This window comes from Puma concolor, chromosome A2 (assembly GCF_028749965.1).
Source record: "Puma concolor isolate L17-30 chromosome A2, mPumCon1.1.hap2, whole genome shotgun sequence".
Classification (NCBI taxonomy): Eukaryota; Metazoa; Chordata; class Mammalia; order Carnivora; family Felidae; genus Puma; species Puma concolor.
In genome coordinates, this window is record NC_141668.1 from 36,453,555 (window position 1) to 36,597,733 (window position 144,179).

The window sequence follows — 144,179 nt, forward strand, 5'->3', positions numbered from 1 at the left end:
GTCTGTGAAACTAGATCTGACAAACAACTTACGTCCTCACCCAGACTTATCAGTGAACATAAAGGCCTTCCTAGTGTTACACACCTGGCTCCTCAGCCATATAAGTGATTATACATTACATATTATATATCCAATATATGTATTATACATCCAAGAGGGCAGGTTAAGTTTTTAACTGCCCATTTCTTTAAAGTGACAAAAAAAATGGAAGGATCCCCTCAAATCAAATATTCAGACATGCATGAGAGAGAAAATGTATATTATGAAAAGATAAAAAGCTTTTCTGGAAGTGTACCCACATGTGATGGGTGGTATGAAAGATACAAAGACTTTCGTGATGTTTTGATAAGCAATTTGATTTACCAAAGAGTCATTCTAAGTAGTCTTCCAGACAAAACCATATCCACAAAGTAATTTGGATCTACTTTGAATTATTCGTAAGAAATAAGTAAGCAAAGACCATCTATTTTTAGTAAATATTGATAGAGCAAAACAATCCAAAGTATATATAACAATCACATTTCTAGTGAAAATGTGTGTAAGTAGGCTTATTTTGAAAGGAAGTGTCCTACTCCCAGTGTCATAACCAATTAAATTCTCCAGGTAATGACCCCATTTGCATAGCGAGCGGAACCCACAAGTGGGAATTTTAATGGGCACACCACCTGAGTACAGTAATTGAGAGTGACACAACTTGAACTAGTTTTGTGCTTACCCCACTGAAAATTCTACTCAGATTATTTTTAATGTCAAGCTACAAGTCAAATTTCAAGATGATGGATTTGTTCTTTTTTAAGCACTGAGTTTGAGTAAAAGAAATGCTTTAATTCTGTTATGCGTTGCATATCTTTGCTTTAACTAATCTGTAGTTCTGATTCTTACCATTGCTTCATTTTCTTCAGTGATTGGAATTTAATTTTATTCATTAATTTGTGAATAATTAGATAAAAAAAAATAATGTCCTCAGCAGCAAATTGCCTTTGGATTGCAATTTAATGTATTTTTACCAGAATATGTATTCTCGTTAAGTTGGCATAATAGTTTACTAAAATGTAATTGTGTAAATATGCCCAATTATTCTTTCTGATGATCTAAGAAAATCTAATAGAATATGTATTCGTGAGTATTTCCCTCCTCCTCCGCCTCAACACCAATAAAACGCCCTTCCTGCAGAGCTGATCACAGATGCCTTGTCATCTGAAGGTGTTACTTTTAAAAGATACTCTCCTTATCTCTCAGGCACTATTCATGTCCTTGAAAGAACTGTGCATTCTGATTGAGGGATCATATGACGTCCACATTAAATTATATAATAAAGGTGATCTCAAGACTCTAAGAGTCAGACACACATGATGAACTGTGCTTTCTAGGTTTTGAGATGACATTTTAACACTTCTTTTGTTTCACTCGAAGATTGCTCGAGATCCTAACTATTTGTAGGTGTTTGACACCGCTCCGCCACATCTGTAATTGGCAGAGCATCCAGCAGACAGGCTCTGTACATCTTTACACTGCAACCTACCAAGTTAAGAAATGTATTGGTTCAATATAAAACAGCAGGCTGTTTTTAGACATAGTTACTAGTGCACAAGCTTTAATATGGCTTGGCTTCATCCTATAATGAGATCTTTTGGTTCCCTGCTCAACAGGCTTTTATTCCTTTGCAAAAGGCTATGAACTATGTCAAGTGGATCAGCTGCTTTTGTACACCCTCTTTCTTGGCTTTGGAACGTAATTCTTTTGCTTCTACCCCTTTATGCATCAGACAGAACTTAAGAACCTTTTCAATTTTTCAAGCTAAACTTAGAATTGGTTTGAATTTGCTTTTTACTATTTTCCTAATAATTACATTCTCAACCCAACCTCGCACAAAGACCTGCCTGGAAGTGAGCACTTAATTGCAAAGCTCTACTTTGTCTTTAACATGTGTTATCTATACCCCATGTTGGTAATGTGTCAAAGGATGGTTATCTAACGTGATTTCTTCACGGTCACCTCACAAGTAAATGCAGGGCTCTGTTTTAGCAAGCACTGAGGCAACAGATGGAGGGCATAAATAACAGACAAACGGTGGAACTGGAACTAGTAGCCACAGTTCAGTGGGAAGGCAGGAAACTACTCATGAGGACATTTGGCAGCTTGGGAGCTATGGGTGTAGTCCCCGTGGAAACCGTCACGCTATTGTCCCAGTTTGATGAAGCACGGGGTGGTGCAGGCTTCTGCTTGCCTAGAGATCCTGTGTTCTACAGGGTGGGGCTCGGCTGTGGCTGTGCTCAGACTCCTTTGCGATCCAGACTGCCTATTGATTTCATTAAAATTTGATCATTTTTTTTTTTAAATTTTTTTTTTCAACGTTTATTTATTTTTGGGACAGAGAGAGACAGAGCATGAACGGGGGAGGGGCAGAGAGAGAGGGAGACACAGAATCGGAAACAGGCTCCAGGCTCTGAGCCATCAGCCCAGAGCCCGACGCGGGGCTCGAACTCACGGACCGCGAGATCTTGACCTGGCTGAAGTCGGACGCTCAACCGACTGCGCCACCCAGGCGCCCCTAAAATTTGATCATTTATATGGTGTTTTCATTCACAGTCCTTTAAGGTCAAGGGAGCAGGCATCGTTGGAAATTTTGAGATGTGAAAAAACATGGTGGATTTAGTCACCACTGACGGTTTTTGTAAAAACACCCTCTACTTTAGGGCTGCATCATAATGCTATCACCTTTCTATAAGCTCTTCTACAGAATCTCTAAATGAGCAAGGAAATACAGTTTTCTCCTGGGAGGTGCCAAACTTCTTACCTAGGTTGAAACTACGTGAGGGTTCTGACCCCATTGGGTATCTAGAGAAAGTAGGGGCGCCCGGTGGCTCAGTCAGTTAAGCGTCCGACTTTGGCTCAGATCATGATCTCACGGTTCATGAGTTCGAGTCCTGAATCGGGCTTTGTGCTGACAGCCCCGAGCCTGGAGCCTGCTTCGGATTCTGTGTCTCCCTCTTCCTCGGCCCCACACTTGCTCACACCCTGTCTCTGTCTCTCAAAAATCATCAACCATTGAAAAAATTAAAAATAGGCACTTGTAAATGTATTGGTTATAGTGGGAAATGGAGATGAAGGGTTAAAGGGACACCCTTGTAAAAATTCTTGATTAAAAGATATAAATTGTAAGTGTGGAATAAACTCTATTAATATATTAACTACTGTTTAAAATAAAAATGGTGTGCTTCACTACATTAGTGTAAAGGGAAAATAAAAATGGATATTATAGTATTTGATAAAATTTCATCCTGCCTGTCAGATTAGATGTAATAAACCTACAGGCCAACAAATCACAAGTAATTGGAAAGGGCATAAAGGTCTTGAATAATTTGAAAAATAATCTCATTAATAAATAAACTTATTCTTTAGGTGGTTGGGTAAATCTAAGCATTTAAACTGAAAGGCAAGAAGGCAAGCCACAGACTCAGGACTCCAGTCTTATTTATGTTAGGCAGTGACTTTGACATTTATAACATTAGAATCTAGGGCACTGATAGAGTTTGTATGGATAAAGAATGGAAAGTTATTACATAAGGTTGCCTTGGTTACTCCTTGAACTGTTCAGAAAAATACTGACTACTTTAGGTGAGAAAAACGGATGTAGTTAATAGAGGAAGAATATAAAAATTAAATATTCCTAAATAGCCTTCTGCTAAATAAATGATTGGGGGGGGGTTAAATACTATAAAGCCTTTCCTACTACTTAAAAATTATACCACTAAAAACCCTAGATGAAAATACTTCTGCTGATTTAACTTTTGGGTAAAATTCATTAAATCTAATATCCAATTTCATAGATTTTGTGTGTGTGTGTAATATCAGTATATACATTAAAAATAAAATGACCTTTTTTCCACTTACTTACTTCGGAATTATTTCCCAACTTATAAAAACCATTTACCTAAGACTATGTTTTAAAATACCGTATTAACTATGATTTGTGGTATAAACTGATCTCAATCTTTCATAGTTCATTTATGAGCGTGAGTCATGTGATTTACATAAGGAAATATGAAAGCTTCAGAAAGGGAAGTAACAAAGAAAAGTCTCAAGTTTTAAACTATAGTTGAATTAATTCAAATATCAGTATAACAATTAGATAGGAAATATGCTAAAGCCCAATAGAGAATTTTTTTTTTATTTCAAAATAATGTATTCAGGATAATACAGGTCCAGTTTAAAAATATTTCAGGTTAAGTTTCCACATTTGAAAAGAGACCAAATCTATAACTGTACACTGTAGCACTTAGTCATGATGGCCATGTAATTCAACAAAACATTTTACATACAGAAATTCTAACATATATTGAAAACTATTTTCACATTTTCCTACTTTTGTTTTTTTTCATTTTTAAAAATCATACAAGACACTTTATGGCATGACTGGAGTAGACAATAGAGGAAAAGTCCTGTGAACATAAATAGGAAAATAAAATTCTGCTATCAATTAATGTTCTCTGTTAAGGAAAAATATTACTTTAAAAGTGCTAATATTTTCATTGCAAATGGGGCAGAATATTCTTAAATATTAGATAAACCACTTGGTTGAAAAATTTTGCATGATAAAAAGTGACATTTTAACAATTCTAGGTCATTAGAAGGCTTTACATATCAATACACAGATGATATTCTTATATCCTAATATATATGCATAAGTTAACATTGGGTATATGTAAATATTCAGATTCTGGTTACTATGAAATAGTACAAAGATGTTCTTATATTTAATGTAACAAATGAAAGACACTCTTGAGACAAGAGAAAGACAGCTGTTTCCTAGAATTCTATTTAAACCCGACAATTTAAAGGTTGTGTGTGTGTGTATACACGCACATAGCACTGAAAAGGGGATTCAGGAGTTTGCCGACTTTTTAAGTCCTTTCAGTAATGATAGAAGTAGAACTAGGTTTTATCTCAAAGGAAAAACTGTAGGTGACATTCCTATGCTTGAGGTTTAAAACCTTTCTGAAAAGGGTAGGTTTGTTAAAGGCTTCCTAAAAAAATGCATTTGTTTTTATCATGAGTTTGAATTTCAACTAGAAGAACTGAAAATAACTATTAATCCAAAAGTGCGCTTTCAGAATTTCTATGAGGAATTACATTAACTCAAACCAAACTACAATTTTGGGGAGATCAGATTTAGTAGGAAAGCACATAGTATGGAAATGTACTCCCCCTTTCATCTGGGCTACATGAAATTTCTATGTCTTACTATGTACTTAGTCTCATAATTGACTTATTTCTTTACTCTTGCAGCATCTTCATAACCTGTCCTGTTGGTTTAACTTAACACAAAATTGCAATAGTGAAATTTGGTCATAGTAGTGGACGTCAAGTTTCCCACTGCTTTGGAAGGAATGGTTTACATTTAAGATGAGCTGTGTTTATAAAATATAACATTGGTTATGAAGCAAAACAAACAACCTTCCTTCCCTATAAAGAGACTTAAAGCTCTTAAAAAATTAAAAAAAGAAAACAAACATTTTGAATAAATCAAAATCAGAATACTGGGATTTTAGTATTAAAAAAATCACCTAATTTAAATGCAATTTGTCAAAAGCATTCCATGTTCTTCATAAAATAGAGCTATTTTAATAAATCATTATGTTCTTACCAAAAACTTTATCACACTTAAATTATGTGTAAAAAGTTATTGTGTAATTTTAGTTAAATTTGATAGTCTTAAAAAAAAAAGCTGTATTCCTGCAACTAAAGAAAATACATACTTAAGGCATTTTTCTTTCAACTGCTTCAGGACAGACACAGTTCAGGCTCCCCACCTAAAACTTGGTCCTAAATCTAATTCATTCAAGCCATAGATGGATCACTCATCCTAAAAGGCCTCTTCAAATACCATCTTTTCCTTGAGGCCTTGTGCATATTCCAGTAGACAAGAGCTGTTCTCTGTGTATTCCTAGGGCCTTTTCAGTCTTTCTCTTGCATAATCCTCACTTCAGCATGCCTTGAGGAATGGTTCATACTGTACAGGTCTCTTTGCTCTGTTAAACTGTACACTCCTCTAGATGAGAGTTGAATGGCATCCGTCTCTGCATCTGAGCAGGCGATTATACACAGGAGGAGCTCAATGTCTGTTGAACAAGTGGAGAAAGTGAGAACAGAGCACAGAGATTAGCACGGGGCGCCCAACTACGGTGTGGGTTTGTTTCCCAAAGTTCACTTGAAAGGAAAGAAACGCTTACTTTGAACCATGGAGAGATAAACATCAAAAATAAACTGTCTGGTTTAAATGCCCACAGAGAAATAATACATTTGGAGCAAGAGGCTCCTAGGAATTGTTAAAAGAAATAGAAATGTGTATAAAAGGAGGAGACGTTTAGCTTTTTTTTTTTTTTTTTTTTTTTTTTTTTTTTTTGGTCAAAATGTCCCTCAGTCATTGTAACCTATGAAGTTTACAAGTAGTTAAAATTTCACATATTAAACCACGTAGATTTGGTTAGAGAAGGCTTTCAGAGATTACTTAATGAGTTAACAGTGCAAATACTGGCTTGCTTCATGAGAATCTTACCATGGGCTTTTCTGCCCCCTTAAAAGAAAAATCTTAAAACTCTCCAGTTTTAACACAACAGAAGATAAATATCTATGAAGGAAAACAAATTCCACAGCATTCCATACAGATTTCCAAACAGTCTGATGATTCACAACAGGCATCCATGATGCCACAATCCATGTCACAAGGGCAGTTACAGTCATCTCCCATTTCATCTCCACAGCAACAGCAGCAGGCTTCTGAGGTGCAGATGCCACACGAAGCTTGGCCCAGGACAATATTGCAGAGGGTCAGGAATTCACAGAACAAGCAGGCCAGGATACAGTGGACACAGCAATCTTCATTTTCAGTTGGGAAGGGACCACATATGAAAGAGAGAATGAACACAATTACATAAGTCAGCAATGGACGAAATTAATAAGAATTGATCAAAATAAGGAATCCGGAACGCAGTGACAGGCACTCCTAGAAGTCTTTCCGGGGGCTGGAAGCTCACAAAGAAACTTAAGTTAAATTTTCGAGGAGGAATCTTGAGACGTAGGTATTGCATTCAGGGAAAAAAAAAAAAAACAACCCAGATCATTGTTGTGTATACTGCTGCGTGCTCATAGGTTAGGTTTCATGTCACTTTCATACATTGTGCCGTGGTTCTGGTCCTAGGTTCCGCTTCTCTGTGTCTCTTACCCATCGTCCCTATATGCTACTGCTCTCTATAACAGAGGCTCAAACAATTCTGTGACAGTAAAGTCCTTTAGAAATAGAAATTTGACTGCTCCACCCACCTGCTCCAAAATTGGAAGGAAAAAATTCAATAGGATACATTCAGTATATTATTGAGTACATCATGATGTATAAGGTACTTGAAATGTTCTAAAGAGCTAATGAGCTAGATTATCGTGATATTAAGAAACCAGTGTTTAACTGGCACTAAGCCAGTTCTATTCAGTATGCCTTCAAACAAATACTCCTATTTAACCACTCGTAACATTTCTGCCCTTATCTTTCTATTCTGCTGGGGAAAGCTTGTATTTCAAAGCTGAAAGAGGAACCTACAAAACTCGACATTGAAGAACCTTTAACTGAGTATTATGAAAACCCTAAGAATATTACTGATCATTAGATTACTTATGTATTAATCATAAACTACACCATACATCAAACTATCTGTAATGGATCTATCGATTTTAAAGGGGGGAAAGAATGGTCATCCCACCTAGACTCAGAAGTAGAGGGTTATATCTTTGAAGCCTCCTTTAGTCTCTTTCTAATAACTGTATTTTCCTCTCCTGAGATATGATCAATGTCTTGAGTTTTGACTCAATCTTTCCTTTACTTACCATTGTACTTTTTGCAACAGTGAATGTGTAAACATCCCTACATAGCCGATCAGAAGGGAAATGATACCTTATGAATTCCTGGGAGTAGCATTTTTTTGCTCAACACTTTGTTTCAGATTTCCCCTCACTGATTCATGTCACTATAGTTCACTTATTTTCCAGGTGTTGAGTATCCCAATCGATTTAATATGCCATAATTTATTTATCTGTACTATTTATGAATATCTTTGTCATTTCCAGTGTTTCTGCTACTCCAAATATCACTGTTGGGAATGGTTTTGTGCAAGTGTCTGAGAACATACATGATATATAACTAGCAGAACTGCTGGCTCAAGGGATATGCAAACGGGTTGTCCAAAGCGATTGCTCCAGAGTTTACTCGCACAAACCAAGTTTGAGAATGCTCACTGTCTGCATCCTCACCAATCTTGGGAACTGTCATACTTTCATATATGCCCATTAGGTGAGTGCGAAACGGCATCTCATGGTGGTTTTACTTTGTATTTACTTACTTACTAGTAAGTTGGGACATCTTTTCGTGTTTGGCCATTCATGCGGTCTCTTCTTTGAAACACGTGTTCAGGATGTTCATGTTTTCCCCTCATTTTTCTATTAAGTTGTGCTTTTACTGATTTGTAGAAGTTCTCCATAGGTTCAAGATACCAATCCTTTCTCAAAAATGACTGTGGCTTTTCTTAGGTGGCTTTTCTTATGGCTTTTCTTAGGTTATGTGGTTTTTCTTAGGTTAAAGTAAAATAAGAGACAGATGAGTGAATTTTCAGACCTTGAGAGTTAAATAAAGAGAAATCCAAATCAAATCTTGTTGTTAGCTAGAGATATGGGATTGATTATATGGCTAAGGAGGCATTAACAAGATCTGGTAACAGAATGAAATAAAAAGTTTTAATGGGTGATTCAAAAGAAGGGGAGGCCAGCCCTGCCGATAGGGAGGGAGAAAAAGAGAGGGAGAGGGAGAAGAAGCCAACAATCAGGAGGGAGAGACTGAATGTAATGAGTAAGAAATCAACAGCCTTCAGAATAATTCCAGACTAAACAGCTCATTGCTACTCACAGGATGTCTCTATTCGTTGGCGAATGAAAATCCCTTCCTGATTTTAGATGATGACAGTTGTCATACAGAAATAAGCCCTAAGCCCAGAATAGGATCTGTCCAATTCCTATTTTAGCCAACAAGATTCACAGATCAATTTAAGTCTGTTAAACCCCCTTTGTATTTTTAGTAAACAAAATGAAAAAAACGAAAGTTCTTAGCTGTAAATAGATCAAATACTCCTTTCTAGCCTATCTTCTACAACAAAATGTGATTTCTGTAACTAATAGGTATGAGTGGTTGTCTTTCATAGAATGGGAAGCCTAGCATAAATAAAGGAAAATTATTTATTTTCATATTAAGAAATATGGTATCTTAGAGAAAATGTTTTGATTATTTTGTAAAAAACTATTTTAGATACTTTGTACTGATCTCTATTTAAGGCTTTTTCCAAATATTACTTCACTTAATTTTAATAATACTCTCAAGAGGCAGCCCTGGTATTATCCATGTTTTACCAATATAGACGTAGAGAAAAGTGAGAACATTTGCCCAGAGTCATACAGGCTGTAAGGAACAGAGTCGGGGTGAGAACCACAGGGTTCGCAGGGAAAGGCCCTGCTCTAATCCAGCATGCTGTGTTGACCGCAGGGGTGGACCGCTTGGTTCATCTTCCTTGGGGGAAGATCAGTTATAAACCCCCACCTTCCTGATTTGTCTTGATCTGTTTTTAGCCTTGATTCATGTCCCTTTCCTTTCTAAAGATGATTCTGAATTTCACCTTGAATGAAGAGTTGATAGTAGAGGTTAACCTTCAACAACTAAGAGCAAAGTTTATGAGCTGGAGAACTGATACACTGCCAGTAATACTGTGGAGACAGACATCAGAAGGTGGGCAGCCAAGAGAGCAGGTCTCAAAAGACACAAATCTGTACATGTAAAACGTAAACATTAAAGTCCACAATTACAGGAACAAAAGCAGTGAACAGATTATGTAGGGATTCTGGTACAACATGGTAATGACACAGGTTTTAAAAGAATCAATTCTTTAGGTAAATACTAAAACTAAAAAAATAAAAATAAAAATAAAAAAAGACATCCTCTTAGAACATAGGTCCTACATAATTCACTAGAAAACCATTTTGAGCTACTCTGAAAAACCAATCTATTAAAGGGCACCTTGAAAAAAGCCACAAACCAAACTGCACCTTAGAGATTAAAGTGATGTTAAATATGGTGCATTTACAGGGGCGTGTACCACAAACACAGTCCTTACCTGTACTTGACAAGAACTTCTGAGGTATGAAAACAACAAAAGAAACAAAAGGATCCCTAGATCCGATCAAATCAATTTCATAATCTGATTTTTATTCCTTGCCCAAAACATTTCTTTTCGTTGGGTTCTAGAAAGAGCAGTTTGTGACTGGGGCAATGAAAAGGTTAAACTGAGACAAAATAGCTGATAGAGTTTCTTCCCTTGTCACCCCCACCACCCCCAGGGGAATCAAGAATCATAAGAGGCATTACAATGTTGGTTTTATCTGAAGCAAAGAGAAGATTCTAAGAATTAGCAAACTAAGAAGACTTCAATAGAGACACTTTGAAAAAGAAGAGTTGTCTGCATCGATGATAGTTCACAGTCAGAAATAATTTCTCCCCCCTGTTCTTGAGGCTTTTCATTTTTATGGTTTTATTCAGTCATACTTGCAGTTTTTGCCAAAAGCATTTAACCTCTGAGAAGCCAACTAGGTTCTGGGAAGGATGCCTGTCCCAAACTGGGCCAAGCGAGAATTGCACAATTCAATGTGCTAGTGAGAGAGGAACTCAGCACAAGACTGACAGCTACTGTAAATTGAGGAACACAAAGGCACATACCAGCAGCCAAGTATCTTGCAAGAAAGCATAAAAGGAAAAGTTTAGTGCAACATTTGATTTAAGAAAACCAAAACTGTTATGAATGACTGCAGACACAAACCCAAACAAAATATCTGAATCCTATAAAAGGTCATCAGTGTTAAACCCCTGCAGCTGGTCTAGCTGGAAAACATCTGGCTGCCCCAGGCCTTGAAGGCAACAACAGAAACCTACTTCAACAGCATCCTAGGTGACTATGGAAATGGCCGTGACTGGCCCAAGGGGCTTTGGTCTGTTTAAAACGACACCGAAGACTCATTTTGCTAAGAACATGTTAATTTAATAATGAAATGATCCCAGATTGATTTCCCTAATCATAGGTGGCCCCAAATGCTCAGAAAATAGGGGGGAGAGCCATCAGAAAACTCTCTGCACAGTACATTCAGCTCTGTTATAAATGAGTCTATTACATTTCTTGAGTTTTCTTTTTTTAAGATGTGGTATGACAGATGCTCTGAATTTCTTGGAACAAAGACCCCAAACAGCAGAGTACTGGGAAGCGCAGAGCAGTGAATTCTGAGAACAACCCACAAACCAGATTTGTATGTGGTTTATCTCGACTAATCTCGAATAACGTTTCCTATGTCTTCAATGCTTGAAACGACTTTCTTACTTAACCAAGTCCCCAACAAGTAAACTATATACTGAGAAACAGAAGTTTGTTAACATTGTTAACAGGCTAACAGTATGCCAAAAAGCAACTGCAGATTAGAACATGAACAGTCAATTATGCATAATTAGTCATTTGATAACTGCACGGAGACCAAACCTGACTTCACACCCAAAGCTACAGAGAACCCTCAGGTGTTCCCATGTCTTGACCTGCTAAGGCTCACAACTAAGGGGGCATCCAAAGGGGCTCCCCGTACAGAGGATGCCTGATTGGTTGGTGGCATTCTTCTTCCCAGACACTGCTTGACTGCAACTGTTGTTTCTCAAGGCAAAACCAGAAACCAGGCTAGAAGTGGGGGTTAGTAATCCTGAATTGCAGCCAGGATGGCTAAGTTAGTATCTGGCCTATGTGAAAAGCTAGCTGTGAGGGAGGAGACACAGACATCTCCAGGGAGTTGTGCTCCTCAAGTGTTCATAGGGGCAGGAGATATTTACTAATACAGCACGGTAGCTCAGCTCCAAGTAGCTCTGAGTCTCCCAGCCAGAGGACGCACAGCGTTCTGGCCTACAGCCCTAGAATGACCCGCTGCCTGCATAAATTGGCCTGAAGCATACCTCCTACACAGAACTCTCTGGCGCACTGCTGTCCCCGTGAGGCCATGCATCTTAGCCAGAACACAGTCAACATTTTCCTAGTGGGGAAGAAAGGGAGTTAGGTCAGGAGGTAAAGGAAAGAGAAGAGCGATATTTTCCACTGCAGTACAAAGAAGACCACACTTAGGAAAACCGAACAATTCTCTTTACTATTATCTTTCCTTTCGGCAAACTCAAAAGAACTTTGGAAAAAAAAAAAAAAGAGAGCACCGTTCTCCCACACCCCAGAAAGGGACTCCTTGATAATTTTCCTAGCACATGTCCAAATTCTGGATTCCATCCTGTACCTATGAGAGGTGCATTTGCATTTTATATTACAGTAGGTGGAAGGTACAGATTTTTTTGCTTCTCTTATCCGTTTATTCTGCTGCATGCTCCATGGTTGATTCATTGAACATTCCAAACTCTCTAAGAGATTTGATCCAGTAATCGTCAGTCATTACTTAACTGTCGGACTGAGTCAAGTAGTCCCTTCTAAAGAGTCGCATCTTACAAAGTCTAGGAACATAACATATACACCTGAACACCTTCCCCTCCACCTCAGGAGCTGTACACAGAAATCTGAAGAGGACTAAAAGCTCAGTTAGTAGACATGTTTATGTAAAGCATTTTACATGTTTAAAACATTTTCTGTTGTTGTCTACATGCCATTACATGCAGTTAAAATATGGGAAGAGAAGAGGGTAAAGAAAAGCTAAAAAATATAGGTGGTGCACATAACATGTACATTAACTTACCGAATCCCTACAACACTAAGATCACAAATTTGATAGCTGGTAATAACAATACTGTCCTCAGAGGGTTACAGTGAAGATTATTGATTAAGCATCTGAATCTTGGTTACCACTCAGGTCATGATCTCACAGTTTGTGAGGTTGAGCCCCACATCAGGCTCAGCCCTAGCAGTGCAAAGCCTGCTTGGGATTTTCTTTCTCCCCTTTGCTGCTCCTCGCTTCCTTCCTCCCTTCCTCCCTCCCCCCCCCCCTCAAAATAAACTTAAAAAGTACTCAATAAGGGATTTATCATGTAATTCTTATTAAATGTTGTTACTGTGATAGCTATGAAGATAATAGAAAAATACTTATTTTAGGGAGGCCACACCTCTCTACCTACCAATAGACTTCATTCACTCTGATTACTACACCAAAATTGGGCCATTCCATTTTAAACTAAGGAGGTTGTATAAAAGGCTCAGTTCATAGTTGAAACACTTGAAAACAGAGACCCAAAATGGCAACTTTAAGAGACAGAATCTGCAGGAGTGAAGCAGAAATCTGCCCAGAAAAAAATTAGTAAATCTTGTGTTTGACTACAGCAGAAGACTTAAAATAATCATCTTTTTCCATATTTAAATGATCCATTTATTTTCTCAGGAAGTTAGAAGGCATAAACACAGTAAGACTACACTTTATCTGAACCTATTCAATGCTGACTTTATTCAGCCAGCCAGTTGGAGTATCTCTAATCCAAAAAGTTCGATAGAGAAGTTGAATATAACTCTTAGAGAACCAAATCCACTTTAGACCTTAAAAGCATTTTCCTAGAAAGAATATGTCTGACAGTGTCTCCTAAAATTGGTCACAATGGCATCTATGCCTAGGAAAAAAATACACTTTTTCATTAAAACTAGAGGATTTATGTTCTTATGACTGTGTAAAAATGATCTAAGGAATGTCTCCACAAACCTTAATGTTTTTCCCATTTTTCACAACTGTGACTATTTCACAATTACCATTTCAGTTTCCCCTCTGATCTGTGCATGCCTAAATACTGCACAAGGTACTGTTATGAAAAGAAATCTGTTTAAGTCAAATAGTACCTAATAGGGTGATCCTGCAAAAGGTGCTGGTGGTGATGATAAGAACAGTAAAATAACACCTTACTGTATCACATGCTTTTTATGTATTTATATTTATTGAGGTATAATTGACAGACTAAATTCTCCTGAAACCAATATTGCACTGTATGTTAACTAGAATTTAAATAAACATTTGAAATGAAAAAAAAAAACATATAACCTATTAGTTTCAGGTGTACAACATAATGACTCAATGTATCTGCACTGTGAAATGATCACCACGATGTCTAGTTAATATCTGCCACTCATTTTTTTTCCTTAGGAGAGCTTTTTCATATCTACTCTCTAAGCAACTGTTAGATATGCAATATATTAACTATAGTCAGCATGGTGTACATTACATCCCCATGGCTGATTTATTTTATAAGTGAAGTTTGTGACTTTTGGACTCCTTCATTCATTTTACCATGTCCACCCCCTGCCTCAGGCCACCACCAATCTGTTCTTTACAAACTCATGGTTTTGGTTTTAGATGCCACATATGACTGAGATCATATGGTATTTGTCTTTTTCTGACTTACACACTTAGCCTAATGCCCTCAAGGTCCATCCATATTGTTGGAAAGGTAAGATTTCTTTCCTTCTTTTATGGCCGAATAACGTTCAGTTGTGTGTGTGTGTGTGTGTGTGTGTGTGTGCGCGCGCGCACACACACACACAAATATATCCTATATATATCCATCACATCTTCTTTACCCACTCATCCATTGAGAAACATTGTTTCTATATCTTGACTATCATAAATAATGCTGCAGTGAACATGGGGGTGGATATATCTTTCTGAATTAGTCTTTTCATTTCTTTTGGATAAATACCCAGAACTAGAATTAGTAGCTCATATGGTGGTTCTGTTTCTAATTGCTGAGCAACCTCCATACTCTTTTCAATTGTGGCTAAACAAATTTACATTCCCACCAATAGTGCACTTTTTCCCATAACCTCAACAATACTTGGTATTTCTTGTTGCTGATAGCCAATCTGACAAGGTCGAGGTGGTATTTCATTATGGTTTTAATTTATATTTCCCTGACGATGAGTGATGTTGAGCACCTTTTCATGTACCTGTTGGCCACTTGTATATCATCTTTGGAAAAATATCTATTGAGATCTTCTGCCCATTGTTAATCAGATTGTTGGGGTTTTTTTGCTTTTGTATTGTAAGAATTCTGTCTGTATTTTGGATGTTAACTCCTCATTATATAGGCTTTGGAAATATTTTCTCCCATTCGATAGGTTATGATTTTGTTTTGTTGGATTCCTTTGCGGGGCGGAAGCCTTTTATTTTGATGTAGTCCCACTTGTTTATTTTAGGCTTGTTTTTGGTGTCCAGTCTAAAATCTTAGCACAAAAATAGAAGTCAAGGAGTAGCTTCCCGAGTATGTGTTCTTCTAGGAATTTTATGGTTTCAGATCTTATAGTCTTTCATCTATTTGGAGTTAACGCTTGTGTATGGTACACAATAGTGATCCAGTTTCATTCTTTTGCATACGGCTGTCTAGTTTTTCCAGTACCATTTACTGAAGAGAATTCTACTCATTGCATATTCTTGGCTTGCTGTCAAAAATTAACTGACCATATATACACGGGTTTATTTCTGGGCTCTCTGTTCCACTGATCCATGTGTCTGTTTTTATGCCAATACCATCATGTTCTGATTACCATAGTTTTGAAGTATAGACCAAAATCAGAGAGTGTGATGCCTTCAGCTTTGTTGTTCTTTCTCAAGATTGCTTTGGCTATTCAGAGTCTTTTGTAGTTCCAAACAAACATTAGGATTATTTCTACTATTAATGTCCTTGCCATTTTGATAGGGATTTCATTGAAACTGTAGATTGTTTTGGGTAGTAAGGACATTTTAACAATATTCTTCCAATCCATGAGCACAGAATATTTTCATACAGATTTAAGTTGTCTTAGGTTTCTTTCACCATGTCTGGTAGGTTTTCAGTGTATAAGTCTTTTACCTCCTTGGTTAAATTTATTCCTGTGTATTTTATTCTCTGATGCATTTTTAAATAACATTTTCTTAATTTCTCTTTCTGATAGTTTGTTATTAATGTATAGAAATGCCACAGATTTTTCATACTGATTTTGGATCCTGCAACTTTACTCAATGTGCTGATTAGGCCTAAGTTTTTTGAAGGAGACTTTACGGTTTTCCACACAGATCTGTGTCATCTGCAAATAGCAATAGTTTTACTTCTTACTTTCCAATTTGTATGTCTCCTGTTTCTTTTTCCTGCTTAATTGCTCTGGTTGGAATTTACCATGTTGAATAAAAGTTGTGAGAGTGGGCATCCTTGTTTTATTGTTGATCTTAGAGGAAAAACTTTCAAGTTTTTCACCATTGAGTATGATGTTAGCTGTGGACTGGTCATATATGGCTTTTACTGTGTTGAGATACATACCCTCTGTACACAATTGTTGAGATTTTTTATCATAAATTTATTTTGAATTTTGTCAGAGGTTTTATGTACCTATAGATGACATTTTATTAAAATGGTATATACTTTATTATCCTTCATTTTATTAACATGGTCTACACATTGATTTGCAGAAACTGAACTGTCCTTGCATCTCCGGAGTAAATCCTATCTGATCATAATCTCTGATCTTTCAACTGTACTGTTGAATTTTGTTTGTTAGTATTTTGTTAAAGATTTTCCCATGTATGTTTACCAGCGATACTGGCTTGTAATATTTTTTTCTTTTTTTGTGGCATCCTTGTGTTGTTTTGTATCAGGGTAATGCTAGTCATATAAAAAATGAGTTTGGAAGTATTCCCTCCTCTTCTATTATTTTGGGAGAGTTTGAGAAGGATTGGTGTTACTTCTTTAAATATTTGGTAGAAATCACCAGTGAACCCATCTGGTCCCAACTTTTGTTTGCTGGGAGATCTTTGATTACTGATTCAATCTCCTTAGTAGTAATCAGTCTATTCAGATTTTCTATTTTATTGTGATAAAATAAATAGGTTTATTAGTTACAGTAATAATAAAAACCTGGTAAATTTATGTTTCTGAGAATTTATCCATTTCTTCTAGATGGTCAAATTTGTTGGCATGTAATTGTTCATAGTAGTCTCTTACAATCTTTTGTATTTCTATGATATCAGTTGTAGTGTCTCCTGTTTCATCTATTAAAGAGGATTTTTTGAGGGTTTTTTTGGTGAATTTAAAGGTTCATCAATTTTGCATATCTTTTCAAAGAACTAGCTCTTGCTTTCATTGGTCATTTCTATTGTTTTTTGTAACCTCTATTTCATTTACTTCCACTTGATCTTTGTTATTTCTTTCTTCTATCAACTTTGTTCTTCATTTGTTTTTCTAATGCTTTGAGGTGTAAAGTTACACTGTTTGAATTTTTATTTCTTGAGGTAGACATTTATCATTATGAACTTCCCTTGTAAAACTATTTTTGCTGCATCCATTAGTATTGCTGTGTTGTACTTCTATTTTCATTGTCTTGGGGTATTTTTTAATTTCTCCTTTGATCCACTGGCTGTACGGCAGAATGTTATTTAATTTCCATATATTTGTGAATTTTCCATTTTTCTTGTAAATGATTTCTAATTTCATACCACTGTGGTTTGAAAAGTTGCTTAATATGATTTCAATCTTCTTGAACTCATTTAGAATTATTCTGGGGCCTAATAGGCTCTATCATGAAGAATATTCTATGGGTACTTGTAAAGAATGTATACTCTTGTTACTTTTGTGTGTAATGCTCTGTGTATATCTGCTGAGTCTGTCTGGTCTAATGAGCTGCTTAAGGACAATGTTTCCTTATTGATTTTGTGTCTGAATGATCTATCTATTGATGAAAGAGGTATTAAAAGCCTGTACTATTATTGTTATTTCTCCACTTGGGTCTATAAATATTTGTTTTATATATTAGGTGTTCCTGTGTGGGTGCTTAAATATTTACATATGCTATATTCTTTTGTTGGACTACCTTTTTTATCATCATATGATTATCTTATCTCTTTTTACAGTCCTTGTTTTAAAGTCTGTTTTGTCTGATATATATAGTTACTCCATCTTTCTTTTGGATTCAATTTGCATGGAAAATCTTTATCCATCTCTTCACTTTTAAGTCTATGTAACTTTACATCTGAAGTGAGTCTTTTGTAGTCAGCATACCGATGAGTCTTGTGTTTTCATACCACCATTCTTTTAATTGAAGAATTTAGTCCATTTATATTTAAAATAATTATTGATAGGTATGTACTTACTGCCATGTTTTTACAATTTATTTATTTACTTAGCCACCTAGCTGCCCCTGCCATTTGTTAATTGTTTTTTGTTTTTGTTTTTGTTTTTTTTTAGTCTGTTTTGTAGTTCTGTTTCTTTCTCTCACTTGGTCTTTTCCTTTGTAACTTGATGATTTTCTGTGGTGGTTATGCTTAGATTATTCTTAGATATTCTTCATGTTTTTCATATTTTGTGTGTCTACTACAGGTTTTTGCTTTGTGGTTATTGAGAGGCTTACATATAATGACATATCCAACAGCCTATTTTAAGTTTATAACTTAAGCATTAATGCATTCTAAAGCTCTACATTTTTACTTTCCCCCTCTTTTTTGATGTCACATTTTACATCTTTTTATCTTAACTACTTATTGTGGTTATAGTGAGTTTTACTACTTTTGTCTTTTAACCCTCATACTAGCTTTACAAGTGATCTGCCATGTTTACATTAGATTATTTTGAACTTTACATTTACGTTTACCACTGAGATTTATACTTTCATGTTTTCCTGTTAGTAATTAGTGCCCTTTTTCTTCAGCTTAAAGAAGTTCCTTTAACATTTACTGTAAACCAGGCTTAGCTTTTATCTGTCTAGAAAATTCTTTCCTGAAATCCAGAATGACAACTTTGCTGGAGAGTGTTCTTGGTTACAAGTTTTTTTCTTTCAGCACTTGAAATAAATGATGCCACTCCTTTCTCTCTGGCAAAGTTTCTGCTGAAAAAATCTGAGGATGGTCTATAGGGGTTCCCTTATACATATACTTTTCTTTTGCTGCTTTTAAGATTACCTCCTTCTTCTTAACTTTCGACATATTAAGTATGATGTGTCTTGGTGTGAGTCTCCTTGAGTTCATCTTATTTGGCAATCTCTCAGCTTCCGTATCGGGGTACCTGTTTTCTTCAAGATGTTAGGGAAATTCTCAGCCACTACTTCTTGAAATAATTTTTCTGCCCCTTTCTTCTCTGTGATCCCTTTAATGTCACTGTTGGCCCACTCAGTGTTGTCACATAACTCTCTTAAGCTATCTTAACTTTTCCATTCCTTTTTTCTATGCACTGATGAGGTGAGCTCTGCTGCCCTGTTTTGAAACTCCCTGATCTTTTCTTCTGCTTCATAGTTTGCTGTTGAATTCTTCCAGTATATTTTTCAGTTTGGTTTTGTATTCTTGAGCTGTGTGACTTCCATCTGGTAATGTCTTATATCTCTGTGTTCTGTGTTCACTCATTCATCTCCCAAGTTTGGTGAACATCTTTGAAACCATTATTTTGAACTCTTTGGCAGGTAAACCACTTATCTCCATTTAATTAAGAACTTTTTCTTAGGGTTTATCTTCTTTCTTTTTAAACATATTCTTCTCTGTATTCACTTTTATTGACTCTCTGTGTTGGCTTCTGTGCATTAGATAAAACAGCCACCTTCTGATTAGATAAATCAGCACCTAGATTAAGGCTATTTGGAAAATGACCCCCCTCCCCCTTCCCCCCCTCCCCTGCAGCAGTGGCTTGTAAAGTATGCAAACATATATAATCTTGTGGCACTAAAACTATAAATCCCACTGGTTTCCAAGGCCGGGCGATCTAGAGGTGTCCACTGGCAGCAGTCACAAAAATCAGGGTACTAGCTGGGTATACAAGTTTCTTTTGGGGGGATACTGGTTATCTGGAGCAAGGCAAAGGGAGAGCTTAAAGACGGCACTCACAGGCCGTTTGTCTGGAAGTGCATACAAGTAGGCCCCTACATATGTGCCCAACCTGAAGCCTGCCCAAAGCCAAAGGTCATGTTAAGCAAATAGGACTCTCTTGCAGAGGCTGGGGGTATGTCTCAGTCTGCTATCTGTGCAGTGCCTCTGGAGTGGCAGCTGGCCAAGAGCAGTCTCTCCTGTGTTAGTCTGTGCGACCCAGGAACGCAGGCCCTGCTATCCACCACAGCTAGGCGATCGAACGGTGTCCCTGGGCACCAGATGTGTATAAGCTCATCTTCTCCCAGAGATACTGGCATTCTGCAGGACAAAGCTAGTGTTCACCTTCCAAGGTGAACCCAGATTACAGTGAGTTAGTCAGAACAACCTCCCTGAGATAGAGCCTGCCAGCTTCAGATCTGAGTATCCTGGCGATTTCCTAGATGTGTGTTAAGTTAGGTGCTTGCCCCTCACACTGACACTTTATTTTAAAGAGTATCTGCTTGACCTAAGGTCTGGGCACCCCTCAATCCGCTGCCTCTCTACTGGGCCCAGGGCTTGTGGGTCCGCACGCACAAGCCCATTACTAGCCACTTCCCGGTTCGACACAGTCTTTTGGGTCTTCGGGATATAAGCTGCACTGGTTTACAAAGCTAGATGTTTGGGGGTTTTTCTATCAGATACAGTCTTAAAAATCAGGGTGCTGAATGTGGGGTTCAAACTCTTTGCTCTTCAGGGAGAGGCTCTAGGTTTTGAGTTCCATCCTGTCCTTGTGCCGGTGTGAGCTTTAATCTCAGCCTCTCCTGCTTGCTTTAGATGTGGTTGTTTTTTTTTTTTTTTTTTTTTTTTTTTTTCTCCGCCATATGTGAAGGATTCACTTAGCTAGTTTTCAGATTCTTTTCAGAAGAAATTATTCCATATGTAGCTGTAGATTTGGGGTGTTTGTGGGAGGAGGTGAGTTCAGGATCCTACTGTGCCATCTTGAACAAGAACTCCCTATTATCAGATGCTACTAGACTCTTCCAGGGCCCCCAGAATTGGCTAGGTCACTTGCGTCATGAGGTCTTTAAGACAGTGTGGGAATTAACAAACACAAGGAGAGGAAGCTGACCGTCTTCGAAGGGCTGGGATCTGGAACAATAATTCTCCAGGCACTTGCACCTGTACCACGGAAAAAGGCTGAGAGGCCCTGGTGGTGACTGTTCCTGTAAGCTCCTATAAAGGCAGGGACCGCATCTCCAGCAGGGGGGACAGGCCTCACACAGGCAAGAGCAGCCTTGCCTTGAGAAGGCCCAGGCTGTGCACCCCAGTCGTGGTACAAGAGCCAGGCCCCAACCAAAGAGGCACAGCAGTCTGACAGACACTCCAGGCAAGATGAAGAGGAACAAGCCGAGCGAAATGAGACACCAAAGCGTATTTCAAAGGAGTGCACAGGAGGTAAATCCTGTTATTTATGGAATTAATTTGTGAATCAGTGATGGCATTGTTACTCTTTCCATATCCCTCCCTCTCCGCCCATGTTCTCTATTAATACCATTTTTTTTTGTTTGTTTTTTTAAGCCTCCGATGAACAGGACAGCATGACACTGAAATTATAAGGTATAAATACCTCCACCTTAATTTAGTGTACAAACAATTCCACAGCCAAGAAAATCTATGAACATGTCGTTTGCAAGTACTCTAAAACTGACAAACCTGGTCTTCTCATATAAGAAAAATTTTGGAGCCTTGTTATATTACTTTAAATTGTAGAAAAGAAGGTAAAAAAAATAAAAACACTTTTACTTAGCTGTGCACTTCATCAGGGCCACCCCCCAATGGCGGTTTCCCTGAGTCACAGCTCATTACCTACTGTGGCAATTCCAGCCAGCAAATGCCAGAATTACTGAAACAGATGCCCCAAGTGTCCGTGGTGGTTGTCTCTCTGTTTGGTTTTGGTGAGGCTTCTAGCAACAGGGAAATGACATTTCGGGGGGCACAAAAACGTTACAATTTATGATCACTCTGCCATCTTCGTGAGTGGCACAGACAGCCAAGTATTGTATCCCATTTATCAGGATCTGGAAAACCTATTTCCTAGTCTTGACTCTGTCACTAAGTGGCTAAGTGACCTTGAGCAAACGATTTCAGTGTCTAACTTCTTACAGTAAAGAACAAAATAATCTCCAGGTTCTTTCCAGGCACTAAGTTTCTATGAAAGCATAGCTCAGGGTCTTTTCTTGGCTTTGAACACAGCCATTACTTGGCTTAACACGATATTCGAAGTACAGTGGCAAGTTCACAGATGCTCCTGGGTCTCAACCAACTTAGCGTCAACACATATTCAACAGGTGGTCAGATGACATGTGTTAGGTGAAGAGAAAGCCAAGGTGGTTCCAGGTAGTGAGGAGGAAATGTAAAGGCACACAGGCAAGAATATGATAGTTTTAGAGATCCAAGTGGCTCAGTGTTGTTGGGGCAGGGAAAACCAAGGAGAAAGCCTTCAATTTTCCATTTCAGAAAGGAGGAGGCAAGAGCAGCATAAGTGATAATATATACCTACCTGACCCCCCTGACACTGTATTATTGAGGACTATAATGGAAGTGGTCAGATCAGCACGAGTTGCTAAGACACTGGATGAGGCAATGATGGGAACAGAATAGTCAAGTATGACTCCCTGGATTCTGGAGCCATTCGCTAAGCAAGAAACATAGACAAATAGTTTAGTTAAAGATACTCTGAAAGCATCATAGGATAGTTCTGAAGAAACTCAGATGGAGTTGTCCAAGAGGTGGTTGGAGACACTGGCCTAAGAGCTTAAGGGTCAGGTCTGGGCTAGGGAGCCAGAGTCGCTGAAATGCTTACGGCAAATACAATTATTAAGCTGCCCAGGGAGAATGTCCTGAGCAAAAGGAGAAGAGACGGAAGGGGACAAACAGCATTTGAGAAAAGGACTGAGGAAGAGGGGGTGGGCAGGGCAAACTGGGGACTTAACAAGGGCAAAGAAACTCCAAGAAAGGGAGGTGCCGTGGAAGCAAGAGAGTAAAATATTTCAAGGAGATTGTGTCAAATAGTATGCTTAGCCAGAGAAATTTCAGTGATGTGATAGGGATGAAAGTGAATAGCAGTGGGAGGAGGGGTAATTGAAAAATGAGGAAGTAGAGACCGCAAATGCAGATACCTTTCAAGAAATCTGTACAGGGAAAGCCTCTTCTCCCCATGGAGAGGGAGAGAAAGTTTCAGAGAGCTTCATGTAATGAGAATGGCAACAAAATATAATAGCCATTGTGGAAAATGGAGAGGGCAGGTCTGCTTATCTGCGTAGTTCATTGCAATGTCCTCGTCCCCTAAAGGGTGCCTGCCCCAGAGCAAGCTTGATAATGATTTGTTGAATGAGTCAGGGACACACAGAAGGTTTGCTGAGGGATTCTGAAAATCCAGTTGAGATCTGAGACCATACATCGGTCTTGATGGTGATTTTTATGGAGGTCAAGGTTTCCTCAGTAGTGCTCAGCGTCTTGGTACAGACAGAAGTTGAAAAAGAAAAGGGGTCTAGGTTTTGGTTCTGAAGGGCAGGCATGCCTGAAGGACAGGGTCTCGAGTCGGGAGATTCATCAAGGGATCCAAATATCAATAAGGAAGACAACATCCGGGAGGCCAGGTACATATAATAAGGGTCAAGTGGAGTTCAAGAGCCAGCATATTCAGAGTTATTTCTGACTAAAAGTGTAATTTTTAAAAAATAATAATACTCAAAGGCACTAGATTAGAAAATAACATGGGACAGCTCTATAGAATCCAGTACACAGGCCTGGGCACCTGGCAGATCCTTAAATACCTGTTGACATCATGAAATTCATTTGTATGGCCTCAGGCGAAGATTACTTTTGGTTTTACTTCATCTTCTCCTGTCACTCTACAGAACACATTTTCCAGGAGATATCTACCACAGATGTTGAAAAGTTCTTTCTAAAATAACTACTCTTCTGTCGTTCCAAGATGCAATTTCTGCATCCCTCACTGAGCACAATTATTAGAAAAAAAAAATAAAAATAAACTTCAGCTTCTAGTGTCAACTTTAAATTATGTTATGTTATGGGGATATTATTCCCCAAGAGGTCCAGTTCTTCCAGTCTGATTTCCCAAGAGAATTCAGAGTGGAAATTTAGGCAGGTTTAATATGTCTGTGGAAAACTAGTATATTCATCCATTTTGCTCTTTTCTTTCAATTATCTTCACATTTCCCCCCAAATCCTGGATGTCTCAATCTTTGAGGAGACCACTATTATTTATGTGTATGAATATTTCCCTTTCAACATAAGGAATACAATTAATTTCCCTGAGTAAACTGTTTTATAATTATTCACTTTTCTTCTTCTAATTGCCTCCTCTACCTACCACCTTCCATTTTGCCTTCAGCCAGGCAGACGCAAAGTAAGTACCAACTACCAAGGTCCAGTGCCGGGAAGAGGGCCGTGACGCCACGCTATGTTACAGGTCAATTCAAATCCCTTTGCAAGATTTGCCCGAGAGCCTGGAAACAAAGTTTTCACCAGGTTGTTGACTTTTGATACATTTCCTCTGTTTTGTCTCGTATTTATTTATGGACAGTTAAATTAAGATTACCCAAACTGTGGCATGCAAAACCACGGAAATAATTTTCTCCATTCCTCTATAGCCTGATATTGCTGAGTATGACGTGGGTAAAAAATAAATTTTTTTACAAAAGTATGCATGAAGATGTAAACGTGAGAACAACAGTTTCTTGGGAATTTATTATTTAATATTGTTTTTTGACGTGGAAATTTGGGTATGTCTTTTATGCTTATTTCAATTTCATGCGAGCAAGAAAAAGCTGTTAAAAAATCTGTGTTCTCTGTATTATCAAAATTGCACACAGATATGTAAGGTTGCAAAGGAAATTATACTACAAAGAATGCTTAGGATGCAGCAAAGCAGGATAGAGCAGGTATTCTTGTTTTTTGTGTGTCTGCCACTGACATAAAATAATAGTTTCAAACGTGTCAAATAAAAACGATTTCAAAGGAAACCAATTATGTTGAAATAGTTACAATATTAAAAGTTGAGGTAGAATAAAAGTAAGTATGTGCTTTTTCTAACACATCAATGACAAGATCCACTGACCTTGTAACTGCTATAATTTTAAAGTAGTGATTAGCATAAACAATTATTTCACGATTTCTGCAGCAATGGTAATAGGATATGAAAATAACAGTGATTGGGGTGCCTGGTGGCTCAGTCAGTTGAGTGTCTGACTCTTGATTTCAACTCAGGTCACAATCTCACAGTCGATCATGAGATTGAGCCCCGAATCAGGCCAAGCCAAGAGGGGAGCCTGCTTAAGATTCTCTCTCTCTGCCCCTCCCCTACTCACATGCATGCTCTCTCTAAAATAAAATTAATAATAAAGGAAAAGATCAATGACAAAAGTTACAAGTACTACTAATGCTACTAAAGTTTATTGTTTCCATTTGTAACTGAGAGAAATGCTAAATTTCAAGTACAGAAACTAATGAAATTGATTTTTTTTTCCCTCTCAAAGTCATGGACCCCTCCCGAAACTAAGACCCCTGAACTGGTGGATCGTAAGTGAATCTTTCAAAGAGCTTCACTTAAGTATATTTATTCATTTAAGTATATTCAACCTAAGCCTTCTTTTAAGAAAATATTTTACCTTGTGAGAAATTTTCAGAAATAAGGCAAATTTGTACCTTGAGTTCCCCTCTATCTGAGAGTTATACAAATTAATTTGAAAAAGTCCTCAAAAACTACACTAATTTAACACTATGTATTAGTATTAAAATTAGTGAAGAGTTCTAAGATGAACTGTACACATTTCTATGTTACTTTTTTTAAATTACATTCTCAAATGACCCTGCCTAACTCCAAACAGTGAGCAACTATGTATTCTGAAAGAAATCAACTCAAATACCATGAGAATCTAATTCAATCTAGAAGAAGATAACCATTGTTCAAAATTCTCATACCCATACTCACAAACACAAAAGCTAAAAATAAAACCATTGGACACTAATATAAAAACATTGAAAATGTCATGAATCACTGTCATTTGGGTTCCTGTAAATTGCAATAAGTTCAATTAAATCATGCAAAATGTCTGAGTCAGGAGGGAGAGAAATAAGAAAAAGAGAAAAACGAAGGGATGGAGTGATGGAGGGGCAGTGGGCGAGAGACAGATGGACTACACAAAGTATACTTTGGAGTTACAAACCAAAGGAGCCCAAACTCAGCTTGAAGGCCTAATCCAAACAGTGCCAAATGGGTTTCCCCCCAGTATTGCAATTCTCTATTCTTAAATATTTTAGTGTCTATTTAACCAGTAAAACAATTGATCTTTCGAGCATACAGAGATGACAGTGGGGCACACAAAGGAAGGAAAGAACATAGAAAAACATAGGGCAAAAAACAAAAACAAAAACAAACAAACAAACAAAAAAAAACACCAGGAAATTTATTAAGGTGCCAAGACAAAAAATACAGAATATAGCATTATCAAAAATGGTTTTAGTTGAAGTCAAAGTAGCATGAACATAACCCAGTTAGGCTTAAAACTTTGAATTTCTTCTTTCTTCCAGATTGTCAGTGGGCAGACCATCTGGCATTTGGACACAAGTTAAGGTATGGATTACACATCAGTATTTTCCTCAAGTCATTAGCTCATTTAAAGATTTTTATCCTTCAAACCTCAGAAATTGAACTAATTTTTTTTTAACAAGGTAAATACTGTAGCTATGGCGGTAAATTTTAGGTTAAAGTGAGACACAAAACAAATAATTTTGATTTATTGTGACCAGCAGAGAGCAAGTTTTACTGTGAGTGGTCATCTCAAATATTTGAAGATAAAAATTATATTCAATGAATAATACTTTGATACTATTTTCCCTGTGTATACTTCATAAACTACAAGAGACTCATGAGTCATCAGCCAGTTTTTGTCAGAAGATTCAAAACATCCTGCACATTCTGTATCTTTTCCCAAAAACTTCCTCCTTTGAGAATTGTAGTTATTACGCAGTGTCTAGTGCTATTATTGTAACTATGAAATAATTTTTTGAAATCCTTCTAAAACGAATGGAAACTTTTATCATAATTAACAGCATGCCAAATGATAAAGTATTTTCTTAAATGGATGGTTTCCAAAACAGTAAACCTATGCCAAATCCTACTGGTTATTTGAAAGATATCCAGCTAAAGAAATAGAAAGTGTCTCCTACTATAAGCACTACTATAGTGGACCCTATAAAGATCATCTGAAACCATGGCTGCTTTTAATGGTCTAAAACCTGAGAAGGATAAGATATAGATAGAGCACTTTGTAATGGATCTCCTCCCCTCTCTCCTACACTCCAGGACATCCTTCTCCTGCATCATCACCAGTAACAATCAACCAATATATCTCATTTTTTTAATTTTTTTAAATATTTTTTTGTTTATTTACTTTTAAGAGAGAAAGAATGTGAGTGGTGGTTCAGGCGGGGGGACAGATTGAGGGAGACACAGAATCCAAAGCGGGCTTCAGGCTCTGAGCTATCAGCACAGAGCCCAATGCGGGGCTCAAACTCATGAACCATGAGACCATGACCTGAGCCAAAGTCAGACACTTAACCAACTGAGCCACCTAATTGCCCCCCATATATCCTATTTCTAAAAACATCCCCCTTCAGCAAAATTCCTTGAATACAGTATCCTAGACTTCCAATCTTCAATTCCTCTCTTTTCATTCTCTCCAGAACCCACTTTAATCATACTCTTATCCCCTAACGACACCAAAAGTATGAGGTCACCAATGACCTTCACAGGACAATGTCAACGGTCACCTCCCATGCACCTGTTTGGACTTCTCAGTTTCATTTGGCCCATGATCATTCATTCGTTCATACTGAAACACTTCCTTCATTTGGTTTCCAAGCTGTCTCTCTTTAGTGGTTCCTTCTCCCCCATCACTGGCTACTCATCCTCCTCCTCTTCTTTTTTCTTTCTTTTAAAGTTCCTCTTCATTTTCTGACCTCTGTATATTGGACTAGTCCAGTGACTCAGTTTTTGGAATACCTAAATTTATCTTCATCCCGAGCAATAGTTCCTAACTCTACATGCATATTAAAATCTGGTGGGAAGCAGGTAGAGGATACTGATACCTTAGCCACCAGCCTCCCCCCAATTCCAAATGAATTAGAATCTCTGGGGGTAAAGTCCAGGGAGTGGTAATTTACTTCCTACGTGGTTTTCCCAGAAGCTCTTCCTCCAGGTCCCCAGGTTGAGAACCCCAGTCCTCAGAGATCCCATTCGTCGAACATTCTGTATCTTGATGATCATAAAATGTATCTTAGGCTGCAGACCATTCCACTGAATTCCAGACACCTCTATTCAAACAACTATTTCATATCACCAGTTAAATAAAGAGTATCTCAAATCCATGACCAAAATCCTTACCTTCCTCTACCAACAAAACCTTGTTCTTCCCATAGCCTTCTCATTTCTATTAATGGCAACTTGTTACTTTAGATTGCTTAGGCAAAAAACAAACTAACAAGAAACACCTCAGGAGTCATCCTGAAGTTCTATCTTTCTCTGAAATCTCACTGTTCAGTAAATCTTACTCCGTCTTCCAAATACCTCCTTATGCAAAAACATCTCACCACTTCAACTGCTGCCCGGATCCAACACAGCTATCTCCCACCTGAATTACTGCAAAAGGCACACAGTAGGCCTCTTTGGTCCTTCTGTACCTGCAGTGGATTATCAGCACAGAGGCAGGTGATGCTTAAAAATGCTAAGTTAGACCATGCCATTCATTTGTTCAAAATCTTTGAAGGTTCTTCAGGCTCCCCATCATCTGCACCACCTTCACTGTTAAGTGTCTTAATTTACTTCCAGGAACAACACAAGAACTGACAGGATTTTCTTACCATCTTTCTTAAAAGCTTGAGGAAAAGGATCACAATTTTTGTCAGATTCTCAAAGAAGCCTGTGAGCCAAAAATGATCAGAATTACTTTGTAAGAGACTATCATAATATTTCAATTTATTACAGGTTAGGTTTTAACCTTTGCAAGCTTTTACTTACAATAGTAATTCAGTCAAAGGTAGGCCACGTGAGGAGTGCCTGGGTGGCTCAGTCAGTTGAATGTCTGACTCTTGATTTCAGGTCAAGATCTCAGACTTTGTGAATTTCAGCCCTGTGTCCGGCTCTATGCTGATAGCACTTTTGAGCCTGCCTGGGATTCTGTCTCTCTCAAAATAAATAAATACACTTAAAAAAAAAGAAAAAGAGTAAGCCACATTACAAGATAAATTTACTTTATATATATTTTAAAATTCACCTGTCTTCTATTTTCCTGGATGATGCAGTGGTTTCTTTACTCATCTTTCCTACACTTTTCTTCTTCTTCTAATGTTTATTTACCTTTGAGACAGAGATAGAGTGCAAGTGGAGGAGGAGTAGAGAGAGAGGGAGACACAGAATCCAAAGTAGGATCCAGGCTCTGAGCTGTCAGCACAGAGCCTGACACAGGGCTCAAACTCACCAGTAATGAGTTCATGAGCTGAAGTTGGCTGCCGAACTGAGCCACCCAGGCGCCCCTCTTCTAATTCTTTACCTGTTTTTGTGTTCATGTATTTCCTTTCTTATACTATACATATATAGAGGCTAGGATTTAAATTCAATTAAGGGTCTTGCCAAACTAAAGTATAAGAAGCTATCAACTTACATCCACTTGTGAACTTGTGATCCAAAAGACAACAGTCAGAAATTTGGAACTCAGAATCACAAATGCCCGCCCTGTGAAAGCCTCCCATTCAAATGGCAGTTAGTGCTCCTGGAATGAGGTCGGAGTGAGGGCTTGAGATAAGCTTTTTAATCACTTTAAGTTACATTTCCTCATACCCAGTCATTCCACAGAGGTTATTCAGAAGTCTTCTAAGATTGATCAACCACACCACAAACAGAGTGGAGTCATCTAGGTTAACAATTCAGTAAATGCTTTTCTGGTTGCTCAATTCTCTTGCCTTGTTAATGGATATCCAACCACATAAAGAGCTAAACTCTAAAGAACCCATGTATGCTGGCTTGTCAAGAAGTTAATGTTACTACCTTTTTATGTATTCAAACTTTTCCTCTCTCCTTGATCCTTTCCATCGAAAAGTAAACACATTCAAAGCTTTCCCATCTTAAAATGAAAAACAAACTCGCTGGACCCACACTTCCACCCTGGACTTGAGCCTTTCTAGAACTACTGTTGCCCATGTGTTTCCTCAGTGTTCCATAGCCTACATCATTCTGGTTTCTCCCTGCAAATGGTTCTAAATTACGTCACCAAATGATGTCCACAATGAAACCCATAAAATATTTCAGTATTCATCCCGCTGAACCTGTCACTGATCTGGCACAGTCCCCTTCCTACATTCTTTCCCTGGCCTCCGTGACACTACCTTTCCAATTGTTTTTCTCAGCAAGATAATCCACTTCTTTGCCTCTGAGGTCTCCCGAGGGCTATCTTATCAGTATCATGGCCTCACTCTGACTCTAGTTAACATCACCTGTGGAGAAAAATCTGAACTTTTCCATGCGATTGTCTCCCAAGTGCGCAAGCTGAACCCACATTCCCCTCCCACCAAGCTGGCTGGCCTCCAGTGATCTCTGAGTCAGTCAGTTTTCCGCCATCTGACTGTTTCTCATAAATCTCTTCTTAAGAAAACTGAACCAGATTTAGTTTCAAATATTCCCTCCATGAGAATATCAATTAGCATACTTGGGTTTAACTCCTCCCAAGTTCCAACTATATATTCCCAAATGCTCTTGAATTGTGTATCATCATTTGGCATCGAACAGTTCTAAAACTCAACTCATAGTCATCCTTAAACTACACTGAGCTATTCATGATTTCCTCATTTCTTTTCCCTTTTCCAACTAATTGAACTAGAAAATTAATGACAGTCCTGATTCAGATGCAGGTCTGACGGCTGTTCAGTTCTACTCAGTTTTAACCCAGCCCTTAATCCTGAAACCCCAAAGAAAACCTCTGCTTCTCAGTTATCACATTCAGGCCAACTCACAGGGTAGAAAACAAAGTTTACTCTAGAGAAGCCTGGCTACTGTATCCCCTAGTGCTGTTTCACATACAAAAAAAAAACACCACCTAAAATTCTCATCATCAAAGAAAAAATTAAAACCATGGTGTATGAATAGGGTCACAAGATCTGTTCAATCCTTTCCATTTAGCCTATTATTCTGAAGCTGGGTTTCTAAATGGTCTGTTCACCCTGCCACCCCACACCCCAGAGCTTCCTGGCCAATCTATCTCTATCTTCATTGTTTTATTTCCTCCCCACCCATCTCCTGAGTGAATGCTAAACTAATTTAGATCATTAGAACAGTGGCCTAAGCAACTTGTCTACAAAACCAAAAAGCCAAAGGTGAAGGAAGTAAAATCCATACATGGCTTCTCTTCTTTAACCTGGCCTGCAAAACTGTAAGCTATTTCAAATGAAGCTATCTGAGGCATCTCTGTTCCAAATGTTAAATTATATGTATTTCAGAACCTTATAAAATCTTTTCTTTGATCATTAAAGGGATGGGTAAGAGAATAATTTACTATAGAACATCAATTATATAGTTCACCTATTTGCCTAAAATCTACAGTGTATTCAAGTATCTAGAAACATCATTTATTAAAAAAAAAAGGAAAAACTCACATTTTATAAGCACTTTGGATAGATAATTGTTTCAATTTTTTTTTAAAAAGCTGATTAAATATCTCAAATTAATAAAATATCTCAAGTAAATAAAAAGAATGATTTCTACTTTGAGATCAACTTTGATCATGTCTTCTTTCCTCACGTAGCCATCTACTGTATGACTCTTGTTCCATTTAGTTTGTTGGGTGAGCAGTGAAATTTACTAAAAGCCTGTTTTCCAATGGACTGGCAAATACTGCCTCAGAAAGCAGAGTTCTAAACCTTTCTCCCACACAACCATTTTGACATGGAATGGAAGGCACTGTGCCTGAGAAAACAGAACAAAACAAAACATCATCCAAGCAAACTAAGTATTTTGAGGAAAGCAGAAACCTATCTTGCCAAAGTCAGAGGAGGTGTGTTTCTGGAAGCTCAAATTATAACACTATAGTCCTCTCATAAAATCCTATTATCCTTCCACTAAAATACTTGTTATTTCTACAATTACAGGCAAACCTGACGTTTTATGGGGGAAAATGAATGTAAGATTTTATAGTATTATGTAACTAAGAATGAACAATTCAATTTGAATTTTACTTTTATTCCCCCTTGTTTTTAGGATTTGGCAACATGTTGTTGACTGAAAATCACAAGGGATAATGAAGAAACAATGGGGGTAAGAGGCAGAAGTTCTGAGTTCCAGTCCTACCCCAGTAGAATTTTTGTCTCTGACCTCTGATATTTGCACTCTTATCTTTCCACACTCTCTCCCTTGAGGATTTCAGCCTTTCTGAGGTTTCAACCACAATGTCTATGGAATGTTAAAGAAAAAGTACCTGTGTTCTCAGGTTTATACTCCTTACTTGCTTCAACACTTATTACAAGCCAGACTCTAGACTGTGCTGGAAATAAAAAGAATGAGACAGGGTCTTGGCCTTCAGTGAAATTACATTTTAGTGCAGGCAGGAAGACAAACTTCAGTATCACTGGGTATGTGGAAGGTGCTATGGGGACACAAAAGAGGGGCAATTAACTCAAAACTGGGCATCAGGAGATGATGCCTAAGTTGAGTTCTGAAAAAAAATGTACACAGGTGAAAAAGGCAAGGAAAATCACGAGAGCATTCCACGTTGAGGGGAGACAAGAAGGAGGGGCATTTACTTGTACCCCTTAACCACATGTACAGGGACCTCTAACCAATGGAGTAAAGGCATGCTTTGAAACACGTGGACTTGTGCCAAGGTTTGCAGATGGTGAGGAGGGTAGGGGAAGTGATGAGGTCAAGGAAAGATATTTTTACCATTTCACCAGCAATTCTCAAGAAAGGCGGGGCAGGACATATCTGATCACCTCCTGAGCTTTTCACACTTTCCTGCTCAATAGTGCCACATCCACTTTGAAGGCTGTGTGCCCCACCTGCTCCTACTCACGCTAAGGTGCCCTGTCCCTCTGGTATACCGTGAAAAACTGCTACACTACAAATACAAGGGGAAATACACGGAAAAGGGGGAGGAAGAAGAATCTAAAATGATAGGTCAGAGAGGAAGGAAACCAAGAAAATAGTTTGAAGAAAAGGAAGCAGAGAGAACCAGTAAAATTGGAAGACTGGGCTCAAGTCCATCCATAGTTCTAAAAGCTTCCTAGAGGTTGGTAGCATCCCAGCTCAACAAGTCCAGAGTAACTCATCATGTCAGGTATGACAATAGTTTATTTCTAACATACTAAAAGTTGTGAAGGCACTATGCATGCAGGTGCTTAATAGATAGCAATATTGAACAGGTAAGAAGGCATCTGGTTTGAATAACTGCAACCATGGAATTTCTGCATTATGGAGAGAAAATTTTTTTCAAAGAAATGTATACTGGATATAAAATGGTGTCCTTCAAAGAGACTGCTTTAAAGCTTCAGAGGAACAGGACATCCCAGGGGTCCTGTGGACTTTCCCTTTGTCACATTTCCACTCTCATGGCTAATTTAGCTTCTATCACAGTAAACTGTTTATGATTATCTGAACAAACCACATTAATTCCTAACAGCCTTGAATGTCTCTCTCATCTATCTATTGAGCGTCCACCCAGGCATTGCCTTCTTCAGGAAGTTAACATTCTCAACACTTGTGAGCTCCTTAATGATGACAATGACAACAGTGATACTTATCAGGTGCTTCATCTGGGCCAGACTGCCGTTCTAACTCAAATGAATTTGGCATCAACTCAACTCCTCTTTATGACAATTCTATGAGGTAGGTACTAATAACAGCCCCATTTTACACTTAAGACACTGAGGTACAAAGCCTACCCCAGGACACATCACAGGTCAGTGGTAAAGCCAATAGTTGAACCTAAGCCGACTAGTTTCAGAGTCTGTGGTCTAATCCCTAGGCCACACAGCCTGTGTGTGTGATTAAAAATGGGACAGATCCTGGGTACTTCTATATACACAAGGCTCTTGGCTGCCTTGTTCAATTTAAGTTCAATGAGCTTTGGGGTTGGAGAAGTATATAAGATGGCATATTAACCCGAAAGGTATAAAGTCTATTCTAAAAACACCTTTGCTGAAACTTAATTTTCACACAAATATATAGCTGTAACTGGCATACCTCAAATGTGTTAGATTTACCATTCTTAGGATAAGAAAAGTGTCTTAGAGTCTAATGAAAACCCTTGGCAATTTGAATATTATATGATGCCGAATTATCCTATAATTATTTGAGAGGTCAAGAATCTTAAACATTTAGTCTTAAAACTCTCCACATGGGTGATGCAATCAGAAAATTTAAGGATGTATGAAAATATTTTTACACAAAACAAGTAGAAATCTACTTACTTAATAAACTTTAAATAAAAGGTACAATATTTTCCAACACGGGTATTTTTTTTCCTCTATTGCAAAAAAGGAAATTTTTAAAATAACATTTTTTAATGAATATGAGCACCTATTTTATTTTCCAGTGCTGGTTTCAAGGAAGAGTAGGATAAAAGTGTGTGGAATAAAACACTGTATCACTTATTAACTGGTGGGAAACTCTAAGTTATAATGGTGCCCAGCACTAAAGCTTCATAAAGAAAAAAATTTGAGTCACCTCCGTCCAACCTCTTTGGCACTTTAGTCTGGCAGGAAAGGGAAACAAGCCTAGGGCAAAAGTGTGAGAATTGTTTTTATAGTTTTAGTAGGAAAAGCTTCAAGAAGGCAAATGTATACTAAGATCCTTGCCTCATCCACAGATAACACCATCAACATCAGATGTGATGCGGGAATGACCAGTAACGACCTTTCTCATAAAGACTTTCAGTAAGGCAAAGTATCAGTGGTTAGGGGCATAGATTGTGGAGCCAGAAGGTCTGGGGTTTCATCTTATTTCTACCACCTGACCACCTGTCAATTGACTTCAGTGGGTTCACCTGACCCATCTGTGCCTCAGTTGGCTCATTTATAATAAGACAATTACATAGAGCTGATTAACTTAAAGTGCTATTGGGAGGGTACAATGAAATCATGCTAGCCTAGTTTAAAAGAGAATGAACAATACACATTACTACTTGAGCTCAGTCCATAGATAACCTACAGTTGCATCTTACAAGATGTTGCCAACACACTGACTCAAGTACGGGGCTGGGTAAGTCCTAAGCTCTGCGTGAGCAAGGGGGCCAACATCTTTAATGTTTAATTTTGAGGCAGAGATGGCAGAGAGAGAGGGAGACACAGAATCTGAAACAGGCTCCAGGCTCTGAGCTGTCAGCACAGAGCCCGACGTGGGGCTCAAACTCACAAACCGTGAGATCACGACCTTAGCTGAAGCTAGACAGTCAACCAACTGAACCACCCCGGCACCCCAAGGGGGCCCACACCTTAAGGGTTTTTCAAAATTTGGTCTGCAAAGAGGCCCTTACTTTTTTTAATGAAGCGAAATAAAATAGTTTCATATTTAATTCCATCTTCTGAACCAGAAAAAACGCCCCTGTCAATATTATTTATGTGTAACACAAAAATAACCACAGGCACCGTTTGTCTAGAAATCACACCGTCAAACTGTGGTTAGCTGTCTTTGAGCTGAATTGAGTGAATATTATTTTGCTATTCATTTGCTCCTGTTACTGTAGGAGGAACAGGCGTAGACAATAAGGACTTAAGAAAATGTAACAAAAAGAGAAAACAAATCTCTCATTTTTAAAAACATAATTTGTATCCACTTTTATCAGTGTCCTAAATCAAGCCTGTTCAAGACCTACTGTTGTGACATACCTCCTGAAATCCAGATGCTCTCCCTGTTCATCAGAACCATTCCTGCCCTTGCCCGGGCCTACTCAGCAAGTATTAAATTTCTGCTCAACCAGGAATCACATTCTGCAGAGCAAGAAACCTGCACTGAAGTGAAGCAGTTTTGCTGTGGGGATGGCATCACAGAATCCTGAACTCAACCTAACTTGGAAGATTCCTACTCCAAACCACTTCATAGAAAAAGCAGCCCCCTGAGAAATGCAAGTCGCCCAGCTAGCTGGTGGCCGGCACTTTGTCATTTCATTTGCCATCTACCAGGTCTGTACTTTTTGTTTCCCTACAACTAAATTGCCAGAGAATAAACTGAACTTCAAAACTGAAAATCAGGAGTCAACTTTAAACAGCATCAAAAAGCATGAGGATGCCCAAGCTGGAGAACACAAGAAACGGGGACATGTTCATCTAGATTTGAGCAATCACAACAACATACAATCAGCTAAATCCTATACCCTCACAGCAACGTTCTGGATAGAATGACGTACAATATATTTAGACATCTTCATTTGTGTTTCACATTCCTCATTCCCCAATCCAACCTGGAAAAGATGTGGTGATAAAGAGGAGGATGACAAGGGACTTCCCTTATCCTTATCTCCCTCATACACTCACAGGCCTGGGAGAGAAAGGGGGAGAACACAACTCTATTTCATTTCAACACTATCGATTTTCCTCTTCCTTCCTATGTTACTTAGGAAGCTGCATTCTTCCATTAGAAATAACTTCAGACACAGAATTAAAAATAAACAAGGACAATCTAAAAGTTCCATAAGCTATTTCAGGTTGGATTGATTGATACAATTCAGGTAGGACTGATACACCATTCTTTACAATAAGTAAATATCAAATGGAAAAGAAGAGGTTAAGGCTGTAATAAGTAAATTCAAATGTATAAAACAAGTAGATTTCAATTATTTCACCCAATCACTGGGAAGCAAAGATACTCTAAAGAAAATTGCATTGCCTTCCCAACTCCTTGGAGAGCCAGTTTAGTTAACAGCCTACCTCTGCTTCCGAGATGACCATACAGCTTGCATGTCAAACTCATTTTAAAGTGTCAATCATGTCCCTTTCAATCTAATTAGTTTGGAAAGTAGTGTCACTGACCTGGAACTATGCAGACCACTTATTATCATATCATTTGATCAACCTAACACTTTACCTCAGTTGAGTCTGGGACACCTGTAGCCAAAATGTAATATCCTTTCTCCCGCTCCTTACTGGTAACTCTCAATACAATTTCCTATTTACAACTCAATTTATCTCTATGAATAAGCATGGCCAACTTCACAGAGGCATCCACAGAATTTGCCTTATTTAAAATTTCATGGTAATTAAAATTGAAAGGTAAGGGGAATTAGAAAAAGAGAATCACATATAGATCTGAACCAGAGGAGGAAATATATACCTGTATCTGTATGTAAAATGCAGATGTGAGGTTTTTGATCCCCAAGAACTGCTAAAAGGAGAGGAAAGAGGAAGAATAGAACAACATGGATAGGCTGGGTGAAATCTGGGACCTTACACATGGTAGGGAGGCTATTCTTCTCTAACAAAATATAACACAGCAAGCCATTTTTATGAAAGGAGTCTGTGGGCTGTAAACCCATCATTGGATGGGTTTGTGTTCTAATAAAAGCTTTCTCACGTTCATAGTATTTAACCTGACTTGAACCTGGCCAAGGACAGGATGAAGCACATTGAAGACCTAATCAGTAATTCCCCAGAGGTCAAAGAACACCCATGTACCTCGGGAGGAGAGGCCACAACCAGACCAAAGTGAATGGGCAATGAGGTGGGCCTGGAGGGGTGACAACACCGGGGGCTGGAAGATGCTCCTCAGTGAAGCAACAGATCACCGGGCCCATCCCTGGTGAGAGGATGGAAATTACCTAATCCTTTCCTCATTTTACTTGGGCGTATTTAAGAACTGATTTGCAAGACAAAAATACAAGCAAGTCATTTCTGAACCACAGGACATCATAATGAATCAGGGACAGAGAGAACACATGCACACACCACCAGAATGCTGCATTCGTATGTTCAGATGTGGTATTAAAAAAAATAGGTATAGGAGTTCTATTTAAAGTCCTGACTGTTCACTCTAGAAGACAATAATCTAAAGCAGGATGTCAGTTGCTAACACTTCCTTTCCAAGCCTGTGTTTCCCTAGGCAGATGTTGCGTTTTACCAAAACTCCTGTTTGAAAGATAAGCAAGATTCTTCATTCATGTTTGCTTGATCAAGTAGTTATTGGTGAATATGATTTTACATCTGGTCAAATAAAATAAGCATGTATCTTGGGGCGCCTGGGTGGCTCAGTCGGTTGAGGGCCGACTTCGGCTCAGGTCACGATCTCGCGGTCCGTGAGTTCGGGCCCCTGTGCTGACAGCTCAGAGCCCGGAGCCTGTTTCAAATTCTGTGTCTCCCTCTCGCTGACCCTCCCCCGTTCACGCTCTGTCTCTGTCTCAAAAATAAATAAACGTTAAAAAAAATTTAAAAAAAAAGCATGTATCTCAAACGTACCTTCAGGTGAAGAGCCTGTCTTTTGGGAAAAGACAGCATTAACTTTACTCTTCTTACTGATATCACTGTTGACGGACAAGCTGGACTGAATTTTTCTATGCATTTTGTTAGAAACAGGTGCTGAAAGTCTTCGATTATCCGCAGATACGTTTTTGGCCCCGTGGTGGTGAATTCCATTTCCGTTGCTGAGACTAGTGGGGCCGTTCTTTATCTTGCCGCCTTCCTCCTCACTTGGCTCCTGTAGGGACGCTTGAAGCTGAGGCAGGCGCTGAGGTTGGGCTAAAGAACAGGAAAAGTTTTTCCAGTTAAAAAAATATTTGAAAACCATCAAAATATATTCAGTAACAGACTTTTTCTTTTCCCCCTGTGTTTCGCCCGTGGTACTAAAAAGTGGAAGGTGGAGAAAAAGGAAATATTAATTAACATGGACACAGAGAAAACAATTAGTACAAAAGGCAAAGTGGGAACAGGGTCATCAGAAGTGACTTGACACAAGGAATAGGAAAATAGCAGGAAAGACTTTTGTTTTTTTAAGAAAATTTAAGTTGGAAATCTGAAAAAGTTGTTCCACACCCAATCAACAGCAAATGTTTTTCTTCTATATACTAGGCCCCACTTTAGGGTTCTAGAAACAGCAATATTATCTCAATATCTCTGATAATGGGTTAAAGTAATTAATTGTCTTTTGAGATAAAAGGGAAAGAACAATGAATTCAAATGTCAAAGCTGGACAATAGAGAAGGAAATATAGTTGTTTTTCTTTTCAATTTCACTTCATTTTTTTAAAGGTTTTTATTTAAGTAATCTCTACACCCAATGTGGCACTTGAACTCAGGACCCGAGATCAAGAATCACATGCTTTTCCGACTGAGCCAGCCAGGCACCCCTTCAATTTTATTTTAAATCCTGGAGAAGAAAACCTTTTCTATATGTATTCTTCAATTTGATATAAAAATAAACCATTTATGAAAAGTTAGGAATAGAAGACAGTTTCCTTAATCTGATAAAACACATCTGCCAGAGTTAAATGTCAGCACTATAGAAACACTCCCATTTAGGTCAAGACCAAGAAAAGGCAGCCCAGCTTCACCCCTCTTATTCGACATTACACTAGAGGTCCTGGCGAAAACAATAAATATGAAAAAGAAGTAACAGGTCTGAAAAAAAATGTTTTTGAGACTATACCTAATTTGAATGTTCTAGGGGAAATTTAGGCGACTATAAATCTTGAAACACAAAGAATTTAACAAGGTATATACAAGATCAACCATATTAAAATTAAAAAAAAGTTCCTCTAGGCCAACAGAAACCAAATAGCAAATATACAAGAAAAAATGAACTCTTCACAATATCATAAACAAAACACAAACAAGCAAACAAACAAACAAAAAACAAAGCCAAGAAAAACACTGTTAAGAATTAAGCTAGGACAAAATGGGCAAGATTTTCTGGCAAAAATTATAAAACAATACTGAAGGACATTAAAAAATATACTACTAACTGTAGAGCATATAAATGTGAATTCTCCCCAATTTATTTATTTAGTGTAATTCCCATAAAACAACAGGCTTGTTGAGGGAACTTGACAAGCTGATTCAAGAATTTATGAGGAAGAGTAATCAACCATCACTAAAGAAATTTTCAGAAAGAAAATGAGGGTTGCAGCATTTGACTTACTACATATATAGTCTTATCACAAAACCAACAGGAGCTAAAGCAGTGAGCTGATGGTTCAGACACAGACACATAAACCAGGGGATAAGCAGAGAGAGTTCCCAATATAAATGTGTGCACACATTTAAGGGCATGTATTCCTTAACCAAATAAATTACGGGTGTATTAAATGCCTATCTATGAAAAGCAAAACCTTTCAGATTGAAAAAATATAAGACTATTTTAACATCATGACACTAAGGAGGGACAAACTAATTGGTTGTTTGGACAATGAATCATAAAAAAAAGCAGGATGACTATTCATCATTGGTGCTGCCTGGCATTTCTGAACACCCTCATGGATTTTTGGTAAATTCCTCTATTCCATTCCTAGACTCCTCTGCAGCTAAAGGGCAGGCATGTGACCTAAGTTCTACTAAGCACAAGTATGACTTACATGCAGAAAGGCCAATGCAAGAAGGCAGCCACCTCCACCAGAGAGGTGGAAACCCTCAGCACAGACCATGTAGAAAGCATTTATTGGTCTCGGCAGTGGGGTGCAGTGTCTGATGTCCACTTCCTATCAGACCAATGAACCGATAGTCTAGCAGTGGGGTTTTCAACAAAGAAGCCCCATTGAATAGATGGGAATGATGTGTGGCTGTGTAACTCTTGGGAGGGCCTGTATGTTTTTTTTTTCAACGTTTATTTATTTTTGGGACAGAGAGAGACAGAGCATGAATGGGCGACGGGCAGAGAGAGAGGGAGACACAGAATCGGAAACAGGCTCCAGGCTCCGAGCCATCAGCCCAGAGCCCGATGCGGGGCTCGAACTCACGGACCGCGAGATCGTGACCTGGCTGAAGTCGGACGCTTAACCGACTGCACCACCCAGGCGCCCCTGGAGGGCCTGTATGTTAATAAATTTATTTTCTATTTAAATTAGCCAAAATGGAATCTAGTGTTTGTAGCTAAAGAGCCCTAACTCCCCCCACCCCCAGTGTTATTTTACATTGGTTACATAATGAAATTATTAAAATCAACATTCACCTTGATTGAGTAGCCCCTAAGCAAAGCTACCCATCATCGCACTTCAGCAAAAACCACCAACAAAAACAATTTGTTCCCAAAATTTTACTATTTTATAATTTCCTGCAATTTCAAATCTAAAAGTGCTGGTTTAATTAATCTTCTTTTCCATTTATGAATATGAGCAGTTATGAAATGTATATTACATCTGAATACTAAGAACTCTTCAATTGAGAAAAGTATTGCATGCAAAGCAGTAACAATTATATGTGGCATTGACCATGTCTGATTATCTGTGTTCTGGGGATTAGCTAAGACTTGGTATATATTTTTGACAAAGACAGTTTGCACTTGAGTAAATCTCTAGCACACATTGTTTACCTCCGTTCCTGTTCACATATCCTCTGTCTCTTGAAGAAAAACATCTTAACATATCAAAACATGCTAACTCATGAATGTGCATATTTTAAGAAAAAAGACATTCTTTTTCTTTTTACTTAACAAAAGCATGCTTTCGTACAAAATCTGTTAACATTAATACCTGATTTATTAAACTAACCTATGAGCTCCCTTAAAGTTTTTCAGTTCTTCAGTGATAAAGGAAAATGACTGTCTAAAAAGTAAAGTAATGGTGGTAAAATGTATCAAAATATTTTGTTTTTCTCCTTACTCTTGATGAAAAAAAAACTTACTTCTCTGTTTAGCAGCCATATATGCCCTTCTGTTAAATATCGACAAGGCATCTGCAAAGGTAGATCTATTTCTTATGAGTGTGCAATCATTTGATCTAGAGATTAATCTGTCGCTCCTGTAACTTGCTTGTATCAACTAGAAGGACACCCTAATGACTGCTATTGAATACACATAGTTATGCATATGTATTTAAAGGGATGCCAGAGAAGATAGTCAAACGTAATGTGGTGTTCTTTTCAGAGCACTTACCAGTAATTTCACCAAATAAATGGAATGTTTGGGCCACGTTTTCTCTGAAAAGAATATTTCAAAAGCAATCCGAGAGCTTGGTTAAATTGAAATATCCAATTGACCAATATTAAGGAGACTTATCAACCAAAAATATCCTGTAACGGTCCATAATCCAAGATAAATTTAAAACTACTATGTACTAGTTAAAACATTCCAATAAGTAAATTTTTTTAAAAAAGGTGGTAAAAGACAACTGTCTTGCCACCAAATTCTCACACTGACAGATCTGACCTTTCTCTACTATCAAAATTGACTATTTGCAAATTACCAGATATGGCTCAAGTGGTATTCAAACACATCCTTAATGATTTATCTACATTTCAATCTTCAAAATGATATCTATTTCTGTTGGCAGATAAATCAAAGTACATTCATTTTTGTTTCACTGTCCTCTAATTATTTTAACTATAGTTTGTATTATGGTCAGGTAACCAAATATTATCTCTTTATGCCAGTTTGGTTTTTTTAATAATAATAGTTTTTTTTTATTAAAATAATTTCTTAGTTTTAGGATTTGGGCAGATACATACAGTATGTAAGTCAAATTAAAAATGGATAAACCCTAAGTATATTAGCTATATTAACATTTATTTTAAGTTCACTGCTAATTTTTCATGGGTGTGACTTGAATCTTAGAGTCAAATTCTAAGCAAAACCAAGTCAGAAACAGGATTTTATTCTCAAAGAACAAAAACATCTGATTGATTAAACCCTAACTACTTGGCTTTAAATAGATTTCTTTTCCTTATTGTGTAAAAGTTGTGTATGGCTTTAAAAAAAAAAAAAACCCAGTAATATGGGAACGACACAATGCTTCTTAAAACACAAGTGATGCCTAGGGACCCTCACTCTCCCTTTAATGATCCACTGCTCTCATTCAGCTGTCTTTCTTTTTTCAAATCTTTACATATGTGACAGCTCTCAAAAGTAGACCATAGACCATCTGGCATTTTCCGAGGTGTAACTTGTGCAAATTCAGCTCTATTGGGAGCGCACTGCTATCTTCTGCCTGCGTTATAAAGGGACAATAGAATGTAGAACTTATGAGTTGTTTTGAATTATTCATTTTTTTGCCTGTATATTCAAGAAATTTTACAAACTCTGCATTTTGTACTACATAATCACATGCGTTAAAGGTACAAAGAAACTTTTTGACACCTCTTTTCTACAGAAAGCTGGCATTTTGTTTGATATGTGAACATTCAGCATCTGTTATATCATTCTAAACAGGATGGGTGCTTCTACAAAAGACCCCATTTTAAACTTACTCTATATGAGCAAAAAAATGTATTCTTGACATTCAGTAACTAATGCAATACACATCAAAATTTCAAATACCAGTTATATGAACATTCAGCATCTTCAAACCTGGATAGCATTGGTCACCCGCTTACCATATGTGTAAAGAATTTTTTTTTTTTTTTTTTACCAGTGCTCACACAATGCCGCATGATTGTAATTTTAATATCCGTGATGAATAGTTACAAATGTCTTAAGAAATACTGTGCTTTCTAGGTTCAAATGTTTTCAATCAGGGAGGAAACCAATAGAATTAAATCTAGTGATTTTCAGTAAGAATAATAAATATGGGAGTAATGAGTCAATAGCATGAACTTCTTTTGATAATTTTTTTGAAACTGGGTGATATTGCAGCAAGTAATAACTACACTTGCAACTGTAGCTGCCTGAGCGGCAATATAAAGCAACATTTTGTTATAGCATATAATCTATTAGCATGTGCAAGACCTCTTCAGTCACTGGTCTCTTGCACAAATCAGATTTAATAAAATTACAAAAGAATTCTCATACCACTTGCCCACTTTAAATGGTGGTTGTATGCATATGAAAAAAAGTTAAATGCTTAGAATTTAAAATTGTAACCAAATTATCAAAATAGAATACTGTTAGGGGGTGACTTGGTATAAACTGAATTTACTCTTCCCAGAGATAGGTGACAAAGCTTTTCTGGATGCCCAATATTATGTAACTCCATGGTCACTATGAGACAGAGACAAACATGCACATGTGCACACATACTAAAATAGTAGAGATTATATATAAATAAAGTGGTGTTTTATTGTATATACATATAATACGCGTCAATACCCAATAGCTTAAAAAATCTCTTCGAGATGCACTAATGTGATAGAATTATCTTTGTTATAATGTAAGATTTAGGCTAAAATCAACTAAAATAAAAGTTAAAATAATGGCTAACTCTGTTCCTCAGCTTGATACAAGCCTTTCTCAGTGTACCCTAGATAGACCCAGCATCTTAGCCCTTACACAGTCTGAAAGCTTCTGGCATTTTCTACCTGTTTCCTTAGTTCTCTGCCCCCCCTCCCCACCCAAGGTCTTTCTGAAAATTTTGACTTATCTCTTGAGCCTCTGAACTTTTTCATCACGTGTTATATTTTCCATCTTCATTTTATTTAATGTATATATTAACATAGTGAAATATATTTTGCAATTGTGTCCTTTTTGGAACATTGATCGGTTTGAGAAGCCCAATCAAATTCTCTCTACGCAATTTGAAATGTACAAGATGGAAGAGACTCTCTTATGATGAAAGCATTTTTAACAGTAATTCATCACTTATCAGTGGTAGGGGTTGCAAATACTTCCCAAACAAAAGGATAAAACTTGACAAGTTGTTTGGAGAATCAATAATTAAGAAAGTCCTTAACCATAATGAAGAATTGCTCAAAGGAGGGAGGACTGCTAGCTTTTCCCCAATTCCATGCTCCCCATTGTCCCGGGTTCTTGGCTAACCCATTTCCCAGTCTTCCTTGCAGTTCAGTTCAGCCATATATCCATGTTCACTCTGAAAGAATGAGAGGAGAAATTATTTCCGCCACTTCCAGGCCTGGGCCTAAGCCCTGGGTGTGTCCTCTATACTTTTCTTTCTTGCACTAGCCAGCAACCCAGCTTTGACCACAGCAGTGGGAAATATCTTAGGCATTTTGGAGAAAACAAACAGAAGGAATCTGCATGGCAGCAGGGAGAAGAGCCTCTCACTGACCTAGTATGCTCATCTTATACTGTTCCATGAGAAATAAACTTTTATTCAGTCATGGGATTAATGCTGGGACTCGCTGTTATAAACAATGTTACCAAACATTACAGCTTCTATCAAATCCTATTAACAACGACGCAAATTCTAAATACATATATATGAACTGCCCCTAGCCCAAATGACTTAAAAGATACCACATTTCACTAGAAAGAAACAGTACATTAGTAGCAGTAGAAAGACCACTGTCAAACCCACAGCCTGGGGTTTGTCTTAGAAGACAGCAGATGAGCTAGCTTTACCATGCAGAAGCCAGTTATTACTGAGGGATAGTCGTGCATCATGCAGTTCTGCAGGAAAAGTCTCCCAGCATTACTCTGCTGCTCAAAGACAATTTTTAGCCTCACCATGGCTGGTAGGAAATCCAGTAGAGTGACCACCATCCCATTTGGTCAGGACTAAGGGAGGTGCTGGGATGCAGAACTCTTAGTTTTTAAAACAAGACAGGTGAACCGGGACAAATTGGTCACCTTTACATCAGGAGCAATTTGTACACAATTGCTACTGTTTTCCTCAAATGAGACACTGGCTTTAGCAGATGGTGGGAAGATAGGTTTTCAGTGAGACTCATGAGGGGTTGAATTCTAGAGTCAGTATTTCCCAGTTCTGTAAGCTTGAGAAAGGTACTTCATCTCCCTGGGCATGAGGCCCTTCACTAGCAAAATGAGATAAAGTGACAGGTCCTCATGGGTATGGACACTTTATTAGCACTTTCCTGTTTCGTACCACAGTTACTCTCTTTCCTTACTCTTCTCTATATAATTTTCCTATCATTTCTTTCTGATTTACTATTAGGCTTTTTTTTTTTAATTCTGTTACTAGGGGTTTTTCCCCCTATAAATCAATGCAAGACCTTTTTATGAAATAACAGGTTTCAAAAAAAATACACAGTATCTTTCATTGTTCAGAAAGAATAATGACTTGATTGAAAAATATATTAAAAAATAAGGAAAATCATTGGCATTTTTTTAAAATTTTTGTTTTGTTTTGTTTTGTTTTTTCAACGTTTATTTATTTTTTTGGGACAGAGAGAGACAGAGCATGAACAGGGGAGGGGCAGAGAGAGAGGGAGACACAGAATCGGAAACAGGCTCCAGGCTCTGAGCCATCAGCCCAGAGCCTGACGGCCTGACGCGGGGCTCGAACTCCCAGACCGCGAGATCGTGACCTGGCTGAAGTCGGACGCTTAACCGACTGCGCCACCTAGGCGCCCCCTCATTGGCATTTTAAGATTTACATGTTTTACTGAAAAGTCCCCAGCAGTAAGCCAATGAACAAACAATTTTTATTGTATTCCCTCCAAGTGTAGCTTTTCTTGAATGCTTGTTTCCATCCCGAAATGAATGACATATTTGGCCTTACTTTATGCCAGCTCTTACACATCATGGATTCTAGCTAACTTATGTGGATAACATGAGCCCACCACTCGTACATTTGAGAACAGAGTATTTTTCAGTTTAAGTTAGCAAGTTTCATTATGGATTGTTACCTACAAGCTTTATTTATGTACTAACAGATCACACGGTCTTCTGATATAATCCCATAGTGAAGATGGGGTCGTTCTGCTACGGTAGGTATCCCTATGTTTTCAGGTATTTCTACCATTTGATTCAACTGATCAAATATCCTCTACTTATAATTATTTGCAACTATATGATACATATCTAAAAAAAAAAGTGCCTATCTACTTACATTTAAAAAATATATAGGGGCGCCTGGGTGGCTCAGTCGGTTAAGCGGCCGACTTCGGCTCAGATCATGATCTCGTGGTCCGTGAGTTCGAGCCCCGCGTCGGGCTCTGTGCTGACAGCTCAGAGCCTGGAGCCTGTTTCAGATTCTGTGTCTCCCTCTCTCTGACCCTCCCCCGTTCATGCTCTGTCTCTGTCTCAAAAATAAATAAACGTTAAAAAAATTAAAAAAAAAATATATATATATCGCCTAAGCAGCCTTTTCTTGTAGGAGAGAAAACATACAAATAAAAAGGCAACACAAAGTCATATTCTTCCAGAAATCTATTTTACATCCTAAAATTTTATTGTTTTTTGTTTTGTAAGTTATAAAAGGCACTTCTTTGGTTTAAGAAAAAAAAACAATTATTGGGCAAGCAGAAGTTTGAAAAATCCTATAATTGTGTTATGTTTCAGAATTGGAATTCTGAAAACAGTAGGAAGACAAGTATCAGAGAACAACTACTCATACTTCAACCTTCAGACCATAAGTTAAATATTTCTTTGACCTTGTTGGTGTTTCACCATAGGTTTAAGGAAAAAGATTTTTAAAAAAAATTATTAATACCATGTTTATAAGTAATCATTTTAAAAGCACCTGATTATTGAGGCACCTGGGTGGCTCAGTCGGTTGAGCATCCAGCTTCACCTCAGGTCATGATTCATGGTTTGTGAGTTCAAGCCCTATGTGGGGCTCTGTGCTGACATCTCAGAGCCTGGAGCCTGCTTGGGATTCTGTGTCTCCCTTTCTCTGCCCTTCCCCAGCTTACACTCAGACTCTGTCTCTGTCTGTCTCTCTCAAAAATAAACATTAAAAAAATAAAAATTAATAACAGCACCTGATTATCTATCACAATGGAATAGGACACATTCACATATCTTTAACACATCAGAAATACCTTATTTAACCACATGCAGCATCTACAAACTTCAAACAACATACACTGCAGTAAAATTAGTGTTGGTAACAACTAAGGGAAGTATACACTGAAAACCCCACATATCTGACACTCCAGAATCCATCCTGAGGTTTTATATACTAATTACAGATTTCAAGGACCACAAAGCATGTAAGAACACCTCCCATTAAGAAGCATGCAGCACTCTTAGGCTTCAACTGAAGATACACATTGACACACTTGGGTAGATGCAGAATTGCTTTCTGACATAGGTCCTGGATCATCCCTGCCTTCAAGTGACTTTAGCCCTCCTCCATGGGATGAGGGCTCTCCAGTAAGGCAAGGATACAAGTCAAAAAAACCTTGAAACTAAGAACTCTGATCCAGTATAAAAAACTGCATCGAGAGTAGGCTATTAAAGTGTGAAACTAGTTAAGTAAAGCCAAGAATGGGGAAGATGAGAATCAATACATCCTACCCTAGAAAATCAGTAGTCACTGTGAACCAGTAGCAAAGTGGTGCATTGAAGTGAGTAGCCATCAGTTCTTCGAACAGAAATCATGTGCATACTGAGGCTGGAGCTTTGGAGTACTCTGCAGAAAACTCACAAATTGGTATATCGGACTTCTTATGGCCTTCAGTAGCTGCTGCAATAAAACAATAAACTCCATTCTAACTGGCCATGGTAACAGCCACCTGGAGAAAGCAGGCAGCTTCATTCAAGGGAGCTCCTTTTACCTTCAAGCAACACAAACAAAGCCAGCAACACACATATAAATTTGCTATTGTGGGAAATCCAAACAGGTGCTCCCCTCTGCACAAATTTCAAAAGCCTTCCTTGCCTGATTGCATACCTGAATGAGTAGACGAAGAGTAGGTTTTGGCCTCTACTTGCCTTGGTGCAATTCACAGACATACAACCCTAAGCAAGAGCCTTAGTAGCCAGTGAGGAGGGACCACTAGAGTTCAGAGAGTCATACATGGTAACTGGATTTCAGCAACCAAATTATGTATTCAGTCAAAATTGAGTGTGCTGATCTCAAGAAAGGCTTGAGACTCCCAGCTGCAGTGCCTCCCGCACTCACTGCCTCTCAGTAGTTCACATAACTCATTCACGAGGGATACAGCCTGAGGAAGGAGCGACCACGGGGTCAAGCCTCACCAACCACAGAAGGAGCTAGTGACGGCAAGCCAGTACGCAGAGACAGGAGGAGATCAGAGCGCAAAAACACAGATGGCAGGTCAAGGGACCAGAGTCAAAGATTATTCAACCAACTTTTGATGCCAGTTACCAGAAAATGAAGTCCTACCCCATCACCTCCCCCAAAAGGAGATTGATAAATAACAAAGATGTTAAAGAAATTACATTGCTAGAAAAATCTCTAGCTTAGAAAATAAAGGCTTGTGACAGTTCCACCAAAAGGCAATCCCTGAATCTAAGTCCTTGTTAACAAGAAGAGAACTGCTAAAATCCCTAACAAAGGAATCCTCCTCGAAGCCCTTCCTTGAGGAAAGGGCCATGAGGGACACCCAACAAGGGAAATCTTCTTAGCAGATGATCCTGGAGGAAGCACATCTACTGCCTACAGCACCCAGGCCAAGGTCAAGGGAAACATTCAATAAAGAGATGCTTCTGTACTATCCCTCACCAGACTGACACGGACATTCCCCAGATCAGTACTGTACTTGAGAGTTTACACTACAGCTGCCCTGTACTTCCTTTACCATCATACAGTTAGATTTGTTTTCAAACATAAGTCGCAAGACCATAAGGAGCTAAATCCAAATTTGATTTGAGACCACATTTCTGAACCATGTCAAAGGAGGAATAAATATCACCCAGAGGTGTGCAGAACAATGACCGTATGACGCTAGCTCTAGATGCATCATCTGAATGTGACTTTGATTCATCTCTCATTAGGGACAGGTGGAGTACACGTGTTTGTTGAAAGGATAATTGGATCTCATTAAGAATATTCTGAATCCATATGCACGGAAACAAAAAGTATCTGTATGTAGACACACACATAAATATGTGCTGGTCAAGCAAAGACTGGACCATAACTGACACCTAATCTTGATCCGTCCAACATCACCCACTTTCTTCTGGTGCCAGTATGGCTATTAAGGAGAGCAGGACCTCAATTTACTGACAAGAACCCTTCAAAAAGATAAAGTACTTTTAGTTACACACATTTTGTATACAGAGCTTAACACTGGGCATTTGCTGACTTGCCTTTGATTATACAGCAAGTGCCTTAAAGACAAGATTCCGTCTTCTTAGAGTTCCATCAACCTTATCAGGCACATACCTGCTGACAAAGAGCCATGTACAGTGTTCAGCACCCAGTGGACACCCAGTGAAAATAACTGATGATGATGAATTATACTAGCTTTTAAGCTGTCACTTGATCCCAGTATGTAACAACCTTCCTGAATAAATCAAGCAACAGTTTGGTATTCAATACCATTATAAACTTCATCCTTCACCTTCACGAGTCTAGGGAATTGCTGTAAAAGCATAATATAAGGATGGTGGAGCTATAGCAAGGATTCAAGAAATTCTCCGTTATAACAAGGGAATTAAAGATTCAGTTACAGATATCATACAATATGTAGGGAAATGCATCAAAAATACTAGTTAAGTGACCTTCCTGAAAACAGCATTAAAAAGTCAGTACCAAATTATATATCTGAAAGTTTTCTCCCTGCCCTTTAATAACAGTAAATCCAACTTAATGTACAAGTAAAACTCGTATCTCTTTGAGGTTGGAGCAGCAGAATTGCAAGTGAAGTTCCAGTTAGAAGACAGGGAATCAGGTAGAGGAAACGATGCACTGCTAACTGAACATTTAAAAAGAAATTTATTTCTGGTAGCTTATACAAGGTAAATCAGAAAAAAAGTAAATTCCACTGTTATTCCCCAGAGCTTTAATATAGGTCATAACCCTCAAAGTTCACTGGTGAGTATTTGTTATTGGGATAGCTTTCCACTCTTCAATAAATTCCTTGAAGATAGGGTCCGAGACAAGGAAACCTCTGTGCTTTCATTCTAAGAACAGTTCTCATTACAGGTGATGCTCTCTCTGATCTAATTTAAAGATTTAGGAATCCAAAGTTCTCAGAATTGACTCTAAGACTGGAATGGCCCTAACGATCATGTCCAACTCCTAGGGGAGATCCTGGAGAGCTTCCTCCATAAGGAAGTAATAAACTAGCTGCTTATCCCACGTAACTGAAAACAATTTTCAGAAAAACAGTGCAGTGAAGTTTTCCAAACCTGTGGAGGCAGATTCACACATACGAATTTTAAATTCTTTTTTACACGTGAGCAACAGATGACAGGTTAAACATAATAGAAAGGTTTCAATATGGAAAGGACTAGGTAAAAAATAACACTATTTCCTCATTCTCAACTTGTCTTCTCCTAAGATGAAATTTCACCCCCGCTCCCCACCCCGTTACAGGGCTACTTCAAATTTTTGGAGCCGGATTTGAGGAATGTGAATTTTAGATTCTTGTCTTCACCCATGTATCAAGACTATTTTAACCTCTATGGGAATGAAATGTTACCCCAACATGAGCACAGAGGAACAAACTCATTAACCACATTTAAAGATTAACAAGATCGAGACCATTTCTTCCTTGGATTTTACCATTAAAATCCACTAAATCCTTCAGGGTACCTTTGGCGACAAACTAACTTAAATATATTATAAAATACTTGGCAAGTACATACTACAGTGCCAGCCACTGTTCCAGGCAGAAGAGATTTTACAAAATTTACAAATGCCTTGCCCTCACAAAGCTAAGAGATATTTATTATCTTGCATAACAAGAAATCTGAAGACAGGGTGGCTCTAATTAATACTAATTTCACAGGTTCTGTATTTTCACTGCCATCCTCGGCATGCCAACTTTCCCATCCGACTCTTCTCCTCAGAGTTACAAGACTCTCTGAAACAGCTCCAAACATCACATCTCGAGATGATGACAGCCCTTGAAAGAAGAAGTGCTCTTTCTTACCATCTCTTTAAGAATATATTAAAAAAAAAAAAAAACCCTTCCTTCCAGGAGATGTCCCTCAGGTTTCATTGGTGGACACTGGGCCACAAACTAAAAGTAAAGCTCCCTTCTTCTCTCCCTGCAGACCAACATCTGTTTAAAGGTCTGCCCTTTCCCCCAGACTGTAGATACGCTCCTCCGTAGCAAGAGACATATCATTCATTCAGTCAGTCACTCAATGAGCATTTACTAAATGCTACATTCAAGTGCCCAGCGCTTCTGAAGATGTGTTACAGTACCTCAAATAGTGGTCACTTAGAAAAATGAATGAAGCAATGACAGACAATAATATTCATTCCACAGCTCCCAATTTCTTTTTTTTTTAATTTTTTTTTCCAACGTTTTTATTTATTTTTGGGACAGAGAGAGACAGAGCATGAACGGGGGAGGGGCAGAGAGAGAGGGAGACACAGAATCGGAAACAGGCTCCAGGCTCCGAGCCATCAGCCCAGAGCCTGACGCGGGGCTCGAACTCACGGACCGCGAGATCGTGACCTGGCTGAAGTCGGACGCTTAACCGACTGCGCCACCCAGGCGCCCCAACACAGCTCCCAATTTCAATCCAGTAAAATAAAACCTTAAGTATGCATTTCTTACCTAGAAAAGTAAACAAGGAAAACAAGCATGTTTGCCTTTCCCCATACCTCTCTGATATAATTTGAGTTCTCCTTAACCCAGATAACAACCCTAACACCCTGTAACAGCCCACACACACTGTGTTATTTACAAGGCCAGTTATGAGCTATCATTCAAATGAAATGGGAAAATGAGAATGTCAAATTTATTCATCACCATAACCTCATATTAATTTCGTTAACATTCCGAAGAATGTTGCTCCGTCTTCCAGCAGTAGATAAAAACCCACAAACAGTAAAAAACAACGATAGATCTTAGCACCTGAAGATTAAGAGTGGGTGAAGTGCCCATGATATACAGAATTCTGTTTTCTTTATGTGTCCAAATACTTATGGAACATCTATGTATCAGGCACAGCGCTAAGACTAGCCAAGTAGAGCTGAATAAAAAGACATGAGACATGAACATAATAAACAAAATATACAACTTGAAATCATGGTACTTGCTATGAAGGAAAAATACTACTATTAGAATAACAAGTGAAACTGTTTTGCTTAGGATAGCTAGGAACGGCATTTCACCAAAGGCCTGAAGGGGAAGAAGGCCTCGAGGAGAGTTCCAGGGTTCTGGGCCAACCTAACGACACGTGCAAAGCTCCGCAACAGAACAGGGCTCAGCACATCTGCTGACCTGCTGGGAAGCCAGTGTGGCTAGAGGACACTCACACAGTCCTTTGGACAAAGTATGTATTGCCTCATTCAAAGGATAAACATTAATAAATACATCAGAAAAATCATAGAATGCTTCCATCAACAATTCCTGGCAATATTCTTCCAGATATTCTGCTTCTTTACCTATAAGCCATTACAATAGTAAATTATTCACTTATAAGACCACTCTCAATAAAACTGACCAGAAGTTGACTTAGATACTTTACTGTGAATCAAGATACCCCCAGGAAAAGACTTCTGAGGAAGTTACAAAAAGGGGCCATCAACTGTATATATACAACTACAATTTGGAATATTAGGAAACATTTATAGAAATCTTATCCTCTAATTACTTTCTAAGAAAGAAACACATACATCCATTTCTCTGAAATGTACAAATCTATTTATATTTAAAGTGGATGAAAATTGTTCTGGGGCTGGAGAGACTAGCAGGAATTATTCCATGTTCTCAGATAGTGAAATGAATGGTTGTGGGAGAATCTTGCTACTGTTCTTAGGAATCTGCTCAGATTTTAGAAAGGAGACTGTCATTCCGATTTTGTAGTCCTCTTCCTATTTTATTCCAATTTTCAAAATCTGATTCCTTTACTCAAAATATAATTCTCTAGCAGTATTTCTCAATCTTTTTCCAACTCCACAGAAGTTTATTTGAGCAACATATACCCTTCAGGAATATCTTGTGTGGTTTCAAAAACAAACTCCTCCAGCGAGTCTCATAGCTGTTGCCTTGTGCGCCACACTGGAGAATCCTAACTCTAATACAGGAGTCACAGATCAGTAGAGAGCTTACCAAGAGCAATTTTTATCATGATTTCAAACTCTTAAGGGAGAACAAAATGGGCAAACGGACAGTCAGTTGAATAAGTTTATCTACCTGGGGTCTTTAAAATCCCCATTAATTTCTAGCAATTATTTTCAATTAATATAGCATTTAAAAGACAAATGCCATAGGATTTCACTCATATGTGGAATTTAAGGAAAGAAATAAGCAAAGGGGGGAAAAAGAGAGGGAGGCAAACCAAGAAACAGACTTATAACTTTAGAGAACCAACTGATGGTTACCAGAAGGGAGGAGGGAGGGGAGTGGGTTCAAGAGGTGATGGGGATTAAGGAGGGCACTTGTAATGAGCACTGGGCATTGTACGGAAGCAATGAATCACTATATTGTACACCAGAAACTAATATTGCACTGTGTGTTAACTAAGTAGAATTTAAATGAAAACTTGAGGAAAAATTTAGCCTTGCAAATCCCACACTGTAGTTTACAAACTGCAAGAGCTAACTATATATTCTCATTGATAATCAAAGACCATTCTCAAAAATTTTAGCCCATTTCTGCCACCAACTACCTGAGTCTCGCTAGATAAACTGTTTACCTCTTTATGCTTCAATTTGCCAGCTGAAACAAACAAAACACAGAACCCACAGAGGTTGAACACACTGATCTCTAAGGGACATTCTTTAACTTTAATATTACAAGAATATAGGCCCAGGATTCATTTTCCACATGTAGAGAAACAATGTAAACATGGCATATAATATATGCATAAAACAAACTGGAAAATACCAACGTAAGCACCCATGTTGTTAGGGCCTTATAATTCGGAATCTATGTCATCTAGATAATATCTATTAAGGTAAGTATTCAAATGTCATCTTTTTCTAGAGAAAGGAGTCTGAGAGGGTGGAAGGTAGGATACTTAAATAGGACCATTGATTCGGAGCCAGGTTAACCAGGGGGAGTGACAGTAGTGATTGAGCTGTCCACCTCCAGCCAACAATTACTAATTTCACAAGGTTCACAAACCCTCTGCTCTTGGCCAGATGTCAGGAGCTCAGGGCTGTAGCAATGGTAACCAGTAGGGGTAAAATTAAGACTTGTTTTTTTCAAAAGTGGAAAACCAGTGAACAAAACAGAATATGAAAATAAGTATTTTCTCTATACAGTATGTGCTATCTGGTTCATGACCATCAGTGCTTAGGAGGAAAGGAGGCTGGGACAGTAACTGTGACTCATCCTTCCGGCAGCTGATTTTCACTGAGCACCCTGTGATCACTATGCCACTCACTCCCGTGCTGTGCTGTGCCAGGTGCCTGTAATCTGGAGCCTCCCTTGTTTCTACTGCCCAGAGCATCCCTCTCTTGTGTCTTATGAGAGTCAGAGTGGGAATAATATGGTACTCGGACTCAAGCAGGGGAAGAGATCTGATGGTCTAAGCCTTCTGTATGCAAACTTCCAACCAGCACACTTCTGGGCGTCAAAGTTCACCCCAGAGCCCAAGAGCCTCGGTGACTCAAGATCTGGAGCCTTTTGGGGGTAGTGCCAGATTGTGTCATACTGACACTTAGGTTTTGGTTACTCAGTGCTACAAAGTCCGTTATTGCCTCATCTACTTTCAATCTTACAGAAAACTCTTAACATCTCTGATCTGTCATTTCCTGGTCTGTTCTTGCTTTCCTTAAATTTCTGTCTCTGTAAAATTATCTTTAATTTGTAATCATTTAAGTGGGATTTCTAAAGGGAATGGAATATGTATGTCCAATCTGCCATGTTAAACATGATTTTTAAAAAACAATCTCTCTAGGGGCGCCTGGGTGGCGCAGTCGGTTGAGCGTCCGACTTCAGCCAGGTCACGATCTCGCGGTCCGTGAGTTCAAGCCCCACGTCGGGCTCTGGGCTGACGGCTCAGAGCCTGGAGCCTGTTTCCGATTCTGTGTCTCCCTCTCTCTCTGCCCCTCCCCCGTTCATGCTCTGTCTCTCTCTGTCCCAAAAAGAAATAAACGTTGAAAAAAAAAAAAATTAAAAAAAAAAAAAATCTCTCACACACACACACACACACACACACACACACACACACTTTAAGAAAATGTGGCAAAATGTTAACACTTGTTAAAGCTGAGCCCGGTTCATTCATGGGTGTTTTCAATATTCATTTTTCCCCATTTCTAAAGGGGCTACTTTATTGTTAAGAAAAATCAGAGTTCTATTTATTAAGCACATAAGTTGATTGGTAACCACTAACCAAAACACTAACAGAGTGGGATATTACCAGGATCAAGGGCAAATTAGTATCCTTTTCCTAGAAAAGTAATCTTTTGTTTATGACTGAGATATTTCATTATATTTAAAACTGAAAATTCATTTTAAAATAAAGAGAGGCCTTTTCAGTGCAGAGTCTCATTTTCTCATGGTTTTATAGGCAACTCTGATGATGTGTTTTAGGTTGTTTTTGTTTTAGGATCATACCAACAGGCCATGCTGTGTGTACTTGACTCTCCCCTGCTAACTCCTGGCTAACCAATGGGAGAATCCAGACAACTCCACTTTCTTTCCTGGGTCTTTGCTCAGTATCTCGGGATCAGCCTGAAAATGGGATTAAGAAGAGGTTCCATTCTTTCCAATGCCTAACTCAAAATGGCCCTGCACTTCTTAGTCTAATCCGGGCACCAGTTACTGTCACTGTTACGTATTACAAATGTGCATCTAGAAACTTAGAGTTAACAATGTATTTCCACTTAGGTTTTCATGTTTGCCTCTGCACTAACCTCAAGAGGTAGTGAGAGAAGAGTGTACCTCCCTTCCGTCCATATTCTGAAGGTGGAGAGCATGAAGGGACTTTGCCCAGTGATCCCAAGCTAAGGAGTTTTGGTCAGGATTAGAATCCAAATCACAGGACTTCACATCTGACCTTCTCTGCATATACAAAGCCCCTTTTATAATGTCTGACCAGGAGCATCACTCCAGTCAAACCTGGAGCTAGCTGACAAGTCAAGTTTTTGCCCATAATTTCATTTTCACTTTTCCTACATTTGCCTTTGTCTATTAAGAATATGGGAGTCAATCTAATTGGCTTGCCACATGTGTACCTTCCTCTGCTTTAAAAAAGCACCATGAGGGGAGCCTGGCTGGCTCAGTCGGTTGAGCGTCTGACTTCGGCTCAGGTCATGATCTGACAGTTCATGAGTTCCAGCCTGCATCGGGCTCTGTGCTGACAGCTCAGAGCCTGGAGCCTGCTTCTCATTCTGTGTCTCCCCCTCTCTCTGCCCCTCCCTGCTCATATTCTGTCTCTCTCTGTTTCTCAATAATAAATAAACGTTAAAAAAATTTAAAAAAAAAAAAAGCACCATGCTATGTTTGTACTTGTTGTCGGTGACACCTCCAGTTCTTCCCAAGTCTTCATACATCATCAGTAACAGGAGGAGAGATTTCAGCACTTAGTTCGCAAGGCATACTAGAGTGGATTGCATCAGGCCCTACTGCCTGGAAACTAAGTTGAAACAGCACTCATGCAGACTTATAAAAATTAAGTTATCTGAATAATGAAACTTCTACATGACATTTTTCAAGGGACTGAGTTCTAATATTTGTGCCAAAAACAAAACAAAAAATAGGGATACGTTAAAGGGTGAGAGACACATAATAATGAGCCTCTCTCCAAAAAAGGCTATCCACAAATACTTCCACATTTGTATTAATATGCAAAGACGTGAAAATAACACTGTACCTACAATTAAGAGAAAAGACCAAAACCATCCTCAAACGATTTAACGTCATCCTTATCCCCCAAGATATGCTATTCTAGGTTTATAAACTACCCATCTTTTCAATTCATTGTAATTTAGTGTTTCATACACTAAAATGGACACTAAAATCTGTCATTATTACTGACCAAGCTATAATCGCCCTTCTTCAGCCTGCCAGAGCTGTAGATTCTGACTCTGTGAGCTTAGTTACCCTGTTTTGTTTTTTAGGTCGAAGAAGTAGTGGTTGGGCTTTTGTTTGTTTTTAGTAAAAAAGAAAAAAATTAAATGCAGAAAATGACCACTCCCACACATTCATTCTTTTTACACATTAAGTATGTACTCGGTGAACTGTTCCATTTAAATATTTTTACTTTAACGCTGTAGATGTCACCAGAAAAACAAACTAAATTAAAGACTTCTTCCCAGTGAGTGTTCTAACAAACCCCTCATTTTCTTTAGGCTTAATGGAGACAAGGAATTGCTCATCAACGTCATGTTTATCAAAATAAGCGACCCTGAGAAAAGTGATGAGCAAGGCGATGAATCCTTGGCGAGGTAAAGGGCCCCACTTCTCAGGAAAAAACTTGTGACACCATTTAAGATAATGATAGTGTAAATGCACCAACATCAGAGCACAAACTTCAAAGAGTTGTGCAAAAGATACAGTATTTCGTTTATGAGTCTCACACACTCAGGAGCCGATGGTAAATTGTGCTCGCAGAGAACGTTCAACTACATCTAGTGTGTAGGTTGGAGCCTAATTAGTTTTCCTGGTAAAACTGAAACCTTTGAAGAACTCCCTCAGGGTAAGAATGAGGAGACAGGCTACTGCCCAAGAACAGTTGAGTTTGGAATATTCATTCCTCATGGCAAAACAGTTCCTTCCATAGAGTCAGTTTCACTTTTTAACTAATTAACAAATTAATAAAATCAATTTATTCCAAACTCTGTTCCTCCCTTCTTCTCTCAGAATATATTTATTCCACAATTCCAGGTCTTCTTACTCCACGAGTACTGAATCTTCTGGGGTAGGTCCATTCTACAGAGTTTTGTAAAAACAGTCACTCTTAATAACTAAATGACCAAGCTCTTTTAAATGCTTAAATATTGCGATAGTGATGATTCTTATGGAAGCAAATGCTTATTCCTGGTTTACTGGCAACAAAAAAATGGTGCCAGAAGTTGTACAGAACTAACATTTTCCCAGCAGCCCTGTAAATATTTGCCATTATTCTTCTTTTAGTAGCTAGTTCCAAATGAGCAAACTATGAACAGTAAGAATGGTGTACAACTGCCCCTAATAAATCTTCTCGGTCTTATGCTATATTTCCATACCATTGAAAGAAATAGCTGATACTGCACAAAGTTTTGAAATCCACTGTTCTCCAAAGTATGTGCTTCATCAGCAATTTATTTTAACATCCACATCTCCCTCTCTAAAGGCACTGAAACTAATTATGTATTGTCCCAAATGCCTAGATACCACTGATATCATATGAATTCATATATTATTCAAAAAGCTGATCTTTTTTTACTTATTAATCTGACTCTTAGGTAAACTGTATCTCTATTATAAGGGACTTTGCTTTACTTCGAGAACAAACTCTTGCTGTAATAGGTAAGGAGATATTCTTTCCACTATATCTACACACACTTGATTGGAAGGCTGCTTATTGCAGACATTTTTAACTGAAAGAGATAGCTTATTCCCATTCGGGACAGAGTGTCAAGAGAAGATGAAAGCAGGCATTTGTAATTCCTCAGAAAAACAGGCAAAAGAGTTTTCAACCTTAAGAAATCTGACTCTTCTGGAACATAAACCTTGATCTTGGGTTAATAAATCAAGATTCCTAAGATAATCAAATAATCCCTTATGGCGGCATCAAGTTTTCGATTTTAAAGTCCCTTCATTGCGCTATCCAACCCCATCATGCCATTTAACGAGGCCACAAGTACCAACTGTAATAGTTCTTTTCCAGTATTATAAAACGCAAAGTGCTGCACAGTGAAACTAAAAGTAAGAAACACTTTGTGAACGATGTAAACATCTCTCTAGAAAACTTCAAAACAAGCTTAGTTTCAGACAAGGAGCCAGTACCTGGGTTCTCCCAAAAAGGCAGCCATGGCTATCAGTCCCTAGGGGTCATTAAACACAACTGTTAAGAAACCACTTTCTAAAAAACAAACAAACAAAAAGTCTCTAAATGTTCAAAGAAAAAACTCTGTTTGGGCAATATATTCAATTGAAAACCGTATTAGTTCTAAGTCTGAGCTATACCTCAGAATTAACTAAGATGCTCTGAAAAATTAAGCTTGTCCAGACCATGCCCACATATGATCTACGTTCACTGGTGTGGACTGGTCTGGACATCAATATGTTTTGAAGCTAATGCAAAGAGTGGAGAACCCTTTCTTTCAACAACGGCATAGGACTACAGCAGCATATTCTGGCCCCTGTATCTTCAGCTTCAGTTTCTGATTTCTTCTTGGTGCCAAAAGAAAAGGCCTATCTTCAGACCACAAAAAAAGAACAGCAGATGTCAACATTCTCTGCCTATCTCTCCGAATGAGACCAAGTAAGTTCTCATAGAGGCAATGAGACAATAGTTCTGAAAACAAAGAAGCCCTTTTTCGAAAACGTCAAGTATATTGTAAGCCCAGGAACAGACTTGAATTTATCACAACAAAGATAAAATTCCAAAAGAATATAGTATATTAAAATTTCCCTAACTTTTTTTATGACCCAACACAAAGGCAGGATACGGTCACATCATTAATAGTGAACAAGGGCAATAATTTCCAACCAGGGAAATGGATTAGAATTTTCAGCTTGGAATAAACTATTAATTTAAGAAAACTATCATCTCCCCTATGATTTTAATGTAATCTTTAGGGGACCATGAACACCACAGAGTCCTGACTCTTTCCCTACTCTTTCCCCATCTGAGAGTCAGGGCTACATCACTGGGAGATTAGCTGTGTGGCCCTAGGTAAACTGCTTGACTTTTCTGAGCTCAGTCCCATCTACAGATAATAATACTTATTCCACCTGCCTGATAAAGTTGCTGATAGGCCAAGTGAGATCATCAATATGAAAGATTTCATTAACTGTAAAAAGCTCTAAGTAATAACATTGTTAATATTACTAATAAAAAGCATCCTTTGATATGCATGAACTGCAGACTGAGAAAATTAGCTCCTTAAGAGAGGCAAAGATAGTCAATCCACATTTTAAGACAAATTACTACAGCTTAACCAATTCAAAGCTGTCAGTCTCCTACAGAGAAGCTAAATGTAGTCAAAAGGTACAGATTTTCATTTATTCAACAATTAACATGACAGTATTGGGAACAAACTCTGTGCATGGCCCTGGGCTATATGCTGTGAGGGCTACAAAGCTGAATGAGCCGCCAATTCTGCCTTTAAGGAGCCTTCAGTTCAGTGATGAGGAAGAGGGCCTCCACACAGGACGATTTCAAAATTAACGAGCCCTTTAGGAGAGATGAAGATAAAGCCACTGTGCTTGCAGAAATCACAGCATGGCTCGCCTGTACAGCTGGAGATGTGGGGAGACAGGTAGCATGAGTGAAGCATGGAAGAAGGAAAATACTGGACCCGGAGAGGGAAGAAAAAGGAATGCATTTGGGCTACGGCAAAACTTCATGAAAGGAAGTAGTGGAGGAAAAAAAAACAAAATTTCTTTTATTCCCACAGTCATCCAAAATAGCTTAGGGAAGGTCCAATGTACTCCTGGATCAATGCTAATTGCTGGGGGTGCAACCTAAAGCCAGGAGACCTGTAGACATGTAACAGCAGAAACAAGTTACAAATTGTGACAACGACAGAAAGCAAGGATGCCTGGAGAAATAGGGAAGCCCAGTTTAGACTGAGAAGTCTGGGAAGTCTCTCTTGGGAACCGACAATTAAGTCTGGTGGGCAGACCCAGAGTGCAAAAGCTCAGAGACAGAAAGGAACTCAGAGCATCTGGAGGATCCGAAAAGGAACCCCGTATAGCTACGCAGGCAGGGGCAGGAATTTCCAGCAGGAAACACGTCATGTCAAACACTACACACAGAAGTCTGAGAAGAGACCACTGCGATAACTGACCTATCAGTATTAAAAGACTATTTCAGGGGCGCCGGGGTGGCTCAGTTGGTTGAGCGTCCGACTTTGGCTCAGGTCATGATCTCACAGCCCGTGGGTTCGAGCCCCACGTCGGGCTCTGTGCTGACAGCTTGGAGCCTGGAGCCTGCTTCGGATTCTGTGTCTCCTTCTCTCTCTCTTCCCCTCCACCAGTCACACTCTGTCTCTCTCTCCCTCTCTCAAAAATAAATAAATGGTAAAAAAAAAAAAAAAAAAAAGACTATTTTAGTTGTATTTAACCTTCCAGGAGAGACTAAGTATCAGCCATGTGGACCAAACTGGGTTTGAATACCAGGAGCTAGTATTAAAATAGAGCCTAGAATATCTCAGTGATGGAGACAGATGTATCAGAATACAATCTGAGTCTTCAGCAAACAGAAGTGTCATAAAATCAAAAGGCAAAAATAGACCATAAGTGAAAACCAACTAGAAATTAAAGTATAGCTGAGTATCAGAGAGGTCTCAATTGAGATTAGAGAATATGTATTTATACCACAGCTAATCTTACTGCGATATAACATCTTTTATCTATGATCCCCAGCCCCTGGAATCTGAACTGAGAATACTGATGGTGTTGTCTTTTACTTTATTATCACGGCAAATAGGATACAAGGTCATAGAATTGAGGGGGATAATGACAGATCATTTGCAGGTGCTAGCAGGCCATGAAAACAAAGGCACATGAAGTGAAGAAGCAGATGAGTTACCATGAGGCAAAAGAACATAGTTCACAGATTAGGCCTAATTAAAGTCAAAAACAGGCAGAAATGAGAAAGTCAATTTCTGATTTCGAAATCTTAGAGATTTTGCAGTAACAAGGTCCAAGGTGGGTCTATATTTGTAAGGTGGCTGAAGTGAAATAGACATTAGGGCCTTTGAGCTAAAGTCGTCAAGAATCAGTGTGATTTCAAAGAAATTAAAAGAAGCTTTATAAAGAAACTAAAAGAAGCTTTGACTTCGAGAACAAATTGGACACTAGTTAGGGATCAAATAGTTTAGGCTAGAAGGTGGAACAGAATGTGAGAATAATCAGAGCAACAACACACTCAATACTCCTCCACGCAATGAGTAATTTAAGACTCTGCCATTTGACTTCCAGTGTCAGCTACTACCAACACCCCCTTCACATCAACTTTCCACGTATCAGACTAGCAGCTAGGCTCCAATTTAATCTTTATTTTAGTATTATTATTTTTTAATGTTTATTTATTTTTGAGACAGAGACAGATAGAGCATGAACGGGGGAGGGTCAGAAAGAGAGGGAGACACAGAATCCAAAGCAGACTCGAGGCTCCAAGCTGTCAGCACAGAGCCCAACGTGGGGCTCGAACTCACGAACTGTGAGATCATGACCCGAACCTAAGTCGGAGGCTCAACTGACTGAGCCACCCAGGCACCCCTCAAATTTAATGTTTAAATTATCAGAAGATCTTGTAGCCTGAAATATTTTACCCTGATTTGGATCAGTCCAAACAAATTTGGACTTTATAGAAAAAGCCAGTTTTATTCAACCTCCTATAAGAAAGATCTTATGATATACATTTAAAATGATACATTAAAAAGGGGGTGCCTGGGTGGCTCAGTTGATTGACCACCCAACTCTTGATTTCAGCTCACATCATGAACCCTGGGTTGTGACATCAAGCCCCATGTCGGGCTCCATGCTGACCATGGAGACTGCTTAAGATTCTCTCTCTCTCTCTCTCTCTCTCTCTCTCTCTCTCTCTCCCCCCCCCTCCCTCCCTCCCTCCCTCTCTCAAATTAATACACACACACACACACACACATTTTATATTACACACATATATTCCACTGGGGTATAATCTATAGAAATCAAAAGGGATTCCTCTTATTTAAAAAAAAAAAGGCAAATTATACCTATCTACCTAAGAAGTACTAAAAGGCATTTGTTCTGTTTGTTTCAACAGGTAAAGCCAGACCAAAAATCAACCACCTGAAACTTGCTAAAATGAAAAATATTAGAAACCTAAATATGTAAGAATATGGGTTTCATTTGACATTTCCAGTAGTAATTATTCATATTCAGAGCTATTTGATAGGACTTTCAAAAATTTACTGGATACGGGAGAAGTGCAAAAAGAAGAAACTAACTCATAAGGAAGAGGAGAAAAATGCTAATTGCGCATGATCACATCATCCTCTGGACGCGATGTTCTCACTGCTGCTGCCTACATTTCACTCACCTTTGTGATGACTACAGAACCTTTGCAGTGCTGAACAAATATGCAGAAGACCACCTGCAGAGACGGGCCTCTTTGTGGATGATACATTAGTACCTTTTCCATTACGAGGAGCAATGATGGGCAGCATCCAAAGAGGACATGAATGGTCTTATTAGATCACAGGCATTAATCAATTATTTATGACAATTTGAGATGGTGGAAATCTTTTGCTTTTTCTAAAATTTCCCAATCCAAGTTCTCAAGAACCATGGGAAATGTATTTAATTAGATTATATTCCAATGCAGAACAAATTTCTCCACCCACTCCTTCTTAGCTCACATAATGCAATTTCACCCTCTAAGACCAGCATCAGAGGGTTTTAAAAGAAATTTCCCTTTTATGTGTTTTACTGCAGAACCCAAGGACTTGGGAAGAATCCAGCTTCCAGTGGAAAACTGTGGAGCATGGATTTACCACTGAGTCCTGAAAGACTCACTGAAAGAAACACAGGACAAGTCACTGTATTGACTCTCAGCTGTGCTAAGGCAGAGGGGAAATGGAGTTCCTGGAAGGAATGGAGAGGAATTTCTACCAAGCCTCCTCATTCTAACACACCTCATTCTCTACTACTGAGCCATGGATAAAGCTGGAAGCAGGTCTCACTCCTGTGGCTGGATAAAAGCTCGGAACCACTGTCTTCCAGAGTCTGCTGCATGGCAGCTCCCAAGTACCCGTACAAGTCATTTGTGCTTGTGACAAACGCAGGATCTGCCAAGCAAAGAAAAACTTCCTCATTCTAGAACTTTAGTGCCTTCCTGAAAAACCAAATTATAAAACGGGTATACAGTATTCTCTTTTGCTTACCAGAACTGAATGGCCACTCTCTTGAAGCCTCCAGCCAGGCCCAGCTTCATAGACCTGTGACCTGTGCAAAGCTCAGCTGCTGCCACCTTAAAATTCACAATTTTTGAATAAGGGGACCTGAATTCTCGTTTCGCACTATTCTCCACACACACACCCACCAATTTACTTAGCTGGTCCTGTCTTCCACAGAACCTGAAGGAATCTGAATCTCCTGGCTTATCTGTCACTTGAGAAGCATTTCTTACAAGTGACTGGGGCTCTAATGCAGCTTTGGGAAGCTGGCCCCTTGCCCTGGTATTTTTTGCCATCTGGGAGATTTTTCTTTTTAAAATATTATTGCTTTTAATATAATAAGAGAATTTACCCTGTGGGGAAAAATCAGTGATTCAGACGAAGGTATACACAATATTAAGTGGAAGTCTTCTTCACAAATGCACCCCCCCACACACACTTAATTTGACATAACTCCCTAAAAGTAACTATTGCAAAGAGATATCTTTCATTACGAAAAAAAGAAAAATACACATCTAATTTGATAAAAATCATATACATACACACACAATTATATATATAACCCCCCACATACATATAGATATATACATATAGATGGATAGAGATAGATTTTTTAAAAATCCCAATTTTGTATGTTACTGAACTAGATGGAGAAGACCCCTTTGAATCTTTCAATGAAGCAAACCAGCAGCTCCACACAGTGTGCATTATTTTTCATTCATTTCAGGGTCTTCAGCTTAAAGAATATCAAACTACTCTTCCATTCTTCCCCAACAGGTGACTAATCTTAGGGCAAAGCAGAAAGAACCAGAGATAACCAACTGGCTGCCTTCTTCTCAACTATTATGTTTTGATGAAGAATTCAGATGATTGAGACTCAAAACAAACAAAAAACAGAGATAAGCCCCAGCTCTGCCTCTTACTGGCCATGCTGATTGAAATGAACCTCTGGATTTGTTTCCCCATCTACTAAACAGGGCAATTTTTATGAAGCCTCCAAAATTTCTTCCAAATCTAGCACTCTGGATTTGGAAGACACTCTTTCAGATATCCAGCCTCACAACTACACCTTGGGTGTTGTCCTACCTCAGAAATCTTAAATTCTTATTTCCCAATCTCATAATTCATCTACTCTTTCTACTTCTCCTGTTCATTTACTGCATTGATACTTGTTTTGTTTCTTCAGGAATAGAAACCTTTAGGGACTGTCAGCCACTCTGGCTAGTTTTCTTATTTGTTAGATCTTTCCTGTTTTTACTTCCTTCTCAACCCATCTGATATCCTCAGCCCAGCGCTATAAACTCTCTTTGGACAACGTCCTTAAGTCCTTTGCCCCACTGTATTTTCATCATAACTATCATTTGTCCAAACTAAAAACCCTGGCCTCATCCCCAGCACCTGCCATTCCCCTACCCCATATGTCTTACTGATTGTACACCCCAAAAAGCTGAATCCTACCTGCCATTACCCCATCCAAGACCCATCTTTCTCAGTTGGATTAATACAACAGTCTCCCAGTCGGTATCCTAATATTTTCCGTTTCTCATTCTTACTTATATTTTCCAGCTACCCCAACAGTTATTGCCCTAAAATATAGGCAAACAAAATAATAAACCTCCTTAAGTCACTACTCCCTTCAATCCCTTCCATCTTCCCTTAACCCTTTGTTCACAGATTCTTTGCCTCCCACCTCCCTCCAGCTCTCATCCAATATCTTCCATCTCAGCTTAGGCAAAACTTCTCCAACTCTCTTCAAGCTGACCTCTTACCTCTAGACCTGTAAACCATCCTATTGGCTTGGAACACTGGCTCCACCCACTCCCATGCTCTGCCAGAGTTGGCTAGCTCCTTTTGGCTTTACCAAATACATCGCTCCCTCTGGAAAGCCCATTTTGACCTCTCCCTAACATGAGAATTTGTGTTTCTCAAATGTGAAAATGTAACAGCCTGCTCCTTCCCATCAAAGCTTTCATAACACACATTACTTCAAGACTATAAACTCTGAACACAGAGGCCACACCTGTAGTGTTCATCACTGCATCACAAACATAACACAGGGTCAGCACACTGTAACACTCCATCTTTTTTTTTTTTTTTTTCAACGTTTATTTATTTATTTTTTTGGGGAGGACAGAGAGAGACAGAGCATGAACGGGGGAGGGGCAGAGAGAGAGGGAGATACAGAATCGGAAACAGGCTCCAGGCTCTGAGCCATCAGCCCAGAGCCTGACGCGGGGCTCGAACTCACGGACCGCGAGATCGTGACCTGGCTGAAGTCGGACGCTTAACCGACTGCGCCACCCAGGCGCCCCGTTTAACACTCCATCTTAAAAGAACTGATTTTTTATTCAGCTTTAAAAGTTATATTTTGACTCCTAATCCTGAAAGGTACCCATGAATAACATATTCTACAAAAAATAATTTATGTGTAAATTCACACAGTATTCAACTCCAGGAAGTTGGAGGTTTGAGAACTAAAATTATCTAGACCACAGCATTTATGGTCTTGATCATTACATGTTATTTCTTCAGTGGTTAGCATTTTCAGGGTAATCTCTGTGGTAATTTCCAGGCCTCAGCTCCTCCCTGAGACTTGAAGAAACTCCCAAATGGGAAAGGAATATATCTGGTTCCCTCTCTGAGCCCCACCCGCCACCTGTATTTCAATATCATCTCATCTCTCCCAATAAAGACCAAAAGATTTTAGGGATATCAGAAAGAGCCTGAAAATCTTTGACAAAAGGGCAGCAAGAGATAGACTGGAAATGAAATGAGTCATGGTATAAGATAAGGGTGAAGGGTAAGTAATAAATTAGAATATTATAGGAATAGTAAGGACAACAACATCAGCTATATACATTGTATACTTTATAGAAAGCGAAGCATTTTGAAACTAATTTAAAAAGGTTGAGAAAGATAGGAGAAGGAAGAAGAAAGGAAGGAAGCTGGGGAGATAGGCAGTAAGCAAGGGAAAGAGCAATGAAGGAACAAAGGAACAAAGGAACTAAAGGAGTCTCAGACTCTTCTAGCAAAGCAAGAAAAGTAAGAACTAGGGAACGAAAATAGGTCTTACATAAAGTGCCATTCCTACCCACCTCCACAGACAATGAACATTATTCGGAGCACTGCCACCATTCACTGAGAACTCTTCAGACTAGCTTCAAAGTGAAGAGCAGTCAAACCTATGACTTGACTGTTTTAGTATCTTTAGGAGTCATCTATGAATATTTGGAACTCGACGTGAATGAATCAGTTATGGCTTGAGAGTAAGAAGGGGGTTAGAAGGCAAAAAAGAATGTATTGATTTAGAATGCTCATATTAGGAACATAAAGTATGAAATAATACAAACAAGATGTATTTTTAAGAATCTCATTAATTCCATGTACTTCTTAAGGATTTATTAAGCACAAACCATGTAATATCCAATGCTCTATTATGACATAATTATCAATGATCTCAGGAAGACATGGTCTAATACCCAGCATATCAGGTGTCTGGACATGTAACCCATTCAAACCATGGATCCAGAAAGAATGAAAGAAACAATGAAAGAACGAAAGAAAGAAACCGAGCAAGAACAAAAGCAAAAAACAAAGCTTTGAAACTGATACTTGTGTCCAAAGATAATGAAAATCAATAAATTGATTCAATGTTTAGACACATATTTCTGTGATAATTAAGCATAAAAAATATTTTTCTCCTATAATCCTTAAAATAACACAATAAGGTATACAGAATTAGTACCCCCATTTTATTTTGTTTTTACAGTTTATTTATTTTGAGAGAGAGAGCAGGGGAGGGGCAGAGAGAGAGAGGAAGAGAGAATCCGAAGCAGGCTCCATGTTTACAATGTGAAGTCTAACACATGGCTCAATGCCACACACCAGGAGATCATGACCTGAGACAAAACCAAGAGTTGGATGCTTAACTGACTGAGCCACCCAGGCATCCCAGGACCTCCATTTAAAAAATGAGAATTTTGATCATAGAGTTTAAATAACTTGCCCAACACCAGCAGGAATCATGTACCCAGGATCTGAACCTGACCATCAACTCCCACTGGCCTCCAGGAACTGAACTTAAGATGCCCAAAGCAAAAGATGGCAATGGTTCTCCCTAACTTCTTGGTCAAAACCTAGATGAGCTTGGAATAATGCACCCTAAGGGAGAAGTGTGTCAGTAAACTTGAGTTCCATTCTAGAATGCAACCTAGTGATGGTCATTGAACAATGAGATCATTATAAGTAACCATCAAAAACAGCTTATGTTCGGGCACCTGGGTGGCTTAATCAGTTAAGTGTCCAACTTCGGCTCAGGCCATGATCTCATGGTTCGTGGGTTTGAGCCCCGTGTCGGTCTCTGTGCTGACAGCTCAGAGCCTGGAGCCTTCTTCAGATTCTGTGTCTCTCTCTCTCTCTGCCCCTCCCCCGTCCATGCTCTGTCTCTCTCTGTCTCAAAAATAAATAAACGTTAAAAATAAAATTTTTTTAAAGATTCTTCTCTTCAGACCAAAGCATTTTTTTTTAAATTTTTTAACGTTTATTTATTTTTGAGACAGAGAGAGACAGCATGAACGAGGGAGGGTCAGAAAGAGGGAGACACAGAATCTGAAACAGGCTCCAGGCTCTGAGCTGTCAGCACAGAGCCCGACGCGGGGCTCGAACTCACAGTCTGTGAGATCTTGACCTGAGCCGAAGTCAGCCGCTCAACCGACTGAGCCACCCAGGCGCCCCCAGACCAAAGCATTTTAACTGCAACCACATAACCATTTGGTCAGTGTATTTTTTTTTTTAAAAAGAGAATTTTTCTGAGAGACAAATGGAGGCAAAGATATTGACCAAGATGAAGTCACAATGACTTGCTCCCGATATGGGATCCGACAATGCATGAGCATGCAATATTGGGAAAGAATTCCAGGTCCACTGAGAACCGTAACATGCAAGCTGCCTCTCCCAGTCTTATTGGGTGGTATTTATTTCAGGGGTTTGTTTACATCCTCTTTTATATGAAGTGAATTCTCAGAGAATATTACTACTAATATAATGTGCATTCAAACATGAGACCTGCAAAAGACATTTAAATCCCAATCTCTCCTGATCTTTCCTTACCACCAAGTAACAAATGTTCTCTGTATATAAACAGTACACCTGAGTATCTGCCATTTTCAGTATTAGACATAGAGGCGGCTCCTAAAGTGATAAAATAATATTCACTAAGGAGCGATCAGAGCTACATTGGCCAAGTCTTGGGAAAGAAAGAATAGAGATCCTCATAACCGAGCCCGCTGATGTTGAGAGGAAGCTCAGAGGACACCGAGAGGAAGATGTCAAGCAGCAAGCCGAGTGAAAAAGCCTGATGCATTAGCTCCATGAAGAGGAGGCAAGAGTGACTTGGGCAACAGGCTTGCAACCTACTGCCAATTGAGTACTTACTATTACGAGAGAGAGAAACTCTTCAGAATGAATAAATGGGTTAAATAGAATGAGGATTGCCATTTAAGTAGAGCATTCGAACTTTGCTTCAGATCATGGGAATTCTACAAAATCACAAAGGAGAGAATTAGCTGAACAAAATAGTTTAATTTAATGGGACATTTATTTCAGAAGAGGAGCTAAGGAAAATTTCTGGAGTTAAGTAATGGCATTTAGAATTAGGAGACATGTACGTAAAAGCAATGGCCAAGGATAAAGTTAAGTGATAAGAATTTTTCAGAAAGACCTAGAAAATCAGAGATAGAGACCTAAGGCACTTTAGAAAGAAGAACAAAGAAAAATGTGAGCTCTCTATAAGAAATAATTAAAATAGAATTTGACCTAAATTAAAGGAAAATACTACATGTATCTGAAAGTAAGCACAGGAACACAGGAACACACACACACACACACACACACACACACACACACACACACACTCCTTCCTACCTTAGAAATCCCCCCAAAGACTAAGATCAAAATGTTACTTCTGTTCCTTTTCTAGTCTAATTAAAACATGAAATGTTGCCTATTGCCTGTTACCAGTTTATGTGCATTATGGGTTAAATAGAAAAATTAATATTAATTGAGGGTGTCACTTCCCTGCCACATTTATTTTACCAATTCAGAGGAATAGTGATTATAAAAACAAGGCCTAGCTCCAAATTATATACTGAATCATATACACTAAACTGAGGGGGAAAGCCAAAGTCTTTATTGGTGTTGTCATAAAAATATACTCTTATAAACTCTAAACTTTAGACTTAAGCCCCTTTCCAGCAATTATAGACCAAAAATATTTTCTCATAACATGAACCCATTGTAAACTGTAAAAAGGAAACTCGTAAGATGAAAAAATAAAACTTTCCAAACATAAAATTTCCTCAAATTACCTTCCTTACATTTTTAATTCTTTACTGATTTGATTTAGGTTAAAAAAAAAAAAAAAAAAAAAAAAAAAAAAAACCTTGAGTCGTTAGAATTGTCTTTTTAATTTAAATTTCATAAGAAAGAGAATCACAATGCACATTCCCTGACCAGATTGTGTGTGGCCTATTTATTCGAAATGTTTGATTCCATATGGATTTCTTCTCTTTTATTTATAACTTCCAGAAAGGATTCTCAGTAATAAGTTAGCAACTCAAGGGCAACCAATGTGAAATCCAGGCCCTGAGAGCACTGTACCTGAGGTCTGTCACCTGCAATGTTTTCTAGAAGGACCAGGGAAGACACACAAAGCTCATGAACTTCTGTGTGGAGTATGAACCAAGTGTGAGCCACAAGTGGGTGGTCCACTGAGGTCAGGGTTAAAGTTCAGAGAATAATTTGGAAATTATTCTCAGCTTGGATCTCGTTTATGAGGCCTGAGAATACACCCTTTAATTAGAATACAATTTCCAAAGCAACCACTCCCTTGACTTTCCAGAGCTCAGTTATTCTCAGAAAAGTAAAAACAGCCTCATCACACTGACAGCTAACAGTCCCCTATCTATAAATTACGCCTTAAATGTCCAACAAAGAAAGCAGCAGGCATCTGGACAACGTGGATGTTAGCTGCCAGCCCTTCTACACACTCTCAAGAACAGGTAGAGAAAAAGAAGTCGTATTAAACAGACTCACTCTCCTCTACTTCTTGCTTATGCAGCTGAGCTATCCCATGGAAGCTTGGAAAAAGAGTGGGTTGTGCATTTGAAAACGTTCCCACACCCCAGCCGGCCTCATTTTTCTGATGATCCCTGCATCCAGCCAAGCTCACACTACAGTGGGAACACTAAAATCAGTTCCATGAGAGCCAGCTGTCCTCCTCTTCCACAGTGCTCAGGGAGCCACACAGGACTCCTGGAACCGGAGCCAGCCCGGTCCTGACTCACCACAGATGTTCCCCTCCTCCCCCATGCAACTCTGAGCCAGGGCCTTCTTTCCAGGGCTTACTGTTATTACAAAAGATTTCACTGGGCCCCCCAAAATGTGCTGGATGCTGAGACGAAAACACACATCTCCTTAGCTGTGGGGTTAAGAGAGACAGACATTAAATTATTCAGAGATGGCCAACGACCCTGTGGGGCCAAAGAAGGAAATCCAGGCAGCTTTGTAGAGTTCAGTGTCAGGGAGTTGGAACAGCAGAAGCTATCACAATAGCAAACTTTGAAGTGCTATCCAGGCTTGAGTTGAGTTTAAATATGACATAAAACATTCCGTTTTGGCAAATCCAGACATCAGATTTTTCTCTGGACCCAACAAAGTCGCCTTTGCCTTAGTTAGAAAAGCGTGACCAGGATGAGAACGAAAATACAGTTTCTGAAATTTGTAAATCAGAATTCAGAGTCCAAGGTCACCCGCAAATATTTGGAAATTCTCACCGGCTATTTTTCAGGCAGGAGTGGCGTTGCTGTCTTCGGACTTTATCTTTTGTGTATGCATTCATCTGTCCATTTTCCCAGGGTTGGGGCGGGGGCACAAAGCGCCCTGTCTCTGCATTTCTTCAGGGCATATTAGTAAAACAACTAGACAGTTGCTCCCAGAGTGCCAGTGTCCCATCATACAGGCTGAATCATCATCATCTCAACAAAGAAACTATTTCATGCAATTGACAGTATTTTTTTCTATCACCAAATAGCATAACAATATTCTTTATACTTACCTGTTTGCTACAAAGAATATTTCATTATATAGCAAATTCATTTTGAACCTACCGGGGTGGGGGTGGGGGAAAGCCTCAGGTCTTAGGAGAACCTGACACATCATGAGTATTCTACATACATAGTACCCAAAAGATACTGGTGTTTCCGGGGATTCCCACCGTCAAATGGAAATAAACCACAGCTTTTGTATACAGTCTACAGAGCAAGTTCAGGGAGAGGAAGAGAAGAAAAAGAAAAGCCAAGTAAGGCCAATGATGGGAATTGTAAAAAAAAAAAAAACATTTGGAGTCATTTGGCTACAAGAACAGAGACCAGAATGGCATTACCAAAATACTGTGCATTGCCCTTTTGTTCTTTCATTATCTTTTTAGTTTCACAGTCCATTTAGAATTGTCTGACTACTTCTCAGTCACTGCTCAAGAAGGAATTAAGTTTTATCTCTAGCTCTATGAGAATAAAATCCAACGTTTACAGGTCAATTCTTCCTTTTCTAAGAAAAAAAAAAACAAAGGATGAAAATGGACAAACAGGATTACCTATATTCTAGTTTTAGCTCTGTTTTTTAAAATACTCATGAACATACTTTCAGATAAACTCTGTCGGTTTATAGATTTCCAGGAAAATTATATGGGACAATTAACTAAAAGCCTATTATCATAGGCATATACCCAAATCACTCTGATTTTCTCTTAAAATACTTACTTCGGATGAGTTCGTCATCTGAACAATTTCCCCAAATGGACTGGTCTTGCATCATTCCATGTGCGAAGCAGCTATCGGCAGCTTGAGTTATATTTCTCTCAGTATTTTCTTTATCACATTTTTCTAAATAAAACAAAAGATCTATTACCATTAAATGTTACATATTGTTCTCTATTTTTTTCAGTTTATGGTGTTTTTTTCCAAATGCTTCCAAGTCTGCCATAATTTAAGGAAATGGCAGCAGTACTTCTATTGACTGTCGCATAGGTATTGGAGCAGTAACAGATTTATTGAGCACCTACTATGTGACAAGCATCGAAGAAACAAACGTGTTTACAGTAAAACTAACCTGTTACCGTAAATAAGTCATCATAACACAAGTGGTGTGCCATGACAGCGAAATGTGGAAAGGTCACATAAAAGATGAAAGTGAGTCCACACATGCAGAGGGCAGGTGCAGCAGAGAAAGCAACAAAGGAGAAGAGATCCCAATGAACGGTGGGGATTAAAAATCAGGCTGAAGCTCAGTGGGAGCAACTGAGAAGTGAGAAGGTACAGAAACAAGCAGAGTTCTCTCTGCAGAAACTTGGGAAAGAGGCAAGGGCTGTGTTACGTATTCTCACAAAGGGAGATGTTTAGGATGGGAGATTTATACAGGGGTTTATGGGCTCTTAGGGGGAAAGCCAGTAAGGAAAAGTAACATCTGATCAGGAACATAACAACTCAAACAAAAAGCTAACTACAACACAAGGTAAAATCCATGTTAGAAGAGGTCCAGAGCAATAAAGAGGTTCAAAGGAAGAAAAACAAAGTCATCAAGATTCAGACCTCAAGAAAAGCACCCCAGAGAAAGGTGCGTGTTGGATAGTCTTCAAAACACTAGCAGGAATTCTGCAAACAGAGATGGGAGAAAGGTCATTCCAGGTGGAAGCATGGCCTGGCCAAACTCCACAAGCATAAACTCCAGCAAAGGTTCCAACTCTCTGGAGTGTGAAATACTTTAAGGGGGACATTAGGAGATAAGACTATAAAGGTTTGATTAGGGACACTGCATGGGTATCTGAATGTGAAGGTGAGAAATCTAGACAGAATTTCAAGGCAAGATAAGTAAGTCAAAGTAGCCATTGAAGCTTTATGAATTGCTTTATCAGAGCTGTGCATTAGGAAGATTAATTCATTTGTGCACAGCAGTGTCTCAATCCCGTCTGCATTTTAACTCACTTGGGGGGCTTTTTAAAAAGCAGATTCCTGGACCCACCACTAAAGATTCTATTTCAATTTAGGGATAGGGCACTTAGGTAATTTTACTGCACTTACATCCTTGACAATCACTGGAGTATGGATGTATCTAAGAGGGAGAACAGAGTATAAGAGAGGCTTAGAATAGTCCAGTTTAATCAGAGCTTAATCTACTGAACAACAAGATGGGAAAGGGGGTAGATGTGAGAACATAACTAGAGATTTGCACAGATGATCAGGGAAGATGGGATTGGAGATGATGGAGCTCTCTTGGTCAAGGATTTGAAGGGGAAAACCTGGAGAGGAGGAGAACAATTTATTAGTTAGAAATATCTATTTGTACGTAGATGTTTTAGGCATCGTGTCAGGCAATGAAGGCTCAATGAATTCTGAGACACAGCTCAGGCCTTCATGAACTTTACAGTTTAGTAGAGGAGGACTTTAGGTTGCACATTTGAAAGTGCAAATCATAAATAAAGTTATAGCTGGGAAAAGTGATCTTCCTAAACTTGACTGCTAAAGCCATTTAAATGAATGGGCCCATCAAAAGAGTGAGCACATTAAAATAAGAGTACCAAGAGGGGTCTGTACAATCAGACAGGAGTCAGAGAAGGACGAGAAACTGGATGATGTCAAGCCATGGAAGCAAGGAAAGGAAAGAGATTCAAACAGAAGTTGTTAGTCAACTCTGTTAACATTTCCAGTGGAAGGAAAAATTTTCTGCACATGCAAAAGTTTCTCATGTACCATGGGGATTTCACAACAATTGAAAAGTTCTGCCATGCAACACATTTCAACACATGAAAATAGATGGACACCGCTTAGGACTAAGTCCAGAGGCTAAAAATCTCTGAAAAAAAGCAAGGTCTTCAATGCTAAGTATTTTCAGAAAGCAAAACCATATTCAGATAGCAGTAAAATATAAATCAGAAGCATGCTAAACCAATATGTTCTAGAAGATTTATGTAACATTTACTCAGCATTATCCTAGAGAAAATGTAATCTTCCTGAGAGGTGTTCGTTTCAATTAAAATCTTTACTTTTTTAAACAACTCCAGAAATCTTTCCACTGTTACAGTCAACTCAAGGCCTTTCTGAGATTATCAACAGAAGAGCTTTTTATAAAAAGTCACTAGTATACACAAACTAGCTCATCAGCAGAGTCCCACACACTTGCTGCTACTGTTATGAAGCTAACTGCCGCCAGGTGTCATGCTAGTAGGCTTGATTCAATTAGCAACTTTAATTGAAGCTGAATGAAATTAATTATATAATTTTGAGCTGTTCAAGTTTAATTCCATTAAAATTAATTCATGAAACCAGGGCATTATGAAGCATTGCTGACTAAAAGAAAATAGGTATGAATAAAGCCTCTAGACACACTTGACTCACATTTGAATCATGTCCAATATTCAAGTGCTCAACACAGGCCCTCTAAACTCTCCACTGAATAAATGAAAATGTCATGTGGTCCGTATACACGCTGATTTACTAGTGACCCACCACTAAGAGGAAAATAAAGTTCTTCTGCTTTAAGTATTTATTAAGGAACAGTTTATCACTTATTTTTTTTTAAGTTTCCTTATCTGTGAAATTCTAGAGTTAGAGTCCTTCTCAAGTTAAAAAAGAAAAATTATCATTCTTTGTCCCTTTATATTCAAGAAATAAGAAACAAAATGTAATTACTATCAAATCATAATCATCAGTCTATCCAACTTTGCCTCAGTTGAAAAGTAAATGTCTTAGCCCAAAAGTTGGCCTCAGCTTTTTGCTATGACCCACACAGCACCCAGCCCAAAACAAGGCTCAGAAAAGGTTCTAAGCATAAAAATTCAGTTGACTTTTGCCAATTCTCCACTTTTAAAAATTAAATTTCTGTGACCATTTGAATGTTCTATAACTTTTTAACATGTGTATATTATTTTATTGGCATGTTTGTAATATTTAATGGAATACCTATATAACGGTCTCATAAATGGGGCGCCGTTACATCTAACACTGGAGAAACGCCTGGAGGCAGACTAAGACTTAATTGATAGACAACAGTAAGGTGGGAATCATAATGCCCAGCCGCAGAACCAACCTTACTACAACTTTCAGTACTTTGGGTCAGCCACTACTCAGTAAGATGACAAACAGGCAATTTCTAATAGATTTCTGTTTTCAATGGAGGTTTACTGTGTGTGTGTCACTTCTGAACTGCAGAAGCAGGGCGACAGTCCTGGTTTAATCAATTCCTTCCTGGGTTTATGAAGGTTTGTAGATGCTGTTAAACTAGTATATGGTCCCAAAAGGCACATCCCCTAGGCAATCAAGTAACTTCGTGATGCATGAGCTCAGCCCGTACCTTTCTGTGAGAATTCTGCGTATACAACCAAGCAGCACTGCTCTCTAACTTAACAGTTTTCTCTTAAAAGGGGACCGTGGTCATCTCAATAATGCTGTTCTTCTACGCTAGTGGGTCTTCACTGTTGAGCCCCTTAAACATAAAGAGGCACAGGTTCCAATTCAGGTGGTATGGGGTAGGATGGGGGGAGGGATGTCATCATCATATATGGCCAGGTTTGAGGGACACTGTTCTAAGCAAGCTCTTCTGTACTACACGATTTCGAGAACACTTAGAAAAAGCCTATTCAATACTGCAATACAGACCTCACTTCACATCACCTCGTCACCGTATTCCAAGTAATCAGAAAATACCATTTTACCTAATCACTAATACAGAGGTATTCAGTTTGGTCTCCAGGTCAGGACAACTATGAAAATACAAATCGTGAGTTATATAGGACATTAACAAGCTCTACTAATAGACGAGTACATAAGCATTGTTTTAGAAATTAAAATACACTTGAAGACACTTTAAAAACAGCACTAGACCAGAGGACAGCTGCATACTACTGGCATCTGCTTCCATAAGGCTAGCCTCCCAGGAATCACAGAAGTACGGAAGAAATCTTTGGCTGAGGGAGGAAAATAAAGTCACCTTGGTCTCTGACAAAACAAATCCTCTAGCTTGAGAGACCAAACATACACACAAAGCAATCAAGCAATTACCAAACAGAAGGTAATGGAAACTGCACTGGGTTGTAATTCTGACTCAAAAACTGACCAGCTATGTGGCTGGGTCTGGGTCTCATTTTCTTCAAACAGAAGTGAGGGCATTGAGCTGGATGATGGCAGAGCCCTTTTTTGTCTCCACAATTCTGTAAATCTGACTTTGCAAACAGTCTAAACAACGGAGCCAAAACTTCATATACACGTTGAAGGGTTCAGAATAGAGTGGAGGAAATCAAAGAAAAACCTTTGTAAGGCATTGGATTTGAGTTAATTCTCAAAGAAAATAACAAGCACGAATTAAGCAAAAGAATCAAAAGAAAATAGTAAGAATTCTAAATGATCGATTTAAATACAATATGTCCTACTCGGAAATGACTCTCTCACAGGATCAATACTCTTTATTTTTTTGTTATTTTTCTAAACAAGGGTATGAATGGTGAAAAGTAATCTCTCTCCAATCTCAATCGTTCCTGCTGAAGAAGAATGAGATCCAGGTAAACAGAATTTCCATTTCATTTAAAATTCTATAATATTTTACCTAGTTGACATTGTCCAAATTTGAAACCTTGAGAATGAGAATTTTACTGACCTCTGAGAGTTAGGGAATAACCCAGTTGAATGGTGATTAACAAAAGAAAAATCTAAAAGCATTACATATAAGTAAATTGGATAATAATATACGTACAACATTATATTATGTTCTATGCCACAGAACACCCACTTAGCTGGTATATGGTTGTTAAACAAGTTTTTAAAAACAAAACACTTCCTTTCGTTGAAAGAGTAAATTAATTAACTTTTGCAATTACAGTATTAGCAATTTTCAAAGGGCTTTAATATTTATTTGATCTTCGGAACCATCAACGATATCGTAAGAGCACGTTGGCTTCATTTTACTGATGAGAATGCAGAATGAGAGTCAGAGACAGACATTTAGGCGAAAATAGGAGAAAAGCCAGAAGTGGAAAGCATCTTGCAGCTCATTTGATACGGTACCAAGTGTAGAAAGACCCACCACACCACTCAGCCCTTCAAACCTCCAAGGAATGATCCCTCACACAAGGAAACAACCCTATTCCTGGTCAGTTAGGTCTAGTAGTAAGTTGTTCTTTATTTTGAACACAAATTTGCTATCAGGTAATTTATAACTAGTCTCAGTTCTGCCCATTGAAGGCAGACATAGTAAACTTAAGGCTTTCTAAAAGATAACAGTGTCAACCACTGAAAAGGGATAGTCTTTCCATCAGTTTGTAATCAAGCAAATATTCCATCTCAAGAGTTAAATGCTTTTAGCACACAATAGTAAAAGAATCTAGCCATGCTGCATGAGGATGATTAGTTTGTGAAAATTACTAATGAGCTTTTAAACACAGAGTTCTGTACGTGCCAGGGTTTTCCAAGAAATGGAGATAATCCTGTCATGTACAAGTGCAGATATCTGAATCCTTCCTGATGAACAAAGACTCTCTTTGGTTCTCTGGGACAGAAAGACCATCTCTAAATTGTACTTTGCGCTGGAAGTGGTTAACGGCACAGGATCTCAAATCAGGGTGCCTGGGTCAACCACGAATGCTATGGATCCTGGGCAAATTAACTGTCACATGTTTAATCTTTAAAATAGGAATAGCAATAGTATCTATCTCATAAACTGGCTGTGGAAATAAACGGAATCATGCCTGGAAAGCAGAGTTTCTGTTATATAGTAAGGGCTCATCCACATTTGCTATTATTATTTCATTAACTGTTATTACAATAAGCATCTTTTAAAACCCTGATATAAAGCTATCATATGGAAGATGTTGAAGGAACTATCTAGTCAGTAATCCCTATGTGAAAAAGCAGGCAAGAAATCTATTTCCAGACTTAGTATGAGGAAAACTATTGCTTTCTCTGAGAAGCTATACATTTTTCCTGATGCACAAGGAACATCGTATTAAAGAAAAAGTTTTCTTTTTGACCTAAATTTACAAACAAAATTGAGTGAGTCTGACCGGTCTCTATATACATTTTGATTTTTCCTCATGTTTGCATCTCCTAGGTACCTGTATTTTCCATTATTAGGTTTTAATATTCTTTTAAAATGTACTCTTATAAGCCACCTCAAAATATTCTACTGAACTAGGCAGAGGTATATGTAAATGTACAAACCAACCATCAAATATATTTTCTACTTGTTAACCATACTTTATTTGCTTACTTCATGGAAGACTAATATAAATGATGGTGCTTGGCAGAAATCTTTACAAAACCTCAAAAACTTAGTGTAAAACACACATATATTCATATATAAAAGGAATACAAGTACCATTCTTTGTACTTAAATTTGGGGACTTTTGCATGTTAGATCTCATCCAATTTAATTTAATATCTGATAATAATCTATGTCAGATTATTTATAATCTATATATTATGGATATTCTTACTGCTGTGCAATCTATATTCATACCTCCTTTTTCTGAAAACAAAGCAATTGTTTTAAACAATTCTTACTCTTCCTTTAAAATATCAGCATCATTTCAGATGGTCTATGTGTGTTCCGGTTTATGAAATCTCAAGTAATCCAAGACTAAAATCTCTGGGCAAAGTAAAAAATCTGGGTCTGTTTTTTCCCACAGGCTCAGAACAATGTGGAAATCTACAAATGCTTCCCATATGTAACCTTTAAAAATCAAAGATAAAGCAGTTTCCAGGAAGACCCAAGGTTCTGGAATTTTACTTCTTCACTCATCAAAATAACACAAACAAACAAAACCCTCAAGCCTAATGACCTTCAAGAAACATTGCAAAACCAACCTGCTTTGCCTAATGCTCTAAAATGGGTTAAAATCGGGGCACCTGGGTGGCTCAGTCAGTTGAATGTCAGTCAGTTGAACTCCTGATCTCAGCTCAGGTCATCATCTCACAGTCATGAGATTGAGCCCCACAGTGGGCTCTGCACTGACAGCACAGAGCATGTTTAGGATTCTCTCTCTCCCTCTGTCCCTCCCTTGCTTGCACACACACACACACACACACACACACACACACACACACACACACACGTGTGCTCTCTCAAAAATGTTAAAGAACAAAAAATAAATTGGATTAAAATCTCATTGTCCAAAAAAAGTTAAGATAACCAAAGTATTTTAACAGATGAATGAGCATATGCATAAAATTTCATAATTTTGTAAATACAAGAATTATTATATAAGCACAAATCATTATAAGTGTTTATAGAACTAAATGCCTGAATCAATTTAATTTAATCAATTCACTGTTATCAATATTTTGAAAAATAAGACTGAGCAAAATCTAGTGTGCATTCATTCAAAGGGCTCTGTATGCATTTAAAAGCTTAGGGTGCATTTATATTCAAGAGTGATAAAAATGACATTGACTCCACTGGTTTAAAATTTGGGGGTAGGTAGAGTGGGTTATACACACAGCAAAGCGGAAAACAATTCCAAAGTTAGATAAATATACAATTGAATAGAACCATGCAAATGAATAGGTACAAAATATAATAATATCTCAATAAATCTGGGTTCTAAATAAATGGCAGAAGGAGTAGGGAGAGGTTAGATGACAGAAAGCTGATACTGGCAACCAGGGCACATTACCTCGGTCATCTTTATCTCCTGCCCTTTGACATCCAAACCTACAGTTCTTTCTCCTAAAAATATATTTTCAGGATGACCTACCCTGAGGCATAGTAAACTCCTTCCACTTCAAATATATGCTCATTTGTGTTCTTTCAACCAAGTATACTCATGCTAAAACCAAACACTCACAGGCTAATGGAATTTGGAGTTAGATGAGCTTTTAGAGGTCTCAGCCCAACCTGCTAACTTGAATTCAGATGAATACCTTCACCATCCAATATCCCCAAGAACAAGCCAAGGAGTATAGGCATGACTACTTCTGGGGCAGGGAAATAGCCTCAGCACACCATGACTCCAGTTTGGGACTGTTTTAATCATTCACAGGCTTTCCTCACAATTGGCTAAAATCTACTTCCTTACATTTTTCGCTGATTCATCATATTTTGCTCTTTGCAATCAAAGTCTCACGTTCCCTCTGTGACCGTCTCATATTAGAAAATATCTCATGCCCTTGTGTCTATTTTCTCCGTGCTAAACACCCTCAATTCCTTCAATCATTTTTCGGGACCTTTTTTAACATTCTGTTCACCCTTATAGACAGGATAGTCTTCTTCATCTTGTCTAGAAAGCCATCATCAAACAGTTTGTCTTACTGTGGAAATCCAGAGAGGCCATATCTGCAGCAGTTTTCTTACTTAGCAATTGACTAAGCCCATTACAAAAAGGAATTGAGGACTCTGACATCTTCCTCTTTTTTAAAAATGATGTCACACACCCATCTTCAGTCTTTTGTCATGATCACTGCTGTAAGTGCCACAATTCGAAAACTTTTCTGTTACTTCTCAGTTATATCGGGTGGGGATGAACCTTAATTTGGCACTGTTACAAGAATGAAGGCCAATGGAAATCAAAAGTGAACCAAAGGGGGTTGTTTCATCTGTAAAGCCTTTTTCAAAGCTATGATTTGAGGCCACTCCTGATATAAGTGAGAGAGGATGGAGAAGAGCATTTCACATAGTAGTGAAAACACAAATAAGATAATGATAAGAGAAGCAGAACCATATTGCCATTTATTTTTTTGGACTTCAGTCCAAAAGTGACGTGGCTTCTTGCCTTCAGGATCATTTCTTTGAGACATTGCTTTCTTTGGATTCTCCTCTAAGACAACAAACCCATTCTGGCCCCACAATCTTTGTAATCTCACAAATGGCTGATGGCCTCCAGGAGGAGAACTTGTAAATCCATTCCTCTAGACTTGCTCCCTGTCCTGACCTACAGATTTGAAGTCTCACCTCTACATGAATATATCTTTGGCAACTCAAACTCAACATTTCCTAAAATTTTAGGAATTCATCACCACTTCTCTTCTGGCCCTGTTTCTCCAACTATAGTCTATATCTTGGTCAGCGGTGTTCACAGAATCATCTTTCAATTCTCTATTTTCTCCGCCCTAACAGAGTCAACTATGAGATCCAGCTAATTATAACTTCCCAATCTCTCTCAAATGTATATTTTCCTATGCCCACTACCAATGCCACCTTTTTCTTGAAATTATTTCAACACAAAGACTGAATATGTTACTCCTTAGCTCAAGTAAAAATCCATTTTGCATAGTGATGACAAATCGGTATATTGTCATGTTGTACATATTTTAATGGAAGCTCCTACACCTTTCCCATGCTCCAAAATTTCATCTTGTATTTCAGTGAGAAATAAAGAGTAATACCCCTCAGAAAATGCAAGCTGCATGAGCGATGGAAAAACAAACAACAGAGTAGGTCCATGTTCATAGAGCCCAGGAGATCAAGGGCTGATCCAGGGAAAAGAGTAGGAGGACCTGATCCTAGAGAAGAGGCTGGTTCCTTTGTGTGTTCCATCTGCCTTCAGAGAGTCTGTCACCTACTCAACCACAAATTGCTTTATTTTTGGTGCTCAATTCTGCATAATTCAAACCAAAAGACCTGCAAACTATGTCTTCTTCAGATGGGATCACTAGCAGCCCAACCCAGAAGGAACAGACTTCTTGCCACTCTGGGTTTCTCATTCAACCTCTGAATTTGTATGCTCCAGAACTGCACCAGTCAGCTGGCAACTGGCCATAAACTAATCTGTCACCTGCTTCTTGTTGTAATCTTGAATTGATATTTAGACAAGGAATTAACTTTACAAATTCCTTGTGGGCAAACTACGCATTACAGATTCTTAATCTGCACAAGACTTCGCACGCAGTAGGCACACAAAAACGATTTGTTGACATGGTTTCTCTTCAAACGTATCAATAATGAAATCTATGTGCTGGCAGGAAAATTAACTTCAGACTCTACTCCTGAAACTAGTAAAAAAAAAAAAAAATCAGGCATAAAAGCACATGCATATGAATCATCTTACTTCAGATCATGTGGGTGTGAATCTGAAAACAGAAGTGGACTGCAAGTAGAAACCACAAACGAAATTAATGTTAAAATAACTCTGTTCATAGCTCCTACTTAGTGAACCCTAACTGATTAAATTAGAATCTTTTTAAAACATAACTGGCTTTCAAACTCAAGGTTAAAAGCTTTCCTTCTGGAGAAGATGTATGTGAATGTGAAAGCAGATACGAAAAGTTTAAGTAACTTCAGGAAAGTGTCAATGGCAAAAGGAGAGGAGGAAAGGGAAAAAGAGACACAGACACAGAGATAAGGAAAAGAGAGAGAAGCATCCAAAACACTGGTGCACAAATACATGTATGATTAAGACAATGGGAGGAACCACGGCGTCCTTCATCTGCTCCAATCACCAACATCCAACTATCCAAACATCTAGCATCTAGACAGTGCAGGATCAATCTTTCCTTAGTAAAAACTGAAGAAAGACTCTTAGAAAAAGAAACATAAAAATCACATCCCCTAACTTTATATAGGGTAGAATAATCATGTTACCTCAGAAAGACCATTTATTTGGTTGAATCATTTCTCTCCTTTGTTGGTTGTTGTATCGTTCTAATTTTCCATTTGCAAATGGCTTAACTTCAGATTATGTCAATTTAGGTTTCCTTATTTTCCCCAAATCTTTTATTATTATAAGAATATAATGATACTAAAATAATTGCACACAGCTATTAGAATTTTCCATGATATCACCTCAACAAGATCCAGGAAATAAGGTTCAAAGAAACAGGAAAGGCTCTTACACACCCAAAAATTCCAGTTTCCCCCCCAACTAGCCCTATAAAGGTCACTCAAATACATATATATATATATATATATATGTATAAATGTATAAACGTATAAATCCTTACATGTTAACTGACCAAACAAGGCCAACAGGCATGGTTCTTGCTGGCCAGAAACCTTACCTGCCAATTACACTGCTGGGTTCTCTGGCTCCCCATACACCCTAGAACACAAGATTCATTAGAACAAACACACTCTTCTCACACATGGGTAATCCTCCTCCTTTGTCCCCCACTGCTTCTACCCTGCCAACCTCCAACCCTATGCTAATTCCAAAAACTCATTCTATCAGCTCTATTCCCAAGCTCCCACATGCTCCTTGCTGAGAAAGGCAATCAACCATGCTGACCGTGTCCACTAAAAATTCATGCCATTCATTCTCAGTTAAGCCCTCAGCGCTACAGAGCAGCCCTTTTGTTTGCCCCAGGTTGAATCCCTCTTGAATACTTCATTCTTTGAAATCTTTTCCACACATCTCGAATTTCTTGACTCATCCTAACCGCCCCCACTCTTGCTCTCAGCAAATGTTACCATCTACTTTGCTAAGAAGATCTAGGCCTTCCAAGATCTCTCTTTCTCATCAGACCGTGTCTAGATTATCATTTATTATTTTCTCCCATGCCCATCTGTAAAGGGAACGTGGTCTACTTTCCTATGACTGGTCTCTGTCCAATTCTGTCCTGGAATTTTACTTTCAATTACACACACCCACCACACCACCACTGTACCCCATACCCTTTCAACTTCCATCTCCCTCTCTCCCCTGGATTTCTTTCCATTAGCACGTGGTGAGCAAGCTCAAAATCCACCCAAGTGAAATCCTCTCTACACCTGGTTTCTCCCTTAACAAATCACAACTTTTTTCATCTTCCATGACCACTAAACCTCTAAGGCTTCTGTGACTAATCCTTATGGACTCTCTTTCTGTATTCTTTTCCTTCTCCTTCCTCAAGTGTGGCCATGCCCCCAAAGCTTCTCCTCAGTCCTTTCCCTCACTCTTGTGTCCAGCCATCAACTATCTGGTGGTGAACTCTGACCCTGTGAGCTTGACCCTCACCACTCTCCTACTTACAAGTTCTAGTTCTTGGTGGCTTACTGGCTTATCGTGGCAAGGGATAAGCTCCAGGAACCAAGATGATCCAAAGAAGACTCAACAGCTACTCCCATGTTTCCACTCAGGCTAAAAAGTCAAACCCCTGGATTACCTTGAATTTCTACCTTCACACTACCTCCCGTATAAAATACGTCGCTGAACCATATCAATTGGATACAACAAAATTTGGACACTATGCTTTAGGAGATTCACAGCTGAGTAAGTAAAACTTAAGGCCCTCAAGGGGCTCTCACAGCTAGGAAGAACTCTATCCTACTTTTCCTATTGTTCTTAAACCCATTTCCTCGATCAAATTCCTAGTGGGGCTGCCCTATGTCCTTTTTGTCAAGTGCCTGTCATAGCTTCCCGGATAATCACTGCCTTCACTCTTGCCCCTCGTACCAACATCATCCTTTACACTGCTACCAGATTTATTCTCCTAAAAAACACCAATTTGGTCCTGTCCTTCCCCTTCTCAAGAACTTTCAATGGCTCACCACTGCCTACAAAAAAGGATATACAAACGCCTTAGGGGAGAATTAGAGCCATCCTCAAAATTACTTCAGTTTATCTTTACAACTTTACCTCACTCTTTACACTCCAAAACTCCAACTTACAAATGAACACAACCCATGTGCAAATTATGCACTCTTTTCCTTATTATTACATAATGCTGGGATCTCCAAAGAGAAGTGTAGGGTGGCAGGACACGAATATCTACTGAGCTGGTAGAAGAAAGTACTAAAATACCTATTTCACTTATTTTTATCTCATCCACTTACAATTTTCATCTCTGTATTTCCTTTTTAAAGTTCACAATACATTTGTGTTACAGTCCACAAAATGTTAGAAAGTTCTTTGAGGAAGAATACACTCAGGATTATTTTTATTAATTGGGGTATGTGATAAACATGCTGATGAGTAGTAATGTAGAAGATACACAGAGTGATAGGATTTAAAATTTGGAACTTGAAAGAGAGACTGTTTTTAAAGCTTTCTGAGGCCTTTCTAAAAATGAGAGACTTACTAGAAACCTATCAATATATCTTTCTGCAGACAAAAGCCTATATAACAATTATTTTCAACTAGAGATAAAGAGCACCTGGAGACTGTTAACAATACAGCTTCTTGACCCTTCCATATCCAGAGATTCTGATTCTAAAAGTCCAGAGTGGGACCAAAAATGCCAGTAGCCTTGAAATATTAGGGTAGTATCTCAATGCAACTTACGTTCTCAGCCAGATAATTCTGTGTTGTGAGGGGCTGTTTGGTCCCATGCATTGTAAGATATTTAGCATTACCCCTGGCTTCTACCCACTAGATCCTAGAAGGACCCACTCCACTCCCTGTATGTCTACCAAACATGTCTCCAGATGTTGCCAAATGTCTCCTGGAGGGCACAATCTCCCCGGACTGGAACCAGAGAGAGAAGCTATCCAAAGAGGATCCACTTTGAGAAATTCCATCCTTAATCAGAAGGATAAAACAATATGATACGTGTCTAAGAATATGGGTGTTACAAGCATACATTGTATAAACTGAAATAAACAGGCTTCCCATAAAGGAAATCTGATTAGCCACTATAAACTCCTGACAACTTAGCTAAGCTTCTAAGTCAAAGCTCTTCTTATGTAATTTCAACTCGAAGATTTTCTCCCTAGCTTCTATTTTAAATTATTTTTAATTAACTTCACTGGCATTTTGCATCCTGCTATGAAAAGTCTGCCTAATAGTCTCAGAGGACTCTCCCAAGAGAGAAGAGTGCATTAAATCACACATTATCACATTAAAGTATATTCCAGCACTCACAGTCCAACAATCGAAGTCTTGGCAAATGCAGGGAATGGCGGGGGGAGGGGGAAGATGCAGGGACTGGAACAGGCTCAAGTGATTCACAGTATCCAAAGCCTATTATCTTCGATTCATCCATCCGTAGGAAAGATTTATATTCATTCTTTACTTCAACCACATTTATCACAATGACATATATTCCCCAGTTTGTGGTTCTACCCTGATTTCTACGGACTGCATGAGACCTTGGCCAAGTCACCTGAATACTTTGGACAACCTTTCTAAAAAGTGAGCCAGTTGGGGGCACCTGGGTGGCTCCATCGGTTAAGCATCTGACTTTGGCTCAGGTCACGATCTCATTGTTCCTGGGTTCGAGCTCCACACCAGGCTCTGTGCTGACAGCTCAGAGCCTGGAGCCTGCTTCAGATTCTGTCTCCCTCTCCCTCGGTCCTTCCCCCACTTGCACTGTCTCTGTCTCTCAAAAAATGAATAAATGTTAAAAAAATTTTTTTGAAGTGATCCATTTGGACTAAGTTATTTTTATAAGTCCTCATAGTCCCAGGTTGCAAATGTATGAATGAAGTACTTAATTAAAAAGCTCTTCCGAGTACATGGATTCTAGTAACTTTTGCGCAAAAAATTAAGTACCTACATTTTCAGTGATAACACAATGAATTTTAAGATGTTTAATCCAAGAATGAAAAAAAAAGTGACAATTAGATGAATCACGTATACAAGATCCATTCTCTCTTAAAACAAAATTAAGTTTGGCCCAAATTATCCTTCATCTATCAAGACCTTCATACAGGGACTTTGCATGGGACAGCAAATCAAACCAATCTTTCAGAAGTTAGTCATAAATAGGGAAACAGTTATAAACACATGTTTACATTCTAATTTCTAGAACAGAGATAACAGATCAGCTGCCTAGAGGCCATATCCAGCCTGAAAGCGTAGTTGTTTTGTTGGCCGGGGCAAAATTGTATTTAATCAATTGCCAACTTTTAAAAAGGGAGAGATGATACATAAAAATCTGTATTTCCAGTGTCTCTTGAAATACTGGAAGATATTAGCCCAAATGGCAACAATGAGCTGGTGCTGAGCATCACCACCTCCTGGCCCATGGGCTGTCCCAGGGCCCACGATCCCTGCTGCTTACAAGCTCCTCACACCCATCCTGGTTCCCTCTTACAGCCTGGAGCATAGGAGCTTATGTCCTTGCTCTGCAACAATTTTCAAAATACACAGAAAATGTTTTTAATGCTTTCAAACCAATAGAGTTTCCCTTGCAGAATCACAGGAAAAGAGCAGAAATTTTAAAGAGGTAGAACAATGCTCTTAATAAGGAAACCTTCCTAACCCTGAATGCCGTTACATAGAATCAGCTACACTGTAGGTTTCTAACTAACCATCTGGAAGAACGGAGAAAGGGATTTTAGATTTGATGGGGAGTTCACTAGAGACCCCCCTATAATTTCTTTTAACTTTAACATTGCATGCCCTTAGTTAGCAGTGTGGATATCTCATCATGATATAGTAATATATGCATAGGTTTTATCTTGACATCTATCTATCTTTGCCTACAAGGTAAGACTTGACCTTATATTTCCTCTTCATGAAAAGATATTTTCTGCTAATTGCCATACAACACTCCATTTTTCTCACAGATTTTAATATATAAAAATTTTAAATTAAGTTTCAATTAACTAAGCAGCCACATCTGACCAGAGAATTATTAAAGTATTCTTCTGAAAAGATGATAAAGAATCCAAGGACAGAGGAAAGAACTCAAGAGCTGGAGAGTAGGGCACTCTGTGAGCAAAGCTTCTTTCTTCACTAACACCTTTACCAAGAGGACCAAACTACCTATGGAAGACTGCATCTGCAAACTTTTACCCTACCCACTCACTCCAAAATTTGTTTTCTTTCAATATACCTTATGAAATCTGCTTGTATGAGACATAATATTTTAGCAAGAATCTGAAGATTTTCTTCCTAAAAAATCATTACAATCATTACCTTATATTACACGTACAATTAAATTGAAGCTTAAAGGATGTGAGTCAAAGATAAACTAATAAAAAGGCGGTATATAACTATGTTGCTGAGGGTAAGCCGATTTTCAGGTACAATATAACCCCAAGAGTTTCCACACTGGTAATCCTGTATGCAGTCAACTGCACTTCAGACCATTCTAGATGCTCACTTCCTAAAATCAGAATCATGTGATATTTTACAGCATTGCATTGCATTACATTACACACCACTGCAAGTTCTAGCTGACTCTAACGATGCGTATTATTAAAGTAAGTTGGACACTGTAGATATCACGATGTCCAAATCAATTGTTTTTGTAGTGTGTTTGATGTGGATTTTGACATAAGCATTGTTTAACAATAGTGATTAACAGCTCAAGTGTGAAACATCAATGAGTCGATAAGACTATGAAGGGCATGCCTAACAACGGGAAAATGACTGTTGGCAATACAATGTGCAGAGCATGGGCTGCTTCTGGGAAAACATGTTTATCATTCTACTTCTCTGATTTGCTCTATTTTCTGTTTAGAAAAAAATGACTCACTGTTTAGAAGCAAAAAGCAATGATAAACATAATTCAATTTAACAGCCCTGAATGCCAGAACATTTTAATTTAGCCATGGATGTTTTCTGCTTTCACGTCTTTTGAGTTCAACATTAACTTCTTCCTTTCCATTTTTGCAGCTTGGGGAAAAAGAAAAAAAAAAAAAAAAAAAGAAACCAAAAACAAACAAAAAAAAACACCAATCCCAAGAAGCTCACTACATTATTGTCAAAGAAATACAAAAGCTATCGGATATGCTTAAAATCAAGACTATAAAGTAGGTTTTGAAGACCTGGAAAATTATTTAGCCTATATCAATATCAGAACTTTCTAAATCAGAGCCACCGTTAGAGGAAACTGCATCAGAAGAGTAAGGCCCTTGCTCCCTGAAAACCTCAAGGATGTTACCTTCAAGAGAGCAAAGATATTGCCTGACTTGTTTATAAGCTTGTTAGGGAAGTCTCCCAGAAACAAGATCATATTCTTTATAGGCTGCCTGTGTTTACACTTTGGAAAAACACAAAAGAGCTAATTCATTCTTGCCAAGTGTTCCTTTTTAAAGCATGCTGATTTCAAAACAAAACAGTTATTGAAACGTATGTGTGAGCCATTCCAAAGGAACTGGTCACAGAACCCCACATCATCAACTGAGCTGCAGAGTGGCTCACAAGAAACAAAGATGAGCCCAGAGTGCTTAGCTTGTTCAGAGAGCAGCAACAGACCTGGATCTGAGGAAGACACAAGAACTGAAGTGAAGCAGGCGAGAGTGCTTCAGATCCCACATATTGGAGTCTTAGGCCCCAAAATGCATATGCTTAAGAAAGAAGCAATCATGTCATCCAGTTTCCCTGCAGTCAAAGGAAGGGGGAGTGGAAGGACCAGCGGATCCCGCCCTCTTATCCGGTTGTTGATCTAGGGCTGGAGTCCTGGAGAACTTTCTTGAGTAGCACTAACCGTGCAAAAGTTCACAACTACGGGGTGAGACTCCGTCCTCATTGCACACCAACCTCCACCCCCCTCCCTCAATCAGTAAATGTGTGGACAAATTTTAAAATGCAACAACGACAAAGCGACTCGCAACTTGCGAGCAGGCACTCACCCTGGGCTGGGGCGCCCAGCCGGCCGCCGCCCGCCTCGGCCCCGCGCTGGGGCCCGGGAGCCAGGGCTTCGCCCGCGCCGGACATGGGCCGCTCCACCGAGCCCGCGCCGCGCTGCCGCCTAGCTCGCCGCCCCCGGGGCGGACGCGAAGGGCTGTTAGGTGGTGGGTGCAGAGAACTGACTGCTTCTGTTGGGGGGGAAAAAGTGTTTTCAGAGACCAGCACGCCACCCCTGCAGGACATTCCCTGCCCCTCCACCTCCCTCCCCCAAACCCCACCCCAGAGAAGTTTTGATTTGAAACCCGGGAGGAAAACTGCTACCCCGCACGTTGACAGTGGTGGAGTTGGGGGGCGGGGGAGGGCAGTGGGAGGGAGGCACTGAAAGGGGGCGGGGAAGGGAGACTAGATTTGGAAGCGCGGGGAAGGGGACCAAACCCCTCCTCCTTCTGGCCGGGGAGACCACCACCTACCTCGGCATCCCCCCCCAACTCTCTCAAAGCCCCTTCCTCCTTCTCCTCTTCCGCCCGGCAAAGTTAGCGAGGATCCAGCAGCTTCGGCATCTCACCCCAGTGGCCTGGCAGCAGTGGCGGCCGCCCCTGCGCGTCCCTCCCCGCCTCCCTCAGGCTCAGCCCAGACACTGCAGTGGCTGCAACTGCGCCAGTGGCCGCTCTTCTGACTCCGTGCTCTCCGCCCTCTCTTTCCAGCCAGCTCAGTCCGGCCAGCTCCCCAGGAAGGGGGCCTGTTCCCCTTCTGGCTCTCTGTCCCCCTGCCACCACTCCTCCACTCCTGAAACACTTCTCCGTCTGTTGCTCTTTTTCATCACATCCGGATCAGGAGGCCTCGAACTCTTGGCGGGCCGCCCAAGGCTGGGGGCGGTGCAACGTGGGCTCCCTCGCCCTGCACTGTCTGGGTCAGGAGGCCAAAGCCGGAACGGGCTGGCTCCGGGTAAGGGGTTTCTCTAGGGGCTGAGAGAAAGGAGGGAGTTGGCTGGTCCTTGGCTGCCTAGGCGTTTTTCTGCCCAGACTTACCCCATTCCCTCTTCTCCCAGCCTTTCTTCCCAATTCTGTCCCAGACCCACTGAAGATCTGGGAACTCCCTGAGTGAAGGAGAAACTTTTAGGGGGGACAATGCAAAACAAAAAATATAAATATTTATCGAACTTTCCTGATAGGATAGTAAAAGTGTGGTTTTGAAACCCTGAACCTTAGCTCAGTGTTTAAACTCTATGCCTCTGAAGTTACCTTTATTCTCTTTTTCAGGTCTTTATTCTGGTCCAACAGGAACGTGGATCAGTAAAACCAGTTGCACTTGCTTGAATCAACTGGAGGCATCCAGGCAGACAAGGTTGACATCCCAGAGGACGACCTGGCCCAGGGCCCCAAGCCAGGCCTTGCACAGTGAATGGCTTCGGTGGCAAGATAAACCTGTGGTCGAAGTAAAAAGCCAACTAAGTATCAGGCGTTCTGATTGTAGCATAACCTGATGAGCCTAGAATGACTTGTATGAAGCAATTTGCAGGTACAAAGTACTTTAATAATATATTCGGGTAACTTTTGTTCTTTCATTGCAAGCAAAATGCAGAATTCATTTCTAGAAAGGTAGAACCAACTCATGCTTTAAATCTCTGGGCCAAGAGAGGAAATCAGTCATGTTGTCAACCTTGAAGAAAATGTACACTGGATGCAGCTTTCTAGGTGTATCAATAATATCCCAGGAATTTCCTTTCTTTAAAAAACCCACTGGAATTGATTTCAACTGATTGAAAAAAAATCCATTTCTTAACTTGAAAGTGCCAGTGCAACCCAACCTACTTTCAGTTAAACCTGAAGAACACAGACTTTGAAGTTGCTGATGACAGTGAGGTCAAACTCTACATCCCAAAAAAACAAATGACATTTTCCCTAATGACCTATGCCTAATTTTTTTTCTTCTGTCTTTAGTTTAGACATTTCAGAAACAGTGTGCATAAAAGTGCCTTCACTTTGCTGAAAACTTGTACAGGGGCCTGGACTCTAGAATCTGCTTGATAGAAGCAGATCAATTCTGAGGATGACTGCAGTTCCTTTAGAGAATAAACGTTTAGGAAACATCACTGTCTACTACAACATTATCTGCAATCAAAGGAACAGGGTAGGAAGTAGCCACTCGGAAAGATTGTGTTATCCCTTTTTTGCACATTTCCTTGACTTCTTTTTCTAATCCCCTCACAAAGAGGTTACAGTCCATGAATATCAAGACGTTCTACAACTCTTCTACAAAGTCATAGGCACAAAAAATATTTATTAATTTCACACGGAGTGCTTAATGTTGCACACATGGTAAGGGATTCAATAAATACTTCTTGAATTTAAACATTTTACTTTTTAATGAGGAAGGAATAAAATTCAAATAAAAATATTAGGAATAAATGGGAGCCTGTGTTATAGAATCACCAGGATGGTCAAATGCTGTATCTTGCTCAGCTGTGTGACTTTGGGCAACTTAGTCAAACTCTCTATCCCTTTGTTGCCTCATAAAAATGGTAAGAGAAACACTTCACAGGGTCCCATGAGGGATAATAAGCTTACTATAAAAAAATAATTATAAAATAAAAATATAAGTGAAAAACATAAGTCTCCTATAGCATTTGGAATAATGTCAGGTATGAGGACAGGGGGTCAATACCTGAGCATTATACAGCAGAAGCATTTGGATGGATTACACTGAGCATGGCATGATGACTAGATCACAAGGGCCACATCAAAATACCAGGTGTCAGGGCTCGTGGGTGGCTCAGTTGGTTAAGCACTCTTCGGCTCAGATCAAGATCTCACGGTTCTTGAGTTCCAGCCCTGCATCGGGCTCTGTGCTGATAGCTCGGAGTCGGGGGCCTGCTTCGGATTCTGTCTCCCTCTTTCTGCCTCTCTACCTCTAAAATAAACATTTTAAAAATATATAGATCAGTTATCATACATACACTTTATAAATTTTCTGTGTTCTTAGATCAGCTCTACCAATAACTTGCCAGGATTGCACTGCTAGGATTTAGAACTCAGATCTATCCATCTTCAAGGCTATCTTGCTTCTTTAGGTAAACTCAGGTCTTCCCTCTGGAAGGTGTAAGGGTGGCATCTGATAGGCCAGAAATTAAGTGTGGACTCCTAAGTGTTCCCCAAGCTGCCCACTTACCCTATCCCTTGCTGTATTTGTTCAGTCTGATTAATCGCTTAGCTTGGTTCCTGACGAGTGGCACTCCATGCCCTCTTCTTTCACGTAACAAATACGTTTGGAGGTGGAAGGCACTGTTGGGGGTGCTGGGGACGCGGCAGTGAAGATGATCAATGTGGCCACTGCCCTTATGGAGTCGCAGCCGAGGAGTAAATAGGGATACACAACCACTTACAACAACAGTTGCTGAGTGGCAAGGCAAGACAAGTTCTGGGATGCTAGGATAATAAATAAGCTAACAGGGAGATGTAGTCTGGTCTAGGAATCAAGGGAAAGGTCCTGGAAAAAATTATGTCTGTGCTGAGACCAGAAGAAGAAAGTGAAAAGGAAAGGAACAGACTGCTCTAGGTAGAAGGAGCCATGTGGGAAGAGGCCTGGAGGATGGAAGGGAGCCAAGCATCCTTGAAGAACTGAAGAAGTTCAGTGTAAGGGGATAACTAATACAAGGTTGGCAGTAAGAAAGATGGCGCTGAAGAGAAAATCAGGGGCCTTACCAGGGTTGAACAAGGAGGCTATATTATCCAAATTTCCATTTATAAAAATCACTCTGGAATAATGTATGAAACAACTTGGAGGCACTGAGATTGGAGCTAGGGAGTCCACTAAGATGGCAGGGGAATGAAGCCAAATAGAGGCAAGAGGCGGGGAGGAGAGGAATCCAAGGTGACTTCCAGGTTTCTGCATCTGGGTGGAGGCTGGTAATACCACCCACAAAGATGGATGGAAACATTTAGGAGAAGCAGGTTTGGGGAAAGCTGCTGAATTGATCACGTAGATGATATAGCCTCTGAGGTACCTGCAACACACCTAACTGGAATCATCCAGAAGGTTGCTGGATAGGGATTTGGAACGTAAGCACATAGATGGTTCTCCACTGACTAGGAGCTCTGAGTGCCCAAGAGGAATATGTAGCGTAAAAACAAAAGGCTTAAGACACAGCTATGCCCTGAAACTCAATACAAAGGTGTCCTCGCTGGCCCCACTCCCTTTCTCCACACCCTTCCCAATGTCATCATAATACTGTTATCTCCCTGGCTTGAGACCACCACTATTTAGTCACTACTACCACCACTGACCCACAACCCCAGATGCCCATGGGTATCACATGATGGCCTTTGTTAAGCCAGATTTTGCCATGTCTCCTACTATAGTAATCTGGATGGGTCGAAACTTTCCCTGGGCAATTAAATGCTCTGGCTCCCTCTACCATTAAATCTCAATGTGTGGGATGCTTGCGTGGCTCAGTTTATTAAGAGTCCGACTCTTGATTTCAGATCAGGTCACGATCTTGTGGTTCAGGAGTTCAATCCCTGCATCTGGCTCTGTGCTGACAGTGTACAGCCTGCTTGGGATTCTCTTTCTCTCCCTATCTGCCCCTGCCCTGCTCTTGCTCTCTCACTCTCTCTTAAAATAAATAATTAAAACTTTTAAAAAAGATATTAAAAAAATCCCAATGTGTTTTATACCCATTTCTGCCTAGTGATATGCACTAGTGATGATCTAATGTGAACGCATTGTGAAAAAAGTCTGACACGAGCTAAACCGATAAAATGAACTAATTAAATGAGTTTATAAAGCATCATTATGAACTACTCAATGTCCATCATTCGTTCAACATTCATCAAACATTTATTGTGCTATGTACTGTGTCACAAGTTCAGGAGCTAAATATATTTATTTGAGGTCTTGAAAAGCACCTAAATTAGTTTTCACCTGGGCAGAGGAATAGTGGCATAGCTCAAGTCAAAGTCAATATCCTTATGCAGTTATCTAAAACACAGTCACACAAATGGGGTATGTAATTGTGCATGCATCCCAGGGGGTGCACAAGACGATTCTCTGGAGTGTGAGAATATGAAAAAATATTCTAATATGAACATTTATATTTTTATTATTTGTAAATTTGATTTTGGAGTATGTTTTACAATGTATAAAACACATTAGTACAAAAGCACTTGTGTATCATTTATAAACATACATTAGGGGTTCATACTAAAAAATATTCTATCATTTGCTTTGTAAAAAAAAATGGTTTAAATGCTTTACATCATTCAAGGTACGTTCATTCAGTCATTCCCAGATTATTCCAAGGTTAGTTTTTCTAAAAAACATATATACCTACCTAATTTATGTCAATGTGGGACTCTAGCAATCCCCAAACCCAGGGATGCAAAAATACCGCTAAGCCTCTAAATAGCAAAAATAACCTTCATGTTCACATAGGGCCAACACAATGGCCATCGACTTTCTCAAACCCGACTCTTTGTGTGTGTGAACATATACTTCCTAAACAAACTTTATTTTCTATTGTGTTAGCTCACAAAAAAATTTAGGGCGCAGGGGCTTTGAGAAAAAGACATTAGCTAAGGGAGCTATTAGGTCAGAGAAAGTGACAGCAGAAGAAATGGCAGATGACAGATAGGGAAGATACAGGAAAATAAACACGTCGTAACAGTGCCTTTGTGAATTCAGCCCAGTAAAACAGTGAATGTTCCTAATGAGGTACCTAGGTCATTAAGAAAAGATTCAATTACATTAGTATTGCATTCTGTCTTAGGGAAGCAGTTCAGTATTTTTACATTTCAGGAAAAATTTCACCAAAAAATGTTCACATAAGAAAGAGAAAATGTTGCTACTTGAAAGAGTATCTTTCACAGAATTACATTTTTATAGCTGCAAGGGAAATGAGCAACCCCGATTCCAGGCCGATTTGTTTTAACTGTGTTTCTCCACCTCCTAGTGCTTTCTTGAAGAGGAGAGGTCAAGTGGACAGGTTTCTGGAATCCCATTCTTACTTCAAATAGAGCACTTTCCTCTTTTTCTCCATGACATTCTCATTGGTCCTCCCCTTAAAATTTTTTAAATGAGAAAACCGGTCCTTCTAGTTTTTAAACATTTGAAAACCACCCTCTTGTCCAACTCCTTCATTTAGCATGCAAAGAAATATAAAGACAAAGTTCATCAAGCTCAACAAGCACATACTGAGTATTCACTATATGTCAAACCATAGGCTGGGCACTTCCTCTATTCAAAAACAGAGAATGGGCACATGGATGGCTCAGTCAGAAGTGTCCGACTTCAGCTCAGGTTGTGATCTCATAGTTCCTGATTCAAGCCTCACACCCAGCTCTGTACTGTTAGTGTGGAGACTGCTTGGGATTCTCTCTGCCCCTCCCTGACTTGTACTCTCTCTCTCTCTCAAAATAAAGACTTAAACTTAAAAAAAAAACAAAAAACAAAAAACAACAGAGGCAATAGTAGTAGCTCATAGTGGAACTCTAGGGGTAGGGAGCAGAGTAGGAAAGGGACAGTCACATAAATAAGAAGTGTAGTACAGGGTCAAGAAGAAAGTGGCACCTAACTGCTGAGGCGTAGGTGGGGAGACTCAGGGGACGTTTCAGAGTAAAGCTGACACCAAGCTAAGTACTGCTGATGAGTAAGAGTTTCCCTGTCCCAATGCTAAGGTAATTCCAGATAAAAGGGGTAATGTATGCAAAGGCACACTAGTGGGAAAGCCCCACAGAAGTTAACTGACTTGGCAAAGGTCATTTAGTGGGTTCATGACAGAGCTAGGACTAAAAACCTACATTTCTTGACATCCAGGCTTGTTCCCGTTATCTAGATAAGTCATGTAAATGAATTCATCATTTCTAAGGGATGGTGAAGAAAGGGCATGCCTGATCTTATATTTAGGAATTCCAAAAATTTTCTGTTGTCAATATGTGACCAAAGAGCTGGGCACAGGATCTCCTGTTGCTGAATTAGTTTGACTTGTCCTTCCCTCCAAGCCCTCAGTGTCCCTTTCAGTTGGTTGACTGCTCTGGCCTGGGGCACTGGCCTTCAGGGTATTTCCTTGCTGTCACTGTACTTCTCTGCTTGTGTTTTGAAGGAAGGGAGGGAGATATTAAGCCACACAGTGGCACATGTCAGATGAGAACAGTGTGAGTGAAGACAGAAATGAAAATGGGCATATTGTACGCAGGACACAATAAGGAGACTTTTTCTTGGTAGACAGAAAGAAAACCTGGCTATACCAGGTATTATGGAAAAGTAATGAACACAAGAGGCCCTTGCAAATGATAACTGATCCGCTGAAACTATAATTGCTAGATGATTATGACAAAGACAATGAAAAGATAGTCAATCCTGGGACCTCCAATCAACTGTGGGTAAAAGGCAAGGTTTTCCTGAATATCCTCCCACTCTCCCTTATTCTCCTCTCTCCTACTGCCCCTGGCGCCCAAGCACTTGGAGCCCCAAACTATTTTCTTGCTACCCCAGTTTCCCAGCTTTAGACTCTGTACAAAGAACATGCCAAAATTTAAAGGAATGAATTCAAGTTGATGTATTAAACACAAAAATATAAATAACTCACAGAATGAGGACCAACAGTCCTGTTCCTATGTTAATAGTACCCCAAAAATGTATCCAGGCCCATAAGGGGACAGAGACAGGTTACTTATTGCCACATTATTCTGGTGGCGGGGAGTTGGAGTCTGCCTGTTACCGCCATCCCTGGGAAAGCAGGAAGTTAATGGGGTAGATGTGGAGCCTGGGAGATTGTGTAACCCTTAGAAGAAACAGATTATATGCACAAGTTAGCGAAAAAAATCAATCTTTCAAACACTGCGTAGTGAAAATAGTAAGAAACAGAATGTAATTTTAGCACAGCACCAACTAATAATTAAAAATATGCACACACAAAACAGCATACACGTAAGCAAGGGGACTTAGGAAAACACCTTACAATGGTAATCTATGGAGGGTGGGGAGGAAAATAGTGAACAGGGATCAAAGAGAACATATATTCCCGAACAAGCGTTATGTACAAGAAAAGGAACTTGCAGACCAGTGATGATCAAGTGCCATGTATCAAGGTACTGATTAACTCACTTCGTTCAGAGGTTCAAAACAATGACAACTACTACCACTAATAGTATTAATAATAATAGACTTACCTGAATTTATATTTGGTGGATTATCAGTGCAATAAAATGACCAGAAGAAACAAAGGTGCTGTGGCATATATATTGGGGGAGGGGTATCTTAAAATTATCCTTAAAATCACTACAATTACAATTACCTAATTTATCTGTGTTAAAGGTCAGCAACACCGCAATACTTTGGCTACTTCAGCCAACCTATACAACGGGCATGTTTTCTTTTCTCACTCTCCTAAGGAGTGTTGTCGCCGGCTGATTGGTGGCCTCTAAAAAGATAGTTCTACATCTGAATCCTCAAACGTGTGAATGTTTCATTGTTTGGTTTAAATGGTCTTTGCAGACATAAGTATTTGAAATGAGGAGATTATCCAGGTAGGCCTTCATTTCAATGCCAAGTATGATAGTTATTTTTAAGCGTCAACTTGACTGAGCCATGGTGTGTCCAGACAGCTGATTAAACATGATTTCTGGGTTTTCTGTGAGCGAGTTTTTGGGAAATGTAAGTATTTGAATTGGTAGACTGAGTCAAGCAGGTGAACCTCTTCAATGTAGGTGGGCATAACCCAATCCACTGAGGGACTAACTCGAAGAGAAAGTCAGAGAAACGTTGAATTAGCTGACTGCTGTTTGAGCTAGAGCACTGATCTTTTCCTGTATTCAGCACTCCTGGTCCTCAAGCATTCAGACTCCAACCGGAATCTGTGTCATTGGCTTTCTGGCTCTCAGGCTTTCAAACTACACCACAGGCTTTCCAGGGTCTCCAGCTTACAGATAGCAAACCCTGGGACTTCTCAGCCTGCATCCAATACTTTGTAACAAACCTCCTTATAAATACATTATAAACATATAAATATTTTTATATAGAGACATATATGTATATAGATGTATGTGTATGTATGTGTGTGTATGTATGCAGAGAAGGCACTATAAAGGTGGATGCAGAGATTAGAGTTAAGTGGCCACAAGCCAAGGAAGCTGGCAGTTATCAGAAACCAAAAGAGGCATGGCACAGATTCCATCCCTGAGCCTCCAGAGGAAGTTCAGCCCTGTTAACAATTCCCCCTCTATAAGAAAACAAAGCTTTAGAGAGGTTAAATAAAGAACATGTGAGTACTGGTTACATCCTGGTAGTACAGAATTATTTTCTCAACTGCAAGATGTCAGGTACGCTGCTACCTGCTGGGATGCAAAGCATAGTAAAGCCTTCACAGAGCTGTAGAGCCCTGGGGCAGGTAGACATTCATCACACAAGCACACCTATAAATATGGAAGCACTGATAGTGGTTAGTGACGAAAACAATGGGTGCTGTGAGAGTGGGAAAAGGGTCCTGGAATTAGAAATGATGTCTTTGCTCTAAAAGAACCTAACAACAGGGAAAGAATCAATAAAGATGAAACATGGGATTCATACTAGGAAGTAGCAACTGGGTCCTGTGACAGAGCCTAAGAGGCGGCACCAAAGCCCGTCTGGAGGGATAAGAATTTTAAGAATGATACTGGTTTGGAGAAGAGCCTGAATGAGAAGAATTCAACCATAAGAAGAGGGGAAGGAAGGTAAAGCGGGCATATTTAGAGAATTCCAAACCCTGCACCTGTTTTTTTTTGTGTGTGTGGTCTTTTTTTTTTTTTTTTTTTTGTATTTCTTATGACACATATGTCTAATCCAAAACAAGACCTCATTTATGCATTCCGGAATCTTTTAATTCATCTCAGAATTCTGTAAGAGGGATTTCTAGATTCAGTTTTTTCAATTTTTATTAAGTTTTTAAATTTTAATTCCAGTTAACATACAGTGCAATGTGTTAGACTAAGTTTTTTTATTTTAACTCTCTAATATTGAGAATGTTTAATTTTCCCCAGATGATGAGACATCAATGCATCTGAAGTATGCCCAAAATGCTATTGGCTATATGGTGCTAGCAAAATCTACCTGGTAGCAGGAAAAAAAAAAAGTATAGTTAGAAGGCTCATTTGTATTTACACCATAAACTGCACCACCGATGCCACCAAGGGAATTATGTTGCCCCATGATGTTGCTGGAGTGGGACATTGGTTACAGCCCCTTGGTGTCATTTATCTCTTTATCCTACAGTCTCTACTATATTATTATTATTATTATTATTATTATCATCATCATCATCATCACCACCACCATCAGTCAGTTAAGCGTCCAACGTCAGTTCAGGTCATGATCTCATGGGTTTTGAGTTCAGGTCCCACATAGGGCTCTGATTTGACAGCTCAGAGCCCGGAGCCTGCTTCGGATTCTGTGTCTCCCCCTCCTGCTTATGTTTCTCTCTCTCTCTCTCTCTCTCTCTCTCTCTCTCAATAGTAAGTAAATAAACATTTTTTTAAAAAGTGTTTTAAATGTTTGAGAGAAAGAAAGAAAGAAAGAAAGAAAGAAAGAAAGAAAGAAAGAAAGAAAGAAAGAAAAAAGAAAGAAAAAAGAAAGAAAGAGGAGAGGGGAGAGGAGGGAGAGAGAATCCTGAGCCCAATGTGGGACTTGATCTCATGAGCTGAGATCATGACCTGAACCAAAATCAAGAGGTGAACACTCACTGAGCCACCCAGGGGTCACCCCTACAGTCTTTTACTTTTTAAACCCTAAAGAACAGATCAGCTCTCCTGGGTCTGTCTGCAATGAAGGAGGAAACACGTATTTGGAAAGCCCACTACAAGTAAAGGTAATTTTCTAAACAAGAGAGAAATATTGGTGCTTATAAAGGTATGATTACAAAGTTATTTCAAAATAAAAGGAAGTTTCTCAATCACATAAAACAATGATTAATGCCAAAGACACTAAGAAAGAGAAGGCTGAAACAAACCATTACAAAATGAGACCATGAGATTTAAAATTGCTAGAATACCTTTGGAATATTCTATTTGGTCTGTACTGAGACCCAGGGCACTCTCCTTTCAGATGCTAGCTGACAGACATGGTCTATGATCCTTCAGCATTACAGACACTACACCTCTTTCATATAGGATGTGAATACCTTCAGAACCAGAAGGAAGTAACTTCTTAGGACCACCTGGATTTTTTTTCTGTGATAAATCATTTTTTGGAGATGGTCTGGGATTTTCTTAGCATAGCTTTTTAAATGCCATTTCAAAAATTGAATATAATTCACAAAGTAAACATAACTATTTTAAAAGCAAGGCTATGGAAGACTCAACTCAAATTATGGTTCTCATTTTTAGTTTAGCATAACAAACATAAATCACTTCTTTTCCTTGGGTCTGTTCATGCTTTCCAACACTCAGTGGTTCTTAAGGAGCCACATCTGCCCCCAGCTCCTCAAGCTCATCAGAGTAGACAATGGGCCAAGGGACAAGGAAAACTTTTGATTAGAGAATTTGAAACATTAGTCTAAGAGAAAGGTGAAAACTGTGGTGTAACAGTCAGAAGTTTGAAATATTTCCCTAGTGGCCTTTAACCCATGGCACCAGATACATAAAAAAACAAAAATGAACAACAACCAAAACCCTGCACATTTTAAGTGAGATGAAATGGAAGAAAACCATTTTTTTTTAAGTCTCTGATGAGCTTAACATCATTCTTTTTGTTTGTTAAAATTCCTCCAAAAAGTAATAACCTCTAGTTGTTAGAATCTTGCTTCCAGGATTATGGATGATACTCATAACTATAGTACAATTTTTATCTATGCGTATGTAGTTTAGCAAGTTCAGTAGAAGCCCAATGGTCATTTCAAAACATTGAATGAAAAAGATAGTTTCTTTTCACATTGCAAGTACTTTTAAATATTTTAATGTTTATTTTGAGAGAGAAAGAGACAGAGCACCAAGGAGTGGCAGAGAGAGAGAGAGAGAGAGAGAGAGAGAGAGAGAGAGAGAAGGGAAAGAATCTCAAGTAGGTTCTGTGCAGACAGCATGGGGCTCCATATGAGGAACCCTGAGATCATGACCTGAACTGAAATCAACAGTCCGACACTTAACTGACTGAGTGACCCAAGTGCTCCCACATTAGAAGTATTTTTAAACCATTTTGTCTCCTTAGCTATTTTAAGTGTATAATAATAGTATTGTAGTTGATAAATTTTAAAATATCAGTATTTTAGAAAGCCAACTTATAAGTAAATTATTATTTCCATTGGTCTGGGAGGAGTTCTGTTAATGAAATATCAAGCCAGTAAGTAATCAATTGCCCACACAATCAAGTTATAGCTACTATCGTATAAAAACTATTACAATGTACCAGGCACAAATTTATATTTTTGAAAATGATCCAGTTGACTAAGAAAATTGAATTAAAGTAGTTACTTATGTTTCCTTTAGTATTTAACTTCACAAATTGTAATGCCAACTTAATAATCTATAACTTTGTAATATTACTTCATTCCTCTGTCAATGTTTATATCATGCACTTGTAACTACATTCTGAAGATATAAAGACTTGTCTCTTTACTATCATGTAAATCTCTCAGTATTATTAAATAAAAGAATGCATGCGTACCAAAGGCCAGAATACATACTTAGTATTTCCTATGCTAGCCACATTAGTAAGTATCTGGGCAGGCAGCATTCTAAGATGACCTTCAATGATCCTCACCTCCTGTGCAGTCCTTTGGCTTACCGAAGGGCTTATGTGGTGACTTGCTTGCAATGAGCTGACTAAGGCAAAAGTGATGGTATATAGATCCTCCATGGTCAGGTGACAAAAGCCTGAGAATTCCATCTTGCTAGCACTTTCTCTCTCTCTTGCTGGCACTCACACTCTCTCAAGGCTCTATGAATAAGGAACTGTTGGGGGCCCTCAGTCAACAGCCCTCAAAGAAGTGAACCTTACCAAAAACCATATGAGTGAGCTTTGAAGCACTTCCTCCCCAGCAGAGCCTTTAGATGAAATCACAGCCCTCGTGGACACCTTGACTTCAGCTTGTGAGAACCATGAAGCAGTGAACACTTGCCTAGATGCATTACCCACAGAAACTACGAGTTAATAAATGGTTGTTGTTTTAGCCATGAAATTTCGGGGTCATTTGCAGTGTTGATAGAATAATTCAGCAAGTTTTTTTTTTTCCTTTCTCAATCCACAAAGTACAACAAAACAGAATTCAGAAATATAGAGAACTTAATTAAGCCTTGGCAATTGCCTTAATGCCCAGCACTTAGGTTGATGTTCCAGGAACAAAGCATCACTGCTCCTTTGGTTCTCAGTCCAAATAAACATGGGAGTTGTCCTTCAGCCAAAGGTTAAATGTGGGTTTACTCTTAATGTCTGCATTTTTTTCATCATGCTGATAGGTAAGTAAGTGCATTCCTTTATCTCCCTACAGCATCAGATATTCTGATTTTTTAAAATTAAGATACATAATCACATAGAATTATATATGTTTAGAGAAATTTTGACAATTATATACATCTATGTAACCATCACCCAAAACATGGAAGAAAACTGTGTCCACTGATGAAGAAAAAGTGATACAGGTATATACACATGTATGTATATGACACATACAAAGGAATATTATTCGGTCATGAAAAAGAAAATCCTGCCATTTGTGACAACTTGGATGGGCCTTGGGGGCATTATGTTAAGTGAAATAAGTCCTAGAAAGACTAATACCATGTGGCATCACTGATACATGGAATATTTTTGTATATTAATTTATTTAGAGAACAAGTGGGGGAAGGGCAGAGAGAGAGGGAGAGAGAGATTCCCAACTAGACTCCACACTGCTGGTGCAGAGCCTGGTGTGGGACTGAAACTCACAAACCATGAGATCCTCACTTGAGCCAAAATCAAGAGTCGGACACTCAACCGACTGAGCTACCCAGGTACCCCTATGTGGAACACTATTTCAAAAAAGCTGAACTCATGAAAACAGTAGAAAGGTGGTTGTCATGTGCTGGGAGTGGGAGAAATAGGGAGAGGTTGGTAAAAGGATACAAATTTCTGGCTATAAAAATAAGGTGTGAGGACCCAATGTAAAATGTGACAACTACAGGTAACGCTCTACTGTATACTTGAAATTTGCTAAAAGTAAAACTTAAACATATATAATACATATATAAATCTATATATGTCAAATATATACACTTGGAGTGATGATGTGTTAATTAACCAGACAGGGTGTGTCTTTTCACAATGTATATACGTATCAAATCACCACGATGTACACTTTAAATATCTTATAATTTTGTAAGTCAATTATACTTTAATAATGCTGAAATAAGAAAAAAAAAAGCCCATACCTTGCCCCCCTACTGAAAAAAAACAAAAATTAAAGGAGACCAGACATAGAATTCCACACATGTAATTCCTCTGTTTGTAAATCTAGAATAAATGATGATTTTGTAGAAAAATATTAACTACCAAAATTAACACAGTGGAAAAACAGATCAAACCAGTTGCCAGTAAAGAAACTGGAAAAGGGATTAAGAATCTACTATTGAAAAAGGCACCAGAATTACACAGGTTCATCACTGGCTTTCATTTAACCTTCAAAGAATAGACAAACTAAATGCCAAATACACTATTATAAACTGAAGAAGCTGTAAAAGTTTTCTATACCTTGTGTAAAGACTGAAATAACATGAACTCCCAAAGCTAATAAATATAAATAATAGTACAGATAAAGCTTACTTATAATACATGAAAATTTTAGATGAAGTTATACCGAATACAATCTACCATGTTGCAAAAGAATAGTAGGGTATGAAAAAAAATATTTATTTTAATGTTGCAAGGATGATTCTGTACTGAGAAAGCTGTCAACTTAATAAAATATGTCAAATAATTTAAAAAGAATAATGCCAAAAAAGCATTTGATAAAGTTCAATAGTCATTACCTATAAAGGCATTAAGTAGAAGGAATTGAGAAAATTACTTAAATACAATAGCCTCTAATAAAATCAAGAGCAAATATTACTCTCAATAGCTAACACTACACCTAGTTTAATAAAAAGTATTAAATACTGTTATTATTTAATATTTTCCTCAGAGTCCAGCAAATTTAACACAAATGAAAATTAAACAGTCAGTATAAATGTGATGGGGGGTGGTTGTAAAATTCTCTTTTTGCTGAAGTTGAATTGTATACCTAGAATGATAATTGCGAAAACAGTACATGCTGTAACAGTAATGTGGATAGATATCAAATATGTATGTGTTTTGAAATCCAGTAACTTTTCTTTTGGCAATGAGAAAATAGAAATGGAAATGAGGTTGTTATTCCTTGCCTAATAACGATAAAAAATATGAAATCACTAAAAATAAATTTAAGAGAGACACACGACCTACATGAAGAAAAGTGTAAAACTGTACTAACAGCATAAGAAAATCTGAACAAATGGGAAGACAGAGTAGGTTCCTAGAGAAGTTTTAATGCTATAAAACGACATTCCTCTTAAATGTAATTTATATGTTTAATGTTTTTCTAACTGGAAATCCAGTTGCATTTTTTTTTGTTTTCTCTATAATTTGGGGTAAAATAATCTTAAAATTAATATGTAAAAATAAATACCTGAGATTAGCTATATGCCCACCCCCAATACGATAAAGAAGAACATGGAGGGGGGACTTGCCTTACCACTTAGCAGAAATTTCTATACAATCACAGTAATCAAATAATATGGTATTGACAGGAATAAAGAGAGATTAGTGGAACAGATCCAGAAATAACTTGTAAATATGAAAAACACTGTCTTTCAATTTAATGGGGAAAAGTTTATTTAATAAATGATGCTGATATAATAAATTATCTTTCTAGAAAATTAAGTTATAATTATTTTAAGCCAAAAGGCAAACAATTTCAAATGGATTTAAATGTAAAAAATAAAGTGATATAAATCTCAGCAGGAAACTAAGCAGTTACATATATAATATATAGGTGAAACTACAACGATAAAGGAAACTAAAGTATTTATATAGGACGTGGTGATGGGAAACAACAATATCCATTGTTTCAGGGAACACTACAAATTACAATGCTGGTGATAATAGGAGAAAAAAATGCTTTTAAAAAGTAATCTGCAACTTTAATTAAAATGAAAAATTACCTCCACCACTCTACCCATGACAACCCCTAGGAATCTATCCTATAGAAATATAATTTCCAGTAGGTAAGGATACATGTACAATGTTATTTATGGCAACACTGTGCTTAGGGAAAATTACTGAAAATAATGTAATATCATTATTAAAAGAGTCATTGAATATATTGTGACATGATCCATATCATAGACTAGTATAAAATCATTACAGAGAAAGAATTAAAGCTCACTTAAAACACTTCCCAGACTATTGAGCTACAAAAGCAAAATACAGACAAATATGTTTAATATACTATTAAATACAGCACATACCAAAAAAGAGAAAAGTCTCTTAGGTAGAGACATAATTATACACGTATGTGTAAATGTATTATATAACCTAACTTCTATTGTTAAACTCCAGGAGCACCATTCATGCATGTGAAGCTGTGTATATGATGACTGTGTATTTTTGTGTGTTTGGTTAGAAACACCAATATGGATATTATATGCATATGGATATGGAAACAGATACAAACATAGATGTAGAGGGGTTCCTGGGTGGCTCAGTCAGTTGAGCAACTGACTCCTGATTTTGGCTCAGGTTATGATCCCAGGGTCGTGGGTTCAAACCCCACATCAAGCTCTGTGCTGAGCATGGAGACTGCTTGAGATTCTCTCTCTCCCTCCATCCCTTCTTCCCTTCCCCACTCTGCTTATACTCTAAAATAACCCCACAAATGTAGATGTAGATAGGAGATAAATTTAAATACAATGGTATATACGTAAAAAATATAGAAGCATAAACTTTGGTAGCATTATTATGCTATTATGTTATTAACATTATTCTGAGTGTGGGGAGGATGCAGAAAGTCTTTTGAAGGACACAAAAGAAAAAGACTACACCTGCACACATATACACACTACCAAGATGCCTAATTTTATGCCACCTATAAATTTCTATCTGCATGTTATATAGATGTTAATAAAAAAGAAAAGACAGAAACTAGTTATTTCTGAAATAATGAGATCTAACATTTATGGAACTTCTACTCAGGTCTTGTGCTTAGCACTTCATCAGCATCAGCTCATGGAAGGAATCGTCATTGACTGGCTATGTAAATTCAACTCATGAGAGGATTTCTCAATTCTTCACCCCACTTTGTTAAAATCTGAGTGATTATTACTTTGTTTCTTGTTCATTCATTCACCTGACCTGTGATGGAGGACATCGATCACTGCTTAATAAAGCAGATAAACCATATCTGCTTGCATATTATCTTCACTCAATGTTCATCTTCATTCTTTCCCTCATAAGCACTCAACATTGCTAGGGTCAGTTAGGAGTCTCTGCTAGTGAGAAATGCATAATAAATGCACACATATAAAGAAGAGCCACTAGAAATAAGTAGGCAATAATTTGGTAGTGAATTCCAAATTAAAACATGCTGTTAGGTCTTTGGACAAGTTATGATGTTACTATGCATGAGAATTTTTAAAAAGTGGGTTCTGTAAGGGATTTTGAAGACCATGATCTCTAAGATTTCCTAATTCTACCCCTTCTGGTCATGAATATTCAGATTTGAAAAATCTATGCTCCTTTCTATTTTTATCCTCTAACTCCTGGCAAACGGTAGGTATATATTTATGTATATTACTTCTCCATTGTTGCAAATTACTCCAAAGCTTAGTGGTTTAAAAACAGTAGTATTTACTATTTAATAGTTTCTGTAAGCTAGAAAATTGGGCATGGTTTAATTGGTTGCCCTAGCTCTGGCTCTCTCAAAAGGACGCAGGCATCTCAAGGCTCCACAGTGAAAGATCTAATTCCCACCTCACTCATGAGATTACTTATAGAATTCAAAACCCAGAGCTAATATTCTTCCTCCTTTTAATTTGATTAATTCTTGATGAAATAAGAAGCCATAATGGATAATCCCACATCTCAAGAAAGTGCAGTTGCCTCTAGGAACACTCAGGAGCCTCTAGTATCTAAGGGTGACCTCCTATTGAACATAAGCAAAAAGTTGGGATCCTCAGCCATATAAAGAAATGAATTCTGCCCAACAGCCTGAATGAGCTTGCAAGCTGATTCTTCCCCAGTAGAACTTCTAGATGAGAGCTCACCCAACAGAAACCTTATAACTCTAAGCACAGGATTCAACTACCCAGTGCTTGGACTCCTGACCAATGGGAACTGTGAAATAATATATACATTTTTTATGCTGCTAAACTTGTGATAATTTGTTGTGTACACTGAAAATGATTACAGCCTGGATTCTTGAAAAAAAAAAAATTTTTTGAGACAGGGAGTGCAAGTGGGGGAGAGGCAGAGAGAGGGGGGAGAGCCCAACACAGGGCTTGGTCTCATGCAACTGTGAAATCACGACCTGAGCCGAAATCCATAGTTGAACCAACTGAGCCACCCAGGCACCCCTAATTATTTTTCTTGAAAACATAGCACATTTTCCTGGTTTTTTGTATGTCAAGTAATCACAGATTGTATCCTGGATATTGAGTGTTATATTGCAAAGACTCTGCATTCCTTTATATTCCTTTGAATATAGGGAATTTGATTTGATTCCCTATATTCCTTTGAGTATAGGGAAATTGATTTGATTTTTCAAACTGAAAACTCTACCTCAACTATATTATCTCAAATCTCAGTTCCGCTTTCCAGTTTTTAAGTATAATTCAGATACTTAGAATTTATACACAGAATCTAGGCTTCCTCTTCTCTAGTTCTTTAATTATCATGGTTACTTGTCATTTTGTTTTACAGGGCCATCTTGAGGTGTTCTTTGATTCCTTACACCAGAAGATCATGGTTTTCTACCGGAACTTCAACTTCCTGCCTTTGGTCCACAGCTTGCAGAAACTAAAAGTCAAATCATGCCATTTCCTTCCTTCATTCAAGTTTTTACTTCCCTCCAAAATATCTCAACTTTTGTCCATTGTCTTTATCCATAGTCTTCAGTTTTTTATTGTTTGTTTTGCTTTTTGCTTTTGTTTTGGTAGTATTTTCTCCAAAATTGATCATGGTAATATGTGAAAGGACTAGTCCTTTAGAAGCTTATCCCCCCTTATAGGAAGCAGACGCACCAAACCTATACTTTGATCAATAGATCACAGGTGCAAAATACTAAGCATTTCATTGTGTTCAACTGTAAGCTGTATCATCCAATCTTCATCATTCTCCATTTTTATAGACCAGCTAATGTTCTGTAACAAAACACTACTCATCACTTTGCTGTGAAGTATCAATGGACTCAAAGGCTTGTTAAATTTGTCGTATATATTTAATGCGTATTCAGACTTGTACCATAATATGTCTCTTTGTGTTTCTTCAGTATTTTCAGTGAAGGAGTATTTAAAAAACCATGTATTCTGCCTTTTGGACCTTTACTATATCTTGAATCCATAACATGTGTCTATTATTCTTCATATATATTCAGAGCATATCTTAGAATAGTTCCTTTGGAACCATTATCCAATGTATGCTGTGAACGCATATGAACAGCGGAATACATTTGCATAATATGAGTTCATATTGAATGCATAGAAAAATCTTTACAAAAATATAGCTATAATATTCAAAAGCTATTTACTTAAACACATTACTTACTATTCTACCATTTATTAAATGTTATTTTTAAATTGTATAGTAGAAATCAATAGAAAACCCAGGTTTTCTGGGGGTTATATGTTCAAAGAAAAAAGTTTTTTTTTTTAAACTAGATCCTTTCTGCTGGTATCCTCAAGAGAATACATCAATAAAGGGGAAAGAATTGGCAGCTTTATTTGTAATGAACTTATTTTCATTGTGCTCATCACATAGCTGTTATTCTTAAAGGTTCTCTAACAGACGTCAAAGTTTGGATAAACTTCTAAAGTCCCCCAATTCTGCAAGTTGTAAATTAAATTACATTTATAGCCATTTAACAAAATATATAGTATCACAGGTAGCTAGTTTTTCATCAACTACAAGAGCCCAAAAATTACCTAATCTCATATTGTGAATCCAACATGTCCTTTACTTTCTTGATGAATCTTTGAAGGTCAGTTGGCCACCAAGTAAAAAGAGGCAGAAGATCTGTCAATTGTGTGATTTTAAATACCTTAAGATAGTGTTACACGGCCATAAAATGAATGACTTCATGTAGTCGAGAAATGCCAAGGGCTCTTTAGAGAAGTATTTTATGTCCCATTAGTACAATGAAATCAAATTTCACAATAGCACAAAACAAAAGAGACAGACCTCTGCATTCAGGCAGTGTGTTAGCATGAGCATGAAATCTACGACATCTAGTTGGGAGACTCCAATTATGTACAGTGTACCAAAGTTACTTCATAATCTACGTAATGTTGTTTTAGCCAGTAGTCACTATTGTTATTAATAGGTACTTATGTGATTAATACAAAAATTAAACATTTGCTACTAGGCATTTAATACTGTCTTAACTAAAAAATAAACTGTCACAACATTCAAAAGAAAGCACTCTTAAACCCCAAATTTTCCATTCATAAAGTAGCCTTTTCTTAAACATGACCATATTACTATTAACATTATTAAAAGTATAAAAAATATCTGTAGAAATGAGTATTGAAAAGCGGGACAGAAACAAACAATGGTGCCTACTCTCTCTACTTTTATCCACCATAATATTAGAAGTCCTAACCACAGCAATTAGATGAGAAAAAGAAATAAAGGTCATCCAAATTGGAAAGAAGTAAAACTGTCACTATTTGCAGATGACATCATTTTATATGTAGAAAAGTCTAAAGACTCAAAAACCTGTTAGAGTTCATCAATGGATTCAGTAAAGTTGCAGGATACAAAATTCCTAAGTAAGAAATCAGTTGTTTCTATACACTAATAACTAAGTAGAAGAAAACTTAAGGTAACAATCCCATTTACAATTACATGAAGAAAAAAACCTAAGAAGGGATTTCACTAAGGAGATGAAAGAACTATGAACTGCCAAGTGGAAGACACTGATGAAACAAACTGAAGAGGATCCAAATAAATAGAAAGATATTTCATGCTCATTAATTGGAAGCATGAATATTGTTAAAATGTCCATATTATCTGGGACACCTGGGTGGCTCAGTCGGTTGAGCCTCTGACTTCAGCTCAGGTCATGGTGTTGCAGTTGGGGAGTTGGAGCTCCATATCAGGCTCGCTGTTGTGAGGCTCTCAGTACACAGCCGGCTTCCTATCCTTTGTCCCCCTCCCTCTGCCCTTCATCTGCCTGGGCTCTCTCAAAAATATATTTTTTAACGTTTATTTATTTTTGAGACAGAGAGAGACAGAGCATGAACGGGGGAGGGTCAGAGAGAGGGAGACACAGAATCTGAAACAGGCTCCAGGCTCTGAGCTGTCAGCACACAGCCCAATGCGGGTCTCGAACCCATGAACTGTGAGATCATGACCTGAGCCGAAGTCGGACGCTTAACCGACCGAGCCACCCAGGCACCCCAAAAATAATTACTAAAAAAAGTCCATATGACCTAATGTGGTCTACACATTCAGTAAAATCCCTAACAAAATGCCAATGGCATATTTCATTAAACAACGACATTCAAACCTAAAATTTGTATGGAACCACAGAAGACCCCAAATAGCCAAAGCAAACTTGAGAAAGAGTAACAAAGCTGGAGGGGTCTTCCTTTCTGATTTCAAACTATACTACACATTCATAGTAATCAGAACAGGATAGTATTAGCATAAAAACAGATACATCAATCAATGAAAAAGTATAAAGAACCCAGAAATAAATCCAGTCATGTATGGTCAATTAATTTATGACAAAGGAGCCAAGAGTATAGGACAAGAAAAAGATAGACTCTTTAATAAGTGGTGCTGGAAAAACCAGACAGCCACATGCAAAATAATTGTTATTTTATATTAATATTATTTATATCAGACACAGAATTAACACTAGTGGATTAAAGACTTCAAGGTAAAGCCTGAAATCAAAAAAAGCTCATAGGAAAAAGAAAAAAACATACAGGGTAAGTTCCTTGACATAGGTGTTGGTGATGATTTTTTGGGTTTGACACAGGAAGCAAAGGCAACAAGAGCAAAGATAAACAAGTGAGATCACATCAATCTAAAATGCTTTGTAAAGCAAAGGAAGCCACCAACAAGAACAAACAAACAAAAAGATCAACAAACAAAAGATCAAAACAAACAGAAAAGATCAACATACCAAATGGGAGAAAATATTTGCAAACCATTTATGTGATAAGGGGTTAATATCCAAAATACATAAAGAACTCCTACAACTCAATAGCCAAAAAAAAAAAAAAAAAAAACTGATTAAAAAAATGGGCAGAGGTTCTGAATTGGTATTTTTCTGAAGAAGACATGTACAGATAGCCAACAGATTCATGAAAACATATTCAACATCACTACTCACCAGAGAAATGCAAATCAAAATCACAGTATAACTTCACACCTATTAGAATAGCTATTACCAAAAAGATAAGAAATAACAAGTATTGGTAAGGTTGTGTAGAAAAGGAAATCCCTATGCACTATTGATAGGAATGTAAACTGGCTCAGCCACTATAAAAAAAAGAGTTTGGCAATTCTTCAAAAAATTAAAAATAGAACCACCATATGATCAGCAGTTCCACCTTTGGGTATTTTTCCAAAGAAAATAAAAACATTAACTTGAAAATAAATTTGCACCCTCCTATCCATTGCAGCATTATTTACAAAAGCCAAGATGTAGTAACAATGTAAATGTCCATTAATGGATAAATGGATAAAGAAAATATGGTATAGATATACAAAGAAATATTTTTCAGCCATAAAAAAATGACAGAAATCCTGCCATTTGTATCAATATGAATGGACAGTTAGGGAATTATGCTAAGTGAAATAAATCAGACAGAAAAAGACAAATACTATATAATCTGAAATGTAGAGTCTATAAATCAAAACAAAAACCCAACTCAAACATACAGAAAGCAGATTGGTGGTAGCCAGAGGTGGTGGGTGGGGGGAGTGGGTAAAATGGGTAAAGGGGGTCAAAAGGTAAAAACTTCCAATTATAAAAATAAATGGGATGTAATATACAACATGTTGATTGTAGTTAATGCTGTATTGCTTATTTTAAAGTTGCTAAGAGAGGAGATGGTAAAAGTTCTCATCATAAGAAAAACTATATGGTGACAGATGTTAACCAGACTTACTGTGGTGATTTCACAGTACATAAAAAATACTGAGTCATCATGTTATACATCTGAAACTAATATAATGTTATAGGTCAATTATATTTCAATAAAAATATGAACACATAGAGAAATGTGTTCATAATACATATTTTAAAGAAAATAGTATTTATTATTTTTACATGTATTTTATTTATTTAAATTCATTAGTTAACATACTGTGGAGTATCGTTTTTAGAAGTAGAACCCAGTGATTCATCACTAACATATAAAAACCCAGTACTCGTCCAAACAAGTGCCTCCTTAATGCCCATCATCCATTTAGTCCATTCCCCCCCCACCCACCCAACACCCCTCCAGCAACCCTCAGTTTGTTCTCTGTATTTAAAAGTCTCCTGTGGAAAACAGTATGGATTATTATGGATCCACTGGGTTATTCTTCTTTTATCCTAAATAGTTTATTCTGTTTTCTTTAAGCTAGTTGATTCCACTGGACTAGATTTAAAATTCTCTGTTCAAGTAAAATCTTCCCCAACATCATGTGTAAAAGTAGCTTGGTTTACATTTTATTGGTTCCTGTCAACTTCCTCAGTTTTTGGCATAATCCTTGACATGTAGTTCCAAGGAGTTGGAGGGTTTAAACAATCAGTCTGGAAAACAGTACAAGAGCCATTCAGCTCTTTCCTACAGCTGAGGGTATTTCTTTTATCTTGCAAGGTGCCTGGTTTGTGTATAGACTCTGAATATTCACTAATGAATGAAATTAATACCTTGAAGTACCATTCTCCTCTAGTGTCATGTAGACTAAGCCTTATATATCCAATTTTGAAAGAATTGTTGGGTCAATAGAAACCTATGTGGTATATGAAATTGAATAGGAAAATATATTTTTCAGAAACAGTATAAAACAAAGATCCCCATATTAGGTAAAAGTCATGGACAGCATGATGGGAAATGTTGTTTGAAGTTCCATCTTTACCTATCAAGTTTTTCATCAGAACCTGTGTCAGTGGTACCTCATCTGTAAAACTACCTGCCCAGAATCAGTCAGCTTGTAAGTTGTTTTCAGCAGCAAAATTCATAGACTAGTAAAATCTAAAATGTTATGGAGTCTTTAGTTGATGAAAAAGTAGATACCCTCAGTCATTCTTTTGAGCCATTATATACTTTTGAGGAATAAATATTCTCTGACATTCTCACCTTAGTTAGGTACTATGGACTGTCACATACTCCACTGCTTCTTCTGAATTTCCATGATTTTGCTTGTCATCCTAATATTTAAGATATAGTTCAATTTCCTATTTTAAATAGAAAGGAAAAGATGAAATAAATGATAAAAGTAGAAATGAAAAATGGGGAAAATTTTTTAATTCTTACAAAAATAGGTTTCTATTCTATATAGAAAATGGTAAAATTCTGAAAAACTAGATATAGACAAATTATCTTTTAAAGTAGAAACTCACCAGGCAAAAATTGAGATAGAGGTGACATTATACAACATGAGAGTTCCCGGAGAGTAGGAACCATGTGTTCTTATATTTCTTTCATTTAAAAAATTTTCCTAGAATTTATCTCAGTATTGGGCAAATGTGCTCAGTTAGTACATGTTGATCAAAAACAATGAAAAGAAAAAAAAAAAAGATGAAATTTGGACAGGATATAATTTCAATGTCTGTTCATCATATAACGTTTAGTTCACAAAGCATCAAGGCATGGGAAGTGGCCCAAGTCAAAGTAGACTCCATGCTCTCCCACGTTAGAGAGCCATCTGGAACACAGAGTATATCCCCTACTAGCTAAACTATTGAAAAATAAATGATATCATGTAGTTTACGTAACTCCCTCTCTTTCCCGTCCCCACTTCCTCTCCCCCACTGAATAGCCAGAGGGGAGTGGGAAAGGTAGAAGAATTCAGAATAAAGTAGTTCCATGGTCGTCTAATATTAAGTCAACTGGCAAAAAGTATACTGGACAACAAGGACGGGGACATTTTAAGAAACGACAAAGTCAACAATTCTTATTACTAGAGTAAACCCACATGAATAAAAAGCAAAGAGAAACACAGTAATACACAGCCCATCAGTTGTTAATTCCCCACTAAAAAAAAAAAAGTAGTAATTCAAAGCTAAGTGGTTGGACCAAACTAACAGGTTGTGATTTAGTCTATTTCTTAACCATCTGGAATTTCAACCCTGATTCCTCAAGCTCCTTAGTGTGTGTGTTCTTCCAGCTGCTTTGTGAATCAACAGTCTTCCTTTTTATCCTCCCCACTTCCACCATCTTACAAACACTACTACTCCATACTTAGCCTGCTGCAACAGCTTCTCTTCTAGTCTTCCTGGACTTGCTTTTCTCTGTTCTAATCCACTATAAACACCAAATGTGGATTAAATCTTCCTGAAACCTTGAATTACTATGAGTCTCTTTTCTGAAATTTTCCGTGTAACTACTTCATTTAAGTTCAAAACCCTCAATCTATCATTCAAGTCTCTGACCTCACTCTCCTTGTCTACCATTATCTTGCTCTTCTCTACCCCAGAAGGGTGCTCACCATCCCTCTGGCATTCCATGCTCTTTCCTCAGTGGTACTCAGGGTTGTGCTGTACCTCCAGATAGATTTTTTTTTCTACTCTCCACGTTCCCAAACTCTGACTACACTACTATTATCACTGATCACAGAACTTCCAATTTTCTTAATCAGAATACTGACAAAGAAGCTGTGTGTGAACATTGAGAAGACCATCAATGGCCATTGAGTTCAGAAAATGCTTTCCAGGGGCGCCTGGGTGGCGCAGTCGGTTAAGCATCCGACTTCAGCCAGGTCACGATCTCGCGGTCTGTGAGTTCGAGCCCCGCGTCGGGCTCTGGGCTGATGGCTCAGAGCCTGGAGCCTGTTTCCGATTCTGTGTCTCCCTCTCTCTCTGCCCCTCCCCTGTTCATGCTCTGTCTCTCTCTGTCCCAAAAATAAATAAATGTTGAAAAAAAAAAATTAAAAAAAAAAAAAAAAAAAAAAGAAAATGCTTTCCAAAAAAATTGAGACTGGAAATAAGTAGCAGAAGATGGCAGAATTTGAACAAGGAGGAATAGTTGCAACTCCTTCTCTTATACAGAGAGGCAGCTTGGGGAGATGGTAAAACCAGAGGGATCTTAATTCAGAATGTCTTGGTTCAAATTCTGTTCTCTGCAACTTACTCTCTGAATCATGGGCCACTCACTTGATAGGAATCTGGCTCAATTTTCTTCTCACAGGGTGATGACAAGGATTCGTCACACTTAGTAAATGTAAGCTATGCCCAAACTATTAATAACACAGCAAAACCGTACTGGTGATAGGATACTTCAGGATTATCTTGAATAGATGAATTCAGGATATGAAGTGAACAAAAAAATGGATCATAAAGAATAAACATCCTGGGAGGTGAAAAGAGGATCCAAGTAATGCACTCATCAGGAGACTCGAATATCGTGGTCCTTTCCACTAGACTCTTTCTTGACAACTTCATTAACTCCCATCAGCATGCCACAGAGCCAAGCACATTGTAATGACAATTAATATAATGGTAACAATGGCTTACTAATTAATCAAACCTGGGCATGGGAAGCTGGGTGGCTCAGTTTGTTGAACATCCAACTCTTGATTTCAGCTCAGGTCATGATCCCAGGGTCGTGGGATTGAGCCTGGTATCAGGCTTTGTGCTGAGTTTGGAAACTGCATGGGAGTCTCCCTCTCCCTGCCCCTCTTTTTAAAAAATTTTTTTTTTAGATGGGTAAAAATTTTTCTAAACTTTTTCTGTATAAATTCATAATCCCCACAAAAATCTTAATATTTATTTTCCCTACTTTCAAGGTAGGGAAACAGAATGCTCAGAAATTTGTTATTTGCTTATGCATACAGGCTAAACATTTGTAGAATTTGGTTAATTGGATGGCTCCCATATTTCAACCTCTAGCAGAAATCTCTGCTGTAAACTGCAGTTTCTAATTTTCAACTTCTGGATGGATATTTTTCAAACTTAAAATTGAAAATGTCCATACCTAATGTAGCTTTCACCCTCATTTTTTTAAGGGGTTAACAGAAAATGGTCTCTCCTTCTCTACTACCATAATTTTCTTTGGCACTTGCGACATTATGCCTTCAGCTGCCCTGTATTGGGTGACACAGACCAATGTGGAGTCAGCCACCTGGAGACAAGTGAATGCAGTCTTTTTCCCCCCATGGTGGGCCACTGTGGAGCAGACACTGGGGTAAAGAATACTTGTAGCAGAACATAGGCTGGCTTCTCAGAGTTCTGTTTTGCTGGGTTATATTAAAAGGGATTTTCTGGGGCGCCTGGGTGGCGCAGTCGGTTAAGCATCCGACTTCAGCCAGGTCACGATCTCGCGGTCCGTGAGTTCGAGCCCCGCGTCGGGCTCTGGGCTGATGGCTCGGAGCCTGGAGCCTGTTTCCGATTCTGTGTCTCCCTCTCTCTCTGCCCCTCCCCCGTTCATGCTCTGTCTCTCTCTGTCCCAAATATAAATAAACGTTGAAAAAAAAAAATTTAAAAAAGGGATTTTCTGTCTGCTTCTATTGTATGAAGGAACTGAAGTAGTGACCAATGTAGATAGTGCAAAGGACTCAAGTCCTTGGATTCAGCAGAATCCTGAAATGAAACTGTATGAAGAGTATCATAATGTAGATATATTGCAAAGCTTTCTATTTCAAAAGATCTGAAGGTTTTCCCAGATGTTTCTGGGTTAGGTATATGTATTTGAGGTTTCGGATATGTAAAAAACTAGTTCTTCCTCTAATTACACTTCTTAGATAACTTCATTACTAACAATGCCAGGTCCATATTTAAGTCTCAGGGGTGCTGGGAAACAGTGAAATGGGATTCATAAAAATTTTTTTCTGGATGAGAGAAAGAGAATGGATCAACAGAGGAGAGGCGCAGAGAGGCAGAGACGGTGGGGGGGCTGGTGGGGGGAGGGGAGGAGAGGGGGGGAGGGGGGAGGGGGGAGAGAGAGAATGAATCTCAAGCATGTTCTACTCTCAGCCCAGAGCCTGCCACCAGGCTTGATCCCATGACCTGAGCCAAATTCAAGAGTCAGACGCTCAACCAACTGAGCAACCCAGGGGCCCCCATAACAATTTTCTATTAAGATAGAATACCTCAGTAAAAGTTAGCCATATCATGGATGTTGCATGTGTCTATTTCTTCTATAGCATCTAAGCTTTTTATTAGGGGTAAATAACTCACACCTATGCTCTTATGTGACTAATACAAAGTGATGGCACTGATGTGTAAAGCTACAAACTAAAAATGTTTCTGCATAGATACACTAGTTGAAAAATGTGCATTAAGAGAAATTATTTAGGGACAGAATATAGAGTTTAAAATAACAGAATGTTTGAGAAAGCCTAAATGAGAGACAGGGGGTAAGAAGAAGATGAGAAACCAAAGCAGTAGTTGGTGGGGGGGGGGGAATCAGTCATGTCCAAGGACAATTAGGAGCAATGAAATGTTTCCTTACACCCTCCCCTTCTTCTCTCCGCTGAATCCTTTGGGGATTGACAGATTCCCTCCCCAACTCTGTATGGTTCTGTTGGGACTTCCAATCACTATACACTGCCTGTGGTCACAGGGATGGATGGGACCCAAGCTGTGAGTATCTATATTCTTTGCCAAACAGAGAGCATCCCCTTCTACTAAGAGAAAAAGCCCAATACACAGAAAGAAGCCGATGGCAGAGATGGGGAGATGACAAAATTTGTTAGTTTATGGATTCCTTTGAAACTAAGAATACACATTTGCCTGTTCTTCCTAGTTCTATGAGCCAATGAATTCTCTTTTTGCTAAAGCAAGTATGAGTTGGGGTTTTGTCACCTGTAACAAACATCATGGTTAATATAATAAACAATGACCACAGGTGTTACATATGTTACTATGAAGTCAAGGCAATTACAAAAAGATGAAGTCAAGAGATTGAAAAGAGAAAAACAATCTTTCGCCTTTTAATCTTTATCAGTGATCTCTGAAAGTGTAACTTCATTTTACTACTGAGGATAAAATCTGGTTTTCAAGTGATTTATTAAACCTCTAGAACTGGAGTAATTTTTGCAAACTTTTCCTTCATCTTTACCATTCCCCTCTCCACCACACATACACTCCACCATTTCTAGATCAGTTTTGTTCACAAAAATAAGTTCCCAGTACTATAACCCATCTAAATTAATGTTAATAAATAAAGCTATGAGCTATATAAGAAATTTAACTTTTGTTCAGTCTAATTATTCAGTTCAAGGACTAGGAAAGTAGTTCTGCCTTACAAACCCATTTTTCTTTTAGAAGGTACTTAACAGAAAGCTTATATATGGCAAATACACATTCTTTGAACCCAAAGCATCACTGGAAATTATCCTGATAGAACAAATATTAGTGAATTAATGTAGAGTATCAAATAGCTTCAGTTGATATTTGTTAGAATAGTACCCTAAATATAATAGACAATTCATCTCCATGTAAGCTTCAACAACATGGAAACTAGAAATCTTATAGGAGAAACAAAAATACATTCAAGAACATTTAGAGAAACTATTTTTCTCAGCAGGGACTGTCACGGTGAAGGAAGAGCTGACCCAAAAGTAGGCTAATGTGCAAATTTAATAAATCCTTCACATACAATACTTTCTAGCTTGGATCTAAATCTAGATTCGTAGGCATGTTATGTTTGTGTTTTCCAAGTGAGAATTAATCCCACCCTTCCCTTTTATTTCAATGACTGATGACCTTCTTGAGCCATCCCCTTGGAATATTACAGTTTGGTGTATGTTTATTTTCTGGCCCTTAGCACCCGGGTTATGTACTTTTAGCAGAGAAAACTCCATCTGAGAGCCAGGGAGTATGCTTCTTTCTCTTTGTTACAATTGTTACATTAAGAAATTACAAAGTTTGATTGAATTTTTTTTAACACATTGCAGCAAGTACTTGTTAAAGGAGGAGGTTCCTGGGTACTAAGAGCATCTATTTAAAGACATACAATGTCTGAATTTCAAATGCCTAATTTTCTATTAGAACAACACCTAGTTAGATTGGACATGACTCACCCAAATAAATTTAGAGGAAAGAGTAGAAGACAACAACCAGAAACATTCTCCAACATTTATTCTTGGCAATCCTTCTTGTTTTTATTAGATCTGTGATCATCTAAGGACCACTTTTCTTTTTTTAACCTTGCCCGGAAATATTTCATTTTTAAATAGCTTAAGATACAAAGTGGTAGCATTGTACCCCTAGAAGACCTGAACCAGGTCATGAAAGGCTGACTCGGCTATGGAATTAGAGAAGCAGGATCTGTTATGCACTTTGAAATTTAAAAAAAATTGATGATTTAAAAATGTCATGTGCTATTTTATTAAAGATATATACACTACAGATAAAGTAAACTTTGTCAACCAGTATATCAAGAGCTAAGTATTCTCAAAGTGAGGTCCTCTCAGTACCTTCGTAATAGAGTGAAATATGGTAAAATAATGAAAAATGTATTAGCTTAGAAAATAAAACATTGTACATATAGGCCTATCCACAAAATGTAAAACTAGGCTAAATCAAACAAATGATTAGTGCCAAAGAATTTTACCTTATCAGAATTGGATAAAGCTATTTTGTGCTAACTTTGAAAGGTCTCCAAGGCAAATTGTTGAAGGAAAGATGTAGAAAAACATACATATATGGAAATTTAAGTGCAAAGAAAACAATGGATAAAATACTCCCAGATTCTTACCCATGTGTCTGTGGTTCTATCAAATGAAGTGATTAGACACAGGAATTGGTGATAGAAAGTTGACCCTGTACAGTTTTTTTTTTTTTTTTGCATTATATTCAATCATTCACATTGAAATTTTAAACAATTTTTAAAAGTACTTGAGCATGCGTGCAAGCACACGCACACAAGTGAGGGAGGGGCAGAGAGAGAAGGAGACAGAATCTGAAGCAGACTCCAGGCTGTGAACTGTCAGCACAGAGCCTGATGGGGGCTTGAACCCATGAAGTGTGAGATCATGACCTGACATGAAGTTGGACACTTAATCAACTGAGCCATCCAGGCGCCCACTGAAATTTTATTTTCTTATGATTTTGGTAATTATGATAATTTTTAACCAATATCAGACTTTAGCCACATAATTATCTTATTTACCTATAAATACATACCTCATGGCAACTTTTATAAAAGATTCCAATACTTTATAAAGTTTAGTTCCTCCAAGGAATATGCAGATGAGTAAATAGTCTTTAAAAATCTTATTACAGGCTACATCTCCTTCATATTTTGTACTTCCCCAAGGGCCTGGTATAGTGTTCTATTTACCAGTCAAGATTGTTGATTGACTAGCAAAAATTAGGGGGAAAAAAGCCTGCTGTGTTCTTAAAAAAAAATGTGAGGAGGCTTTTAAAATGAAAACAAAAAAAAATTACAGATTTTAAAACTTAATTTTTAAGATGAAAAACTCCCGATGGGGATTAAGGAGGGTACTTGTGATGAGCACAGGGTGATATCAAGTGATGAATCACTAAATTCTACACCTGACACTAACATTACACTCTAGGTTAACTAATTGGAATATAAATAAAAACTTTACAAAAGTAGAAACAAAAACACAGTAACAAAAAGATCATCAACCGCCAAAGAAGAGTGGAAACAGAAGCCGCAGTGGCAGCTCCTACATTTATTCATCCACTTAACAAGTAATGACTGAGCGCTTACTCTGGACTGAGCATGGTTGAAGGCACTACAGATTCAATGATGAACAAGTCTAAGTTTCTGCTGTCATGGACCATGCACACGGAGATCAAACACCAAAATAGTACTGAAGATCCAAGAAGCCAAGAAAAAGGGCAACAGGATGGCATGATGGGTTACTAGCTTGGCAGAGGCTGGATCAGACCCGTGCTGGGCCTGGCTGTGAAGTGAGGTAGAGTTCCAAAGTACTCAACTGTGGCATAATGAGAACTTCAGGGGAACTGTGAACGCCAATGGCCTCCTCATTGAGGCCAGCATATAAAAGGCAGACATTGCTGGCCCTGTGGTCCTCTGACTCAACTCATCCCTCACTCTGTTCAAGTGACCACTGAAATGCAGGTCTTTGTGAGAGCAAGGTAGGCAACAAGGATACACATAGTCACTACCATGGTTCCCTGCTCTTCTAGAAGATCTGCCCTGCTGGTTTGCTGGGTCAGTGATAGAAATTAAGGAGAAAGAAACCTTAAGCCAAATCCCTGTTGTTATTCTTAGCCGTCTCTGAATTTAGATCATTTGTGATCTCACAATTCATCAAGATAGACACATTTTTCATTATCTGATTTTCATTTGAAATTCTTTTCATGAGACTTTGAATAGAAGGTATTAGGCAAGGTCAAAATCAAGAGATGTCCAGGATACAACAGTTTTGTTTTTTTGTTTTTTTTTTTTAGTCCTGATATATTTTTTAAATGGAGTGGAAAAGCATGATTACAAAAATTTTGATTTATTTAAAAGAGTTATATGTAACAAATGAATCCTTTTAGCACATAAATAGATCTTATGTGTATTTTGAAATACAAATATCAGAAGTCTCAGTTTGATCACTTCATTCACGTTGACCTTCACCTTTCAAATTAGGCACCCCAAAGTGTCTGGTTCACATTAACTCTCATTCCACTCACAAAGCCTATGCATATCCATTGATACTCTTCTTAGTGATACTCTAAGTTATGCCAAATATTCCGAAATGCTCCAAATGTGGCCTTCTGAAGCCATTCTCAATAAAAGAAAATGTTAAGTTTTGGCTCTACTAAGGAAATTCTAGAAATCAGAGTAGTCTAAAGAAATGAATTGATCCAGTACTCTTTGAATTACTGGGCCCCACACACAAAACCATGGACTAGAAGACTCTTGAAAACTTTCTAAAAATACAGATTACCATACACTGCCGACAAGAATTTTTAAGTTTATTTAGAGGAGGCGAGAGGCACAGAGAGGGGGCCAGAGAATCCCAAGCAGGCTCCATGCTGTGTGGAGCCTATTGCAAGGCTCCACCTCATAACCGTGAGCTCATGAGTGGAGAGACATGAAGAGTCAGTCACCAGTCACCCGACTGAGCCACCCAGGCACCCCAGGAATTTTAATTCAACACATAGCAGTTGAATACCAGGCAACTCTGTCTTTTAAAACTCTTCACTAATTTTAATGAAAGAACAGTTTTGGTAACCATTATGTTTGACTAAAAGCTCTTCTATATACGTTGTTTTAGCTGGTCTTTTGTTCTAGTTACATTTTAGTATATCCTTCTGGTCTTGTTTTCCTAAGCATACATCTTTTGTAACATAGTCACAATAATACTAGGACTCTTGTTTTTGTAAAGTTGAAATGTACCAATTTTTAAGATTTTTAAAAAAATCTAAGATATTGGATTCTCAAAAGGTAACGTACACAAATAGTTTACTGAAGTATTACATTTATAATTCAAAAACAGAACAGTGGTACCAATTTCCAATAAACAATATAACTAAGACCTTTAGGTTGGAATTTTTTACATTAATAAAAACTTTGAAAATTCTGCTTTTGAGAATTGCATCTTGATGTTAGCTAAGTCTAGCAACTCCAAGAAGCTTTATAAACAAAATGGAAGGTATAGAATTCCAACTGCTTTTTTGTATTATAGGTGAAAAACCTTTTGGCCTGACTTTAATAACTTTAAAAACAATTTAATGTAAAAACACTATAATTCATGAACTTGAGAAAGTGGTTGGTAGTCTTTTACAGAAGTTCTGAAGTGGGACATTTAAGGAATTCTATGTGGAGAATGATCTGACCTACTAAAGAGGCCATGAAGGAAGTGACGGAGTCTGATTTTCTTTCTTTGTACGATTATCCATTCCACATTTTTACATGTGAATAACCACTTTTCCATTTTATTACTATCTGTTTAAATACCATTTGTTAAATTGAATTTCATTCCTCAACAACTATGAAAAAATAATGTTTCTTTGGTTACCGTTGGTAACCATTACCATTGGTAAATGGTTACTATTAGTTACCAGTACCAGGGTGAGTAGTATCTTAAAATCAATCTGTCAACAAATGAAAAGACAACCTATCAAACAGGAGAAAATATCTGCAAATTATATAGCTGATAAGGAGTTAATATTCAAAATATATAAAGAACTCATACAACTCCATAGCAAGCAATCTGATTAAAAAATGGGCAGAGGATCTAAACAGGTATTTTTCCAAAGAGGAAGACAGAAGGCTAACATATTCATGAAAATGTATTCAACATCCCTAGTCATTAGGGAAAAGCAAATCAAAAACCACAGTGAGATAACACCTCACTCCTGTTTTAATGGTTATTATCAAAAAGATAAGAAATGTCAAGTGTTGGTGAGGTTGTGGAGAAAAGGGAACCCTCATCAACAGTTTGAGGTAATGTAAATTACTTCAGCCATTACAGAAAGCAGTATGGGGTTCCTCAAAAAATTAAAAACCTAACTACAATGTGATCCAGCAATCCCACTTCTGGGTATTTATTCAAAGAAAAGGTAAACACTCACTTGAAAAGACAGATGTACCCCATTTTCACTGCAGCATTATTTGCAATAGCCAAGATACAAAAGCAACCTAAAGGGGCTCCTGTGTGGCTCAGTCAGTTAAGCCTCCGACGTCAGCTCAGGTCATGATCTCAGGGTTTTTGAGTTCAAGCCCCGCATCAGGCTCTGTGCTGACAGAGCCTGGAGCCTGTTTCAGTTTCTGTGTCTCCTTCTCTCTCTGCCCCTCCCCTGCTCGCACTCTGTCTCTCTGTCTCTCTCTCAAAAATAAATAAACATTAAAAAAAAATAACCTAAGTCTAGTAATGGATGAATGGGTAAAGAAAAGGATATAAAAATTTTATATATTTAGTGGAATATCATACACTCTTAACAAATGAGATCTTGCCCTTTGTGACAATTTGGATGGACCTTGAGGGCATTATGTTAAGTAAATAAATCAGAGAAAGGCCCAATGCCATACAGTCTGACTTCTATGTGGAATCTCCACAAACAACCAAAGTCACAGATAGAGAACAGAGTGGTGATTGTCAGAGATGGGGTAAGGACCAGGTAAAGGGGGCCAAAAAGTATAAACTTCAGTGATAAAATAAGTCATAGGGATATAAAGTACAGCAGTGACCATAGTTATGGTGACTACAGTTAACCATAGAGTTTGGACATTTGAATGTTACGAAGGAAATGTATCTGAAAAGTTCTTAACAAAAAGAAAAAAGTTCTATGTGTGGTGATGATTGTTAACCAGACTTGTGATGACCATTTCACATTATGTATTATTCAATCATTCTGTTGGATACTTGAAACTATTATGTCAATTATACCTCAAAGAAAAATACTAACACACACATCCCATTCTCAAAGATGCTGTCTCAAGTCCAAATTCTAGTTTTAAAAGCTACCCAGGTAGTTCTAATGTGCAGTCAAGGTTGAGAACCACTGATCTAGAGGGAGACAGATACACATAGAAGATTCAAAGGACTTCAGAGGTCAGTGTCCCAGGTTCACTATGTAACTTCAGGATGTCAGGGACCCCAGCTCCCTGTCATCTTTCATCTTGTTGCTCTCCCATGACCTACACTGTCCAGATCATCTCACTGCACCAGCTCTGGCCAGCATGTCCATATTCCAGCCAGAGAGTGGAAAAGGACAAACAGTGGGCCCTCACTCAATGATAAAACATCTAACAAGTTGCACCTACAACTTTCCCTTTCATTGCATTTGTCAAGACCTAAATACACTCGATCACCCCTAGATAAGAGAGGTGGGAAAATGTAGTTTCTATTTCTGGATAGCATCTGCTCAGTCAAAAAAAAAAAAAAAAAATCACAACTTGTATCACCATAGGAAAAGGAAAGAAGAAAGGTTATCGAGAAATAACACATAGTTTCTTCCTCAGGTTAAAATTCTACTGTAGTAGGTTAGGCTGTGAGTAATTAATGGGGAAATAGAGATTACCAGTAGAGTTTCTGGATATGCGTGAATAAAGCTGATCTTACTTGCCAATTTTCTCTCCACTACAATTTCAGGATGATAATTCCAAATATTCCAGTGTTAACTATTAATGAAAACTGTTAGCCCCCAACACAGCCCCAAGATACCACTTCACTTTCAAGGAATAGGAAATCGAAGGGAAAGTAGGAGTCCAGGCAACAAGGATTCCGTCCCAAATTCCAAACGGTTTTTCCTTCTTATCCACCTGCCAACATGATAAATACGTGAGGTACTTTTCCTATATTGTCTCTTCAGTGCCAAGTTTAATTTTAATGCCAATATATTCTGTGAAAGGCATCTCCTGGACTCCCTGAAGATGCGTGTGGGAGATTCTGGTCTTGAGAGCTAATTTCAGCACGTCTTAAGTGTGGTTAACAGAAGCCAGAGACCAAACTGAGGATATTTAAGGTGATGTATCTTTTAAGATAATGGCAGCCAAGAATGGGAGCAATTGGCTGCAACCAGAGCCCATTTTTTACCAAATAAACCATGATGGGTAAGAAAGAGCCTGGTATAGAACCACACAGGTAGAAATGCACTGATACTATTATCAAATAATAGTATCCCCAAAAGAACGCTCTTTCTCATAGGACAAGGGGCATCTGATTTTTTTTCAACATAAATCAACATCTGTGAACATTTTATCTCATTTTTAAATATATGTATATATTTTTAAAAAAATAATTTTTATTCATTTTTGAGACAGAGACAGCAGGCATGGGGGAGGGGCAGAGAGAGAGAATGAGAGAGAGAGAGAGAGAGAGAGAGAGAGAATCTGAAGCAGGCCCCAGGCTCTGAGCTGTCAGAACAGAGCGGGATGTGGGGCTCAAACTCACCAACCTTGAGATCATGACCTGAGCTAAAGTAGGACCCTCAAGTGACTGAGCCACCCAGGCACCCCTAAATATATGTATATTTTCTAAATTTTTTTTTTTTTATTTTCAACGATTATTTATTTTTGGGACAGAGAGAGACAGAGCATGAACAGGGGAGGGGCAGAGAGAGAGAGGGAGACACAGAATCGGAAACAGGCTCCAGGCTCCAAGCCATCAGCCCAGAGCCCGACGCGGGGCTCGAACTCCCAGACCGCGAGATCGTGACCTGGCCGAAGTCTGACGCTCAACCAACTGCGCCACCCAGGCGCCCCTATGTATATTTTTTAAATACAAAGTGGAGTAGTAGAGAAATCGGGCAGAGTGCTTGAGCCAAGTGATTTAAGTTTACATCAGCTGCAATGGCACAAATAGATATCAGGTGCCTAATGTTTGCCAAAGGACACAGGGTCACTGCTGGGTTATTATTGGCCAAAAAACAAGGAAATCATAGTCTAAATCTAATCATGAAAAACATCACTTTTCTTCAAATGTCAAGCCACACAGAACACCCATATTCTGTAATTTCTAATGCATGTAAATAGTCTTGTTCAGCAGTCTAGAGAGCCTGTCTCTTCTAATTACTCTTCTTTTTCAGACATTTCTGAGTTATTCTGGGCCATTAATGTCATCCTCTTTATATATCCATTTTCTTAATCCTGATAGAGAATCCAGATGGGACCCAAAGACTCCATATGATCCTTTTTTTAACCGACATCCCAGGACCCACCTCACCCCATGTAGGAATCTTGCATAGCAACACCTTCCCAAGTTCCTCTCTCACCAAGAGAGCATTGTTGGAAGTTGCAAGTTCATAATTAATCATGGGTATTGCTCAAAGCATATCAGATGTCTGAATGGAGAAATGGAGAAGGTCCTGGGATATAGGGGAGCTATAAAGAGCCTGGGATATAGGGGAGCTATAAAGGAGTCTAAAAGAGCTAATCTTGGCTATCCTAGGAGAAGGGAAGAAAAAAATCAGTGGAAGTCAAACTTGTTAAGAACACTAGAGATACAGAAGCAAACGTTTGCATGTTCTAAAACCATAGAACATTTGGAGGAGAAAAAAAGGACAACTGACCCAGGACATGACATTTACCTGAGAATCTGCCGTAGCTTCCTCTTCTTTCATTCAGTTTCTTTCTCGGGTGAGATTATCTGGAGGAGTCACACATGCATCTTGAGAAACACCTTTGAAGGCTCAGGCACTGACCTTCACCTACTATCACCACTTCTGCAGGCAGAAGAGACATGAACTACAAAAAAGCCAACCCAACCCTGTCCTTTGCTGCAGGAGAGACTCAGGAGCAATGAGCTCCTACACAGAGACCAAACTTGAAGCTTCTCCTTCCCTGTCTTCAAGAGCTCTCTTCTCCCACAGATGCCCAAAAATTCAGCTACAGAATGGACATTGTGTGGTGATCTGCCTGTCCTACTAGACACATGCAGAGCAAACCCTGTTACCCAAACCCTGAGTGAAGGTTGAACTCAACTCTCATAAATACACTCAGGAGCCCTCATACTTAACCCTGGCCTCACCTTAGAATCACCTGGAGCACTTAGTTAAAACCACACTGATGTTCCCACCCAGACCAACTGACAGAACCTGTGGGTGAGGGAACAGGTGCTGATGGTTCTTAAAACCACGTACGATCCTAGTTGGAAGTGTGGGCTTCTCCAGCTTCTAAAGCTCTACCATACATAAAAATCAATCAGATAAATGTTAATTAAATTCACTGTGGTGACTTTTTTTGCAATATAAATCCTCCCTGGAGCTCTTAACCCTAGCCCAGAATGTGACCTGGATTATTTGAAAAATATGACTCTTCTAGGAAGGCCAAGCCAATGAAAATAACACTTAGAAGAGATTCTAGGTCATATATATATATATATATATATTTTTTTCTCTGCTCAAGATCTAGGTTACACTTCAAGAAGAGGAGCTAATCCTTAAGAAATTAAAAAAAGAATAAATGAGGGGAACCTAGCTGCCTCAGTCTGTAGAGAATGCAACTTTTGGGGTTGTAGGTCTGAGACCCATGTTGGGTGTAGAGATTACTTAAAAATGAAATCTTTAAAACAAACAAACAAACATAAATAAATAAATGTGGTTAATATGAGGAGAAAAGACCTTAAATTACTTTCTAATGGTCTAGGCAGTAATAGCTTCCCTGTTTACAGAATTTTCTGGGGCAGGAACAGGGGGACAGAAACATGAGGCTAGGGCACTCAGCTATGTTCTCATTGGAGTTTTGCAGCAGATAAGAAACACATTTAAGATCACTAATGATTCCCTTAAGTACAAAGTTTGAATGAAGATCTAACTTCACACGCACAAACTCTTTTCCAATGATAGCACAAATAGGATGTTTTAAAAGACCAAGAGTTCTTCCATCGAATCCAATCATTTAAGTATGATTGAACATTTGAATGCCTACTGCACCCCAAATTTCAGTTGAAAGACTTCATAGTACCGTCCCCTCATGTCCAGATGCCTCCACCTGCACCTCTTTGCAGTGCACTCGTGAAATACACCACCAAGACTTCAAAACATGCATTTTTCATCCAGATGTTTTAATTGCATGCAGGCCCTATCACTGACTATTAACACTGATGATTGAAGAAAGGCATTACTTTTCAGGGTGAAGGTCAAATTTAGATTTTTTTTTTTGGTCTCTTTTCATTTTGGTCTTATTTCATTTTATTCTGTACTATCTTTTGACAGGAAAATGAAACAAAAGGAAAAGGAAGTTTATACACATTTTATTTTAAGTTACAGTTTATATGAGCATCAAACATGAGTGTTTTATTTAATTCTTTGGGTTGATACCTTTCTGGTTTCCTGAAATATAATATCCATTAATCCCTGTTTGCAGACACCTTGAAATATTTATTGAATAATACAATACAGATTCTAAAACATAATCTTCTTTTATGAATACTGGCACAATTTCACCCAGCTCTGTGGAAGATTTAAGAAAAATGGCAGGGCAAGATCAGACATTGTTTACATCTCACCTCCAGCAAGATATAACTTTACTCTTGGCTGACCTTTAAGCAAAAGCAATGGTTATGTAACCAAGTAAGCTAAAAACTAAACAGGAAAAGTCACAGAGCTGGGAATGAACTACAAACTTACACTATTTGTTAAACTGAGATTTTTATCATGTTGCTCAAAGAAACACTAAAGTTTTCCAAATGGAAATATGTGACCGAGATTTTATCTTTGCGATCTGAATGTATACATAAATATTTCAGTATTTAAAAGAAGTTATTTGGGACTCTAAAATGCATTGCAGTATTTCGTAATGGTAAGCAGTATTACTGACAAAAATGAAAGTTTTGAATGAACTGCATTCTGTCTTCATGCAAATATTGGTTATAAGTAATATTCATGCTACATTGTTCCTAAAACATACATTCTGAGGTGGTTCTTAAGCAGATTTATCTTTGTAAAGTTTTAAGTACAGCTTTATCAAAGGGCAGAAGAATAACTTCTTAAAATCTCTTTTTAGCTTTATTATTTGCAGCATATAATCAAGTTAATAGTGGCTACGTTTTATGTTAAATAGGGAAAAAACACAACATTCTTGCCAAAGAGCAAAAAGAAATTATAAATAAATAAATAGCACAACCTAGAAATATTCTACGGTTTTGAAAGAACTTATTTTTAGTAATACATAAATAAATTTAGCAAATTAAAGCACCTTTTTGATATCCCCATAATTGAGTATCTTTAACTTTTTTGTGGAACCGAATAGTCACCTAACAAATTTTATATTTTATATGCAATAGGATCTTTAATAAATCTATTAGTACTTTTAAAAATTTTAAATCATTTAAACAATGAAGCCATAGCATGAAATGATTTTAAAGGAATATGAAAAAAAGCTGGATAGTAGGAAGTGAAACAAGCATTGAAAATGAACTGAATAACATGTTGGGTGCTAGATATTTGCGGAAGAACAGGACACAGATTGGTTACAATCTAATTGGTGAGATGCAGACAAGAGATAACAATTAAAATATAGTGAGATAAGTAGTTTAACAGAGGAAATCCTCTCCAAGTACCTTGTAGGGGCACCTAAGTGAGTCTTGGCAGAAGAATGGTTATTGGAGAAGAATTCTTGTTTAAGGATAAACAATAAGCTGAAGGGAATATAATTCATTATCAAAATAAAAGTGATAGGACTAGAGTATCAGACATCAGAAGGTGAAGGGAGAGGTTGAAGAGGGAGGCAGATTGAGAAGAGCCCTGTAGCTATGTAAGGAGCTGAAAACATCTTCTTTTAGAAGATGTTTCAGAAGAAACAGACCAACAACCACACCAAAGTGTTTTTGAACAGGGTACTGGCACGATCGTATCACCTCTCAGGGATGATCTTACTGGTTGCATTTGGAGAATGAATGGAAGGAGTGCAAGATCAAAAGCAAGAAGAGTCAGGATTGGGAGCTGTATTAGGGTTCTTCAGAGAAACAGGACTAATAGGATATAGAAATTTACATAAGAGGAGATTTATTAAAGGAATTCCTTCACAGGGCTATGGAGGCCAAGAAGTCCCACAATCTGCTGCTCGCAAGATGGAGAAACAGGAAAGTAGGTGGTATAAATCAGTCCTCATTTGAAGACCTGAGAACTGGTGGGGCAGGGAGTGTTGAGACATGAGAACCCAGAGGCACAGTGATTATGGGTAGGATCACTGGTGTAAGTCCCAGAGTCTGAAAGTCTGAGAACCAGGGACTCCAATGTCAGAGGGCAGAAGATGGGTGTCCTAGCTCAAGAACTGAGAGAGAGAGAGAGAGAGAGAGAGAGAGAGAGAGAGAGAATTTACCCTATTTACCCTTCTGCCACCTTTTATGTTCCACTCAGGCCCTTAATGGATTGGATGGTAGCCATCCAATGAAGATAGAGCTCTTCACTCAGTCTACTGAATCCAATGCTAATCTCCTCCAGAAACACTCTTACAGACACACTCAGAAATCATATTTTACCAGCTATCTGGGATCCCTAAGCCCTGTCAAGTTCAGATATAAAATTAACAATCACAAGAGCCTATGGCATTAATCCACGCAGGCAATATAACAGCAGTGGGTAAGGAGGGAAGAATATGGATTTCTGAGCTACTTAGGAAGTATTGTATTAATTGTGCTCGGTAGGGGAAAGCAAAATGGCCATCGCCTTCACTGAAATAGGAACATGGAAAGAAAATCAAGTCTGGGGAGGGAAGATGATAAATGCAATTTTAGACATGCTGCCTTTCCTTTGAAAAACATGGCTGTGGATGTCAAAAGTAATTGGATACATGGGAAAGTCTGGATAGACATTATGGAGTTTAGACATATAAATGAGATAAAAAATTGTCATCTTTCCCAAATATACATATGCAATTGAAAGAATACCAACATTTAAATGCATTACATATAATATTTTTACTAAAGAAATAATATTTTAATCAGAAAGGTAAATGATGATGTGACCAGAATACCCTTTTGGGAGAGGATTTGGAAGGTGTCAATTATATTAAAAAAAAAAAAAATTAGAGAGAGCAAGTGGGTGAGGGGAGAGAGAGAGAGAGGGAGAGAGAGAGAGAGAGAGAGACAGAGAGAGAGAGAGAATGAGAGAGAGAGACTCTTAAGCAGGTTCCATGCTCAGCACAAAGTCCTATGCAGGGCTCAATCCCAGGACCCTGGGATCATGGCCTGAACTGAAATCAATAGTCAGGCACTCATCCAACTAAGCCACACAGGTGCCCCGTGGTATCCAGTTCTATTTTTCAAAAAAAGGAATACAATAGGATTAGACTGAGGAAGAACAAGGTAATAGGGTAAGTCCAGGGTTTGCCCTTCAGTAAACACACAAGACCTGGCAACAGTTTTGAGGTTGATCTTGCATTTCATTTTTCTGTTTGTTTGTTTTTGTGTGTGGAGTCAGCTGGTTTTGGTAAGATCACTCCGCTTTTACAGATTGTAAGGCAATTTGTATTAAAAACTGGCTGTAACTATCTGTTTCCCGTGGAGGAAAGATTCATAAATTACAGCTCAGGTTATTTGTCAGTTATGTAGTTTAAAAATTCCTTGGCAGATAGGATTAAAGTGTGAGAATTGATCCTGAACTCCAGCTGAGGGACTTGTGAAATTATAAAGATAATATGTTCGCTACAACATCTCCTGCTGCCCAATTTAAAGGTACTGGGTAGGAGGTCAGTGGAAAGGAAAGACAGTTGGATGGCACTATTTGAAATGCTTTAAATAAATGTTTTGTAAGAGACTAACATATTGTGTAAAGGAATGGTTTTTTTTTTTTTTTTTTTTTTTTTTTTTTTGGCTAAGCAGAATCTTCATCCAACTGTTTGATTTATGAATGAGAGATTTCATTTAGAGTCTTGGGTCTGTCTTCTGGTCAATCTAGTTTTTAGCAAAGCATTCTTCTTCATGGTATAATTTTTAATGCATGGTCTAGTGTTTTTTTAAATGATAATAATAAAGACTTTATATTTTCTTCCTACTTTTTCCTCAACAAAATATTCTGGGATCTAATAATTCTCACATGGAGAAACTTGCTTACAATCTTCTGCAGGACTAATTTTTATGGGCATATTTTCAGCTCAGAAGCAGTGCTCACCTCTTCTAGATCCCAAGGTTGTTATACTATAAGTTGGCTGGATGAACCAGAACAAAATAAAAAAAAAAAACACGACATCTCTGAGTTTTCCTTGGAACAGCCAGGTTCTGGAACCAGATGGTTAAATACACACAAAAGCTGAAGTTGCTTGATTGATTTGTTCCAGAAGGGTTTTAAGTACTTAAAAAGATACAGAGAAAAATGCATAGCATAGCAAAATGTGAAGCAAAATAAAAATAATTTCCAACCTGCAGGAGGAATGAAAGAAAAAGACTGTGATGGAAGAAAAGAAGAAGGAACCAGAAATGAGGGCAGGACACAAGATATATCCACTTGCAAAAGATGAACTCAAAATGGGCTCTAAGCTTGTAATATCCAGGGAAAAACTGTATTTAATTATGAGGTTGACAGTATCTATGAGGAAAAAATGAAGCATTAGTGAAGTCTGCCAAGTTTTGATTTGCAATCTGAGAAGAGATGGGATCCTTTATAAAGGAATGAACAATAAGTTCCCATCATTACAGGAAACATAGCAAGGGTTTCCCTCACCATGTCTAATGATATCCCTCATAGAAGCAGGGGGCACAGTGCCTATGTTGTAAGAGACATCTCAGGAGGGGGACAGAATTAGGTGTCAAATGACCAATACGACTCCTAGTCAGGAAACTATATCACTATAGTTTATTGAAAAATAGATGGTAATAAACAGTCTGGAATGCAAAATTTTTATGTTGTGATTTGTTTTCTAGCTTAACAGACAGGAATGGCCAAAGTTACAAATCCCTTGAAATTTAAGGATGCTGGAGTGGAAAGCGTGCAGGATTATAGTGAAAGCCTGAGTTTGAGCTCCGTGCCACTTCTAACGGTATGATTTGGCTGTGTCAGGTCATGGGTGACCCTAGTGAGACCCAGTTTTCACATCTGCAGGAAGGGGCTAATAATACCAATTCAGGAAGTTTTTTTTCAAGACCAAGCAAAATAACACTCATGAACAGCTTTTCATTACATTATCTGAAGTATTCTTTCCTGTCTTTATATTATCCGAAAGATCCTTTATCTAGATTTTGAAGATGTATTTCAAGTATATTGCAACTTGTTTTGTAACATATACAGCCACATGATAATTTATGTGAGTACACAGTTATATATATATGAACAGGGGCCTACTGAAAGATAGTTTAATTGTTATTATTAATAATAATGCCCACAATTATTTGAGCTCCTAGAATGTGAAAATCAACTATAAAATAATTGATGAGAGCAAGTAATATTATTCTACTTACTTTATAACTTGTGAAGTTAAAGAAATACAGTTACTGAGCTGGGGTAGGAAAGGTGAAGTTTTTCAAAAGAGAAGAGGGCAAAACTGAAAGAAATTCTATGATGGACAGGGAAAAATGTAAATACAGAAAATGTCTGTTACACAATAAAATTAGACCCTTTTAAGTTATTGGTACTTGTTGATACCAGGTGTAGAATTCCTTTACAAGAACATTTTGGAAGACCAATTTTAAAAACCTATGCTTGGTATCTGGTAGAAGTTTTCAGGTAATTTGTAGAGCATCCCATCTATAATGTTCAAAACCCCAGCAAGCCCATCGCATGCTTCTATGTCTAACGTCCACCATTGAGAGGGCCAGGCAGCACCACAGTTTTGTACCAAGGTCCCCCAGTGACTAATGTAAGCTTTAGGGTGACAGTAAAAATCATCAAGCATGACCAGTTCTGGTCATGTTGTTGTTGTATATATTTTAAGAAGAATTCTTTTTTTGTGTGTCAAATTAGAAAGTTAGCTTTTAACTTTCTAATTTTAAGTGATCCCAAATAAAAATTCATCTTTATATAGATTAACAACTGCTAATTAGAACAAACACCATTTGCTTTGTTTATTTATTTATCATATTGTAGTCCAAGAAAGGAGAGAAGTAGAAATAAAGATCTACCTTGCTTTCTGTCAGGCTTTATGAAAATCCAAAGAGACAACCAAATAGAATGTTGAATAATAAAAATCACTGAAGATGCTAAAAAGCACTAAGACATTATTATGTTACCTAGACCAGCAAGTGGGCCCATGAGTTTATAATAGGCTGAATTAATCGTATTAGTTTGCTAGGAGTGCCTTAGCAGAGTACCACAGACTTAAAATAACAGAAATTAGATTTCGCACAATTCTGGAGGCTAGAAGTCCAAGATCAGGATGTTATCAGGGCTGGGTTTCTTCTCAGGCTGCTCTTATGATTTGCAGATGGCTGTCCTCTCCCTGTGTCTTCATATGGTCCTCACTCTGTGACTGTCAGTGTCCTATTTCCTCTTCATATAAGGACACAAGTAATACTGAATTAGAGCTCACCCTAATAACCTCATTTCAATTTAACTGCCTTTTTGTTTTCAATTTAATTGCCTTTATAAAGAACTTATTTCCAAATACAGCCACATTTGGGGGTACTAGGGGGTTAGGACTTCAAATATGAATTTGGGGAGAGGGAACACAAGATAGTAACATTAATAAAGTATAAATATAAAGAAAAAATGGTACCATATGTTGTAGCTTAAATATTAAAAAAATAAACGTTAAAGATAGTATTGTAAATATAACATAGTAAATATGTACCACTGATAATTTAATAATTTTATTGATTCATGATCTTAAAATGCTGATCATTTTGCTTTTATGTTACAGTTGTAAAAGCTGGCTGCACAGGAGATTGGTTTTGTATCCCTCCCAGCATCACCCAACCATCTTTATGTGTTTATTGCTAGGAGCTGAGAAGCAAAAGGGAAAGAATGTACAGACCCTAAGGATTTAATACCTAATTGCAGCAACAGTGTGGATGTTTAAAAGAGAAAGAAGAATAAATAACAATACAAGTTTGCATGTCCTAAATTCCAAATGGAAGATTATCTAGCTTTCTGATTCTGAGGTTGTAACTGCCAGCACTGTGTTGATTTCTAAAGGATTTCAAGAGAAAACTAACATTATTTAAATATGCATATAATTAGTGGAATAGAATTTCAGAAGAACAATAGTGATACACCTTTTTAAGGCCCCTGATTTTAAATTGCTTCCATTTCATTTGCTTTTGAATGATGGAGAAACAGAATGTTAAAAAAATTCCCAATTATTTAAAAGTTCTATTATTTGGGGCCCATTCAATTGAAGTTTGTTATATTAAGGAAATAATAATTAGATAAAATGATTTTTTTTAACTTAGTTGACGTGAATTCAGTAAATACATTGTCACTACCAAAGAGAAAGCAGGGCTGAATTATTGTGACTAATGGAATCAAATTTAATGTCTTTTTATTGGCATAAAGATTTGACCTAAATCTACTCCCTATTTCACTATCAAGAGTGGAAGGGACATTCATTTTGTTCTATGTGTACAACTATAAACAGAAGTCTCTGATGGGGTGGATAAAAAATACAAGAATACCTTATAATGGTCACAGTATTAAAGTATTTGATTTTGTGGGTAGAGGAACTTAGAGGAACTAAATTAGATTTCCTGTTAGCATTTTAGTACAGTAAATGTAAATAACGTATTGGCCTTAAGCATATAGTTGTAAGCATACAGGGAAGCGGTGTTGGGTAAGGACTCAATGCTCAAGCTCTGGAATCCAAGCCCCTAGACGTGACCCCCCCCTAACTTACTACTTGCACGTCCGTGGGCAAATTATGTTTTCTTCCTAATGCCTTAGTTTTATCATCTATAAATCAGGATAATAATGGTACCTACCTCATAAAATAACCATGAGGATTTAAGTTAGGGAATACATGAGGAAAATGCTTGGCACACAATTAACAATAAATGCTAGTTATTATTGGTAGCCTATAATTTAGAATATATGTTACATTTTGCTTACAGTTTTTAAGCAATGATTTAAGCTGTTAAGCAAAAACCTCATCAGCACATTAGAATCATCTGACGATTTTTTTTCTTAAGTTCTACTATCTGGCATTACCCACTAGAGACTTTGGTTAAATTGTTCTCAGGTGAGACCCAGACATCTGTAAGCTTTAAATGTTCTCCAAGTAATTCTAACATGTAGTCAGCTTTGAAGAGATTTGGTCCAAATGAGCTATGCAGATATGTAGCACCAGACAGCTCTAGAGAAGCCTTTCCAAACTGTATTCTGCATAACCATGGTCCACCAAAATGTTTCCTAAAACAAAAACATTTAAAAGTAACTTAGGGGCACCTGGATAGCTCAGTCGGTTAAGTGTCCAACTCTTGATTTCAGCTCAGATCATGGTCTCACGGTTCGTGAGACTGAACCCCACACCGGGCTCCATGCTGACCTCGGAGCCTGCTTGGGATTCTGTCTCTCTCCCTCTCTCTCTCTCTCTGCCCCTCCCCTGTTCATACTCTCTCTCTCAAAAAATTAAATAAATTTATAAACTAAATAAATCAAAGTAACTTGAAAGCAATAGATCCAGAGTCAACTAAACTTGATGATATATATATCTCTTGAAGATTCATTTATCACATTAGCATTTAGAAGATCTGGGAAGTCCTTCTTTAAGTAAATTTGTTTATTGCTGATTAAGCCAGATTTCCTTGCAATTTTTTGTGATAAGGAAACATGTTATGAGGAATATTTAACTAATGGCTCTATCACATTGTATTGCCAATTATCACTACTATTTGCTACAATATCAATTAATTAGTAATTATGTGATTGATATAATATTTATTAACATCTGGTAGTTCCAGTCCCTGTTCACGCTATTTGGAAGTAAAATAAAAAGGCATTGGGTTTGGCCATTATAATCACCTGTGGAGTCTTTTTTTTTTTTTTTTTTTTTCAATTACAGGTACCTCACATTCACATCAGACCTGCTATTCAAGGAGAGTAGAACTGTCAGGGTGCATTCTTTTTTTTTTTTTTTAATTTTTTAATGTTTATTTATGTTCAAATGAGAGACAGAGTGTGAGTAGGGGAGGGACAGAGAGAGGAGACACAGAACCCAAAGCAGGATCCAGGCTCTGAGCTGTCAGCACAGAGCCTGATGTGGGGCTCAAACTCGCGAACTGTGAGATCGTGACCTTAGCCGAAGTTAGACGTTCAACAGACCGAGCCACCCAGGCACCCCGAACCAAGGTGCATTTTTACCTTGTCACTGAGATTCTGAAAATGAGCTGGATTTGGAAATCACTGATCCATAGCCTAACCTTTCATATTAAACCAATCTAGTTCCAATGTATTTTGCAAGTATCAACAAAGAAAACACAGCTGGAAATTATGGACCAACTCTGGAAAAAGGACAGAGACAAAAAAGAAGTAGGACAGCACTACGGAGATGCAGTGGAACTAAGCCACGTGCATGTGTGAGGCATACGTGGGTGCCTGTGTGTGTGTGTGTGTGTGCGTGTGTGCGTGTATGATGAGATTGTTGACACTGGCTGGAGAGAGAGCAGAAAAAGAGGTACACTTCAGATCCATCATGGGCTGAGGGGGAGGGGGAACGGAATTCTGTCCTTCATCAGAGAGTGACAACAAACACTTCCTGTTCCTTAGCTAAAGGTGCTGAGGGAAGTAAAAGAGGAGGAAACAGTGCAAGAGGAATGTGGGCACTACAGACTTGGGAAGTGAATGGTTTAGGACAATGTACTTCACGCTTGTTCGGATGGCAGAGGAGTTAGGGATCATTTCGCTTTTTGAGGAACAATATAACATAGTGATATAAAAGGATATATACACATATTTCCATTTCCACACATATATACCAATTCCTGGTAGAAGGAGGTGATGGAGTGCAAGATAAAGATAAAGGAAAGAGTTTTTGAGAATGTTACTGTTTCTTTGAATACAGCTCTATTAAAGGGATCCTGAATATGTACGATCTCCTTACATGTAGAATAAAAAAAAAAAAAAGTCCATCTTAAAGAAACAGAGACTATAATGGAGGTTGCCAGGGGTTGCGGGGCGGGGGGTGAGGTGAGGGAAATTGGGAGATGTTGCTCAATGGCTACAAACTTCCAGTCATAAGATGAATAAGTTCTGGGGATTTAATGTACAGCATGGTGATTACAGTTAACAATACTATATTATATACTTGAAAGTTGCTAACAGAGTAGATCTTAAATGTTCTCACTACCAAAAAAATTATAATTGAGGTATAGATGCATTAACTAACTTCATTATGGTCATCATTCTGATATATAAAATATACTATGTATATGTATATATACACAATATATTATACACCTTAAACTTACACTATACATTATGTTAAATATCTATTGTATCTCAATAAAGCTGCCAAGGGAAAGGTGCAATCTTGCTGGGTCCCAGTTTATATATTTTGGGCATTCCTTAGAGGTTTGACTTTTAGGTGATATGCTTAATTTCATACCAGATTAAGACATTATTTTCTGTACTTGAACCAGAGAAATGCTCCACCTTATTATTGGAACTTTGAGGGAAAAAAGGTACCCAATGTCTGAGTATTAGGTGTATGGTCCTAAGAATACAACCTCAACATTAGAGAGACATGGTAGGTACAAAACAGATAGTGGAATTTCTATTCTGGGGGGAAAATGTGTATTTAAGACTGTATTTTTAGGAAGAAAACCAGATTTGTATGATATTACTTGTAACTTTCAAAATTCACTTATGAAGCTGTGAAACAAAAATTAATTTTAACCTTGATCTCTAAAACATATAGTATCAGAGCTACTCAAATTGGTTTAGGGATGCTGCCCCATACTTCTGCAGAAATGGAAGGCCCGGGACATAGCTGTCATTTTATGGTTTACAATCAAACAGGCTTTGGGGCTGCTCACAGTGGGCTACTCCCTACCAGAAAAAGAATTTCAGGCAACACCGTGCCTGGGTTAGGAGCAGAGTCTTAAAGTCATGGGTAGCTCATGGAATACAAATGCTACAAAATTGTTAGGTCTTGAGAGCTGAGAAATGGCAGAGATTAGGTGGGGGTTTATTTGAGAAGATTCTCTGACCTCAAGTGATGTGACTTGCTTTCTTTGAAAGCTTCTACCTAGAACAAGTGTATAGCAAAGTGGACAGGGGCTGGGATTTATAGCTGCAAATCAGTCGGAGTATGAAAGTGTTCCACCTCTGTGTGCAGTATAAGCTTTTCATCAGCAAGCAGAACACAACTTGAAGGACAAGTCTTGTTCCTCTTCAAAGTTGAAGAAAAAAGAAATTATAGCCAAGATTCATTAAGCCACCTTGGACTTCTCTGTAACCCAAAAGGATCTCTCCAATTATCTCTGTGACTACCTTGGCCACACACCAAAACCAAGTTTGAATGATGAATATCAGGGTCAAAATGCCAGAAAGAATCTGATGGGCCAGAAGGGAATTCCAGTCTCTAATAGCTCAGGATAAGTTCATTCTCCAATCTTCAAATAGAATTCTCTGAAACCCTAGAGCAGGCCCGGTTTTGGATTGAAGTCTGAATGTCTTGATTTACTTTCATTATGCAAGAGTGCATCATAATGAAATTCCCTATAAGCAACTGGCTACTTGCCCTAGCATTTAGTAGACATAAATCACAAATGAAGTAAATCCAGTAATGACATAAACTGCATATGGAAAAACATTTTTAAATTGTTATTTCAGGGATGAGGAGAGCTGAGGGGTAACAGAGAAGCTGTGGGGACATGACAAGTGTGGAAGAAACAAGAGGGGGTTTAGGAGACTATGCAGTGAGCTCTGAATCAGGGCGCATTTCATGTTCTCAAAGAGATACAAATGAAGATTGAATCTCCATTAGTGCTTTAGCTTGGGCCAATGTAAGACACACAATTTTGGAGCTTGTCTCTAGGTAATAGAAGACTCCCTGAGTCCCATTTACTTTGGACAAGCACTGGGTTAGGTAGATGCTTCACACGTATTACTCGACATCCTTTTCAGAACAACTTTATGAAACAGAGATGACTGTAGCATATGTTATTTCCACTATGCCAGGAAGTCATGAGTCATTCTCTGCTGATGTGTGTTTTTTGTCATGTCTCACTAGGAGCAGACTTTCAGAAGCAGGTGACATTAGCTATTAATTATTGTCAGAAGTAGCAGCTTAATAAAAATTAATACCATATATATTTGGTAAACATTGTTACTCAGGTAAACAACCCTAAAAATCTCATTCAACAGGTCAATTCGCTCAGCTACTTTGGCTGCATTTTACAGCTGACTAAACTTGACTGGAAACCATGATAAAATACTTTTCAAAAGAACTAAACATTTCACAGGGCACATATAAACTTGTTTCTGGTCAATTCGTTTCCATTATTAATATGTGTGATTAAACTTTTCGCAGGACTAAATGCCTTTTCCATGTTGTATAATGAAGCAACAAAACATTTTACATCAAGCACTTTTTTTTTCAAGGGCTGGAGCAGTTACAAGGCTTTTAGGGAAAATATAACCCTTCCAAAAGATACCCCTTGGGCCCACTCCCATGTATAAGTGGGCTGGCCCTATGAAGGAAAACACCCATTTTGAGTTCTTCAACTTCTACAGCAGACTATTAATTCTGCATCGCCCATATCTGGTTGGCCTATGAACTCCTCTCATTAAATAACACAAAGAAATAACTTAGGAATTGACTTCCATTCTATAATTGCATAAAACTTATTTGAGATCACCTGTCCATCTCTCTAGATTCTCTAAACCTCACCATCTAATAAGCTGCATTACCAGAAATCAACATGCATGGACTGTATTCTTGCTGCTCTTTAAATCATTGTTGAGTGGTGCACAAGGTATGCATACACCTGGATTCATGTTCTCAAGTTCTCCACTTACTACATTTGTGACTTTGAGAAAATTACTCTCCTTGAGCCCAGAGAATTTCAGAAATTCAGTTTAGTTCCATAAAAATATTTAGAATATCTATTAGGTACCATGGTTCATGTCAGGGTTAGGTATAAAACATTTCATTCATTCAATGACTCAATATTTATCTTGAGCATTTACTATATGTTAGGCATTGTCTGAGGGATGGAGAT

The 144,179-nt window shown here is 38.3% G+C and overlaps 2 protein-coding genes across 2 annotated transcripts; one reads left to right on the top strand and one right to left on the bottom strand.

The window, feature by feature from the left end:
• Positions 1–4,140: 4,140 nt before the first annotated feature.
• Positions 4,141–91,939, bottom strand: MDFIC (MyoD family inhibitor domain containing). The gene is made up of 5 exons (XM_025929312.2): positions 91,799–91,939; positions 91,331–91,516; positions 73,672–73,794; positions 38,392–38,670; positions 4,141–6,879 (listed from the first exon to the last, which is right to left on the bottom strand). Exons 2-5 carry the CDS (start codon positions 91,413–91,415, stop codon positions 6,632–6,634), a joined length of 735 nt encoding a protein of 244 aa, XP_025785097.2. The 5' UTR covers positions 91,416–91,516; positions 91,799–91,939; the 3' UTR covers positions 4,141–6,631.
• LOC147583099 (uncharacterized) lies at positions 91,414–93,731 on the top strand. The gene is made up of 3 exons (XM_086681866.1): positions 91,414–91,492; positions 91,638–92,273; positions 92,588–93,731. Exons 1-3 carry the CDS (start codon positions 91,414–91,416, stop codon positions 92,809–92,811), a joined length of 939 nt encoding a protein of 312 aa, XP_086537992.1. The 3' UTR covers positions 92,812–93,731.
• The last annotated feature ends 50,448 nt before the right edge of the window (positions 93,732–144,179 follow it).

Excerpts from the sequence above, each read along its gene's own strand:
- LOC147583099 (XM_086681866.1), top strand. The coding sequence starts at position 91,414 with ATGGGCCGCTCCACCGAGCCCGCGCCGCGCTGCCGCCTAGCTCGCCGC. Across the intron at positions 91,493-91,637 it reads ACGCGAAGGGCTGTTAGGTG|GAAAACTGCTACCCCGCACG; the intron begins GTGGGTGCAGAG and ends GAAACCCGGGAG. Across the intron at positions 92,274-92,587 it reads CCGGAACGGGCTGGCTCCGG|GTCTTTATTCTGGTCCAACA; the intron begins GTAAGGGGTTTC and ends TCTCTTTTTCAG.
- MDFIC (XM_025929312.2), bottom strand. The coding sequence starts at position 91,415 with ATGTCCGGCGCGGGCGAAGCCCTGGCTCCCGGGCCCCAGCGCGGGGCC. Across the intron at positions 73,795-91,330 it reads GCTGGGCGCCCCAGCCCAGG|AAAAATGTGATAAAGAAAAT; the intron begins GTGAGTGCCTGC and ends TGTTTTATTTAG. Across the intron at positions 38,671-73,671 it reads AGATGACGAACTCATCCGAA|CCCAACCTCAGCGCCTGCCT; the intron begins GTAAGTATTTTA and ends CCTGTTCTTTAG.